Genomic DNA, 144,179 nt, shown 5'->3' on the forward strand with positions numbered 1-144,179 from the left:
ATGTACCAAGAGGCCCACAGTATTAGGATAATTGGGGAAAGGGAAGAAATATTTCCCAATAAATTATTTTCCTGGTGGTACTATGGGGACCCTCACACTTATTATTAGGTAATGTTAATTTTGCTTCCCTGTAGGGTTTCACACCAATCAGAACTGAGAAAAAAAAGTCTGAGGTGTAGCTGAACCATAGTGAAGGTGAACAATAGTGAAGGATCTTTGGGCTGTTCCTTCATTGAGCAGGGGGCTGGACTAGATGGTCTGTATGGCCCCTTCCAACTCTAGGATTCTATGATTCTAACAATGATAACTTGCACACAACCACAGACATCTAAGGCCCTGTGCTTCAACGTTTGTAAGGGCCATTTCGCACAGAGCTCAAAGTTGCTATTTGGTTGCCGTTTGTGAAAGCGCTACTTCAAGTAGCGAAATGTAACTAGCCGTGCCCGTAACGCACAGCTGCGGTTTTTGCGGAATTTGGCACTTTCACTTCTCGCCACTTTCGTAACCCACAGGCTTCCGGTTCTCCGTCTTATCGCTACAAAGGAGGTCCCTTTTTAGCGCTTCTGGCCTCCCGTGCCCGTCAATCAAACTGCAGGCACACCTTTGACCTCGACCCTGAAGCCGAACTTGTCGGGGTTCCCTTTTTTTTTAAAAAACCCAGGAAACCCCGTAGCAACGCGTTATCGTCCGATCATTGGCGCCCTTGGAACGTGTTTTCTATTGTTTTCTAGGAACCAGATGCATTGACATGTTTGATTGGTTAATCCCCGCCCACAGTACACGCCCACAGGTTACCTGCTTATATGCACCTGGGCAGACACGCGGTCGGCCTCACTCTTTTGTTTGCGTAGCCTACTGCCCGCAGCACAGGTCAACGTTGCAATGGAGAGGCTTATTTTTCAATTGCTGGCTTACATGCTCGCGGTGGTCCAGCGCATGAATACCGCCTTGTCGCGTCGGACGTATGCTATCGCGGAGTACCGAGAACGGGTGGCCGGAACGCTGACCAGCAGCAGAAGACGTTCTGTAAGGGTAACCATGGCGGCCAAGAAACGCTGGCAAGCTCTGGCAGAGGTCCGGTTCCCCCCCCGGTTCTGGGTGGACGAACGATCCTCTGACTGGTGGGAGAATTTTGTGTGGACTCGCTGGGATGATGACCACTGGATTGCCAACTTCAGGATGTCGAGGGGGACATTTTTTGAACTCGTGGAGGCTCTACGTGGACGCATGGAGAGGCAAGTCACTGGCATGCGGCGCCCCGTTCCAGTTGAAAAAAGGGTGGCTGCCGCATTGTGGTACTTGGCCACCCCTCAGTACTTCCGGACAGTAGCCCAGCAATTCGGACTCGGAGTCACTACGGTTGGCGATATCCTTAAGGAGTTCTGCCTCGCCATGGAGGCGGAATTGTTCAGCAAAGTCGTGTGCCTCGGAGACCGGCTTGGAGCGGTGAGTGTCATTCCATCCCCTTTGCCCTTTAAATTTTTTTTCTTGTTTGACAGGTCAGCAACGAAGACGCGATACACCCCACGCTGACATGCCATGGCTTATATTCTTTTCTTTCCCTTATTCCAGAGTATGGACGGGTTTGCCAGGCTTGGATTCCCGCATTGTTTTGCGGCCGTCGATGGAAGCCACATCCCTATCCGTGCCCCCGGGGGAAGCATAAAAGAGTACGGGAACAGGAAGGACTTTTGCTCTGTTCTCCTGCAAGGAACAGTGGACTTCTCCGGCCGGTTTATCGATGCCGAGGTGGGGTGGAGTGGCAGGAGGCATGATGCCCTTGTTTTCAGGGAATCCAACCTCAGGAAAGCCATGGACGAAGGGGTCTTTGTTCCAGGAAACCCCACCGCCACCATTGAGGGCGTGCGTGTGCCGGCGTTGGTCCTCGGGGACGGAGCCTACCCATTACGACGCTGGCTCATGACTCCCTACAAGCGGCCAAGGACGGACGTGCAGAGCCACTACAACCTCAGTCACTCCCGGGCAAGGAATGTAGTGGAGCGTGCCTTTGGACGTTTGAAGTCACGGTTCCGTTGTTTAATGTCACGACTCCATGTACATATTGACAATGTGACTCCGCTGATAATCGCATGTGTGATTTTGCACAACATATGCGAGGACAAGGGACATAACATCCCCTTCCCTGAGGACGAACCTGAACCTGTAGTCCTTCAGGATACACAGGACATCCCTGAAGCAAGGAGAAAAAGGATATATGCTGAGGGGTGCAAGGTTCGGGACGCCATAGCCACCCACATCTACAGAAACAGGAGGCGTGTTTAATTGTTTTTCCTACTCTGTTGTTGAATAAAGTTTTGTGTTCTTTGTTTAACCTTGTCTTGTGCGGTTTGTGTACTTTGCCAGCAAAAAAACGGGGATTCTCTGGTCCAAAAGCACTTTGACAGCCCTAAATGCTAACTCCCCACTGAAATTGACAAACACAATACGGAAGCGCTGAATGGGGAAAGTTCGGGGAGGCGGGTAGCCAGGAAGTATTGGCGACCCCTGTCAAACCGGAGGATCAATCCACTCATGTTCCAAGGAATAATTTTATTGGTGGGCAGCTTTGATACATTTAAAAAACGGGGTGGTCGATCGGAGCAACGCACGTTCGTTCCCTAACCGTCATTCCGAAGATGCCGAAGCCACGGAAGGGCTCCTTCTGGCAGCGCGCCGAGGCTGAGGCACTTCTGGAGCTGGTGCTACAATCAAAAAGTGTTGGCCGCCTAATGGCCAGCACCCATTGCCACACCAAGGGTGCCTACCTGGTGTTGGCTTCAAAGCTGAGGGAGAGGGGCTATGTCCGGACCTGGGAGCAGGTCCGGACAAAATTCAAGCGCCTTAAGCTGGACTTCCTAAACAGTCTGGAACAGTGGGGGGGGATCCCGCAGCCAAGTGGGAGGACGGTCTTCCACGACCAGATGGTGAAAATATGGGAGAAGGCTGGGAAGCCCCCCCTGGACATGAGGAGGCATATGGGTGAGTGCTGCCCTCGTTGTGTTTTGCCCTTAAACATGCATGGAATGACTAGCTGCCTCTTTCCCCTACTGTCCCCAATGAAATTCGAGAAAGTATTTAGATGCTGTCAACCCCCTCAGACTTAGCCAGCCAGTACTGTAGAACCACTTTGGTTATGCGCTTAGACTCTAACTGTGGTGTGTCCACCAGCTGTGTTTCATCTCTGTTTTGTGTGCTTTTAATTATGATTTGTCTTTTTCTTTGCCCAGCCACACAATCACCATCCAAGCTGGCAACAGCACCTGAGCGTGAGGAGGGGGAGGAAGAGGGACCTTCCACCTCGGGACAGGCTGCAGGTGAGAGTTTTATGTCTGTGAGGGAGACCCATGTGTGTGTACCCACACGGAGCCATATGGGAGCCTGATGTGATGCTTCCTTTTGGAGTGTGATCAAATTCTTTGTTTGATTTCTATAGCTGAAACTGTGGAGGCAAGGCTGCGTGCCATGGAGGCCAGAGTTACTTCCCTGGAGGCTCAAGTGGCGGAGCTGAAAGGGGAGATTGAGCAGCACAGGCAACAGAGGGAGGCGGAAGAGCGTAGGTTATGTTCCCCACTGCCCAACTCTTCTCACACTGTGGCTAAGGCCACTTAAAAGTGTATGCATGTAAACTAAAGAAATTTGAAAATATGTGTGGTACTAATGTGTACTTTTTCTCCCTCCCCACAGTTAAGAAGAAGGAGGACGAAGAGCTCTTCCGGCGCAAAGTTAGGGGGACCGTGGGACGGCTGTGCAGGAGAGTTAGGGCGATGGAAGGGGCTGGGGAGGGGAGCGGTGGGACCTGAGTTTTGTTTCCTGTTTGTGTTTTGGGGTAGGGGTTGGGGGGGGGGGCTCCAAGTTTCATTCCCCAATGTCTTTCCCCTGTTAAATGTATACTTTTGTTAAAAAAAATTGGTTTTCCAGGGGGGTGGGGGGTGGTGGTGCTGGTGGGGCTCCAAGTTTCATTCCCTAATGTTTTTCCCCTGTTAAATGTATACTTTTGTTAAAAAAAATTGGTTTTCCAGGGGGGTGGGGGGTGGTGGTGCTGGTGGGGCTCCAAGTTTCATTCCCTAATGTTTTTCCCCTGTTAAAATGTTTTTTAAAATAAAATGTTATTGCAAATTTTATAACAAGACTCCAGTGTGACTTCTTAAACTCGCACATATTTAACCCCACACCACACTCCTAAAACTCCTTGAACTAACACCCCTCCAACCTCCAACCCACACAGCAGAACCACAATATACACAATCACTAGAGAGGCCGCTTTCAGCCTTGCAGATTCTACAGTAGGGTACACAGAGACAGAGTCAAAAATATAAACTTTATTCAACAAACAACAAAACACAGATAACATGAAATAGAAAAAGTGGGCAAAACTAGGAGGGGGAGTACTTGTCTGCTGGTTTTATTTTTCTCTTTCCGAGAATAGTCCTCCTTCTTGTTTGGGTGGAGGCATTCTGAGAGGGAGTCGGTGGGGTGGGTGCTGGAAGTGGTGGTGTTGGTGTGGGTGGTGGTGGGGGGGCGATTTGTGGAGGGTAGGCCCTTTCCATGACCGCTACAGCCCTCTCCATGAGTCTCCTTATCAGACGCACCTCCTCCACGCCTTCGCGTAGGATTTGGTTTGTCTCTCTAAGGACTGCCCTCAATTTTCTCCCCTCCTGGGCAATGAGTGTGAGCATGGCTTGGTCAGCGGCCGCGGCACGCCGTGACTCCTCATAGCAGTGCTCAAGGAGCCTCTCTCCCACGCTTGTCAAGACGGAGACGCGCCTCAGCCTGCCGCGTTCCCTCGTAAGCCTCTCCTCTGCTGGGAGCGCACCTCTAGGTGGTGGGCTGCCTGGAGCCAGGGGTGGTTCCTCCTCCTCATCTGAAAGAACCTCTGTTGGCAAAAAATGAGAAACAAAACTGTTAGTAACATCCAAAAAGTCAAAACACACCATGGTGGACATGGTGTTCTTTTTTGTCCCCGTGTTTTCCTGCCAAGAATTTAAACAATCCCCGGCGAGCACATGGCTATTGTTTGTTTGCCCATGGTGTGCTTTTACTTTTGCCTACTTGCACAGCAGGACTCTCAACAATTAAAAGGGAGCACATGGTTAGTGCCTAGCGACATTGTCCTGCAGCTATGGCTCGAAAGGAACAGGTCATGCACGCTCACCATCTTGAATCTGTATCCGCCTGCGCCGGGCAGGAGGTCCAAGCACCCTAGGCTGTTCCTCCTCCTGTGTTCCGGGTATGAAATCTGCAAAAAAAGGAAAAAAAACAGATCTAGGACCAAAGGGTGGCAAAGCCAGCTTCAAAGCCTACACCAGCAACGCAGAGGGACTCTCTTCTTTCTCTTAGCAGTGCTGCTGCCCTGCACAAACAGAAAAGCACAAAGCAGTTAAAACAGCCCCCCCCCCTATTTTTAGTAATACCTACCAATGTTAGTTGATGCCCCCGAATCACTATCCACGTCAGGTGCTGCTGGAGACTCTAGGGGCCCCGTCCCTGGCAACTGTGTCTCTGTGGACAAGAGCAGAAAATAGTGAAAAACGAGCAAGCATACACCATGAACCACAAAGCAAGCTTCCAAAGTTGTGAGCCAAAGTACTGCAGAAGGCCTATGGGCGAGGCATGCTGCAAATATTTTGGGGCTGTTGGTTAAACATGACCGTTTCAAATACTAACCACATCAAGCACTCCACAGCCAACCATCTTAATAAATCTTTTAAAAATTAAAATTAAATTATAAAATTAAAACCGTTTCAAATAGTAACCACAGCAAGCACTCCACAGCCTACCTTCTTTTAAAATCTTTTAAAAATTAAATTATAAAATTATAAAATTAAAACCGTTTCAAATAGTAACCACAGCAAGCACTCCACAGCCTACCTTCTTTTAAAATCTTTTAAAAATTAAATTATAAAATTATAAAATTAAAACCGTTTCAAATAGTAACCACAGCAAGCTCTCCACAGCCTACCGTATTATGCGTTGCAACGAACACACGAGAAAACGATGCCCAAACGTCAGAACACACATTTGCTTAAAAGGAAATATAAAATAAAAAGAAAATCACTTACCGGAGGCAAGGGGCGTTTGCTCAGGAGCCTCCTCTGGCTCCCCAGGAACGATGGCGATCAGGTCCAGCGTTACCGATTCCGCGGCTCGTTGCTGGACGGGGGGTGGAGGGCGAAAGCTGGAGGAGGTTCCCTCGCCGGGATCCTCCTCAGCGGGTGGTTCCTCGACCGGGGCAGCCGGCTTCCGAACCACCTTAAGGCTCCGGCCGACGCGCTTCGGCCTGCCGGATCCTTCCCCGTCCCCGTACAGCTGGCGCTGCTCCTCGAAGTAGGGGCAGGTCACCTTTTCGTTGCCGGAACCCTTGTTATGGTTCACGGCTCTCATGTACTCTGCCCTCATTGTCTTCGTCTTCGACCGGCATTCAAGGCCGGTCCTGTTGTGGCCCAGGGCGCGCATCTTAATAGCCACTTGTTCAAAAACCTCCCTATTCCTGTGGGAGGACTGGAACGCGTCCTGGATTTTCTCCTCCGAGAAAATCCCGATCAGGTCCCTGATCTCCGCGTCCCTCCAAGTTGGGCCACGGCCGGTTGCAGGGACGGACGAGGCTTGAGAAGACGATTCCATGTTGCTTTTGCTAGTAGCCGAGCAAAATGGTGGTGGGAGGTGCAGGGTGCAACGGATCATATACCTTCCCGCACACAAAGACAAAGGGACTAGCCGGCTCCTGATTGGTGGAGGGCAGCAGGGGACACGCACATTGGCCACATCAGGTCACATGTCACGTTCAAAACTCCTCGCGCGGGAACAGGATCTGCTCCTAATGGCCAGATTGGCGCCCTTGTTGTTTGACTTAACGCATGCGCGTATTCGTTTACACGCGAGAAGAGCAGTTTGAACATGCAGCGGGAGCCATTTTAGGAAAATGTCCGCCATTACACAAACGCATGCCGGTGTTCAACCGAGAGCAAGTGCGGCAGTACTCGGCAGTTCCCCAATAATATTCACCAGCCACAGCATAAATCAACCAAACATGACATGTAACTGGCGTACGTTCGTTGGCACGCTCAGAGGAATGTTTTTTAAAATGAACGGGGGACGGCGACTCCGCTTGCCGGAGGTCTAGCCGCCAATGGAAGGGGTTGTCCGCACCCAAGCACAAGCACGCACCGGGAACCACACAAAGACCCACTACACATAAGCCGCCCCTCATGATATCACCTCGAATCATGTCTATTGAACCCCTGTAAGCTAAGCAGGAGACTGCGAGCGGCGACCGTTCGTTGGCACGCTCAGAGGAAAATTTTTTAAAATGAACGGGGGACGGCAACTCCGCTTGCCGGAGGTCTAGCCGCCAATGGAAGGGGTTGTCCGCACCCAAGCACAAGCACGCACTGGGAACCACACAAAGACCCACTACACATAAGCCGCCCCTCATGAAATCACCACGAATCATGTCTATTGAACCCCTCTAAGCTAAGCAGGAGACTGCGAACGGCGAATGTTCGTTGGCACGCTCAGAGGAAAATTTTTTAAAATGCTCCCTGTACGTTGACTCCGCTAGGACTGGCCGATGGTAGACGGGGTTTTAAGCTTTGGGCAAATTTTGGGAACGTGACGGTGTGTGCCACTGTGCTTGTGAAAAACTCTTGTGGTGTCCGGGCAGAATTTCCGAAAGTGATCGTGCTTGAAAGCCAGTCGCTGTCCCGTTGCCTCGTAGATCCCCGCTCGCTCGGAGAAAAAAAAAATGGCGAACAGTTCGCCGGAAGTTTGGAGGACAGGCTCGGGAGGAGGGACTTTGAAGAACCCGCAACAATGGTAACGCACAGGTCTTTAGCGCTACTGTTGCAGATTGGTTGCAGGAGTGTATCGCTATCCGGAGGGTGAATCCAGTTTTCTGGATTCCCCTAGAAGCGCTACAACGAAGCGCTTTTTGCGGGTCGGTTTCAGGATTGTTGCAGATTGTTTACGACGTCGTGCGTTATGGCAAATTAGTAGCGTTTTCAATCAGCAACCATTGTGCTATTTTTAAGCCGTGGGAAATGCCCCTAAGTCACAGTGGCTGGAATTCTCTATCCATGAAATTAAAAAACTGGCATGTTTTTAAAATCACTCTGAAGGGCTTTTAAATAAAGGGGTCATATTTCTGGCAGAAGCCTGAGGGAAAAGTCACAACATGTAAGCCTTTGTTTATTTAGAGCATTTTCCTAACCATGCCTTGGCATGCTTCCAGCTGCATGTCTACAACAATAGCACTGCAGAAGGTAAATCATTTCAGAAAATTCTTACAGAAATCTTGTTTTCAAGTGACTGCTACAACCAAATTCAACACATTATACTGATAATGCAACAAACAGCTGAATCATAAATGTCCAGTCATTGACTGTTCATGCTGCGGTCCTCAAAGGATTCACTCCAAAGAAATGACATTAAAACAAAGGTGGTTGATCTGTAGTAAATAGCTCCAGGACTTCCACCCAAGTGACATATGCCTCAAAGTATATTTGGTTCAAAGCATTACAATTTAACTCATATAAGGTTATGTACCCCCCCTCCCCGCCAAAAAAATGAGTGAATGTGTCATCCTTGTGCTATAACTGCATATGACAGCTATCTTGATTACTTACTACTGAGAACTATTAAGGTGTGGCTAGAGACTTAGCAATGCAAGAAAACCCATGGGTTAAGGAGGGAGAAAATTCACAACACCAAAAAAACCCCAAGGTTTTTGATCTTCTGGACTGAATATATAAGGCTAAAAGAAGCTGATTCTTGCATATTCTCCTTATTTATATTATTCTATGTCTGAGTGGTTCCTGCCCTTTGGAGGGAATTTTTATTTTGCGTTGTTATTTGCAAGCTGGCATGGTATTAGATAGAGTGTCTGATCCTGAGAGACCTGGATTCGAATCCACACTCTATCAAGGAAGCCTGAGCCAGTTGCATTCAACAAACATACCTCAGAGGGCTGTTGTTGGGAGAGAACAGAGGAGGTGAGAATGGTGTAATAAGCCTTTTCCAGACCTCACCAAAGAGGAGAGTGGAATATAAAATAAATAGCTAAATATACCCTAGGATCCACAGCCTTTGCAAAAGAGATGCTACCTGTTAGCTTGGATGGGATGGGCCATATCTGCGCATCTGAGGGAGCACCTTTCTGAATATGTTCCTCAGAGAGCTCTTTGATGGAGCACAGCAAATCAGTTGAGGGTCATTATCCAGGTGCAAGTCCTTTGCTTCCCTTCCTGCTCCTGCAAAGACTGCTCCAGGAATTAACACTGATCAGTGCTGAAAAATCAGATGGGCACCCCTAGAGCTGTCAAGCACTCTCTCGTTCTTCTGTATTCTGTGGGTTCAGGAGAAACTGGTGGCAAGGGATGCTCTGTCCTCTGTGTCATTTCTTCCTTCTCCTCCCAGAATGAGCAGCCTGGCTGTGTCTGGAAACCATTCTCACTTCCAGATGCTTCTTTTGCTAGGGCTGCTTCTTAACCCTTGGGCTCAGGCAGACATTCCACTGGTGTGGGGTCCGACTCTTCCATTTTCTCATCTGAAGAGGAGGTGGTAGCTAGCTGGCCCATGACTATTTATTACATTAGCAATTGCTCAAAGGTAGCTATGGAGAGGTAACAAAATCAGGCTATTGGAAGGCTCTTGGGAGGTTTTCCTCCAATTGACAGGGTTTCCTTCCATTCCCTTTCCTTTCCTTCCCTTCTGGGGGGGGGGGGAGGGGGGAGAGTTGCAACCTGCCCTGAGATTCTTGAAAGAAAGGCAGGATAAAAATACTAGACAGGTAAATCAAATTTTGTTGTCCAGAGGGAGACATTCTGTGGTGTTCAGTGCAGTACTCATGGACATGTACTACCCCAATGTATATTCCTGTTGTTTTTTCCATTTAGATGTGTTGCAATGGGCTATAATATTGACATCACCATGAAGAATGGAATTCCAATAACAGCTGGAGTTTTAGATGACACTTGAACAAAAATAATAAATAATCCTTTTCAAAATTACTAGTGCATTGTGGAAGCATAAAAAGCTGCCTGTCTAGCTTTATTACAAATCAAGCAGGATTTTGTGTCTCCTGGCAGGTACTAATATGCACTAAATCAATTTAATTTGTTTTCTTCAGTCTAGCCATCCTACCAGGTGAACAATATTGCCTATGCTTATATAAGAAACTTTTAAAAAATGCTTTTTACCGGCTGCACACAGTGATGATCAGAGACAGGAATGGTGCCATATATTTCCTGCTATGAAAATAGGTTCCATGAAATTTGGGAAGGGGGACCAAATAGGAGCTTCTCTCTGTGTGTTAACAGCTGGGGATTCTTCCTCTAGGCATACATCCATCTTGCTCCAACCATCATGGAGGAGGGGGGGGGAAAGCACATAACAGGTAGCTGTAGTTTCCCAAGTTTAGGGTTGTGATCTTTCTCTTTTCATTTTCTTGCAGTCCGACTGCTGTAACCTATATATCTTTAAGAGGTATTGGTCATAGATTAAAGTATTTTGTGTTGTTTAAGAAAGGCCCTCCCTTGATCCCTTCCCATGAGCCTTGCCCTGCTTGTGTGACCAACATCCCTACTTGATGGTCCTCCAGGCATCAAATAGCTACAAGGAGCATGTTTCTGGGAGAAAGAGCCCCCCTCCCTGAGGAAGAGTTGGGGAGCAGTGAGGGACTCCCACAGCCAAGGCTGGGCACCTCTTGGTAAAAATACACATACGTTCTGTCTCTGGGCAGTGCTGTGCCTCCCTTGACTTCTTGCTGCCAAATTACACAATCAGGGAGAGGGAATGACCTGAGAGATGTGAGGGAGAAATACGCTGCGAGGGCAAAGAAAAGGACTCTTTAACCCTTGTCACTAAGCAAAGGGCCACTCAGGAAGAAAACACTGGCAAGGAGGTGACAAGCCTGGCCCAGCCATCATTCAGGAAAGAAGCAGATGCAGGAAGCATAATTTTCTGCTCACTGATGGAAAGGATTGTGCTCCATCTGACCATTGCCCTAAGGCTGCGGAGAGGAAAGTAAAGCTGGTCTGTCTCACTGACCCATTATGCACGGGGGTTTTAGCGCACATTCGGGGTGGAATGGTGGCGACTAAAATCACCGATAACGCACGGAGCCGGCTGCAACCGGCTGCAGCTTCGGTGCATGCCGCTGAAAAAGCCGTGTCAGTGAAACGCGGAAGAAAGCGCGGCATCTTGCTAACGTGGCTTTTTCGGCGGCATACGTTGACTCTGCACCCGGTTGCCGCCTGCAGCTTGCATAATTGGTGATTTTAGCCACCGCCATTCCACACTGAATGCGGACCTTTCACACCGTGCATAATGGGCCCAAGACACACTGGGTACAGATTCTTATACAGTCCGAGTAATATTCCTGTCTAATTAACCACAAAATTAGATAAATATCTATCCAATCAACTCAAAACCTGCTTATTTCTTTAGTCTTGTTTCATCTTCAAAAACCTGGAGGGGGTGTTTTCCCCAGCTGGGCCAGTTTCCAGGGACTCCCCCCCCCCTCCCGCATGCTGCCAAGGCACCTTGCAGATATCTTAGTCTGTACAAAGTTCATTCTCTATTTCTATTGGTAAAAGGGAAAGCCCTTTTGGTCATTCCATCAACTGGTCAAGGGATAAAATACTGGAGGAAAAATGTATCCAGGGCCATCACTAGGGGAGGGTGAGACCCAGGACAAACTCCTCTCAGCCTTACAAGACTTTTGAGCCTGATAAGACTTCCATCCCCAAAGTTAGTTTTACAATAGTTGGTTGAATTAAGCTTTATCTGAGCTTAATACTGTCCTCCCCCCCCCCCCCCTTCTACTTTCTATTTTAGATGGATGACTCCTTATAATGTAGTTTCTTTCCTGGGCCTTCACATAAGTGGGACATGAGCCTCAGGGGAGAGTAGTATACAAATGTAATAAATAAATAAATGACAGGTAAGAAGACCCACTTTCTACTTGAGGCAAACAACCACAAAAATAATATTCCTCTATCCAATAAGACTTTCACTTATGGGAACAATTTTATGACAATGCTGCCCACCTGGTGGTTAGTAAAAGATTTAAAGATAAGAACTACAGGTCTAGCCTCCCTCACAGAGGTGTTACCATGATAAAATTGATGAGAGAACCGTGATCCCCTGAGATCCTTGGAGGTCATGTGGGATATAGAGTGGGGATTGATAGATTCTTTGAGACAACAGCAAAATGTAAATACGTATTCTGATGCAGGATATAGTTTCACTTAAGTTACTTTTCTGATCACTGACTTAAGTGAAACTTATTACTTGGTACAGGGAGCAACAATACTATGGTGCTGTTGACATTCTGGGCCCATTATCTAATTGCAAATTGCAATCTGTACAACTGTCCATAAATATGCTGGTATTATTAACCCCATACTGCAGAAACGTAAAGCTTTCTTTTGAGTGAGAGAGAAAGGCTTTCTAATGGCAGAAGAGAGACTTAAACAGGATCTCCCCGGATCACCATTCTTTGCCAGTTTGCTGTATCAACTCCCCGAAGAATGGCATCCTCAGACAGCAGCAGTAAATAAGTATATGGGACTATTGAGATTCCCTCCCTTACGATAAGCTTCAGAACTCATCTTTTTCTTCCTTTCAGGCAACCAACATACATCCAAATTGAAGAAATATGGCCAAAGTAAAACTACTTAGGTTTAGAGTTTTTCCGCCCCCCTCAGAGTCGGAAGGGGCATTTTGCACAGAAATTGCAGGTACCCTAGAAGTGTCATTAATCACCCTGCGCTGTCATCCAAGATGATTAGCACTTTTGATCGCTATTGCTTTCCTGAGTGCAATTACCACCTAATTACCTCTCTGTCACCTAATCAAGGGCACTTAAAAAAAAGCTGATTGTGTTGGAAGTTGGCTTTTCCTATATACTCAGTAGCAATAAAAGGCAGGGCTCACATTGAAACACATTTGCTTTCCGAAAGAGGAACAATATAGTGAGTGGTATTTTATTAAGAAGGGAGAGAGAGAGAGCACACACCTCCGTATATGGCCTCCAGCACTAAATACAAAGAGGCAGCCCATTGACTCCTTCAAATACATTTAGTTTAACTGCCCTCAGGAGAATACACCTTGCTGTATTTCTAGGCTAAGAAAGAGGTAGGGAGGAAACCTAGGGTGCAGAGAGGTTTGTGCTGTGCTCAGAAGTAAGTGCCACAGAGCTCAATGGGGCTTACTGCCTAGAACAGGGGTAGTCAAACTGCGGCCCTCCAGATATCCATGGACTACAATTCCCAGGAGCCCCTGCCAGCAAATGCTGGCAGGGGCTCCTGGGAATTGTAGTCCATGGACATCTGGAGGGCCGCAGTTTGACTACCCCTGGCCTAGAAAGTGTGCTTAGGATTGCAGTGTTTATATCACACTGAAGTCAAAACAAAACTTCTCCTTAACTGTTTAGCTTATTTCCATTTTGGCGCTCGATGCCTTTGGTGCCTTTGGTGCCTTTGTCATTCTACCCCAAACTCTGCTAAAGATAAGGAAGGTGCAGAAGTTTCTATAGCAGGAAAAAAAATGGCAAAAGTTGACTTTATTGTTATTTTATTACTCTTTTCCCCAAGTGTTACTCCTCCCCTTCCTCTTCCCCTGCAAATAGGAAATCTGGTTCTTTTAACAGACTAACATGCAGCTGTCAAGCAATCAAATCCCCCCCCCCCCGGGGTTGTTAAAAAACAAAACCCGAAACTAAAATGGTGTTTGTATCGTTATGTGTTTTGAGCCATATTTCATAGTTTCTATTATCTATCTCTTTGGTGCCTTGAGTTGTAAACTGCCTTTCGGAGGGGGACAGATGGTGGAAGAAAAAGCCTCTCAATAAATAAATAAATGTACAATAGGCTGCTGTTTGGAAATGTGGAACACCTCAGTGATCCCCTACCTGGCAACATGCCCTTTCTTGTTGTGCATTAGAAGGTGTTCCGATGTTAAGTCATGGACAGAACAGGCAGCAAACCAGTGACAACCCGTCTAGATGATAAAAGATGAAAACAGTGTTTGTGTGTGTGTGGGGGGGAAGGCTTTGGGGAACTTGTACCTAATTTCATTTGACGCTTTTGCATAAAATTGCAAAATCCCTTTGGGTCATCTATTAATGTAATTTTCAAGACAGCAAATTGAGAACATATTGCTCATTTGGTGTGCCTCCTGGAGAATACTTTTCTCCTGGGAAAAACATTACAGGGTCAAAGTCCACTATGTGCTGCCACCTAGTGGGTACTACAGATGTTGTTGCTTATTAAGGATGTCTCTGGAATTTTCTGAAATTTAACTGACTGTTCATTACAAAGTTGCACATGGCCGAAATCCCCCAAGATTGGAACAGAAAATATACTGTGGTTGATAGATAGTTTTCTTCCATATGTTTATTCTTGATCACCCTTCCTCCTTTATATTATTTTGTTGTGGTGAAAATTGTACATGGCTGTGTCCCACCGCCCACCCCCATGGATGTGTGTTTATGTGCGGAGAAGGAAGGAAGACAAGAGTGGGGGACTGAAGTTAACCCCCAATTTACAAGCCCTTCATTTTACAAAATCATTCCCCTCTAGTTTAGCTATACTTCCAGAGGGATATGTTGTTCCTTTTGCTTTGCATGTGTGCACACATCATAACAATTAGAATAATCCCCATGTACAATTTTGAAAAAAACACCTTTTTTGTGGATACAATTCAGAGAATCCTTCCTTTCTAAAGACTGCATATATCTTTACCTGAGGCATACTTATGTTCCAGTACAATTGGGTCATCTTTGCCAAGTGACAAATCACACACTCTCTTCATCCCCCACCCCCAACATGCACTTTTGTAGTCATACTCAGACTAGCATAAATGGATTTGAGGCTAAGTGATAAAGTCTGACAATGAACTTCATAGCTGGGTTAGGATTTGAACATCAACACTGTATTCATTGCACATTTGTTGTTCCCAAAGGGCTTGGTTTGTATCTTATTGTAGGAAATTAGGTTGAGCATTTGTTGCTAAAATATGCTCTTGACATTGGTTTCCTGACGGTGGTTCAGGAGAGGAGTTCTCCATAACCATTTTTTATTGTTCTAATTCCAAACAACGGTCCCAGGATATGGATTTAAAAAATCCATGTTCAGGCAGAGGGAAGATATCCATAAATCCAATAGAAATTTTATTTCCAATTTGGAGATTTAACACCCCACCACCACTAGCTTGCTGCTCCAACTGTCATGAAATTTCATGCGCTCATGGTTGGAATTGTGTGGTGGCTCAGCAAATGCAGCAGGATGTGAGTCTTTTGCCTCAAATGAGAGGGTGGGGGGGAACAAAAGCAACAGGGGGGAAGTATCATGGGTCCCTGCTTGTGTGTATGGGTACATCTGCCTTAGTTCATAGAAAATGGATTATGCTTTAGCCTCATTGAAAGCATTTGCATTTTAGTCAGCTACAACTGATTAGTCTCCAGGATGCCAATGGGACTTAGCATAACTAATGTTCTCTCAACTAGAAACAATATGTGTATTCATAAAATGGATAAAGCATAACTTTTCTTAAGAACAGATTACAATGGATTGGATTCTATCAACTCTCTACTCTCAGAGGCAAGTCTTTCCTGGCTTCCCCGTTTTCCAACACAGCTTTGAGAGCCCTCAAAATCTGCAGAGGGGTTGGAGTCTATTGCAAAAAAGAAAAGAAAAAAAGCCCAACAATATGGGGGTGGGGAGAGATGAAACCACTCATCTCCATTTCGTATTGAAGAAAAATTCAAGGGAGCTAGCACAAAGAATCAAAATTTAAATATCCCCCAATGGTGCATAAACTACCAAGAAACACTAGAAATACTGATGTGGCATCATTTATCAACAAATGCACAGTAGGTCTTTTCCTCCATAACACTATTCATTTCCCATATTTGTAAAGATGTTTTTCTGAACTACAACAACCTGAAGTCATCACTATCTCAGAATGTAACTAGAGAAAGGGTTATTATATTGGAAAACAGCATGCTCTAAAACACACCCATTAGAAATAGCACATTGTTGTTTTGTGTTCCCTGTGGGAATTCATGCAGGCAGAGTAACATCACTGTCGGCCCAGGGCAAGGTTTCTGCTGGAGTCCTTAGAGCATTCTGTTTTCATGTATTTGACATGTTCATAGGTCTGACACAGTCCTCTCAGTTTCTCTCAGTAAAAAGGCTTCTGAGCAGTGTTTAATATCGGGTTCCTCTGTGCCAGTGCTATATTTAGAGTCAAGAAATCATTGGAAGTCAGTTCCTGTGACAGGAGCTCTGAAACTCCAGATTCACTGGAAACAGTCTTTGGCTTAGTGAAAAGGCAACCAGAGCCTGGACAATCTTGTAAGACACGTGTAACTACAAAAGATATATATGGAGAGCCAGTTTGGTGTAGTGGTTAGGAGTGCGGACTTCTAATCTGGTGAGCCAGATTCGATTCTGCACTCCCCCACATGCAGCCAACTTGGTGACCTTGGGCTCACCGCAGCACGAATTTTAAAAAAAGCTATGAAATGGAGGGGAAAATGCAGTCTTTCTATTGTCCTATTGTAACAGCACAGACCAGGAACTAACATCTATAGAGAGCCAGTTTAATCTGGCATGTCGGGTTTGATTCTGCACTCCCCCACATGCAGCCAGCTGGGTGACTCTGGGCTCACCACGGCACTGATAAAACTGTCCTGACTGAGCAGTAATATCAGGGCTCTCTCAGCCTCACTCACCTCACAGGGTGTCTGTTGTGGGGAGAGGAAAGAGAAGGCAACTGTAAGCCTGTTTGAGACTCCTTCGGGTAGAGAAAAGCAGCATATAAGAACCAAATCTTCTTATAACAAACAGCCTTTAAAGTGTGCAGCTAAAAGAAAGGGGGGGGGGAGGAAAGCATTTCAATGGCATCTTTTAACAGTGGAATCCTGAGAACAAGCCCCACTGAATTACAAAAAATGAGACTTCCTTCTGTAAAACTGTGCTTGCACATGAAAAGCTAGACCTTGACTAAAATGTTGTTGGTCTTAAAGGTGCCACTGGACTCAAACTTTGTTCTACTGCTTCAGACCAACATGGCTCCCCACCTGAACTGGTCTTCTGAACAGACCAGTTTAGGATCTCTCCTAAGTTTCTTTTAAGAATTTGCATTCTTAAGAATATGCATACAATATTGTTTAAAAGAATATTAAAATGCTAGTTTCAAAGCCCGTTCCTAAGAACAGGCCCTGAAAGGGTCCCCTCCCCTGGTCCCTGGCCAGGCAGCTTAAGGTGGCTTTGGGCCGCAGCTCGCAGCCAAATCAAGTGGGGCGGGTGGGGGCTGGGCAGCTCAGCAGGGCAGGGATAGCGTTCCTTAGCAGTCAGCTAGTCAGCTCCTTAGCAGTACTTAATGAGCAGTCAGCAGGCCGGGAGGCCCTCGTCAGCAGGCCCAGCCTAGCAGGCCAAGAGGCCCTCGTTAGGAGGCCCTCCACTATGAACCTTTGCCTCTCCCTTTATCTGCTGCTGGCTCCAGGCACTGAGGCGTCTGAGAGCAAAGAGACTAGAGTCCAGGGCCGGAAGGCAGGAGCCGCAGGGGCAGGGCCAATCAAGGCACAGATGGCTGCACACTGATTGTCCTTATTCCAACTTGGACAGCCGGACACGTCCTACCTCCTAGGCTGTTTCAGAAATATATAGAGGAACAACAATGGATAAGAATATATCTGGACTCATCTGAATAGTCAGTATGGTATATATATGCAAGACTTTACTAAGGCCCAAATCCATATTTCTAGATTTTTCTAGTGTAAACAGGATTGAGCTTACTTGTAATGGCTGTTCCTCCAGTGCCTTGGGTGCGGGCAGGTGGGATGAGGAACAGTTTCTGCAACAACATTTAGCATGGCTAAGAGTGCAATCATAAAACAAATTAGAACATTCTGAGATTATGGACTTCAATGGATGTAGAAGAGAGTAACTCTGTTTAAGATAACATTTTAAATGAGCTGTGTGCACTTAAATAATGACACTTCTGGATGCAAAGAGCCAAAATTAAACATTTCCTTTGATTTCCACAGTCTGATCAGAAAGGTCACACCACCAATGACTAAGAAATTAAATCTGATATGTAACCCAGCAATAAAAACTGCACAGGATTCTGAGTTTTGTGAGAAGCAGAGTCCCAGTAAGGATGCAAATATTTTAGAGCCCATATTTGAGTTTGCACCACATATGATGGTATCAAAGCACCAAATACAATTACTTAGAGCAAGGAGAAATATTTATTCAAATATATATTATTTCTGATCTGTGTTTTTTGCTTAGCTAGTGGGTTTGCAATACCTAGTCATTACTATCAGCAACGCAATGAGTAATAATTTGTTTTTTTCTTGACCCCAAACTAATTACATTGTATTTTTATGACTTTCAAGACTACTGCATAAATAATAGTTTTACCTTATCTTCTCTGCCTTCTTGCCTTTCTTGATCTCTTTAAACAGCAAGACTTTAAACAGCAAGAGACAGTTAAAGTATAACATTCTCACAGCACAATTATAAGCAGAACACCCTTCTGAGATCAATGTGTAACTACTGCACAGTCAGTATGCCTTCCATAAAATCTTTACCCTTCTCTCTCCGTTTCAATCTTCATACTGTAATGGGTCATCTCCAGTTGTAGTGAGCTGCCTTAACAGCCTATAGGGAGAGACTCTGGCAATTAACACATGGTTTTGCATGTAAACAGTCCCAAGTTCAGTTCCTAACATTTACAGCTGAGAAACTCAAGTGGCAGCTGTTGAGAAAGACTTCTCTCTGAAACTCTGGGTAGGCATCAGTCAGAGCAGACAGTGCTGATTTGCTTTACCATGCCTATACACCAAATTAATTTGATGGCAAAATATTGTCAACATTGACCAGCTCTTGCTTTAGTAGGCCATGCATATAAAGAAGAGTTGGTTCTTATATGCCAACCAGAAGTAGTCTCAAATTGGCTTACAGTCGCCTTCCCTTTCCTCTCCACACAACAGACACCCTGTTAGGTAGGTGAGGCTGAGAGACCCCTGATATTACTGCTCAGCCAAAACAGCTTTATGTGGGAAGGGGGGGAATCAAGCCCTGCTCGCCAGATTAAAAGTCTGCACTCCTAACCACTACACCAAGCTGGCTCTCTGGAAACAGTATAAAAATAAGGGAATTTAGGTCCATTCCACACAAGTTAAAAGTAACAGAAGTCTTACAAATGGTAAATGCTACAAATTTGACGTTCCGCATGACGTCACACACAATCTGCAACACTCCTGCAACACTTGCACGAAAATCGCTTTGTTGTAGCGATTTTCAGGGAATCGGGAAAAGTGGATTCACCCTCAGAAAATCGCTACACTCCTGCCAACAACCTGCAACACTTGCGAAAAAGACCTGTGCATTCTCAATGTTGCAGTTGCAACAAAGCCACTCCCCCTGGCTCTCTCCTCCGAACTTCCGGCTAAGCGATCACCATTTTTTTCCCCCTCAGAGTGGGGAACGCAATGAACCAGCGAGGCTTCATTCACCCAGCGAGGCTTCTCCGGCTACAGTCCCTCCACAGAAGTGCTTTAAAGCTCCCCAAGCACAACACAGCCCCCTGTTTGCCAGTTCCCTTTAATTTTGGCTGAAAATCACGCTCGTGGGGGGGATTTTTTTTTTCACTCAGGGGAGCATGGTAATGATGACTCACCAGCTCACACGCTAGCTAGATGGGTCTCTACGTTAGGAAGAATCAAGGCATATTTGTTGAAACGTGTTTTTTTTTTAAACCTGTTATTAAAGGGAAAGGGGCTTTTTGGGAGCATGATAACAACCACCCATTGGCTGTTCGTTTGATTGACGGCCAGGGGCGGGAACAAGCACAGAAAAAAATCGCTTCCTTTCTAGCGATTCCTGCGAGACCGGAAACCTGTGGGGAACGAATGAAACGCTACTGGATTCCACTACAAATGCAGGTATGCGGAATGCTGAGATTCCACTATTTTAAATTCTGTTATTGCTTTGTGAAAGCAATTGGCAACATTGGTCCTTGTGCGGAATGGGCCTTAGTATTGACTAACTACCCCCCCCCCCGAGAAACATCCAAACTAGGTGGAAAACGTAGAGTTATAAGACTGGAACATTGATTAATGCCAGCCAGCCCAACATCTGGGATCTGTCATCCTGCAATAAAGAAAACATGAACACCAGATGGTGTATGTATGCAACATGAGCGAGATCATGATGAGATGTCATATGGGGGGCTATCCAGAGTAAACTGTTAGCCAAGCACTTTTATCTTTCTCAGTGATGACACCACTCCAAACCTCCTGGGCAGGATCTTTAGAAGTGTTCAAAGTAATTTTTTTTAATGCCACTTAAAATTGTGTTGCTGACTGTGGGAATATAGTGTTTCTGTGCTTTCTTTCATGGGCAAGCAACACCAAGAATATCCATGTTGTGATGGGGATCAGAAAGAATATCAGCAGCTGGAGAAATCTGGATATTAATTGCTATGTTTATCTACAGGAAGCATTTCATAAATATAAATCACAGTTCCGCTCAGATTTTCACGTTCTTCCATACTGAACAGTACATGTGCTATATACGGAGAGGGAAGAAGCTGTCATTCAGTGGCAGACCACATCCTTTACACCCAGAAGATTCAATCTTTGAAAGATCAAGTATCTGAAAGGCAATCCTCCCATTTTTGCCAGCTGCAGTCTTTGGGCTGCCATACTGGCTGTTGTCCCATTCACTGAAGGTAGTCTGCCTGGCACCAACTAGAACCATTGATGTTTTCATTATAGTTGCCACTTTGTGGAATGGGCTCCCTGAGAAGGTGTGGGGGTGCTATTTTTAGAACTGTTCATGATATTTAATGGCGAATAATTTGTGAGTATATGGGGGTGTTATTTGAGGTTTTATTTTCATGGTTCTCAATTGTGACCCGTTCAGTTAAGCTGCCTTGATAGGTAGATAGTTCTCAGGAGAGTTGGGAAAGACTAGTGCCTGAAGCCCTCAAGAGTGTTTGTTACTCAAAACAGATGTAACAGGCTAGATAAATTTAGTACACTTGGCTAATTTATATTTCACATTCAGTAGACATGAACCATCTCATGAATCAATGTTTGACATGAGTTTTGGATGGTTCACGGTTCACAAAGTGATGCTCATAGAAGGCCACCCAGCATGAACCTTTCACGAACTTTGGTGTGTTTCATGGTGGTTCTTGAATGATAACATTTCCAGACAGACTGTCTCCACTCAAACTATTTCTAAAATTCTAAGGAAATGAGGTGTGTTTCTGTGTATGTGTGGTTTTTCCAAACTTGCAAACACCCATAGGAACCCTCCAAAGCTTAACAGGTACTGCTGGCTGTCTACTCTATGGGATCGGAATGCTATAGATACACACGGCTGAACTCTGCAGCCTCTCTTCTTTTAGGCTGCTTGCAGCTACACAGAGAAGTAGAAAACTTATTAAAAACAAAATAGCAGAGCAAAATTTTCTTGGGATTGGGAACTCCTCCTGGGAGTTTTGGTGTTAGGTGAACAGAGGGCTCTGAACCACCTGTCCCTCTGGTCCTGCCAAGCAGAAGGGCTTAGCTAGTGGGTTCCTTGATTGAGGACCCACATTTTGATTGAGAACTCTTTTCCCCTGCTGGGGTTGGGTGGATTTGGGATATGAGCTACCCCCTCTCTCTGCTCACACCAAACAGAAGGGCTTGGCTTAGTAGGTTCCTTAGCTGAAGCCCTACATTTTGACTGTGTTTCACCTCTCATGTTGGGGCTTGGGGATCTTAGGTGGACAAGGGGTCTGAGCCACCTCCCCTTCTGGTGGGGCTGGGATGCCCACCCAAGCTGTCATAAGGTCACTTTGGGGAACCCCTGTCAAAACTATAAGGATGTTTGCCTTTCTGTCTTTTGGAGACTTACAAGGTTCTGCTCCCTCCACTGAAATAACTGGAATTATTTTGAACATACAGAGTTGGATTCAGTCAGCTTCTTTTTATTACAATTTCCATCCCACACAGCTTTTGTTCTTTCAGGTGCCATGATCTCTAACATAAGCAACCCTTCTTCCCGTATTTAGCTGAGAGAAATGTTGGTTGGCTCTAACCCTATATTACTCTATGTACATTGAAGTGTATTCAGGTCAGGACACAAAAAAGTGTATCCTGTTTTCTGACTTGATGCTTCTTACATTAGATACTGGGAAGCACATGATTTTAATTGTTAGTTAATAAATATTGCCTATAGGTAGATATTATATGAAATTATTTTTAGTATGCTTAAATTATTTTATATTTTCTACATTTTAAAACATTTTCTAATAGAGAACCTTAGAAGTAAAGCATTCTTTAAATTCAGCAATAAAAATAAAATATGACAGCTATACACTATGAGGAACTATTTCTTAACAACTGTATTAAGGGATATTGAAACATCTGTAACCATGAGCATCTAAATAAAATGGAGCACACCGGCCGCTAGGCTGTTCCTCCCATCCACCTCACATGGAGGCTGCCTCCATGCTGCCTTCTACCAACTCTGAGGTATGCCTGCAGGCCAAGAAAACCCCGAGGACCCCGACCTAAACTGCAAACAGAGTGGAGGGCCAGGGGGGAATGCCAGGGAGAGGGGAGGGCCCCTAGAATAACAGCTCCTACTAAAGAGATCAGTTCCCCTAGAGCAGGGTAATCAACCTGTGGTCCTTCAGATATTCATGGACTACAATTCCCATGAGCTCCTGCCAACATTTGCTTTAGGATGCTTTGGGCTGATCCTGGGTTGAGCAGGGGGTTGGACTAAATGGCCTGTATGGCCCCTTCCAACTCTATGATTCTAGTCCATTAACATCTGGAGGACCACAGGTTGACTACCCCTGCCCTAGATAAAATGGATATTTTGAAGGGAGAACTCTCTGGTACTGTAAGTGAGGATGCCAGTCTCTAGGTGGGACCTGGGAATCCCATTCCCCCATTTGCTACCACAATACCACAACCCCCCCCCCCACAAATCACCCCTTCATCCCTATGCCCTTGTTTGCATGGCAACCTTTCCCTTCCTCTTCCCACCACCAAGCTCTAGCACCCATTTTATTCCTGGATACAACAGGCTTTACTCCTAGTTGGATTTATAAAGCATCATTAAAAATGACATAGTTTTATTTTTAGAGCAGGAACACTGACTACCTGTCAAATAAATGTGGGTCAGTTTTAGAAAGTTATCATTCAGTAGACAGTTAATGCCTGAACAATTACTAAACAGCCACTGTCACCTTTTATAATAGATAAAGGAACTAAAGAAAAATATCATGTATCTCTGCACTGCTTTTACCTTCATACCTATCCTTAACACTTTTTCCTCCTCTTAATATTTGTGAAACTGCCCCCTGCAAGGAGACTGGTCTGGCTATCAAAAACCTATCAGAAAGAGGCTGCAGAAAAGATGCAGGCTCCTGATTGGCCGCCCAGACAGCGGAGCCTGCTGGCCACCATTTCGCTGCTAGACTTCGCCGAGCAAAGGTAGGCCTCAAGAGCCTCGGCGCTCTGCCTGCCTATAGGCTTCAGGAGCGATTGGGCCCTCACCAGGACAGGCCAGGGCAACCCAGGAGTTTTAGCCAGTCTGCTCCTGACCACCAAGGGAGAGGAGGTCAGCAGGGCTGCCAAGGGGGATGAGAACAGAGGCTTGGACAGGCTGTGCCAGCCCTTTTCACCCCAAGGCTGTCCTAACTGTCAAGTCCAACTGCAAATTGCCTCAGAACCCTGACAGAGCTGGCAGGAGGCTGCAGAGTGCCCCCCTCCCCCCCTTCAGGCCTGCTGCGAAGGAGCCTCTGACAGGCCCTGACTGAGGGAAGGAGGCCTTTCCAAGAGCAACACAGGGGAGACTGAGGCCCTTCCTTCAGAGGGGGGGCCTTTCCCCTTCTGCCAAACAGTTGCCTGACAGGGAGGCCACAGAAAAGCCCCTTCTCACTTAAAATACTGCTCTGGCCGGGGGTTAGACACAGCCAAGCCATGTGTTTTTCTTCTTTGCAACTCTCTGCAGATTGGAGGCTTACTGCACTGCGTTATTCTGCAGATGAAACTGTTTTTTTGTCATCTATACAACAACCCTGTGCAGTAGGCCTCAAGTCTTTCAATTCAACAACAACCTGTGTGGGAGGCCTTAAATGTTTCTTCTCAACCACAACCCTGTCCAAAGTAGCCCTTTCTGCCTGGGGAATTGATCTTTATACTCTGCAGGTGAGCTGTAATTCCAGGAGATCTCCAGGCCCCACCTGTAGGTTGGCTACCCCTGGGTTGGAAATATTCCTGGAGGTTTGGAGGTGGGACTTCAAAATCATACAATGCCTCAGAGTCCAGCCTTCAATGGAAACATTTTTGCCTGCAGAGGTGATCATTATACTCTAGATACTATTGTAGAAGCTTGCAGGCTGCAGTTGACAGTGAGTGGTGCAGGTGTGTCCCTCCTGGGCTATGGGCTATGGACAGCCCTTCCCAGCAACTGTTTGTATTTTGGGGTGCAGGCAGACAGACCAGCATCAGTCCTGTGATTCTGGAAAGTGCAGGAAGATCTAATTAAAGAATATTTATAGCCTGAAACTGTACATAGTGAACAAGTAAATGGCTGGAGAGACATGGGAACTGAAGTGACTTTTCAACCTTGGCCTGGCATATAAAAACCCAGGATAAAAAACTTACTAAGGTCAAGACTGCTGTGCACAGAGAGACTTCCTCTTAGGGTTGCCAGCCTTCATGTGAGGCTCTTTACCCCACCTCCCACACAGGGAGTCTGCTATGGGGAGAGGAAGGGAAGAGAATTGGAAAATGCTTTGAAACGCCTGAGGCCTACCGGGTCATTGCAGCCCATTCACAGTTCTCTCAGACCCCTCACAGTCCCACATCCCTCACAGGTTGTCTATTCTGGGGAGATGAAGGGGAAAGGTGTTTGTAAACCGCTTTGAGACTCCTTTGGGTAGTAAACAACAAAATTCAGTTCTTCTAAGGAGCAACCATGAAAGAAGCATGTGGGCACATAACATTTTATCAACAGTGAAAAAATGGAGACAGAAGGAGCAGGATGGACACCTGTGTACTGTGACTACTACATGTGTATGAGGGCACATGCCCTCATTTGTCACCACACCCTCCCACACAACACACACATTCAACCCCATGCCCTTATATACTGGACAACTCCTCCCCTTCCTCTTCCCACCGCCAAGCTCTAGCGCCCGTTGTATTCCTGGATACAACGGGCTTTGCCCCTAGCATGGAAATATATTTACATTATACATCTATGAAGGCCTTAAAGAAAATGTGTATTATATATGCACAAAACCGTATATATGTCTATGCTGCTTAATGTTTGAGGAGTATTGCCCCCCCTGCACTGAAATATAAATTCTAATTAGAAGAGTTGGTTTTTATACCCCACCTTTCACTACCAGATGGAATATCAAAGTGGCTTGCAGTCACCTTCCCTACCTCTCCCTACTTCAGTTTGGTGAGAGCCAGTTTGGTGTAGTGGTTAGGAGTGCGGACTTCTAATCTGGCACGCCAGGTTCGATTCTGCACTCCCCCACATGCAGCCAGCTGGGTGGCCTTGGGCTCACCATGGCACTGAGAAAACTGCTCTGACTGAGCAGTGATATCAGGGCTCTCTCAGCCTCACCCACCCCACAGGGTGTCTGTTGTGGGGAGAGGAATGGGAAGGCAACTGTAAGCCGCTTTGAGCCTCCTTCGGGTAGGGAAAAGCGGCATATAAGAACCAACTCTTCTTCTTCTTCTTCTTCTTCTACAACAGACACCCTGTGAGGTAAATGAAACTTAGCAAGCTCTGACAGGGCTGCTCTGTGAGTACAGCTTTATCAGGACTGTGACTAGCTGAAAGTCACCCAGCTAGCTGTATGTTTAGGAGTGGGGAGTCAAACCTGGATCTTCGTATTAGAAGCTATCACCCTTAACCACTACACCAAGCTGCTTGGGTTTCTTGGTTTTTTATTTTTTTTTTGCTCTTTTACTAGCAGTTAGTTCTAAGCTATCTGCTTATGTATATCATTTTGTATACTGTTCAACTGAATATCTTTTCCCCCTTTCTTTTTTCTATTAAGTTTTAAAGTTAGATTATTAATGATAGAAAGAAAAACAGAAATAAAGAAAATGAGTGTCACCGTGTGACAGTTTCCAGCTAAATCATCTTATCTAATTGCCCCCTTTCTTGAAAAGCACTGACATTATCCTCCATTGGTTATATTCTCGGTTAGGGAATTCCTCGACTGGTACCAGGAAGGACCTCAGTGGGGACTATGGACATGAAATGCACCATTCAAAGCTACCATTTTCTTCAAGGAAATGGCTCTCTATACTCCCCATTTGTATTTCCTTCCACAAGACAAACAAGACTTTATCTGCCTGGACACAGTTTTATCTAGTATATTATACTCCCAGTGAATGTCAGTATTATTTCTATTCTGCAAACTGTCTCCTCTCTCTACAACACAAAATGAAAATTCTCATGCCATTTTTTAAATGTTTTTGAAAAATCAAGTTAGTTTTTAGAAGACAACTCTGTAGAACTCACAACTGAACTTATTGTATACATATCTATATAGAGGGATTAACAGATATATCCCAGGCAAACATCAAAGCTTTAAAATCTGTCACCATGACCTCATTTTAATCAGCAGTTACAATTGAGCTATTGCAGATTGCCTTTGACCTACACAAAACTCTTTGCTTGGCAAAATCATTGTCTTTTTTAATGAAATAATGCAGATATTATAGAACAATTTAACAAACTCAAAACTGTTCTTTTTTCACACAGAAACACATGTCCCTCCTCAAAACTTTCAAGAATGCTTGAATTTACAGGAGGCTATATCTGAATAGTTGATGGACATTGAGAAAACACCAGCCAACTGTTCTGAGCCATTAACCTAACCGATAATGATTTGCGGCAGTATTATAAATCACAATAGAATTCATTGTATGAATCCCTGAAGGAATACAGAATGATACCATAATAACTACCTATGTCATAGAAGAAAGATAATATCAATGTTAAGCATCAAAAAGAAATCATAAAGGTTACCTGTGTATTATGACCCACTATGATGCAACTGTCTAATTCCCTTACTCAGAGGCAAGATTTTTACCTCCATTTTACTTCCACTGTGTGTTTTCTTCTTTCACAGTATGTTATTTTGTTGCTGACTCAGCCCAGAAACTTGAAAGAAGAGTAAAGATCCCCCTTTAACAACCCCCTAAAATGGCACTCAGGACTTTCTGAAATTCAACAGAGAGGGGGGAAAGTCAGGTGAAATTAGGGATAAAAATTACTGAGGTAAATCAATCTTAGGTGCAGACTGCAGCATTTGTTTCAAGCAACTGAGAGTTTCTTAAGCTTTTCATAGTTTCTTAAGATTTGTTTCAGTTCTTCCTAAACACACCAGAATACTTTCTTGAGTGTATTTGGCTCTTTTGGATTCCAGAAGGCAAGAATAGTCTGTCCAGTAACCAAATTCCTTCACTAAACCCATCAATACTCTACTTGAGGTTTTTTTTTTTTTACTGAATCTTCAGGATTTAAGAGACAATTCCTCAACCCACAGGACCAGGGATCCCTCTACTTTTCAGGGCTATCTCCCTGTTTAATGGGTAGGGAAATTCTTTTCTCACTAGAAGACTTATCCCCTTTTCTGACCTGAATGTCTTCACCTACTACCCACTCATCCTGTCAAACTTCCCCATACTCTGTATTAAACTGCTCTCAATCTGGGCTAAGCACAAATCATGTCAGCACTAAACCCTTCTGTTCTAAGACTCATCAATACTAGGGGCCATTCCGCATGACTTAAATGTAGCAGAAGTCTAACCTTTGGTAAATGCTACTAATTCATGGTTCCACATGACGTCGCACACAATCTGCAACAATCTCCCGCAAAAAGCGCTTCATTGTAGCACTTTACAGGAAATCCAAAAAAGTGGATTCCCCCTGAGAAAACTTCTGCGCACAAGCTGCATCACATCAGCAAAAGGCATTTGCGTTCTCAATATAGCGATAGAAAGAAAGTCCCTCCCCTGCTCTCGCCGCCAAACTTCTGGCAAAGCAATCGCCATTTTTTTTCCTTAGACAGGGAAAGCAATGAATGAGTGAGGCTTCTCAGAGGCTTCTCCGGCTAAAGTCCCTCCACAGAAGTGATTAAAAGTTAAACAAAGCTCCCTGCTGCAAGTTTCTTTAAAGTTCCCAAGCACAATACAGTCCCATGTTTGACACTGTCCATAATTTCGGCCACAAATCTCACCCATGGGGAGGGGATTTTTTTTTTTAACTTGAGGAGCCTGTAAACAATTAAGCGCCAGCTCCTACGCCTGCAGAAAAGGTCTTTCTGATAACTGAAGGAACGAATATGCGTCGCTACAGGTGTTTTCGGGTTTTTTAAAAAAGAGTTCTTAAAGGAAAACACGAACACAACAGTTAATTGGCTGTTAAGGGGCAGGAGGAAGCGTGGAAAAATATCGCCTCCCCTATTGCGATTTTGGCGAGTCCGGAAACTTGTGCATTACGAGAACAGCGCTAGCGGGAGAGCCTTTTTTTTGCTAGAAATGGTTGTGTGCGTTACCGTGATCTGCCGCTTTTGCCTGCAGCACTTTTCAATAGCGCACAGATTTAGCCACATTGCCCTTTGTGCAGAATGGCCCTAGATTCTCAATCAGGGCTGAATTCAAACTGCCCTTTCCTCAGCATTCAGCTCTCTGTTCTTTCTCTGCTCAGCTGATGCTAACCAATCTGATTCCTTGGAGCAGTCTGTCAGTCAGGGTTCTCTGGCTCTGAAGAATGAACCCTTTGCATTTATTTTCCTGTTTGTACAGCACTTCTAAGCTTTTAAAAGTGCATATCATCACATCCCCACCGAGCTGGCTTTGGACTTGGAAGCCACTGAGGACACTCAGGTGCCTGGAGGAGGAAAGCAGGAAAATTTGCAAGATCCCTGAAGGGCAGATACCCCTGACCTATCTGCTACAGAAGTGTAATTTGCATTAGGAGATCCTCCAGAACCTACCTGAGAAGCCTGCAGAAGGATTTTCTCTGCCAGAAAATCCCTGTCGTCCCAGGTCCAGGGACAGCTAAGCACCAATCCGGGACTTACTCCCCAAACCTACCAGAATCCTAACTCTGATTCCTGTTGACACTCAATCCCATTCATAAGAACATAGTTCACATTGAAGTAACAATTCAGAGAATTTCCTGGATTAATTTTTGGATTTGTAACCTGCTCTGAGGTATCAGGATGATGTTGATAATAAAGCTCTGTCTCTAGTAACCACCTACTTTACCTTTGCAGATAGGGACATGGAAAGCAGGCCTTGAGAGGATGATGTTAAATGGATGCACCTTAGACCTACTAACTTTATTATGCCTTTTGTATCTCTGAGGATTTCACAAGGATCATATCCAAGGCCATTGCAAAAAACCTGGACAACATTAAAAATGAGATGAGCTTTATGAAAACACATACTTTTCTGCATGTTCTTCCCAAAAGGAAACTGGCAAGGCCAAATATAATCCACTGAGATGACAAAATTAGATAATCTACTGCCAGATGTTCAGCACTGTAACCCCAATTCAAATTCACTTTTCTTCTCCATGCAGTGGCTAGTGAAATGATCAGCAGAGAAGGCAAATTTGTGCCTGATAGTGAAATGATGAGTATTTTATATATGAGCAATTGACTGACCTTCAGAGACCAAGATCTGACCAACAGAAACACAAGTATAATCATCTAGGCTTTTGCAAGCAGTTTGGACATGATTAGCAGAAAGACATTTTCTGCTTTTAAGAGACTGCAATCATTGTCATTGAAAGAAGCTTCAGCTATTGCATTTTGCCAATGTGTTTATTATTTAATAGCTATATTTAAAACAGATTCTTATTCAAGAAAGATGGCAAGTGCATTGTCTCGCAAAGACATATATTTCAAAAATAGTTCCTTGGGTAGAATTAAAAAACAACAACATATTGATGACTCTGTGCTACATTCCAGATCCTCCCCATTCCCATCCAATCAGATATATATAACAGCACACAAACATTGGCTTGGATCTGACAAAGCTGGATAGAACCAGAGATGTTGTGAATTTTGCTGCGAGCCAGTTTGGTAGGTATACTTACCATTCTTGATCATTGTGAAATGCAAGATGATCCTCAGTATAAGAACCTAAGAACATGAGAAGAGCCCTGCTGGATCAGATCAGTGGTCCATCTAATCCAGCATCCTGTCTCACACAGTGGCCAGCCAGTTCCTGTGGACAGCCAACAACAGGGCATAGAAAATCTTCAGAGCCCAAGAGACATCCTTCTGGTGGTAGCTTTCCAGAAGCTTTCCTTAGCTTTAGTGATCAAGCCAATTGACCATTCATGATGTGAGTCAAGATTGCAGGACCCTGTTCTGCAATGAACTCAACTGAAAAGGTAACACAAAACTGAAGAAATTTGAAGACAGAATATATTAAAATGGAGACTGTGAAATTTCCACCCCAGTGAATAGCAGAGCTGATAACAGAGGGATCATATACTATTCTCCATTAGTCAAACAATAATCATTATAATTTATCACACTGTATATGCTATCTTTGATTCAGTAAGCTAAGGGAAGCCTTCATGGTTCTTTCTTCTCTCATTTGACCCATACTCCAACCCTGTGGAATACATCAGGGTGAAATAAAATGATTAGCTCCAGACCAGTTAGCAACCTTCATGGTTAAGTGGAGATTTGAATCCAGGCCTTCAACCACCCTGGCTCTTATAGATGGCTTTGATTTCTATAGTTTTAAGCCATTTGTGACTTTTGATCCCAGAAAAGTCTGGGGGGGGGGAAGATTCTTGCTTTTAAAGAAGGAATGAGTAATTTTCCCTTTGAAGTAAGTGATAGCTTTTCATTCATTGACCCCCTTCAGACAGCCTTTGTAATGTTTTAGTAGCAAGTTGCTAATGTTTTTTTTGTGTGTGTGTGTCAGCTCAGACACAACCATTTTAGCAACTGGCTATTTAATAGATTTTACTTACCTATTCATACTGAGCCTTAGGGGAGAGTGGTATACAAATGTAAAACATACATACATACATACATACATACATACATACATACATACATACATACAATCCAACCACTTGTTGGCAAAGTGAGGCCGAGCCATTTTTTTAGGGAAACTGTTTTTTTCCATTGAAGAAGCTCTTCATTGTGCTTCTGAATCACTATGCTGTGTTGTGTAAAATGTCTGCAGCGCTTCCTACAATGCTGCCCCCTGCCCCTTTTCACCATGAAATCTTCCTTGCCCTCTCCCTGAAATATTCTTAGTTGAGTGCTATAGTGCTAGACCAATATCACACGCCAGAGTTATACCAGTACCTTTGAGATGCCTTGACTCTAGTAAAAGAGGAAGATTGCGTGGAGGAGTACGGGACCAGTGCAGTTTGAGATGGCCATAGTGCTTTAGAGATGGCTCATTAACAGGATTGAGATTGCTGTATGATAGCCCCTTTCCTATATCATTTTACTTGGAACCAAGCCAACAATGGATAACAACTGGTTTAGAGTGATAATAGGAAAAGAGCCTTTGATTCTTTTTTTTTAAATGTATTAATTTTGTTATTAGTATTAAAAAGAAAAATATACAGAAAAAGAAAAAAAGCTGATTACATAATATAGATATAGATTATTACACTCTCCATCAAAATGCAGCAGAACTACTAGTTCACATAATTCAAACAATAGTTCCAATGCTCATAAAATTCTTCCTGGGGTCTTTGATTTGTCAAATTAGTCAATTTGGCCATCTTGGTAAACTCTCCAATTTTATCCAGCCATGTAGCCACTCCATGTAGATTTTGGCATGAAAGAAAATTTTGCTGGTAAACCTTCAGGAAAGAAGCTTATAACATAAATTTAGAATACAAGGGAAACTTAACTTTTAAAATTTTTCCCCATAAAACTGAATTTTCATCCAATATGTTTTTTAACTTTATCTCATGACCATCACATATGATAAAAAGAACCAACAGAGTAATGGAATCTCCAGCATTTCCCATCATGTTGATTTGACATTCTACTCATATCTATAAAATATTTTATATCAGTTGTCTCTTAATAACTGACATTTTGTAAGTTTTAAATTTTTACTCTTTTTTGATATGGCTGTTCTTTCTTTCATCTGCATTTTGTGATAGATGCTTCAGTGAAAGTAAGAATCTCAAAAGGGCAGAAAGCAGTTTTACATTCCAAGAAAGCAGAGCTATTAGAAAGCTGACAGTAGAGTTTTGAGAGCTAACAGTACACTGATTATGCAAAGCAAGATCCATAATCAGAATGTAGAGAGAATGCATAATAGGGAAAGATGGAGAATGTAGTCAAGCGTGGGTAACCAAGTATGTAGCTTGTCGACACTGGATTGGTTCATACCATTCCAGCACAATATGATCACATTAAATGATACTTGTAAAAAATAAATGCATTATGCCATGCACTTACTTCTTGGAAGCCTGTTTTGAGGAGAGAGGTCTTCATATGCTAATTTGCAAAAGTTTAATAACTTGCATTTCTGTATTTCTACAATGTTTGCTTGGCGATTCGTGTTGTATTTCTTTATTGTACAGATTATTTTCATTGTGTTATAGGCAACAGACATCATACTCTGTTTCCTGGAATCTTTTTGATGTTTTTAGATAATTTTTCACAAGTTGCGTTGTGGAGAAACGTATAATTTCCTAGAAACTTCTCATGATAGAGATTGTGGCTCAGTGATTAAAACATCCACTTTCCATGTGGAAATTCCCAGGTTCAGTGCCTGTTGTCATCAAATAAAAAGACTGGCAGTAGATAATGGGAAAGACCTGATACCCTGGAGATCCACTGGAAGCTGTAGAAGTAACAAGGACTTTGAAGAACCAATGGTCTGACTTAGTAGCATTCAACAGAGTGTATCACTCATGTTAAAAACCAGCAGTTTTCTCTAGACTTATGTGATGAACATAATTTCCTAGGAGATCTCCCATCAAGACACTGATCAGATACAGATGTCCTATCCACAACAAAACTGCTGCATCTTGTCCTTTCTGAACATTTGTTGTTGCCATAGCAAACTAATCTGTCATGAGACTGAGGTAATATAACATATGAGGAAAAGTAGGGTACATTTTTTAAAATAGTTAAGACAAATAAACTTATCCAAAGTCCATCTTACTTTTTGAATCCACTTATTCATTGAAATCTGCTTTCGGAAAATGTCAAAACAATACCATCTGTATAGAAACATTGTTCTGGACCAATATTTTTCAGATTTTCTGCTGCAAAGGAACTGATCTGGAGAATATTTCAGAGGACATCTTTTTTCTTCCTCCTTCTCTATTTTCTCTGTTCCTTCTGTGAAATCTCCCATAAGCATCTCTCCTTTTCCTGCTTCCTTCTCTCCTTCCCACCCACCAGCCAACCTATCTTTATATACTTCCTTCTTGAGCTTTTCCCCACTTTCCTCTCCCTGGCTCACTATGGGCCAATTGCATAGTGCTGATCACCAGTCTGGCCCAGTTCCACAGTGGGGTGGAGTATTGGAGGGACACTTTTATTTATTTAATTTATTCATTAGATTTTTATACTGCCCATTCAGGTAACCCAGCTCTTTATTTCCCCCTTTCCCACATTCTTTCCAGGTTATCAAAGTGCCTGGTCATAAGGATGATTCCAGTGGTGGTAACCGCTATCTGCTGGGAGCTCCAGGTGAATATCTGTAAGAGCATTTGCAACACTCTCCAGGTTCTGCCATTACACTTGCATGCAGTGCAATCAACTAGTTATACCTTTCTATATTGATTTAAATCAATGGATTAAACGATTTGACTCTCTTTAGGCCTGGCCTGTTAAATACAAGATTTATAAAACTAAAGTATGTAGCAGTATTTGCTGCAAATACAATTTGAATATTACACTTTGCATGCATGTCAGTATTATAAAATCACTTGAAATGCAACCAGTCCTATATTTTCATTATTTTACTTTCCAAGGGTTTCATTCATTTGAGTGGTCATCTAGACAGATAAGGCATTTATTTTTTGAGATATCACCAAACCACAGAGATACCATCATCTGCCAGTCTGACCTGTGCTCTTCAATGTAAGGAGAACTACAACTTTCTGCGGCATTAGAATGAAATCTTCCATTCAGACTTTCCCAGCAGAGTCCTATTAATACTCGCAATAGGGCAACATTTTAATTTTCCTCTCTATTTCCCCTGGAGCAACTGGGGTCCTGGTTTGTTTGTTAATTTTATTTTTCTGAATCGTCTCTCTGCTGTGCGAGGAAACTAGAGATCTGAAATACCATGCTGTGTTTCCATAGCAATAGTTTGAGCTTCAGTGCTTGGCTCTGAAGGCCATATCCTATTCAGCCATTTAATGTACATTTCTATGTATATTTAAAACAAAACCCTATTGGCTGAGTGAAGACAAAAACAAGACTCTCAAAGAATGCCATAATGAAATACCATTAAGTTACCATAAACAATCAACATTTTTGTGGGGAACAGGAGCAATGATTTCTAACTGAGTAGACATTTTCTTCTGTATTGAATTCCCTAGAATTTAATATTTAGATTGCACTAGATTTTACAAATACAGTACAGCACCTAAACAAATTCTATGGGAAATGGGTGCTGAGGGAAGGGAGAATGGTAAATGTATTTATACTCCAGTATTTAAATTAAGTGTATTTGATTACCAAAGGTAACCCAACCAGCTTCAATGGTAGAGTAAGATTTAAACCTGGGTTTCCCAGATCCTAACAGGAAACTACAGAAAACAATAAGCAAACTATTTTGATCCTATGGAGGGGCTCTGAAAGAGTGATCTTTTCTGGTTCACCCTTCTCCCAATAGAATCATGTGTACCCCAACAATACTCTGAGAGCCAGCTTTGGGTCCACTGCTTGGGGGTAAACCACATTCAGTCACCTTGATGGGAGGAAGGCTAGAGGTTATGTTGCAAGGTCTCATAATGGGGGCAGGGTCAGCAGCCACTGGACACCTGTAATCCCAGACATGGGTTATTTAGCATCACTATTCTCTGGTCTCACTTTTTCCCTGACCTGCATCCTCATGTCCCTCTTATCCCTTCCCTGCTCCCCCAGGCCCCTTCCCCAAGCATTCAAAAGGGCTTCCCTGCCCCACTTCTCATGCCTCCCAGATGCCAAGCCCACTCAGATGGGTGAGCCTGGTCCAGGGCATTGTTTTGTGGTGCAGCTGCCACACTACCTTGGCTCCCTGCATTTGGTGCATTCCCTAGCATTCTTCTTTCCAGCCCATTCTCTACTTGGTGGGTTTGTCACCTGTGGCATCTTCCCCATGTTGGGCCAGTCAGGATGTTGCCAGGGGCCCACGGTGGTCAGGTGAAAATGTGTGTAGGTCAACAGGCATTTCTGTCCCCCACACAGGAGTTCTTCCTGGAGAGTCTGGGTGGCTGGTCCCAACACTGGGAAAACCTTAAAAAATTGGACGGACCCTGACATCTTCTCTTCATGTAAGGAGAATGTGAGTAAACTCATCCAATTGTTCCTACATACTACAGACTTTGCTGCTGTATAATGCATTGTCTGTGGGGCTTTCCCATGGGAATCAGCTTTGAAGAAACTGCTTGGGGGAGAGAAAGACAATAAAAGATCTGCCTCAGGAAGGAAAAATCTCAAACTCTGACCCCAAGGGCACAGAGAAGGCTGCAGGGCAAAAGACATGGTGGGAAAGATCTGCTTGGCCAACTGCCACTAAGGAGCTCACACAGTGTAATTGAAGGTAAAAATTATGGGCTGTATTTACTATTCCAGAGCATTTCTTTCATTGCTTAGTTTTAAAAACATTTTCTTTCATTTTGATAATAAAATTTCCAGCCATGAAGCATGCCCCCTGGGAAATTATTTGGTACAAAAATAGGGCAAACTAACCAGAAGCTATCTCTGATATTCAACTTAAATTTTCCTTTTAATTTCACTTATTAGATTTGCATATAATGCTATTTACTTTTGTTCAATAATTCATTGCCATTTAAATGTGCACAGGTAACTGTAGATCTGCATCTTCTTCATCAGTGGAAAAAAACAGCATATGCATATTTAAAAACGTACTTTCTTACTTAGCCTGATTGTTTGGAGCTACTTGGTTGCCATAGTCTTTAGTCTCTGCTGTTCTACGGATTATAGGTCAATACCAAAATTCTGCCTGTATCAGTCAAGCATTTCACCTAAATCATACAATGATTATTTTGTTGTTGTTAGGTGCGAAGTCGTGTCTGACCCATCGCGACCCCATGGACAATGATCCTCCAGGCCTTCCTGTCCTCTACCATTCCCCGGAGTCCATTTAAGTTTGCACCGACTGCTTCAGTGACTCCATCCAGCCACTTCATTCTCTATCATCCCCTTCTTCTTCTTTTGCCCTCAATCGCTCCCAGCATTAGTCTCTTCTCAAGGGAGTCCTTCCTTCTCATGAGGTGGCCAAAGTATTTGAGTTTCGTCTTCAGGATCTGGCCTTCTAAGGAGCAGTCAGGGCTGATCTCCTCTAGGACTGACCGGTTTGTTCGCCTTGCAGTCCACGGGACTCCCCAAGAGTCTTCTCCAGCACCAGAGTTCAAAAGCCTCAATTCTTTGACGCTCGGCCTTCCTTATGGTCCAACTTTCACAGCCATACATTGGAACTGGGAATACCATAGCCTTGACTAAACGCACTTTTGTTGGCAGGGTGATGTCTCTGCTTTTTAGAATGCTGTCTAGATTTGCCATAGCTTTCCTCCCCAGGAGCAAGTGTCTTTTAATTTCTTTGCTGCAGTCCTCATCTGCAGTGATCTTGGAGCCCATGAAAATAAAATCTGTCACTATCTCCATTTCCTCCCCATCTATTTGCCAGGAATTGAGAGGGTCGGATGCCATGATCTTTGTTTTATTGATGTTGAGTTTCAAGCCAAGTTTTGCACTCTCCTCCTTCTCACGCTTCAACAGGCTCTTTAGTTCCTCTTCACTTTCTGCCATTAGAGTGGTATCATCTGCATATCTGAAGTTGTTAATATTTCTCCCTGCAATCTTGATCCCAATTTGTGACTCCTCTAATTCCGGCGTCCTCATGATGTGCTCTGCATACAAGTTAAATAGGCAAGGCGACAGTATACAGCCTTGCTGAACTCCTTTCTCAATTTTGAACCAATCAGTGATTCCATGTTCAGTTCTCACTGTTGCTTCTTGACCTGCATATAAGTTTCTCAAGAGACGAATAAGATGCTCTGGTATTCCCATCTCTTTAAGAACTTGCCACAATTTGTTCTGCTCCACACAATCAAAGGCTTTAGCATAGTCAATGAAGCAAAAGTAGATGTTCTTCTGGAACTCCCTAGCTTTCTCCATGATCCAGTGTATGTTGGCAATTTGATCTCTAGTTCCTCTGCCTCTTCGAAATCCTGCCTGTACTTCTGGAAGTTCTTAGTCCACATATTGCTGGAGCCTAGTTTGTAAAATTTTGAGCATATCTTTGCTAGCATGAGAAATGAGTGCAATGGGGCGGTAGCTTGAACATTCTTTAGCATTGCCCTTCTTTGGGATTGGAATGTAAACTGACCTTTTCCAATCCTGTGGCCATTGTTGAGTTTTCCAAATTTGCTGGCACACAGTGAGTATATGTATGGCTAATAATTGTGCTAATTGTTATCAACAATTAATGACTACAGTCTTACCATCCATCCCCATCTCAAGATCTTCCAAAGAGCTGATATAAATAGTAGCCAAAAGAATTAAAATGTAAGAGCCAAGATTGATAGCAAGCTTTCTTTTGCTGCCCCCAAGTGCCTAATTTAGTTAAGCTAATATCCCATTTGTGACAGCATAAAGAAAAAGGATCCATACAAGAAAGGGTAAGAAGAGGCCAAACAGTTTGAAGGGAAGCTTCACCACACGAATCAGTGTCCGTCCCTGAATAAAATAATATTCTCCAGATTCGCTCGTTATTATGGAACTATAATGGAAGATGATAAAAAGGTGATCAAAATAGCTTATTGGGTACATAATCAGTCCTTTGAGGAAATCATATAATGCTGAGGCACCTCTGCCTGAAATCTAGTCACAGCAATTTGTTAATCTCATCATGTTTGGGAACTCTGTCCCACACTTTTTAGCTGCTGGAAAGAGTTTTTCTTGACAAATTCATAGACTGTTTATATCCCCCCCATGTGGCTGTACATTTAATATACCCATGATCTCATGTCTATAGATTTGCATAGCAAGATGAATTCCATGATCACTCTGAAGCCTAGTTGAAGCCTCCGATCGCTACTACTTCTGTTCTTCATAGTACATTTGCACTTCCGATGACTTTTGGGCAATTGCTGTGGTCTGAACCAAAACACTCATAAAAGGCTTAATGAAATGTTACCAGACCCCTCAGAGTCCCAGATATGGCATGTAAGAAACCCTCCTACATTCTACCATAGTTTCTTAAGTATCCCGTGTGAGGCTGGAAAACAATGCCTTAGTAAGCAAACAGGTTGCTAAAGCATGCCGAAGCCATGGATGTCTTTTTCATTCTATTTAAAATCTGTCAGTAGTTCTTGCAATTTGTATTTCTAGTACAGTTGGAGATCCTGCAGATTTAGAAAAGGTGGTGAGCCTGTAGCCTATGGAGAAGAATTTAGGATTACAAAGATTGTCAAGCTGGCAGGACAGGCTGCTGTTTCAGCATGACAAGATTTAAAGGATAAGCAGAAGCCTGCAGGAAGAGAATTTAGGTAACTGGGGTTAGGAAGTCATCAAGAATGATCAAATTAAAAATGGGAGGGAAGCTCGTAGTACATACAATACTGTGATATTTTATAGAATATAAATGTGTTGTAAACCAAATTCAAGTATCAGAAAGTGGGCATGTGTCAGAAACCCCATGCATTTCTGCCATGATTATAATCTGTTGTATGTTAGAGTGTTTAGCATGCCTGACCTTTGTGCCATGATGTAACCCAGATGCCCAAGGTTGATTTCCTGCCATTATATTTTATGCTTACCATCATTCCCAGGCATTCCTCACCTTCCCCTTCCTTAGAGCCCTGTAGTCTCCCACATCTTCTCATCCCTTGAAGCCCAAATGGTTATCTCTTTGACTTCTTTGAACTGTGCCTGGTTTGAGTTCCCAAGGGAGGGGGAAGTTTCTGTATTGTTAATGACTGGGGAAGGCACTGGCAAACCACCCCATATTGAGTCTGCCATGAAAACACTAGAGGGCGTCACCCCAAGGGTAAGACATGACCCGGTGCTTGCACAGGGGATGCCTTTACCTTTACCTTTTTATGCTTTGTGAATCAGTTCTAACTATGTCTCCAGTGTGTTAGGTACTTGCAATTCTCTAATGAAACTTTCTTCAAAAGGTTTAGTTATTTAGAATTCGAAGTCAATCACAGCATGCAGCAGAAATATTTCATATCTTCTGGAAATCAAGTTGCTTTTAATTGTCTGCTGATAAACAAAAAAGTTGCAATCAAACATTGATGATGAGATCATATCTCCAAATCAGGGGTGAGGGGAAGAATACCTAATTTGTTTGGGTTGGAACTGACAGCACCCCTGAAAGTCTGAATTTGAACTTCAGTCCAAATGACTACAGTGAGAGGATGTTTAATCAAGTCCACATGGAACATATGAAGCTGATTTATCACATTATAGTGAATGTACCTGCATCCTGCATGCATGTGTACGTTTCAGAAAGAGCAAATGTAAATTTTCTGACTGAAACCAGAGACCAGTACCCAAATCTTTCCACCTTCATATTTCACTAAGGAGTAAGTGAGCGGAGAGTGGGTGGGGCCCCTCACCAGGACAGACAGCAGTTCTAGCCAATCGGGTGAGGGCACAATCTAGGCCCTCACCAGGACAGGTCAGAAAGCGACGGGGAAATGGCAGGACACTGTGAGTAAAGAAGGAGGCCTTCTCCTTGAGCCTAGAAGCACATCCAGGGCCTCGAAAAGGCTTCTAAGCCTGAGGGGAAGGCCGCAACGCAACCGTGGGGTGGAGGGGGGGAAGCAGGCCTTCCCACCCGGCCCAGAATTGCCGTACCTGGGGGCAATGCTGCCTCTCTGTGTCTGCTGGGCGGCCACGGCAGGGGGGGCTTTGAATCTAATAAAGATATAAAATGTATGGCTTGAAGCTTTATAACTGGGGTGGCCAAACTGTGGCTCTCCTTGTCCATGGACTACACTTACCATGAGCCCCTGCCAGCACGGGCAATTGATAGAGGCTAATGGGAAGTGTAGTCCATGTACATATGGAGAGTCACAGTTTGGCTGCCCCTGCTTTATAAGGACTCCAGGGGTCTGTTGCTACCCGAGGGAGAACTGAGCACCAGTCCAAACTGCAAAAGACCAGCTATTCAGCTCTACCTCCCTCTATGCCTGAGGCCTTGAAGGAACTTTTGTTGGGGGTGGGGGGCTTAAACCTCTCTTTTTAAAAAGCTGGCTTGGGCCAGTTTTGCAAGCAGAGTACAAATAAATCACTGGTCCAGCATTCTCTGATTTCACTAGCAGTGGATCTCAGACAGAGACTGGAAGGCCCAATGTTTTCAGATTTCAGAAGCCAGGCCCTGGTTAGTACTTGGATGGGAGACCACCAAGGAAGTCCAGCGTTGCTATACAGATGCAGGCAATGTTTTTCTGTGACCTTAAATCCCTACAGGATTGCCATTAATTGGCTGCAACTTGACAGTACTTTCTACCACCATTCAGGCAGACATGAGCCCATCTCCTCACACCTGGCAACTAAACACTTTTAAACTAGTTTTTTAAACTAGACATGACTAATGAGCCCAGGGTTTCTTTCCAAAACACGTTTTGTTTTTTGCTTACAATCTTAGTTTGTAAGCAAAAAGACAAACTACAATTCATTAAGTGTCATGAGACACAGCAGTTTATTGGAGAGTTCTCATTTGACATTTTGGAACTGCACGTGAAAGGGGGAAATTGAGGGCATATATATCAGAGGGTTTTGGTTTACTTTCAAGACAAACAGTCTGAGATTAGAACTAAACACCTATCAGATGTCTTGTGTTTGTAGTTGATGTTAAAACAGTGAATCAACAGTGGTTGATGTTAAAACAGTGAACAAAAGAAGGAACACAATAACCCAACCTGTTACACAAGTCAGGAACCTAAAAGGTTGAGCAGCAGAAGTATATATTGAAATGCAAATATTCTTATTATAATTCATGTGCACATATAAAATATTAAAACATCGACATTAGTCATGCACTACTGCACAAATCCAAAATATTGACACAGGGATAAATGACAAAAAACTAAACATGTTTCAGTCCCTCTTAGGGTCTTCTTCAGAGGTCTAATATTAAAATACAGTCATGTGATGTAATAATGGGTAAGGTTGTAAATAATATAAATGAAGAGGCTCCCACACATATAAAATGTGTCCAGATATATTTCTCTTGGAGCTTTCCAATTAAAATATTTATTCTTCAAAGTTCCGCCCTTATTGAAACCGTCTCTCAGCCTGAGTGTATTCTTATATGTCTCAAAGAATGTAGTGCCATCCCACCCACACTTCTGCCAAAAACTAATCATTCGCACAAGAATGGAAACACATTAATAAGAAATTTTATTTGTTAAAACAATGCTTGTACTCTTTACTTCAAAAGTTAATTACGTAGCAATGGATTTAACAAGGTTTGAATATTTTGAAGTGCATTTTCTATAGGTTACATTTCCTGAGACATGCATAGTATTTGACTTCTGCAAATCAAGCACACATTGTGTATATCATATTATACAACATCAGTGGTGAATATGTCAATGATCAGACTATCTATGTGATTTTGATCATGTGCCACAAAAGTGCAAGTCTAAGTTAAGCATTTTAACCAAGAATGCAAACAATTACTACTATAACTCCAAAACACATATAGAAGTGCCCAAAGCTTTGTTTAGTTCTTCAAGGCTTACAAATGGCTATATAGACCCACAAAATTAAACCTACACATATATACAAGGAATAATTTTAGGAAATGTATCACTTCCAATCAATTGGTCACTATAGTCCTTGTTAAAATTGCTGAAGACTACACAGGATTTTCAGGGGCTTGTGGGAGAAATTGGATTCCACAGATATTTATAAAGGCTCCCAGAAAAAATAGGCAGCTTAGATTTAGAAGACATTTGTATCTGTTTCCCTTCTAGAGCTCACTGAATTGTACTGTAAATTTCAGATAGCTCAAGGAAGGCTCAGTGGCTTCCAAAACTCTAGTTTAAAAATTGCAGAGTTACTTCAAGTGTTCCAACATGGAAAACTTTTCCATGCAAGAAAAAAACCATGGTGTGATGATCATAGATTTGTTTATTTGTCCATATCAACAACGAACCATTTTTGAGCCCAGCTTTGTAGTAAAAACATTCATTTAAAACACTTGTTTTCTGCTGTCTCAGAGAAGGTTGCCCAAGGTGGCTAACAGTTATTTCATTAAAACTGTGACAAAGAAGAGTATATTGTGGGTAGCTCTTTTGATGGGGCTCTATGCTGGCATTAATAGGCTTACTGGTTCAAAAGACATACTGGCAACCCATTCAGCCCACAATGCTGCTGTTGACGGTGATCACATTTCTGTGTTTCAAAATGTTTCAAAATGCTGGCAGGGGCTCATGGGAATTGTAGTCCATGGACATCTGCAGGACCACAGGTTGACTACCCCTTCCAGAAAGCACAAGTTACTAAAAATATTCTAATTTATTCTTTTCAGGTTCAGTTTTTAGGAATTTAGTCCAAAGCATAATATTAAGATTGCTGATGTCTTTCAGAAATTCACTAGATTGTCTTTTCTTTCAGTGGAGAATGTTTTATAGCCAATACTTTGCTGACTCGTTTTTCTCTGAATCTGCATAATCTCATTTAAAAGAATATAAGGCATTTTGAAAATTTTCATCCAGAATTCTATTCTTATGTTGGACATAAAATCCACAAGGAAAGAATTCCCAACAAACTGTGAGAAAAACAGATGCTTCTTTACATAAAGGAATTAAATTCTGGAAAGATACAACAAAATAGATTTCTTAAAAAAAAATCCAAGTCTAAGGCTTTTTAAAAATGTCATATGATCCATCACTACTTAACATCAATTCAGCCATATCTATACATCTGTGAAAATAAATCATCAATGTTAAAAAGCACTGCCTTGATTTTATAGCACTTAAACCCCCCAAGATACAGTAAAAATATATCGGTATAAATATGTGCTATTAAATAAGACAATAAAGTAGGAAATTCAGATTAAGCTCTATGGAAGTTTCAAAAAGGTAAATTCATAATTTACTTTTGCAGCTAAATGGATGCTTAACTGTAAAATACACATGTCACAGCTATCAAATTATGTATGCTATCTTCCATAATGTTAACAATAGCAGGTGTCTGCCAATTTTCCAGTAGTTGCTTTATTATATGTTGGTGCAAATATCATATTTCTAACAGCCATGAAAGCCTACACCATATGAAAATATTCACACAGAACTAGGGTGTAGTGTTCTGCAACCCCCACCCCCACAAAAAAACTTTGCACAACTAAGTTTATTTTGTCGCTAAAAAATAGCAATATTCCAGCACAAGGGAATTTGCATCAGGTTTATCAAAACCTCACCAATAACATGTCATAGCAGACTTTTAACCACATTTTATAGAAATGCATTTTTCCAGAAATGAAGGCAACTAAAGAGATAAAGAAAAGAAACAGGAAAGGAAAAGAAAAGAAAGGAAGACAAGTAAAAAAAAAAGAAAGAAAAAGAAACAGTTTTGGAGAAACCCTCTAGCCCAGCCTTTCTCAACATTTTTTACCATTGAGAAACCCCTGAAACATTCTTCAGGCTTTGAGAAACTCCAGAAGTGGCATGATCAAGCAGAATATGGTTGGAAGGTTTAGCTGTGTACATGCCCACCCAGAGGCCCTCCCCTTTCCACCCCCCTCAAGGCCCATCATTGGCCATTTTGGGAGGGGGGGACATGTTGAAATGACCATATATAGTCATATTAGCCAATAAATGTTAAACAAATTTTAAAATTAAAAACGAATTAACTCCTACGCATTCAGGAAACCCGTATAGGGTTGTTAAGAAACCACAGAGTTTCACGAAACCCTGGTTGCACGAAAGTCTGCTCTAGCCAAAGGCCTATTTCACTTGGGACTACAATCAATCGTGCTGGGAATTATTATAAAGAAGAAATGAAATACAGCTAAATTGAACGCTAGAAATGTGTAAGAAGGGCAGGTACTAGAAAATACTGATAGCCATCATCTCAAATATTATAACTCCAACAATGTTGCTCCTTAAATGTATCAAATAGAAGACTTCTGGCCACTTTCTAAAATTCTGACAGAGAATGGTGGGCCCAGCCACAAAATGATGGTTGTTCAAGGTGGTAGTCAGTCACAGCTCACCTTCAGTTACATAGCAAAGATCTTTATGCTGTGGTGGCTGCAACCGTCACCAAAGCAATCTTTTAAAAAATCTGTACATTAATCAAATCCCCAAGAACCAATCAGAAGATTTGCTGGGCTAAAGGCCATGTGGACATGCCCACTTTCTAAAACACTTGGCTAGCACCATGGTAGGTGTTGGTGGGTACTATGGTATCTACGACCACCATGCTGTAGAAAATTCTACACAATTTATACAATTATTTAGTTAAGAACAGGATTTATTAACTTTAATCTGTCTACATAAGGGAATTCCTCCAATTCTTCTCTCTGCTAAGAAAAGACAAATGAGTCATCATGGTTATTATTTCTGTAGATTTTCAAACTACACAGCAGAAAGACATTTGCAAAACATACTGCATTTTCCACTGAAATTATATTGTACAAACTAAGACATTTTAAACAGCTTTTGATAGTACAAAGTTCCGAAATGTGAACAAAATAACATCCCAAATAATAAAGCACTACTTCAAAAATGACTTAAGCAGCATCAGCATATTTTAACAAATGTTTCACAAAAGAAAAAGACAGTCTGTCTCCTGTACAATTGAATACTATTCTCATGGAATCTGCAAAACAATTTCTTTGTAAAGAAAAAGAGATATTACACACAATCCTATACATGTTTCATTATCACACACAAAAATGTTATTTCTCTATTATTTCCCACAGATTACAGTGGTTTTATCCATGTTTTAAACCTCTAGCATAAATGTGCAGAAAATGCCTCCTTTTCTTTCATTTATTAACATGCTATATACATTACCAAAAAATCCTTTTGCACAATACAATTGTGCAGAGAGCTCATTATGTTAAAGCAAATTACAATATCTTTCCTGTAAACCAGACTTTTACAACTTATTTGCAACTTTTTTGTCACTATTGGGATACCTGTTTAGTTCAGACAGAAAAAGGAAGCGTGAATTTATAAGCAACACAGGTATTCATAAAATCAGCAGCCCCTTGGTTAAACTGTTAAGCTCTAAAATTAAGCACTCCACGTTGTTCTTGCAACATGATATATATTTCCTAGCTCACAGGAAAGTATTAATTTAAAAATAGTGGTGGTGAGATTGAACTCTTAATGTATTAGAACCTTGTACAAGGAAAGAGTTACTATTGAGCAAAAAGGTATAAGTATTTTATTAAAATATATAAACTTAGATGGAACAGCTGCTTTAAACTTATTGGAAATCTGATTGGAAGTATGCAAGGGATTTAATCTGTGCATAAATTAACTGGCTTTATATCACAGGCTTTTATTCCAGGAGGCAGTGAGGCCTTGATAAAGTTACTAATTAGCCTTTAAACCTGTGCCTACATAGCTTCTGATTGTGTTTCCTTTGGGTTACAACTATTCACCATGTAGCCTATGAGCTAGATTTTCTGATAGAATTTATTTGTATTTGTTACTCCACTACCCAGAGAAACAATAGATTTTGAGGCTAATTGGCAATATGAGGGAAGCCTCAAATTAACACTGTATATTATTTATGTACTGTGTTCTAGCATTTCCAAATGTTTCTATATAGTATGATGAACGGGAGCTGCAATTAAAAATATATAAGCAAACAAGTTATAAAATCTTAAGTTGTTATTTTTAAAGACCGGCAGTATGAAAAATGAAACATGCATATGCAGAAAACATTAAATTGATAAGGATATATAAAGTGTCTAAACAGCAGTGGTGAAATAGCTTTAAGAACATGGCTATTCAGAATCTTTAAATCTTTATAAATAAATAGAGAAGGGATCCTGTTTAAGGGCATAAACCATTCTTGAACTTGTAAAGCCAATCTGGAAACAGCTACATTAGTTTCCAATTTATTTCTGGGCTCAGTTCAAAGGCTGGAGTTAACCTGTATTTGAGTCCCTAGGAAGCTCTACTCGCAACTGACCACATAGTGTCTTTTGGTCCTACCCTCAATGAGTATATTCAGTAAAGGGAAGGGTCTTTCTTCTCAGGAACTGAGTTATTTATTTTTAACTCTTCCAGAAATGTTGATTAGCAGCTCCTCTGTACCTACCTTCCACAAACAACTTAAAAGTGCCTTTGATTAAGTAGGTCTTCTGCTGAGCAATTTTATTGGGCTGTTCTGTTTGCAGTCTAATTATAGGACACCTGAGATTGTGATTTATAACTTGTTTTGAAGCTTTTAAAAAGTAATTACACATTTGTAAACTGCTTTGAGTAATGAAGTCAGATAAAATTTTAATAATAAAACTGGCCAATGGCTTTGGTAATCTTGCAGGTGTATTTTTAAAGCCTAAAAATAGTCACTTTCTGCAGAATGACTAAATAAATAGAGGCTTTGTAAAGAAAATACATTAAGAATGTAATTATATTTACATTTTCAGTGCAGTTTGCCAGTGTGAATTTTATTTTATGAGCTCTCAGAACATTTTTAGTGACTGAAAATGAATGGATTTACAGAACTTGTGGGGTGTTAAAATGCAGAAATTAAGATATATGAACCAAGGGGATGGTATTCAAGTTTTCCAACTTACTTCAAGGAAATATCCATATAATCCCATGGGAGTCAAATCAGTTTAAGTATAGGTAAGGTAAAGGTAAAGGTATCCCCTGTGCAAGCACCGAGTCACATCTGACCCTTGAGGTGACGCCCTCCAGCGTTTTCATGGCAGACTCAATACGGGGTGGTTTGCCAGTGCCTTCCTCAGTCATTACCACTTACCCCCCAGCAAGCTGGGTACTCATTTTACTGATCTCGGAAGGATGGAAGGCTGAGTCAACCTTGAGCCGGCTGCTGGGATCGAACTCCCAGCCTCATGGGCAAAGCTTTCAGATGGCTGCCTTACCACTCTGCGCCACAAGAGGCTCCTATTAAGTATATATGACCACAACATAAGATTAAAGCCTCAAAATTATGTCAAAACAAAACAGCATAACCCTCAGTCCCCTCCATCTTCTATTAACCAATGTAGCAGAGTATACTTTTCAAAGCTCCAAAAGCAAGCGCACATAATACACACCATATCAGTCTTAAGGATTTGTTGTATTAGATTTGGACACGTGCCAAGGCAGCACAGAAGAGAGGCACTTTTAGTTTTAGACCTCATAAGGCACTCACTGTGACCACAACATCTTGCTACCTACTACTAAGGAAGTATTTGAAGCACAGATATGCTGGTGGTACAGCCCTCTTACAAGGTTCTGCCATTTCAAAATGCATGTGATAGACATCATGTTTTAATGGAACACTATATTAAAGTCTTCTCTGTGAGAAAAATGTACGTGCTAGACATAAGTCTAAAAACATCAAATGAAATAAACTTCTGTTGTCAATTAGCTGAGTTTTTAACAAATTATTTCAGGATAAACCACAATGAAAGTACCTTGATATAAGCTATTCTCAACACTCCCTGAGCCCTGTGAGAGGAGACTGTACTTTGAGCATACTCAGTTATATCAACTTCTTAGCCTTTTATCACCAGGATATAATTCTGGTTGCTTCTGTCTTGAGCACATACATATCCCACTACCTCTATTTATCATTTCCTTTTCAGATGAGAATGAACTGAAGGAAGGGCCTCTCTACATTATTTTTTAACTTCTGCAGTTTTCTTATGACTGGCAATTCACATTGTTAATAATAATTTTCTTTAAAAAGTGAAACCTTCTTAAGCAATTTTTCTTCTTTGAGGATTATTTCTGCCCTCAGATATTTCTCTTTTCCATTTTGTAATAATTTCATATAATCTCAAAGCTCCATTCTTGCTCACAATAATATTGCTTACATAACAAGTTGGTTGTAAAGTGAACATTTTCACAGAATACTAAATATTTACTTCATTCATAGCAAAGTATTAACAGCTATGACTAACAATTGCACATCACTCATCTTTTCTACCAGTTAAAGCAAATATAAAGAAAAACCTTCCAGGTTCTAGGAAGAATACAAAATATATATACTTTGGGCAGAAAAAAAGATGAGTCTTGTGTAGTTCTCGGTCATTTTAATGTTGTTTGCACAGGAAGTCTTAAGAGAGTTTGCAATTTACTGTTTCATGCACCACATATACATTAATCTTTTTAAAATTATGGATGTAGACAGTTGATCACAGTTGTTTCAAGGCCTTTACCTAAAGCCCAGAAGGGCTTATATGCACAATAATTGGTTTTCGTTTGTTTCCAGCTCACATACCACACGAAAAGCTACTGCTTCTGAAGTCTGCTTACCTTTTGGAGGAAGCTTCTTGGGGTCTGCAGCTTTTGTCCACCCCACCCCGGGACAGAAATGGAAAATTCAGAACCCCAGTTGCTTTCAGACCTACATAGTTGTTTGGATGACATCCAGAGTTCCATATCACTCTCCTTGAATTAACAATAACATTTTCTAGACAAAGACCTAATACTGTACAAAGATATTCTCAATATGCTGTGAAAGAATTCAAGGAGCTAGTATTGCTTGACATTGCTACCTTTACTCCTTAAAGAAAAAAAAATTCTCTAGTGAAGGTATGGAATAGTGAACAAGTTAAAACTTCTATAATATACGTGACACAGTGTGAAGGGTTCCTTATGGAGCTGAATCCATTAAGAAACTAATACAGTAGTACCTCATGTAAGCCACTGTTCTTTTTCCTGGCTGTATTTTTCAGACCACTTGCGAGTGAGCTCCAGATAAATATTTGGTTTATGGGGTTGATAGTCTAGGTAAACAGTCTTTCCAGTCTTCTTTGGAATGGCTTTTTCAATCTGAGTTCCTTCATGCCATTCATTAAAAGAGGTGATGGAAATTATTTCAGGTCGTACTAGAAGTGCTGCACTGAATGCTGTCTCATAGTATTTCCCATTGACACGGTTCCGGGTATTGTGGTTGTTCCATGGTCGGATGCTGGTATCTATATAACCTGGACCCACGCTTGGAATAAACATTAGATTGTTCTTGTCACAAAAGGCTTTCAAACTAGGCCAGTTATGATGACTTGAGCCATAGGAAAAGCCATTAGTTGCAAAGTAGGTATAAATTCCATCAAAGCCACTTCTGAGGATTTCATGCTTATGTTTTTCTTCCACAAGAAGGGCGATGAATAAGCTATCATATGGTGTATTGCGTATACTCTGGGATCCTGATACTGTGAGCAGATTGGCCCACATTTCAGGAATTGTGATATATGAATCATAAACGTAAAACATGGGATAGGTTCTACCTGTGCTAACTTTATGTCTATAGAACCCTGGATGATCTCCATATCTAAAAACAAACAAACAAAAAACATAGTAAGCAATGGCTTTATACCTCAAAAACAAAACAATGCCCAACTTATAGACTCAATAGTTTTACTGCATATGCCAGTATTCACAATCCCAAGTTACATTACAACTCAAATGTGTTTTCATATTTAGCATCTGATAATTTGCAGGTATATAAAATCTCTTAAGACTAGATCGAATCAAAATACGTCAGGCCATATCAAAAGGAAATTTAACTGAGGGTCATAAGCTTAACTGATGGCAGCATGAGATACATAAAAAAGTGTGCATATAGACCATCGGACATGTTGAAATGTTTTTTCAGAAAACACTTACTTGTCTATGATGTATTTGACATTGTTGTACATACTACGATCATCTCTGTCTTTGTATGGTTCAATATGAAAAGTGACCTGCATGGTGAAAATTTTGGACAGGAAGTTTAAAAAGTAACTAATACTACCAATTTAGGAGTGCATAACCTGAGATTAGTACAACCTATTTTTTTCTCTTAACAAAAATAAGTTTGGGATGCAACGGGACTAGATTAAACAACCAAGTTGGACCATACAGCTACTAAAACAGGGCAGGGGTCACTGTAAAGTAACCATGGGAATTTCATCCAATATAAAACAACACAGCCAGAGTTTGCGTCAGATCTCTCTATGTGGATGGCTTTTTGTGGCTTGATTAGATGTACAAGATCAACATTTCATGTTTTATTGTGCATGAACCCATACATATAAACACTTATTCTAACCTGCTACAATTTGACAAAAAATTGGTAAGACAATTTGCAGCTGGACAGTCTACTGATGAAGAATTACTACCTTCTGCCTTTCATCAGCCATTGTGTCTCCTGTCTTCTCTTTTGGGACCATGTAATGACCATTAGCAATAAAGCCTCAGGTAGAATCTGGGAGGCCATAGCACTAAGTTAACATTTACTTAGGGAAGCACAATTGATCTGAGAACTGGTGAAGTGTGTTAAATCAAGGAGAAGTGGGTTAAACCAAGATACCAAGAATGTCAGTCCTAATACAACATTGTAACCATTATATTACATTAACATAACACTAGGGTTACTGTCATATTTCGCAGGAAAAAAATGCCCCTTTTAATGGGATGTTATTAATCAGGCAATGTTATTTACCTCCATGCTATGAAAACTTTCAGCTTCTCATATCCACATGTCCCTATTAAAAAGGTCCACAGGCCTGTTGGCAACCCTAATTAACACTCTGGGGAAAATCTTTGGCTATTACCAAAACTGTCTTTTTGTTGCTGAGAAAGATCCCAATTTCTAAAGTATTTGTTTAATAAGCATGGGGAAGAGGTAAGTATCCATTGTTTAACAGGAATAATACCTCACTTTACACTTATTTACAAAGAAGTTAGGCATAATCTATAGGAACTGGAAATAAGGACGAGGTAAAAATGTAAAAGAAATATTAGTCATTTAATCAGCTGAATTCTAGCTCATAAAAGAATTTCTAAATTCATTTATATATTAGTAAATACAGTAATTCAGACGAAAAAGTATATTTCTTTTTAGACAATACACTAGAATGGAAAATTATTTTGCTGATTAAATTCTAGGGTTGTCTGGTTGTCACAGCTAACTTCAACAGGACAAGGCCTTGGAAACATTTATATGCTGCATATATCAATAGTATACAATTTTTCTCCCAGTCTTCCCCAGAAACTTTGTTCTTGTGTGCCCAATAACAATGCTTTTACTGTATATTATTCCTTCTAGGGCGGGTGTCATCAACCCCCAGTCAGCGGCCCAGTGCCTGGCCGCGAGAGCCTTGGCAGCAGGCTACGGCTCCCTTTCCCCACCCCCCCCGCAGCGAGAAGCTCGCCAGGCCGTGAGCAAATCGGCCGCCGAAGTGGCTGATTAACTCGTGGCCTGGCAAGCTTCTTGCTGCGGGAGGGGGGGGAGAGGGAAGTGCGACAGCCGGCATGCCAGTGGTGCAAGCGCGGACCCGCCACGCATGCGCATTTGCGCATGCCGGGAGCACAAATGCACATGCATGGCAGTTCCATGCATGCGCGAAACGGCCGCACATGTGCACTTGCGCCACCACCATGCGCAAATGCACATGTGCAGCGGGTCCACGCATGCATGTTTGCGTGGGGCCCCGGGTCGCCCTCTTCACCTACCCCTTGGCAAAGGGGCCGCAACCTTAAAAAGGTTGCGGACCACTGTTCTAGGCAACTAGCTCCTCTGCTGAAAACTAAATTGAGACACTTGCTATACTGCCTTTGCTGTATTTAATTGGCCAGTTTGTGGCTAGTCTCCTGACACTGGTGGAGTATGTGTTAAACATAACACCACCCCTCCACAAAAAAATAAGCTGTATATTGCCAAGTTGATCTTTGACCTATAGCACAACTTTCACCAAACAACTGCTATTTGTAGATTAGCTAAGGCATTGTACAATATGGCTTTCCACATCAGTAAAGGCCAATATTAAGGTTTTATGTTGGTCTGAGAACGAAGCAGGTTTCCAAATGGGATTGCTTTAGCACATATTGCAATGTTTTCCTATGATTTGCACACATGTAGGCAGAAAGTAAGATGCAGAAGTCAAAATAATGTTTTAAATGGAATTTATAAAAGCATTTTTACCTTGAACTGTTGAGTCAGTTAATTGGTTAATATAATTAAAAGATTTTGAAAGTACCCATCTTATTTAGTAAGCAAGTTTTAACCTTGTGATTTTTAATAAAACTACTTACTATAGATGGAAATTGCCATTTTAGAAAAATACTTTCCCCTTTACAGAGGAGGGAGCATGTCTTCTGACTATGACTTTTCCTTTTGTAGAACAGTCCATGGGATCCTTTTTTCTTAACAATATGACATTAGAACAGAGGACCTCCTGTCTTTTTGATCCTTTGGAAACTTTCAGTATTTTGAGAGCAGGTGGTAACTGCCAGTCCAAAATGGTTACCACAGGAGGCACAGCAAAACACAATGCCTCCCCCTCCTTACTTTGAAAAAGAATTGCAAAATGGAAATGAAAAGAAACAGAGGGAAGTCAGTAAAGAGAAGGGGGGAATAGAAAGAAGGAACATTTAAAAGGGGGAATGGAATCACAAAGAGCCAACCTGGTGTAATGGTTAGGAGCGTGGACTCTAATCTGGCGAGCTGGATTTGATTCCCCGCTCCCCCATATACAGCCAGCTGGATGACCTTGGGCTCACCGCAGCACTGAAAAAAGCTTTTTTGACACAGAAGTAATATCATGGCTCTCTCAGCTTCTCCTACCTCACAGGGTCTCTGTTGGGGAGAGAAAAGGGAAGGCGATTGTAAGCCGCTTTGAGATTCCTTCTGGTAGAAAAAAGTGCCATATAAGGACCGAATCTTCTTCTTCAAAAATAGATGCTTACTAGTTGTCCTGGTCCTCCAACAAGTGCCGCTGCTGCCATGCTTTCATCTGAATAAGTGAGGCTTAAAAAATAGCGGGAGCTAGAGGAAGTACTAGAGGGTCCGTGGTATCACAAAGGCACTTGGGGGACCCTAAATTCATGAGAAAAATTCAAAGTCTGCACAAACACTCAGAACTGTATTTGTGTCAGCGGTCATTTCATTTGCTTAAAAAACCTAAACTGCACAGTAAGATAAAAGCCTACAAAGTAAGTCTCACAATGGGAAAATTATGCTTGACACATTTGTAAGAGAAGTAATTAATCCTTAGTAAGCAGCTACATGAAAGTGAAAAACAAACTGAAGTGAATATACAATAAGGATGTAAAAGACTCCATGTGAAATTCTGACAAAATATTCTACTATAATTGATTACACAACAAGAAGAAAATGTAAAACCACAACAGTAGTATACTTGTCCACATAACAATATGCAAAGGCAAAATGTAAAGTATGATTAATACTAGATGTATTAAGTACTGCATGTAGAAAGTACTACAGAAACAAATTTTAATTAATACAACTTCAAGTAAAGTTTATACCTCATAATAATAATAATAACAACAACAACAACAATAATAATCTTTAACTGCTCCTGCGGAGCGGATAAAATAAAACAGTAAGGGCCCCGAGGGCGGGCCCTGTCCAGGATGAGGAAGGGTGCCGATTGGCCCCTTCCCCCAGACTGACAATCGGAGGGACCGATCGACAGGCGCTTTGCGCCTGCCGATTGGGCCCTCTGATTGTCAGTCCGGCGGCAAGGGACCAATCGTGAGCCGCGCAAAGCACGGATCGCGATTGGTCCCTTGCCGCTGGACTGGCGAATCCGCCCCCCTCCAACACTGGCTGCGTTCGCCAGGCTGCCGCCATTTGCAGCCTCACTGCCCAGACGAGCGGCGCCCTGCAAAGGTCAGCTGCGCTGGTGCAAACACGCGGCTCCAAACACGCAGCAGCAGCAACAGCACACGGTGAGAGCCGCACCCAACAGATGGCGGCAAAAGGCAGTGCTCGACGGCGGCGCCCATCGCTCACACGTGCCAACAACAGCTGCGGCCAACAGCTGCACACATGAGGAGACGGCAGGCGGCGGCTGGTGCCGGCAGCTCCCGCCGACACCCATCGACGCCAGTAGAAAGAGGCCACCGCCACCCTGTGGCGGAGCTGGTGCCCAGCAGCGGCAACACCACCTGGGTGCGGCGCCGAGCTACCGCCCGACCCCACTCTCTCCTGAGCCCGCCTCCACTGTTCACACCGGCTGGCACACACGTTTCATCCCCACTGCCAGCCCACCGACGATATCTGCTGCCTTGCCGCCAGGGACGCAGGTAGGCCGCGCCGCAACCATGGGACTACACATGGCCGGCCTCGGCTGCTGGGGGGGGGGGCTCCACAAAGCCTGCCACACGCCCCGGGAAGGGTCTGGGGGCCGCTAGCGCCTGCTGTATTTACATTACAGCGGGCTTTTTTTACTAGTAATAATAATAATAATCCAGAGCAATGAGTTGTATCCTACTACTCCACTCTGACGTCTCTGCACTAGCAATATCGTTTGGATTTGCATTCGTAAAGGGTTGACTTTTCCATCTGTTTCTGTACTAAAATTGACTTTTTCAGGTGCTGTCCCAAATTGTTCCCTCACTTGCCCTGTATCAAAGGAATCCCCGGTAAACCAGTTTTTACCTTTTCAGGCAGGGTCTAATTTGGGGTTGCCCAATGTGGAAATGCATGCAATCAGGTTTTTCCCCTGTGCCTGCCATTTTGAGTCATTTGGGCACAACCCTTTCCACATCGCCATCTTCCCCATCCCTTCCTCCCTCTCCCTCCTTCTGTTCCAAAAAATCTGCCTTTTTTAAAGAAAGAGGGTGATCATGTTACAGTGCTGTTTGTAATTTTTTTTTAAAAGCAGTCTTGCAACCTAGCACAGCAGCGTTATAATGTTATAATCCAGGTTAAAAAAAATTACATTCCAGACACTTTGGAAGGTAGGAAGGGAGCTGATCAAGGACACTAAAAGGTGGGATTAGGAGGCACAACAAAAACAAAGGTGCAAGCAGGCACCATAGGGCAAAAAACGCATTTTTTGAAAAGGGGAAGGGAGCAAAGCATGATGGGAGGCTGCCTCTGTCAGACTCAATGTGGAAAGCATGTTGTGAATGTCAACCTAGAAGGAGAGAAAAGCCCAAATGCGGAAGTGCTAGAGTCGACTTGCTTCATCCAAAAGAAATCCAAAGTGAGACTAGAAGAAGGTATGTCTCCTAATGTGGAAATGGTCTCAACTATGTGTGGAACATTCCTCTAGTATAAAGAAGCTTTTCATAAAGAGACTCATGTTCTACACTTGGCTGATGGAAGAGGTAGGATAAAGCCCAATATGATTTCTGTATTTTTAAAATAAAAAGGTAAGCCAATTTTATAAAACAAGAAATGTCACATGGTTCCAAAGCGAATGTAATTTTTACTGAGTCAGTTCTCTGTTCTTCTGTGACAATACAGAAGGTAGTGATCATGAAGAGAAGCTTTTTCTAAAAAACAACAACTTCAGAGTGATGGTTTTGTTTGCCATCTTTTGGTCACTGATATGCTACACATGACTAACAAATTAACAAATTTAGTAACAGTGGCTTGGATCTAGCAATGTGCAAGCTGAAACATAGACCAAATTAGTGCTGTTGTGCTTGCATAAGTTTTTTTGCAATGCCTAATACTTTTCTATATTGTAGTGCTTCAAATTGATTGGCCAGTGTCCCTTGCAAGTGGACATGCATGTGGGACTACACAAAGTTTGACTTTATAGAAACAGCTAGTAAAGCCTTTTTCTTGCATTTCTTTTAGGCAAAGAATGCCTGACCATGGTGATGCTCTCTTTCAAACTCCCCTCTCCCATTCCTTTGGGTAGTGAAAAGCAGGATAAAAAAATAACTCTTCTTCTTCTTCATTCCTTAGGTCTGCAAGCACCCTCCTGCTGTGTCCCCCTCTTTGACATCTCTACTGCATCTACTAGTCAGAATGCAATGCTATAGCTGATGCAACTTCCCCCATACTTTCTAACCCTTTTAAAGCCAGGCAGGGAGAGATGTTGCAAGGGCAAGTAAGAGAACCACACCAAGTAGTTGTTTGCAAGGATTAAATAGCAGTGCCTTTACAACAAGTCTAGAATATTATTGTCATATAGTCTTTATCTCCATGCTGTAATGAAAATAGTTCCCCCAAAATAACTCTTCTCCATTCTGTATGTATTATCTACAGCAAAAGGAAATCTAACATTATCAATCTAATGACTGGGCTCTTCACAGGACCTAAGTGAACTGCTGAATCCTGAAAAATATTTTAGCTACTGGGGAAGATGAACACCGGGAAAAGTGGGAACTGGTTCTTCTTCTTGTGCTACAGTCTTTATGGTGCCTTAAAGAATGCCTTATGGTAGTATCTGTGTATCCAATACAGATAATGAAGCTTGAGGAAAATGTCAAGGCTATTTTTCCAATGAAAATTCAGGAAACAGGTTGCCTACGAAGACTAGGTTATTTTTAGTCATTTTTAGCCAGGGTTCGTATATTTTACTGTTCAGTTTCTACTCACTCCTTCCCAAGGCCTTGGGGAACTTCATACAGTTAATAAAACAAATGTACATACACAAAAAGCTGAATTAAATTTTAAATTACTTTTTCATCTACTTCACTGTAACTTTTGAATAGCAGCCTAAAAAAACAATGTTTTATACTATTTCTAGAACGGTCTGAAAAGAGTTCTAGAGTTGTGTGTGTCCAAGAGCAACTTTATCTGTCTTCACAGTCTGAACATGGCACATATTTCAGTGGTGGATCCTAATCTTGTGAATTTAAATCAGCCCCACTACAGATGTATTAACAGTCAGCATATATGTTACAAATGACTATTGTTTATTCTTGCTATGTGCAGCTGCATTGCAGGGTCTTATGGATCTTTAAGGTCTACAATAGTCAAAATAGTAGAAAAACTATGTACCAGCTATGTAATATAGTTAAATAAAAAAACTGGTAACATTGTATGCATTGCAGTCATTCATTCTGTACTATTTGTCAGGCAACGTATCAGTCATCAGATGCAATGCTACCTGCAGTATTGATAAACAACTTATATGTCATGTCTTATAAATATATTAAAAATAAAAATATAGAGGTCTTGTGCCAGTCATAGCATATAGTACTGCAGCCTACAGCTCCCTTCTGCTACCTATGGAGCCTTGGTAAGGTTCATTCTATTGGACAGAGGCTTTCCTTGGAAGACAAATATAAAATCCAAACCACAGATGAAATAAAACTGTACATAACATCTACATACCATAATTTTTATCATTATTATTATTATTATTATTATTATTATATTTATTACCCACTTCCCCTTGAAAGCTCGAGGCAGGTTACAATCACATAAAAAACTATTCCCTTAAAACCGGTAAAAGCTAAAACAGATATATGAAACCTATAAAACCAAGAAGATGCAGTGAAAACTCCTGGACACAAAACCCTAATCATTTGCACTAAAGAGGGAGGTGGAGAGGTGCTGATAGAACTCGCTGCTGCCATTCTATGGGGGGGGGGGACCTGATCTTTCTTGCTGCCCAGACTGAGCCACAGACCTGGCGGAAAACCTCTGTTTTGCAGGCCCTGCAGAATGCTGAAAGTTCCCACAGGGCCCGCAGCTCCTCCGGGAGCTCATTCTACCAGGTCAGGGCCAGGACCGAAAAGGCCCTGGCCCTGGTCAAGGCTAGGCAAGCCTCCCTGGGACAGGGAATTACCAGTAAATTAGAACCCGCAGAGCATAAGGCCCAGAGGGGGGCATAGGGCGACAGGCGATCCCTCATATATGCTGGAGCCAGACAGCATATGGCCTTAAAGGTCAAAACCTTAAATCACAAAACAAATACTGTCTGTAACTCCCCCCCCCAAGTCTAAGTTCAAATACCATACCTTTAGTTTGTACTTGTGTGCAGTATCCAAAATAGTAAGTACCAGGCTATCAGCAGGTTCTCCATTTTCATCATGCATACCAGGTGGATACCAAGAAAGAGCCAATACTCCTAATAAGCAAATAAACCAATAATTAAGTGCCTGCCTCAGCAAAAGGCTATTTCTGTTCCAGTACTGCAAAAGTATTAATTGGTTCTTATTAGGTATGTGCATTCAGTTTACCTAAACTGGAAGAAATATCCAAAATACCCTTGCCAGTATTTTTCAATGCTCTCTACTTATTATTTATTTCTCATATTTCTAGGCCACCAATCCTGGCCAGCCAGCTCATGGTGGCTAACGACATATAAAATACAATAAGGACAATACCCTAAAACATCCCATCCCTCCCACACCAGTACTCCCCCCCCCACCCCGATTGTTGACATGACTCCAGAGTAATAATGTAATGCTGGAGGAGGAGCAGATCTCTCTCCTTTACCTGCCTGGCCTCAACCAAAAGCCTGGCAGAAGACCTCCATCTTGCAGGCCCTGTGGAACCTACTTAGTTCCGTCAGGGCCCATAGTTCTTCCGGGAGCTCATTACACCAGGCAGGGACCACGGGTTTTAGTGATCCCCTTCACTTAAGGGGGGGAGTGAAAGGGACTGCTAAAATGGCTGCCATTCGTTTAAAGACAACACCTTGACAGGTCCACACACCCGCTGTCAGATTTAAACAGCTGCCAGCCATTTTCATTCTGCTCCCCATTCCGTTTGGAAGAGAGGATGCCAAATGGAGGCCCAAGACTGGCCAGGGGGTGGGAGCAGCCAGCTCAGTGCTGTCCATGATGGGGCTGGCTCCCTTTGCAGATTAGTTTAAACTGAGCTATAGTAGAAGACAGCTTGGGATTTTTTCCCAAATGGGAAAAAATGGTTCTTATTTAATGAATTCTGCTAGCTTTATTGGCTTTTGGAAACAAGTTTGTGAACTGATGCATTCTCCACAGCATTGCTTACTGTATCATAGAATCATAGAGTTGGAAGGGGCCACACAGGCCATCTAGTCCAACCCCCTGCTCTACGCAGGATCAGCCCTAAGCATCCTAAAGCATCCAAGACTATTGTACTATTGTTATAACCTGCCCTGAACACAGGAAGGGCAGGATATAAAAATAAACATTATTATTATTTCAGGATATGTCACAGTTGCAACGGGAGGCTTAGTAGCTTTCATATTCTCATTCCTAAAAGTGACCTTTTCTGCCCAGGTATCACATTGCTAGGTATTTAGCAGGTTAGCAGAGTTGGGGATATATAAGCCAATCATCCCTCTGTTTTGCTGCAGCATCTTCATCCTTCCAACTTAAAGTATGATTAGTGATATGACAGTTCTGGCAAGTAAATTCTAATATGAACATTCAGGCCTTTACCTTCCTTGGATCCTCTCTTTAAGTATTCTAAACCTAGCCTCAAATACTTCCTTCCTGTGTCTACTCTACTCCATTGATGCCAATAATACAAAACTCCTGCCCCAGGCTCTATGAAATGTCTGAAATCTAATAAATCAATGTTATGCCAGTAATAAAACAGAAAGCCTGTTTACCAATGGAAGCTGAGCTTATCTGTTTCATGTGAGATTCTATGACTGAAGGGTCTTTGGAGCTATAAGGCCCGAGTTCTGGATAAAAACTTGATCCAATATCTTCTGGAGGACTGTGTCTTCCTTTTGGATAACCACTTGCAATTTTGGGATCCCAGTGTGTCAGCAATGGATGATTCCAGTGAATATATTTTCCATCAAACTGTGGATTCCCAAACCAACCATAGTAAAACACATGGAAGTCATAATTAGGAGAAGGAAGGGCCTGTTCCAGTTTTCCTAATGGAACCATAGGAGTTTTCAAATTCATTGTCAAACTGTGCAAATTTTTGGTGTTCGTGAAGCTATCTTCCTTGGCTTCCCTCAGCACACTGAACTTATTTTTAACATGTGTGGTTCGTTGCTGAAAATCTGGTAAGAGGCCAAGACCAAATGGATCTCCAAATCCAGCTCTTTCAGGTCTCAGAGTTTTTAAAGCCATCATTATGGAGCAAATAAATAAAATAAAAAGCAACAAAATGATGCACGTTCTCCTGCGAAATCTTGCCATGATGTCATGGTAGTTCAAGGCACACGTAGAAGGCTTCTACCTGTCAATTATGAAAAGAAAAAAAATTGATCAGGTTTTAAAAATACTGCACACAAACATATGAGAAAATAAATATAAAAGCTCATAATTTGAATAATTACATTTACAACATCTTTATAGTTGCTTGAAAGGATGGCTGCCCTTCAAATCCTTATTTAGAGGAAGCAGTCCATTCTGTGCTTCCCTCCTCCATAGTACTAGTAGTCTTGCACCTTCTGCCCCAATTATTCCATTACAGAAAGGTTTTGACACCTGAACAGGGATGGAGAAAGCTGAGCTTAGCAAACAGTCACCCTGACCTGGACAACTCAGGATAGCCCAGTGTCATCAGATATTGGAAGCTAAACAAGGTCAGCCCTAGTTATTATTTGGATGGGAGAGTACCAAGGACTATCAGGGATGCTACACAGAGGCAGGCAATAACAAACCACCACTGAACATTTCTTGCCTTGAGAATCCTATGGCACAGCCTTAAGTCAGTTGTGATTTTTAAAAAGTAGACAGACAGTCTAACTGGATCTATCAAAGAGTAACTCTACACAACCATGCTACTTCTACATCTAGTTTCAAAGAGCTGAAGATCAAAAGCTCCCCATATGCTCTGGAAAAAGTACAATTTGCCAGTCAATGTTCACCTAGAGAGAAGATACAGATTAAATTTAAAACTCATATGTCTAACACAATATGCTAAGAAATTCTCTTTCAGTTATCAGAAATAATAGAGCTATACAGATTGATGACAGACATCAGGAGGACAAAACTCATTACAAATGCTATGATCTTAGATACACATACATTATGAGTGCTACCACAAAACTACAGAGATTTAAATATATACAAATGTGCACAGGGTTGCAAATAAAAGTTTCTTGGGCAGAATTCTTCAAATGTTAGAAGAAATACAAAAATTATGTACATTCAACAAGGTTTTCATCAACACTTCCTATTAGATTTCATAGTACACTACATGAACCCACATTGTGCCCAAAGGCAAACAAAACTTATAAATCCCCAAATATCAATTTTGTCAGCTTCTCTCACTCCTCTAAATTAGTAGAAAATAAGTTTGCATTCAGATATCTGGATTAAGATGTGAAAATGTAAAGAAAATATTTTTATAATTACAACACATTCTGTAACTGCAAAACCAGAGAAAAAGGTGGGCTTTAATACCAGACATAACATTCAGCAGACTGACCAGACTACTACCTTTCCAATACTTACGAGAAATTAAGTATTTAGAAGGATGAGACAGAAAATGGTAAAATAAGTTAGATTATGGGGATCTATATTCTTTAAACTGGCTTTCTCAACAAGGGTTTTGCAATGGCTCTGGAAGGGTTTCGCTGATGGGGTGGGAGGGGCCTTGGGAGAATGGGGATGTGCCAGTAGATGGGTATAAAATCAATAAAGATAAAAACAAAAGGCACTGATTTCTTTCTAGTAGTGAATAAATAATGAAATGTTAAGCTAGCTTCTAAATATAGTCCATTATCATTGAAGACACAAGATAGCTTGTCACAAAGAGACATAGGCAATTTATCACTGCCAAGCCTGTCTATTTGCCTGCTAAAAGAAAGGAGAACCAAGAGACTCTGAAAGAAGCTGAATGTCTTATGCCTTGGAATGCGTCAAGCAATTTAAAAACATACACAAGAGAGAAAGAACCTATGATTTCCACATACATTATATAACAATGGTGTATTAATACAGTTCTGGTTAAAATAATCCTATAAAGCATATATACAATATCTATAGCCACCATTCTCTACTTTTTTATCATTGTGAACCCCTGAAACATTCTTCAAGGCTTCAAGAAACCCCAGAAGTGGTGCAATCATGCAGAATATATTTCGGGCTCCTTCCCACCCTATCCAGACCCATCATTGGCCATGGGGGGCAGGTCATATCACCTGATTGTTAATTTTAAACACTGCAGATGATACAACCATCCTTTCCTACACAAGAGTCGGCTTGTCAAGATTTCTCCTGCTTTTATTCTTATTGCCAATACAACTCCCTAGTGATTAATTATTTGAAATTTAAAGCTTTATTTTTTTCTAGGACTTGGAATCCAAGGAAATGGGTATTGGGGAACAAGACAATTGACCAAGTTAAGAATTTCTGGTATTTAGGCATTATATTCAACTATAATCTTAAATGGTCTGTCCATTGTAAGCAGTCTGCCAACTTAGTTAAATGTTCCTCAGGGCAAATTAAATGTTTTCATCTCTTGGAAGGTAACCAATATGTCCCAGCTGTTATAAGAATTTTCAAGGCTGAAATTTTAACCCAGTTGCTCTATAGCATCCCTATCTGGATAAAAGCTTTTAATAAGAATACAGAAAGGATCCAGGGAGCTTTCTTTTGTCAAATTCTCAGGGTGCCTAAATGTGTGCCCTACATGTGCCAAGATGGGTCAACATTTTTTAGAGACTTAGGTTTGGTTGATAATATTCAAATTCTGGCTTAAAATACTTTTTAGAGATGAGACTAGTACATTTAATGGTTTTTTACCATTTAATCTAAAATTGCACGACTTCCATGGATTGTTTTTTGATGCTTAATGAGTCTATCTTTAATGCCTTAAACAAAGATTAGTTTAGTTTGAATGGTGAAAATTATTTCCATCTCATCCCTACCAATGCTTCCCTGCTGCCTTGCGCATCCAATTAAGTCCAGGGAGAAAGGAAAAATACTTCTATAACCCTGTTAGTCCACCCCGTGCAGAGTATTCATGCTAGCAAGAATGAGTTCACTTCCCTCAAATGTCCTAGTGGGAAAACACCAGCATGATCCTAGAAAGGAAAGATTGTGCCCATGCTCTGTGAACTCTGTTGATTCAACCCAGCATATTATTTTAGATGTCTGTAGAAGGAAAGATTGTGCTCATGCTCTGCAAACTCTGTTGATTCAACCCAGCATATTATTTTGGATTGTCAGCTTCACATGACCCCTCACAGTGAACTTTTCTCTTCCCTATTTTTATCTAGGGAACTGGCAAATGAAGAAGTTACAATTCAATTTCTGCTAAATGATCATTCTGCAGAGACCACAATGTGTGGCTGAATTTTTAATGGCTGTATATTGTGCTAGATCAAAGATATTTTAAATCATTTTTATTATTTACTCTGTATCTGTCCCTCACTTATTTTATGCCAATAAAGGTATCATTATCATTCTTAAACCGATATAAAAATTAATTATCTCCCACCAATTAAGTAAATCTTTTCAGGGCCGTCAAGAAACCCCAGGGTTTCATGAAACTATAGTTGAAAAACCCTGATATATAGAATATACTTTCAAAATAGCCCCACTTAACTTTAAATACACAGTATATCCAATTGAATCACATTGTGATCAACCAAAGCACAAATCCATTATACTCACAAACTGTCCACAGTCTAGACCAGGGGTAGTCAAACTGCGGCCCTCCAGATGTCCATGGACTACAATTCCCAGGGCTCCTGGGAATTGTAGTCCATGGACATCTGGAGGGCCGCAGTTTGACTACCCCTGGTCTAGACAGTTGTGAATAGTCTTAAGTGGGAGCAAGGCTAACATAATTGTTTCTGTTATAGTAATAAGCATATCATAAAACAGAAAAACAGATGAATGAAAAATGCACAAATTCACAAAAATTAACTTGAACAATTTTAGAGGAGATGCTATTATTTTCAAATCTTCTGAACTTTGAAGCACATTTCACACTCCTATTATTCTGAAGGTCCTAGTAGTTCCCGAAAAGGACACTGTGAATTAGATAAATACGGTATAATTACCACAGTTCTGCATGTGCACGCAGTGTAATGACTGTGGGATATCGTTCATGAACACTTACAGCAGGCCTTTTGTTAGAATCAAATATCCTCATTCACACACACACACACACATACACACACATATGGCAGATGAAAAGTAAAATTAAGCTAATGGTTCTAGTGAACCTCTGAGACGGGCTTCTTGATTCAGCAAAGTGTATTTCAATACTTGGAGCTCTACTTATTTGTAACACATAGCATCACACTCAACACAGAGATCTCACAATGAAAGATGACACACGTTACATTCTTCAGAACTCAAGGACTTCCATAGATTTAGAAGGATGCAACTCTGTTTAGGGTGGTAGCATAAACTCATACCCAGGTTTTTACTCAGTTCCCATTTTCAGACAGGAAAAATGTAGAAATGCTACAATGTCGCAACTTCTTTGAGGAATTAGAAGATAACATGCATATTCACAATCATCTTTTTTCAAGTCTGATAGCTACAGCATAGGAGCCAGAAAGATTAAATAGGATATGAGAGGTCCCTTAGAATGATATCAGAATGACAGTTTTTGTGCATGTTCAGATAATATCCTTTTTTTTAAAAATGAAAAGTTTCTTCTCCTTAGTGTACTTTGACATTCCTTTATATGTTGAACTGTTAAAGTCATCAATTTCCAATAGGAAATGTTTGTGCTTGGGTTTTTGGAACCACTGACACTAATAAGTTTATCTGTAAACATCAATGTACATGAAATAAACACACCATCTGAGACTTAAACACACACAAATGTTTCTCGACCTTGCCAATTTATGAAACAACAAAGGCAACCATTTTAGGAGTGTTAAGAAGGGCTTGCTGAATACATAACTGAATCAATCAGGGGGCACTTATTTATTTATTTGTGGTGTGTGTAGTGTAGTCAGGAGATCCAAGAATTGTCTGGAAGCCAGGCAAGGGACATTCAGATATGACTTGCCATTTCCTGGTTCTGTGTCATAACCCCCAGTGTTCCTTTGAGGAATTACCACCCAAATCTTTGGCGGTCTCCCATTAAAATACTAGCCAGGGCCAGCCCTGTTTAGCTTCCAACACCTGATGGGATTGGGCTTGCCTGTGCCATCCCGGGCAGAACAAGTGCACACCAAAGCCCTTTCAGTTCATTCAGTTACATTATAAATTAACTTTGTAATGACGATAAATGACAAAACTAACATGACCAAAGTTCAGGTAAAAGAGTTGCACTTACCTGTAACTAGTATTCGAGTACTTTCCGTGCAGGCACACATGAAGATTGTGCAGGAGCAGGCCTGATACTGGAGAGGTCTTTACAGCTAGGAGCCTCCAAAGAGTGCTCTGTGGCAGAACCAGGAAGTTTGTTCCTGCCCAGGGACTATGTACTCAGCAGGGAAGCCAAAGCATGCAGCAGGGTAGGAGGAAGGGTATGTGAGCCTGCACAGAAGATACCTGATGAACAGTAGTTACAGGTAAGTGCAAGTGCAAACCTGTTTTCATCATCTATCCTCTATACAATCCCACATGGAGATTCTAGCAAGGTACACAACGGATGGAAGGATATGCTCCCCTCACTTGAACAGTGAATGCAGTACTGTCTTTCCCACTTGAGCATCTCAACTTGCATGGACAAAGCGTAGTGGTGCCGAACATGCCCACCGACAATCAAGTAGCAGAAATGGAGAGGATGACCTGTCAGCGATGACGAAAAGCAGAAAGCTGAAAAAGACTGAGAGCCAGGCTGTTATTATGTGATGAAATGTTTTTCTTCGTCATTCCAATCAATGTACTATGCCAAAACATGGGTCAGTTAATTATACATTTTGAATAAAATTTCCTCAGTGACATAATGAATAAAATTCATTTTGTAACTAACCTTTTATTTACTTTAATAATAATAGTCATGACACTGAGGAAATGTTACTGAGAACATGTAATTAACTGGACCACATTTTGGCATAGTACATTGATTGGAACAAAGAATATTTTTTCATCACATAATAGTAGCCTAGCTTTCAGTCTTCTTCAGCTTTCTATTTTCAACAATCAAGTAGCAGCCTGGCAAATGGAACTTTGAAACTACCTTAGGGAGACCTAGGACTGGGTTGAACGATTACCCTCTCAGGAAAAATCTTCAAAACTGGTGGTTTAATCTGAAGAGCTGCTTACCCTCCTGGCTGATGTAACAGTCACTAAGAAACAGACTTGCATAGAATATGTGGCAACGGGTTCAAAGGGCTTATGAAACAACTGTGTCAAAATGAGAGAATGAGACCCCTGGGGAACCAATGCGTCCCAAGGTGGACAAAGATTACATAATCCCTTAAGAAATCTTTCAGATAAGTGATAGGAGACAACTGATACCCCACAATTCCATTATAGTAACAAGAGATGGGAACTAGGTGGGCCTTTAGAGAATAAAAGGCCAAACCTTTATCCTTAGGGACCACAGATATTCAAATATGACTTGCAACAAAGCAGTACCCAGAGAAATCTCTGTATGACACCAGAAGGAAAACTGCTTCTACTTAGACATATAAAACTTTCTAGTAGTAGGTTCGTGTGAATGCACAAATACATCATTAACTTCCTGTGAAAAAAAAATATTAAGTCTCTAAGCCATTAAGTTCAGATGATTTGAGCTTCAATACCATGGATCAAGTCAGAGTAACCTTCTGGCATAGGCTCCTGAACCCTGTGCCCCCTTGCATGTTTAAATAAAAGATGTATTTAAACAAGCAATTGGGGCTTACCATCACCACCTGATGTGGTCCCCAGCCAAACCCCCCATTAGCCAGTAACACCTTAATAACCAGGTTTGTAGAGGTGCTGCGGACAGATCAGTTAGTTTGGTGTTTTAAATTTTAATGTTATATGTTTTTTATTTGTTGATTTAAGCCACCCCGAGACCATTTGGAGAGGGGCAGCATATAAATTAAAATATAAATGAATAAATATTTTCTGTTTGGGCAGTTATGGATCAATTCTGTAGGGTATGTTTCCTTTTTTGACCAAGTAACAGGTTTGCTGGATCGGGGAAATTCGGTTGATGTCATTTACTTGGATTTTAGTAAAGCTTTTGACAAGGTTCCCCATGATGTTCTGATGGATAAGTTGAAGGACTGCAATCTGGATTTTCAGATAGTTAGGTGGATAGGGAATTGGTTAGAGAACCGCACTCAAAGAGTTGTTGTCAATGGTGTTTCATCAGACTGGAGAGAGGTGAGTAGCGGGGTACCTCAGGGCTCGGTGCTCGGCCCGGTACTTTTTAACATATTTATTAATGATCTAGATAAGGGGGTGGAGGGACTATTCATCAGGTTTGCAGATGACACCAAATTGGGAGGACTGGCAAATACTCCGGAAGATAGAGACAGAGTTCAACGAGATCTGAACACAATGGAAAAATGGGCAAATGAGAACAAGATGCAATTTAATAAAGATAAGTGTAAAGTTCTGCATCTGGGTCAGAAAAATGAAAAGCATGCCTACTGGATGGGGGATACGCTTCTAGATAGTACTGTGTGTGAACGAGACCTTGGGGTACTTGTGGACTGTAAACTAAACATGAGCAGGTAGTGTGATGCAGCGGTACAAAAGGCAAATGCCATTTTGGGCTGTATCAACAGGGACATCACATCAAAATCACAAGATGTCATAGTCCCATTGTATACGGCACTGGTCAGACCACACCTGGAGTACTGTGTGCAGTTCTGGAGGCCTCACTTCAAGAAGGACGTCGATAAAATTGAAAGGGTACAGAGGAGAGCGACAAAGATGATCTGGGGCCAAGGGACCAAGCCCTATGAAGATAGGTTGAGGGACTTGGGAATGTTCAGCCTGGAGAAAAGGAGGTTGAGAGCGGACATGATAGCCCTCTTTAAGTATTTGAAAGGTTGTCACTTGGAGGAGGGCAGGATGCTGTTTCTGCTGGCTGCAGAGGAGAGGACACGCAGTAATGGGTTTAAACTACAAGTACAACGATTTAGGCTAGATATCAGGAAAAAGTTTTTCACAGTCAGAGTAGTTCAGCAGTGGAATAGGCTGCCTAAGGAGGTGGTGAGCTCCCCCTCACTGGAAGTCTTCAAGCAAAGGTTGGATACACACTTTTCTTGGATGCTTTAGGATGCTTAGGGCTAATCCTGCATTGAGCAGGGGGTTGGACTAGATGGCCTGTATGGCCCCTTCCAACTCTATGATTCTATGATTCTATGATCTGCGAAACAGCAATGGGCATTACAAACTGCCCACAATTTTAGCACATTAATATGAAGTTGCCTCTCAACTTCTTTATATTCATTTATAATAATTATACTTATTCTGCCCTCTCACTTGAGACTCAGGGCAGATCACATCATAACATATAAAAATGAATATACTGATTACATATAAAATCCTAAATTTATGAAATTAAAATCTAAAAATACATTGTAGTTATCAGTTGCCTAGATCTGCCACTTGTTGGAAGGAGAGGAGATGGGAGGATATTATTGGCCCTAATTGACATATAGATTAGGGCTTTGGCAGGGAGGCCAGCATGATTCAGATTTTATTGTGGGCCTCAACCCCAGGCCTAGCAGAACAGATGTTTTACAACCCCTGTGGAACTGTTCAAGGTCCTGCAGGGCTCTGATCTCATTTCAATCAAGACTGAAAAGGACCCTCCATGAGAACAATCCCTCACAGTGGCCACTCCACCCAAGAGTGAAGCATCTGTAATAAGGATAACTTCATGCTCAGGTCTCCAAAAGATAAACTGTCATGACAGAGCCACCATAACAAGGAACGTATCATCGGTATGGGAACAGAAAACCTATGCCATTGGGCATTTTTCATTTATTTATTTATGTTCATTGACCAACATTGAAAACAAAAGAAACAAATGGCAAAACAATTTCAGTTAGGCCATTACTAGCTATAATAACATCATAAATGTTATATCAAGCGACAAGGACCCAGTGTTTATTGTAACAGTAGCCAAGGTTTTGTTGGCTATTTTAAAAGCTAACTGATGTTTTATGAAAACTGTATCTACTTAAAAGTTTAATATTCCTTTTATGTTAATTTCACTTATGTCAATAAAGATATTCTTATCTAATCTGAAAAAATGTTGTCAAAACAATTTCATGTGGAGTCTGAACTCCCTATTAATCCAATCAAGGATCTTTGCACCTTGATGCCTTCTAGGGTCCCTGCTTTTGGATAGCACCAGCTGCTGAGAGAATTGTGGGTTGTACCTTTTGGAAGAAGACACAGGTCCATTGGGCACATACCCCCACTCTGTAACAGGACAGGAACCATAGCTATATGGGTCATATATGTAGCCTAGCCAGGGGCAGAACTGATGTCATAGAAGTATATAGTCAAAAAGGTGAACAATTTTCCAAACTGGAACCAGTTTAATCTACATTGCCTAACTAAAATACTGTAGTCTGTCACGGGACAAGAAACCCTTTCCCATCACAGAATCTAACTTGGCCTCTATAAATTGTACCCTCTGGGATGGGAGTCTATATATACCAGAATCCCAGTCTCTGGCAAGTCTCTAAAACAAGGGAGCAATGATTCAATAACTGGTCTTTGGGGCCCACCAGCAACAGCCAGTCATCCAATCTAAATAACGGAATATATGACAACCTCACAAAAGAAACTAGGCAACCACTGGGGATACATGACTTTGGCAATGCTAGAGGAACTGAGGGTGGGGGTGCTGGTGCATGGGAGCACATGGTCCCAAGGCAAGAACAAGCTCCTTGGTTCTGACACACAGCATCCCCTGGAAACTCTTAAGCTCTCTACATGACAGATCCACTCATGATACTGGATGATGAACCAAGGATGATCACATATATCTGACTTAGCACCTCATAAACAGAATGACGCTCAAGCAACCTTTCCGGAAGCAAGTGTGGTGCAGGTGGTTGAGTGACAAGCTATAACCTGGGAAAACCCAGGCTGAAACCCCCACATAAAAATGTAACAGGTTCCCCATTCAAGTACAAAACCAAGAAAGGGGGCCAAGGGAAGCTATACACATGTATGACAAGTAGATACAAAACCTGTTTGGTGAATACCTTACACAGAAAGACATTAAAACTGCCAGCTGCTCATCCTTTAATGACCAGTCAAATGCTCACTCCGTCATGAAGCTCACAGGCTGACCAGGCACTTTCTCTCAGTGTCATGGGATACTGTGGGAGTAAAATGAGGGGGCATGTGCTGCACCCCCAAGTTCTGTGGAAATGTGGGAAGAAAACGCAGCATATAGCTTATGGATGTAAACATACCAGCTTGACAGGGAAACACCACAGAGCTAAATTTTAACTCTGCACAAGTTACAGCAACCCTGCTGCGTTTCCTGGCACCTGGAAGAAGCTAGCACCTTTGACCTGTCCAACTCCGCATTAGTAAACAGTCCAACGTCTGCAACATGTAGAGGCTTGCAGGTTTACGACCCAGCTAACCAAGTGCACGCACGGCAGTAATAGGGCAGAGGCAACTGACACCTACAACACCGGCTTAAAGGATCACTTGGCATTTTTCTTTTTTAACTTCCTTACCCCTTACTGCCTTGTCTTGTGCACGTTGATTCTGAACAGAATGTACACATCCACAGGTATGCTGCCGAAGTGTTTTTTTTTTAAAGACACCCCCCCACACACCCACCGCCCCTTTAATGAGTCATATGGGGGACAGGGCTTAACTGCTGCGCTGTAGCCTTTTCTCGAGCGCGTGCAGCTCCACCTTCCCTTCACCCCCACGGAGGAAATTTCCCATCAAAGACCTTCCCTCCCCCGCCTCCTCCTCCTCCGCCGCCGCTGCAATCATTAAACAGAGACGGGGGCGCTCTGTAGAGCGCCTCTCCCCGCCCCGTCCAGCACTCACCGTCTGCAGATCTCGAGCGAAAGAGCCGGGGAATCCGAGGTGGGGGGATGAGGGGGTAGGAAGGGGACTGTCGAGAGAGACGTTGAAAACGAAGGGCTTAATCAGCCTCTTTTCAGACTTGGATGCCCCTCGTTGTTATTGAGCTTGCGTTGCTGGGTTCGGGGTGCGCGTGCGCAATAGGGACGGCGAAGCCGCTTGCCCACAATATGTCTCTACGTTTCCTTCTCGGTGGTGCAGCCGAACTATACAGGGGCGAAGAGCGCCCGTAAAGTCCACGAGATGCACTAGAAGTGCCTGCGGGCTGCAGTTTTGTGAGCTGCTCTCTCTCTCCCTCCCTCCCTGCCCCCCGGTTTCTAAGGGCAGCTAAACGTCCTGCCCTAGCCGATGCTTCCTGGGATGCTGTGAGATTTGGTTTCGGGGAAGCGGGCTGTAACTCAGCACTGACCACATAGGCTTGTTATTTGGGTCGGGACTAATAGATATTTTAATTTAGGATTGTGGGCCTTTTTGGGGGGCGGGGGGTTAGCCCAGTTCAGGGGTGGGTGGCCCAACTGCAGCTCTCCAGAGGTCCATGGGCTACAATTCCCATGAGAATATTAGTCCATGGAACTCTGGAGAGCCACAGTTTGGCCACCCCTGGCCTAGTTGAACTATTTGGATTCCCCTGGACACTACTGCAAATCTCATGATGGGCGCTCATACTACTTCTCAAAGTCCTTTGCGATAATGGAAAGAAAATTAAATAGAACAGTGCTCTTGTGGAAAGTTGCATTGACTTCCACTAATTCCACCACAGGACCGGGAGAACCCTCCTCCGCCTCTCCCTGCCTCCTGTGGTGCTGATTCTACTGCCTGGTCTCGCACCTTGTGTTTCTGGGTAAGGTGGTTGAGAGGGCCACAGTGGACCAGTTCCTGGCTTTCTTGAAGGACACTTCAGCCCTTGACCCATACCAGTCTGCTTTCTGTCCTGGCCACATGATGGAAACTGCATTGATTGCTCTGATGGAGGATCGTGGAGGTTTGGCTATCCTCGTGCTTCTCGATCTGTCGGCCGCATTCAATGTGGTTGACCACAAGTTGTTAGCTCACCGTCTTGCTGGAGCTGGGATTTGGGAGACAGCTTTACAGTGGCTGGTCTCTTTCCTCCAGAACCAGACACAGATGATGGCAGTGGGGGAAGAGTTGCCCGGCCCCTTTGCACTACCCTGTGGGGTGCTGCAGGGGGTGATACTCTCCCCCAAGCTTTTCAACATCTATATGTGCCCTCTGGCACAGCTGGTCAGGGCCTTTGGGCTGGGCTGTCATTAGTACACTAATGACACCCAGTAGTATCTCCTGATGGATGGCCGGCTGGACTCCCCCCCCCCCCGGAAACATTTGCCAGGTGTTTGGAAGTAGGGCCTGGATGGCTCAGGCAGAGGCACCTGAAACTCAACTCCTACAAGATGGAGGTCTTGTGGGTAGGTAAAAGAGGGCAGGCTTAGGAAGTGCACTGCCCTTGTTTGGATGGGGTACAGATTATGGCTGTGCCTGCGGACTCCATGACTTCAGAGATTCAGATCATACGAGTAGCCCAAATGATGTTTTACCATCTGTATAAAGCTAGGCTACTAGTGCCCTACCTGTCCCCGGAACACTTGGCCACAGTGATCCATGCAATGATCATTTCCACATTAGACTTCTGTAACTCGCTGTACTTGGGCCTTCCCTTGTCTCTGACCAGAAAACTGCAGTTGATGCAGAATGGGGCTGCTAGGGCCCTCAAAAAATCATCTTGGAGGGCCCATGTCCAGCCTATGCTGAGGTAGCTTCCGGATCAGATTCAGGGTATTTGATCTTACCTTTAAGGCCATCCGCAGCCTAAACCCTGCATATCTGAGGGACTACTTATCTCCTTATGCCCCTCATAGGGCTATTCGCTCTGTGGGTTTGAATCCGCTGGTTATCCCTGTCCCCTGGGAGGTATGCCTGGCCTCAAGCGGGGTCAGGGCTTTTTCAGTCCTGGCCCCAACCTGGTGGAATGAGCTCCTAGAAGAGCTGAGGGCCTTGATGGAGCTGTCAACAAGACAGAACTCTTCCACCAGCCATTTGGTTGAGGATGGGCCAGGAAGTTCTGGTCCCTCCCTACACAGGCCCCTGCAGAGCCCTGTAGAGGCACAGCCTTTGGTCAGCTGGGCAGAGGCATCTCTCCCGATGGTGGATATTGGGAACCAGTGTGCCCTGGCGTTACAGGCAACAGTTGGCGTAGAGGGAGTGTTATAGATTATTTTACCCACCATCGAGGACTAATTTCTGTTTTATGGGGTTTTGTTCTTTTACTGTAAGCCATTACAAGCCAGACTGGCTTTGGGAGTGGCAGTGGATAAATCCAGTCAATCAATCATACTTTGTGATGAGCATCACCACTAAAAAGCTCTGTCATGGAGTAAGAAGCTGCAGTCCAGGCTAGCTTGATCTCAGAAGCTGAGCAAAGTTGGCCTGGTCAATAGTTGGATGAGAGACTCCCAAGGAAGGGGGGGGTAACAGCACTTCCCAGAGTTACTTGCAGAAAGTTCTTAACAAGGGTGCATTCCTTTCAAGAGTGTAAACTTGGGGAGGGGCTCCTGGTTTGGACTTTGCCAAAGTCCTCTAGGGCCAGCATGGATGTAGTGGTTAAGAGTGGCAGCCTGTAATCTGGAGAACCAGCTTTCTGGATGACTTTGGGCCAGTCTCAGTTATCTCAGAACTCTCTCAGCCAGTTGTGGGGAGCAGAAAGGAAAGTTGTAAGACCCATTGAGACTCCTTAATGTAGAGAAGGCAGGATATAAAAATCTGCCTTTCTCCAAACAGATGCTCTTGTGGAATATCTGCTATGTGAATCTGGTGATATTCTCATACTGAACTATACAATGTTTTATAGGCAGAGCAATTCTTTCTGTTTAATTTTTGGTCTGCTTGTCAGTTGTACCAATTAATTCAAGGATTATTCTAACAGGCAACTACATACATTTTATGCTGGCTCAAAAAATGTGCAATGAAAAACAGAATTTATTTGCAGCTTGGTATATAGTAGTTAATAAAGGACTAGGTTATTTCTTAAAAAGACATTGATGAGAAAAAGACAAAGTGGATTATGAGGTACATTGGCTTAAGCAACTCATGCACAGAGTACAAGACAGACTAAGGTGCTCTCATGATGGTAAATGGCAGATGGAAGAATCTCTGACCATTTCCTCATGAGGAATCTGCCTCTGGACAGCCTTCGGTTGTTTCTGTATTGTGGCTTTACCGCATAGCAATGCAGAAGTGCCTTTAAAAAAAAGATTATTTGGGGGTTTGGGGAGAAGACAGTTGCAGTCCATGAGAGAACTTCTGTGCAGCGATCGATGGCTTGCTGTGATTGACAAGCCAAGGAACAGGGTGAGAAGTTTGGCTAGTTTTTCCTTACAGCCTCGTAGGGAGGCAAAAAGCCGCTAAGAGGCAAAGGGAAGATGCAGCTCACAACCCCGTGTTTGGAAGCAGGAGGCAGTGCATGTTTTGAGTCTCCGTGTGGAAACAGTCTCTGTCTCCCCCCTGCTTGCCCTTTCTCCTAGGATCCAGGTGTTAATGTCATGAGGATCCTACAAGCCAGCTTTGTAGGAAGTTATTGCTGCAGAGGTAAATTTAAAGGTGCAGGTTTATATCCTGATTTCCCATAGCCAAGCTCCTATCAGTGCTATAGAACATGATATTGTCTCAAGGAGATAAAGAGATAAAGCAGCAAAAAGTACTTTCTCCGTAGCACCCCAAACCCCTTAATCTCTACCACCTCACTTCCTGCTGGGTTCTCTCTCAACAGATACAATCCAGGGAGCTGGTGAAAAAACAGTTGATGGCATCACCGTCCTGCTAAAGGAAAAATAACTGGTTCTGCAAAACCCCTCCACTACATCCCTGCTGAATAGTACATTCCTACAGACAATTAACTTGCATCTTCCAAAGGCAAAGTGGTACAGTAACTGGGGAAATTTCATGCAAGCAAAAGCTGACTTCAGAAGGCAGCAGTGGCTTTGTGTGCATTTATTCAGTAGATCTTGGCCCTGGTAGCACAGTATTCTAATATGATAGGTCACGTCCTCATTCCAGCTCTTTTTGCAGGATCCTTCAACTGTTATTTCCAAACTAGGAGCTAGACTCACTTTAGAAGTAGGCTGGGAGACAGCAAGATTCCCCCCTCCAGCTTTTTTGATGGGACTCAGTAAGCAAGAAGCAGGACCCTCATAGTTGACTCTACCAGCTCTCACCACGGGAGGCTGGGAGCTGGTGACAGCACTCCCTCCCTTCAGCAGTTCTTTTAGTGAGGGAATGGGAGCTGGTGGCAGGCCATTGCAGCAGCTCTGGTGTGGAGGCCGAGGAGAAGGGCAGAAGCCCACTTGACGCAGAAGGCTGTGGTGCTCCTCGTCCCGCAGGGAGACTGGGGAGAAAGGTGGGTGCCCACAAAGCTTGCAGCACTCCTAGTCCTGTCTCACTTGGAAGCTGGTAACCCTACGAGAAGGTCTCTCTGTGAACAGCAGTCCTGACCCAATTCAGGTTCATGTACACCTAAGGAAATGTGGAATTCCAGAACATGAACCTACCTGTTTGGCAACTTTACCTCCTCTCTGCAGTGTTTTCTTGATCTGAAATAGGCTAGGGGATGCTATGTGGCTGGTTGCGTGGCTGTGGCATTATACCTTTCTGAGGCCCCACTTTCAATTCTTGAGGAATATTTCCAGATGAGGGGTAGCCAACCTCCAGGTGGGGTCTGGAAATCTGGAATTACTACTCATCTCCAGGCTATAGAGATCAGTTCCCCATCAAAAAATGGCTGCTTTGAAGGGGGGACTCTGTACCATTATACCCCACTGAGGTTTAAGGATGCCAAGCTCCAGGTGAGATCTGAGGAACCCATGGAAGTACAACTCATCTCCAGGCAGTTAAGCTGAAGGAGAAAGCTCTCCTCCATCATGCGCATCCCTTCAAAAGGATTGCACAAGGCCGCATATACTCCTTGGCTAGCACATTCTGTTGCTTGGCTGGCCATCTAAAGCCTGAGGCCTACTGCTGGCAACAGCAGTTCCTGTTGTTATCCGCAGGGCCAAGCCATTCCTTAATAACAATGGAACACCTAGTTCCCCCCAAAGTCTCACTACTTTCCTGTAAACCCATTGATGTGAACTCCCAAGCTAACTCCACTTGAAATTCTGGTTTACTATTACCTTTGATTTTGTAGGGCCTTCCTGGCAAATGTGTTTTTTATTTACCAGGCTAGGCTTGAGCCAAGACACTTTAGTTCCTATGTCTCTCTATTTATTTATTTATTTAGATTTCTATACCGCCCATTTCTTTGCAGCTCTGGGCGGTTTACACAGAACATTATAACTTACATGAAACATTATGCAGACTGTAACATCAAAACAACTTTAAAAAAACATCAAAAGATTACAAAACCACAATTATAATATAATAACAATTAACAGTAACTTTGGGAGAGTCATGGGCAGGCGTCTGGGGGGACCAGCTGGTGTTCTGAGTCGGTCGGCCTCAAGCAAATGCCTGGTGGAAGAGCTCCCTCTTGCAGGCCCTGCGGAACAGTGGAAGTTCGGGCAGGGCTCTGATCTCCTCAGGGAGCCACCAGGACTGAGAAGGTTCTGCCCCTTGTTGAGGTCCAATGCGCTTCTCTGGAGCCAGGGATCCGCAGCCAGTTGGAGGTGGTGGAGCGTAAGACTCTTTTGGGGGTATAGGCAGGAAGGCGGTCTCTCAGATACCCTGGGCCCAAACTGCATATGGCCTGAAAGGTGCTTACCAGAACCTTAAGCTTAATCCGGAATTCAACTGGGAGCCAGCCAAGTTGTTGGAGTGCCGGCCAGATGTGGGATCTCCATGATGTTTTAGTGAGAATCCTGGCCGCAGCATTCTGTACCAGTTGTAGTTTCCGGATCAAGGATGAGGGTAGGCCTGCGTAGAGCAAGTTGCAGAAGTCCAGCCTAGAGGTGACCGTCACATGAATCACTGTGGCTAGGTGTTCTGGGTCCAGGTAGGGCGCTAGTAGCTTGGCTTGGTGGAGGTGGTAGAATGCCAGCCGCGCTACCTTTGTGACCTGGGATTCCATTGTAAGGGAAGCATCCAGTATCACACCAGGTTCCTGGCGGAGTGTGTTGGTGAGAGCTGCACACCATCCAGGGTGGGCAGACATGCTTCCTCCCATTGTCCCTTCCTACCCAACCATAGGACCTCCGTCTTTGTAGGGTTGAGCTTCAGGCGACTCTGCTTGATCCATTTTGTCACTGCTTCCAGACATCTGGCTAGCCAGTTATTATTTACCATAGAAAGTTGCAGACTGCAAATATTCCTTATTTAGATCTTCCTGCACTTTCCAGACTCACAGGACACTTGCTGGTCGGTCTGCTGGTCTGCTTATGTACCAGATTACAAATTGTTGCTGGCAAGAGGCCATATCTCAGGCAGGACACACCGGCACCACTCCACTTCTACCATCATCTCTATCATTGCTACTTATCTCTAGAGTATAAATATCACCTTTGAATTTTCCCGATAATCAAGTGCTGTCACATCTGGAAACAGTTTCCTGCATTTTCATAGTAGGAGAACCAAATCCCTAGCTTTATTTTAGCTTAGGATACTGTAACAGCAGCACCAAAGGACAGGCCTCTGTTGTATTATATGACACTTCCCAGGATCTCTGTTGTTCAGTATTACATTTGCTCTTTCTCTATCCTGGAGAATGAATGATGAAGAAGCCTCCTATCGCATGACTTAATTTTCTGGAAGCTTCAGTTTAGTGCTTGATCTCCAGGAAGGTAACATCTCAAAAACATCCAGATTGTGGCTTCACAATTTGAAGTAGGAATCTTCCAGACAAACTGAACAATAGTTATTACAACCAACTAGCAGAAAAGCCCATTGTACCTCTGAATACAGTGGTTGCTAGGCTACCCCCCCCTTGCCCCAAGGCAAGGCCTGGAGAGGCCTCAGGGGGGCCTTCTCAGGGCAGTGGGGGGGGGGAGAAGCGCTGGGTGGGACTCTTCCTGCCGCCACCCGCAAAAGGACTGCAGAGGTCTTGGTGGGCCTTTTTGAGGTGGGAGGAGGTGCTAGGAGGCAGTCTTCTCCCGCTGCCACTCCCAAATGGCCCACTGAGGCCTGAGGAAGCCTTGACAGGCCTTCTTGGGGCAGGGGGAAGGCGCTGGCAGGTAGTCCACACCACCTCCTGCCACCCCGGCAGTTCTACCAAGGCCTGGCAAGGCCATGGCTGGAGGTGCTCAGGGTGTAGGGAGCACTGGCAGGGGCTCCCTCCCACCTCCCACCTCCCCCCGCCGGCCCACAGTCCCAGGCCCTTCGCCCTCCCTCCCAGCTCCTGCTTACCAGACTGGAACTTCTTCCAAATGGAAGAAGTTGGAGGAGGATGTGACCAGGGATGGGACATCCTTCCTGATTGGCTGTTTGCTGGACAGATGGCCAATCAGAAATAGGGCAGCCAGGACAGCTGACTTTATTGGTGGTTAGAAGGTGTGTTCTTACGTTTGGGTGTTCTGCAGCTCTTGCACTCTGGTAAAAGGCTTAAAATGAACTCTCCATGTAGTTTTACAAATTGTGAAATGCTTTTAAAGTTTAATTATTACAAGCATTCGTTTATCTTCACTTTACAGAGAAACCCAGTTACAAGTTGTGTTTGGGAGGGGGAAAAGGTAGTTACTAGGTGTTTACTATGTCCAGTAAACTGGAAGCACTGAGGCAGAGGGCTGCATAGATTGGAAGGCCTGAGGAGGTGTTATGTGACCAAATATAAAGAACAAGCTACCATTTCCCCCCCCCCCAAGAGGTTTCTTTCTTTCTTTCTTTCTTTCTTTCTTTCTTTCTTTCTTTCTTTCTTTCTTTCTTTCTTTCTTTCTTTCTTTCTTAAATCATACAGAATACCCTTCTAGAGATGTTAGTGAATTTGTCCTGAAAGCCATAACATCTGCAAGGGTAATTTTTGCTCCAAACTTGAAAAAGAACATAATCCCAAAGAAAGAAGATTGGCTAGAGAAATTAGCAGAATGTATTCAGTTATGAAAACAATTTGTCTGCTACATGGCCTTGTTTGATAATTTCAAAAAATGAAATGCTTTCCTGGCCAGAATGAGAAATTAATTCTGAGATAGGATTACTTATGTTTCATGGTAATGGTGTGGTTTGTACTTTGGAGCTTTGTATGTATAAGTTTTATTTCTATTTTTTTTAAATAACCTAATGGAAAAAAAATAAAATGAGTTAACTTTCTATACTCCAACCAAAGGGGTCTGGAGAAATGGAAGATGAATATGTAATGGATAATAAGGGGGAAAATGACCCTTGATGTTTCCTCAAAAGGTTACAAGATAATTTGACACCTAAGAAAATCAGTAATTCCTGCTGTTATCCAGGACTGCTGATATCCAGGACTGGATAATAAAATGCACAGTGCCAGCAAAGAATATATCACAAAAACAGCAAAGAGAAAAATTACAAAATTTGCCTAAATGTAATTCTTTTATATGTGTTTTAATAGCACATCAATTAACTTTTATGGTGTTTCAATACAGCATAGTCACCATTTTAATCGATTTAGCATTAACATCAAAGAGAATTAACTGAATGCTGTTTCATCACATTCTGAGGAATCAAATATTTTCAATTACTCCTGAAGTAATATACATAAACATTCTTTTGCAAGAAAGAAGGCAGTATTTGCATAATAGAATGATATTAGAATGCAAAGAACAGAGTGCACCTTGACAGTGCTTCCTTGTAGATAGTCAACATTTGCAAATCCAAAGAGCATGTTAAATCCATCTCCACACATAACTGTAGCAGTCCTCTGCCTTCCCCCCACTATTCTTTGCTTAGATGTCTTTACCCACTGCCTATATTGACAGTAAATTAATTATATTATTTCAGAGAACATGTTTTAAAAATACTGATTTAACAGTGATTTTTCCTATTGACTGATGGTAGTAAACAGATCCAATCTAGGTTTGCCAACACTGGGTTGGGGTGGAGTCTGGGGAAGGCAGGGTTTGGAAAAGGAAGGGACCTCAGTGGAGTATAATGGCAGTCCACCTTCAAAGGGTGAACTTTTTGTTTCCCCAAGGGGAACTAATTTCTATAATATGGAGATTGATTATAATTCTGGGAGTTCTCCAGAATGTTGGCATTAACTTATAGATTATTTTGAAAATTAGCAAATTCTCTGGTTACCTATTTGATGATTCTACTATTTGGAACCATGGGCAGATGTCAACTACCTGACATATTTCAGAGTGTTCTCAAGTCATAACCTGTAGATCATGTGTATTTTGCTTGCTAGAAACTCACAGAATCAGACAATAACAGTGCAGATTTAAGCAGAAGTACACTATGCTGATCTTACCCTCCTCCCTCCCTCACATGCAGAATTTTACTCATCTGTTTTCTGAACAACACCATTATCTATTTTTCTTGTTTTCTATGGCTGTCTCACCCAATATATTATGTTATGTTATGTTATGTTATGTTATGTTATGTTATGTTATGTTATGTTATGTTATATTATATAATATTATATTATATTATATTATATTATATTATATTATATTATATTATATTATATTATATTATATTATATTGAGAGAGATTGAGGCTAACCAAGCCCAAGGCACTGAGGGAAGAGACAAATTCATGTTTTTATATTCTGCTTTTGCAATGGTATGTGAGGATTTTGAAAATTCAAAATAAACAAAATGTTTTATTTAATTTTGAGGGGGAAAGGTCCAGTACAATCAGATTTACATGAACAGATAATAAAACTAAGGTAACTGTGTATTTACTAACAGCTGATAATTTGTTACCGACAAGTTAGCGTTTTTGCTTTTCAACAAGGTCTTATAAAATTGGAGAAGAGAGGCTTTCTTTTCAGTTTCTGCACACTGGAGATTCCCCATCACAGGAATTAGGTTTCCCATGCCTCTTCCTGTGTCACCAGAATTGACATATCTATTAGAGCCACCCCACTCCCACCTACATTTCTTTCACACATTGCTAGAGATGCCAGCCTCCAGGGGGAGCCAGCAATCTCAAAGAAACACAAACTTATCTCCTATGCTCCATGAATGGAACTATACCGGCATGCTGGGCTGGCTGTTTACTCTTATTCAGGGAAAAGGTGCCTGAGGTTGATTCAAGAGGCTGTGACTGAAGCCTGAACAAGGGGGCTGGACCTCTCTGAGCAGGATAAGACATCTTCCATAGATATGTCAAATCTGGTGATACAGGAAGAGGACTAATAACACTACTTCCTGCAATGTGGGAGTAGTTTCTTGATGTCACATCCAGTGACATTGTCTGGGTGATGTCACTTCTGGTGGCACATAACTTCTGTGGCCAGCTGATATCACTTCTGGGGATCCTAAAAGCCCGAAGAATACTTCAGGGGGTTCTCCATGGTCAAGAGGTTAAAAAAACACTGGCTTAAACACCCATAAATTGGTTTCTGAGTTTCACCAACATATACAGTTTAAAAGGGAGGAACTTACAATCAAGATCCTCAGATTCTTCTTTATATAAACCAGGAATCACTTCTCTTTTCTAGAAGCTATTTTCCCTTTTAATAGGGTAAAGATAACTTTTCTTTACTAGAAGTCATTTCCCCTTTTTTGGCTTGAATGAGGATCCTACTCTCTTAGCCTCCTTCCCAATCCACAGTCAGTGCTTAACTTATAAAAACTTAGACATATATAACTTTTGTTAGGATGGTATTGTAAGACTCTTGATACTATCAGTTTGTTTAAAGGTTTAACAAGGCCTGTAACAGTATTTGTCTTACAGTTGTCAACTTGCAAACAACTCAGGTAAACATCCTAAGATGTTGAGTTATTTTCCAATGTTGTAGATATTGTCCTCCAAAGGTAATGTATTATTTTATTTTGTCAGATGTTTTCCTTCAACAGGTACTGATTACAACTATTTCAAATCATCTTCTTCTGGGACAACATCTTACCATCATTTGATCAAATACATGTGGAACCTATAGGGAGCACAAAACAGATATGTTTAATGGAGCTGCAAAACCTAGTTTCTATTAATGTTGTCACTCTGATCACCCTTTGGTGACCTCTAAACACAGAATAAAGTGAGTGCTGAATAATATGATTTATCAGCAATATGTCACAGGCAACCTCTGGCAATTTTTCTGTGCTGTTGTCAAGCTACTCTTGTCACCTGCTTTCAAGCCCCAGTCCTAAGCTGAGAGAGCTGTGACCTACCCACAAGTAAAGAGACACTTATCAGACTTATCGGCCATGTAAATATTCATAGTAACAGCCAATGTTTTAAAAATCTCATATTCCTGCAATCTTCAAGGGTTTCATGGTCATTACAAATTGTGGCTGCTTTTGTCTATGGCCTTTTATCCTTGAGCTTTTCCTGTAATTATATTACTGAAAATTCTTTGTAATCATATTATGTTCAGTAAATCTTTGTAGCACATCATCATGGTGATTGCTGGTCTTTTAACTTAGTTCTTACACAGAGATCTCAGTTTAATATTCACGAACAAGATGTAGTCCTAATCAGATGAACTGAATTGTTTGAATTACTAAACTTCTAAGATGTTATTAATATCATGTTTCTAAGATATTATGTTGTAATAACGACATCTATGTTTATTTTTTAACATTATTTTATTCTTCAGTTTGTGCCCTCCCTCTACTGGCATGCTGGCTCGGGACAGCTTTCAACATTATTACATTAAAAACATATATAATACATACATACATATACACATACGTACATACATACATATAGCATTATGATAATTAAAATATGACCTTAAAACAATTATGCCAGCTGTGTAGGCAAAGCACTTAAGAGCATCTTGGGGTTTTTGGACGGGGGATCCATATGGAGGGAGCCCAGGCGGTGTTTAACCAAAACCGTCCGCTTGTTCATTGACCACAACCAAATATTGTTACCTGCCCTGAGCCAACCAGGAAAGGTGTGCTATAAAAATAAAGTTATAATTATTATTATACAAAGTAAATATTAATTTAATTTTGTCTTGTGAGTTATGGTAAAAATTTCAAACACATGTTATTAAACTCCCAATAGTGTTGTGTTTTCCTGATAATGAATGCTTTTCTAAATTTCCTGAAGTGATTGGAGGTTACTCTAAATGTGGTAAAAGATAACTTTAAATATGATTCATTAGTAAGTTTGGAAGTTAAGCAGGGTCAGCCATAGTTCATGCTTTCATGGGTGATCACCAAGTAAGATGGGGGTTGATATGCAGAGGAAACCACCTCTGGCCATGTCTTGCCTTAAAAGCCACCACTGTTCTGGGGTCACCATAAGCTGGTTGTGACTTGACAACAAGTGTTTAATTTTTTTTAAAGTGACGCAAGGTCAATCTAGATAGTGTGAACTAATAGAACAAATATTGGAAGCGACTGTTATAATTAATCTTCCTTCTGAACTGAGAAGTGACATTGTTCTAGGTGGATGATTCCATGTGCTTTTTCTGCTTGTGATGATTGGCTCTTAGATACTGTAGTGTCTTATCGGTGGAAAGTGGTAAAGAATGGCACATTATGTGACCGTCCTATGATTTAAGTAGAGATATGGTGGACTTCTTCAAATCTCTGTGCATTTTAGGTCATGCAACTTTAGTAACTGGGAAGTAGCCAGGTAAATGCTCTAACTCCTTTAATTATGTTGAACACATTTTGAATTCCATGGTGCCTGTAAAACCAATAGCCCCCCAAACAGCTGATCCCTCTGAAAGACTTCTCTCAATGGGATCAGCTGTTTGGTGGGCTCCAAGGCATTTGAATGAAAATCTAGGTCCCTTTAAATATCTCAGAGCTGAAGTTGATTTGGCTACACTCAAATTACCTGATCCCAAAACCCTGTACTGATACTGGGATTCATATTGTTTGGATACACCTGAACTTTTCTTCAGTGCACATACCTATACATAGCATAATGAAGATGCTTACCAGATACAGGAACCTAGTTTGTTATTCCTGTATCTGTAATATCTTCATTATGCTGTGTATTAATCCATTACTGACTTTTTCCTTATATGTGTGTTCTAGTTATTTCCATTTCATTGTCTAATGAAGTGTGCTGTGTACACAACAGCTTACAACTTGAATAAAACTTTGTTGGTCTTTAAGGTCTCTGTTGGACTACAAATTTGTACTGCTACTTCAGACTAATGGCTACCTACTTGAATCTAATTAAATTATATTGTTTTTTTATGAAAGTCTAATTAATCTGAAGTTTTTATTGTGAGGAAATGGGGGTGAGTTCTGCCTGACCATAATGGCAGACAAGTCTAGACCATCTATAAACTCTGCAGCTGATTTATTGTGAACAATAAAAGAGAGTCATATCGGGCTGGTGAATGATCAGACAATTCCATTTTCCCTTCAGAGGTCATTGACTCTTGGAAAGAATTTTTGCTTTGGTCAGCATTACTGTAATAACTATAATGACATACACATATTCACTTATTAGGGCTGTTAGTCATTAAATATTTCTACTATGAAAATCCTAATGAAATAAGAGAAAGCGTTATCAGATGAAATAATTGTAAGAAGGGCTTAGGGAGAAAATGGATGTCATCATTGTTTTCTCACTAGAGATATGGTAGGGGAGAATACCTAGTCACTTCCTCTCTCTTGGCCTTTTGCAGAAAAACTAAAGAAAACATACCAACAAAGTGTGGGAACCACATTAATAATAATAAAAAATATTGCATACAATTAACACAGTTGGTGGTGTCATTTATATGCATATGGGTTCTTACCATATGGAACCTAGGTTGCCAAGGAGTCATGCTAGAATAGAACTACAACATTTCTACAGTGTAGGACACGGGTGCCAACTGGCCACCTACATAACAAGACAGGTGTAGAATGTCCCACATTCAAAGTCTAATACCAGTTTCCATTTTAAAGAAGAAAATTAATGCCATCATACAATAGATGTTGAATTCCCAGCAATAATGCCAGGGAGTGGAGCAGCCCAGCCCAGTAGCCTTGGCTGTGGAACGCCCTCAGGTGGGAAGTGGTTGGAGCCAGTGCTGTCAAGCACCCCATGCTGAGTGTGCTGGCCCCTAAGTGCACTTCCTCATGGGAGGCTCCGGAGGCCAAGGGGGCATGGGGAACTTGAATACAGAGCCTATGGGCCTGGAACTCCACATGGGGAGAGCCCTCCATGGATAGGCATGCCTTGGGAAAGGAGGGCTGTGACATCTAGATGGACATCATGTGCTACCATCTTCTGCCCACAGAGATGAGTGTTGTGATTCTCTACTCACAGGGGTGTGCATCGGTAGTGTGAGTAAGGGGTACCCAGGACCTCTGATGGTCTTCCTATGTGTGTCAAATCCCACTGATGGCAGGCAGGGCACAGGTCACTCCCTCCCATGCCCCCATGAGGCACCTAGGGCGTGATCCCTGGTTGCCATCCCCTAGAAACGCCTCTGTGTACAGTGAGGTATATCAGGGAAGGAATGGCCTTTGGTGCTGAATAACATCTTTCTGAACCTGGAAATCAGGTATTGGTACTGGGCTGGGCACCTCTCTGCATATTGTATGCCTATGACAATAAACAAAGCTGGCAGAGGATGCTGGATATCTTTTGGAGTTATAGTAGTGTTTTGATCATTATGGAGCAAGTTACGCTTCCAGGAGCTGGTAGGAATGTTTAGAGGTGTGAGGTGAAGATACTACTATTGTCTAGATTTTATTTTAAGGAGAACAACAACAAGAAGAAGCAATTATGAACATAGGCTTGACAAAGAACTAAATTATATTCCAATAGATCTTCTTAATATATATTATAGAAGTGTATTCTAACATTTTGCTACAATAAGGTAATTTCAGGTCTCATAGCCTCTATAAGCTTCCAGAGGTGACTCAGCTATAATATCAAGCTATGAAATGGAAGTTCATACCATTGTGTAGTTAACGTGGGGTCTTAGATTTCCTAGGTAAGCTGAATCTGTATTATTAAATATATCTCCGCAGTGCCTCCAAGCCTAAATTCAAAGCGTAACTAAAAGGAGACACTTAATGGAGTGGGTTTAAGTGTAACAAATGAAGACTATATTTTAGTGTTCTTTGTATTATCAACTTATACTGTCTCGTTTCTATATTTCTATCTTTATGAAAATAAAAAAAATAAAATAAAAAAGCTATGAAATGGAGGGGAAAATCCGGTCTTTCTAGTGTCCTATTGTAACAGCACAGACCAGGAACTAACATCTATAGAGAGCCAGTTTGGTGTAGTGGCTAGGAGTGCAGACTTCTAATCTGGCATTTCGGGTTCGATTCTGCACTCCCCCACATGCAGCCAGCTGGGTGACCCTGGGCTAACCACGACGCTGATAAAACTGTTCTGACCGAGCAGTAATATCAGGGCTCTCTCAGCCTCACCCACCTCACAGGGTGTCTGTTGTGGGGAGAGGAATGGGAAGGCGACTGTAAGCCGCTTTGAGACTCCTTTGGGTAGAGAAAAGTGGCATATAAGAACCAACTCTTCTTCTTCTTCTTCTTCTTCTTCTTCTTCTTCTTCTTCTTCTTCTTCTTCTTCTTCTTCTTCTTCTTCTTCTTCTTCTTCTAGATGACTGCTTTGCCACGTGGGAAGAGTTGCAGCAGAGAAGTGAATAAGCATTTTATCACAGTTTGGATCATTTTTACTTCTCTCATGTTGCATATGGAATAACGCACATTCGGGGTGGAATGACGGCGACTAAAATCACCGATAACGCACGGTGCCGGCTGCAACCGGCCGCAGCTTCGGTGCATGCCACCGAAAAAGCCGCGTTAGCGAAACGCGGAAGAAAGCGCAGCTTCCGGGTAACCGGGGCGCAACAAGCAGCGGCGCCGGGATCGCCGTGTGCATAATCGGTTACTCTGGGTTTTGCCATCATCGCACCCCGTCCCGTGCATAACCGGTGTGCTTCGCATCTTCCCCCTCCGCATTTTCCATGTGACCCGAAATTGCCGTTTCGGCGGCCGTGCATAATGGGCCACAGTGAAGGCATAGTAGACACTGAGCATTTTTATTCATAAAATATGTATGTAAATTTATGCCTATCTATGTGTCTATGTAAATCCAGTGTCTATGTAAATCCAGTTTATTTCTATAAAACGTATGTGAGTGCAACTATAGGCAGAATAGTTGCGTCAAGGCATAATGTAAACAAATCAAGTGTGGTTATAATCTCAAACAAATCTATGGGCCAGACACATTTAAGTCTATAGAGACTTTACTGGGCTTTAGGCATGCCTGATTTTCTCTGCTTTGTGCCTTTGGTATTCTTTGTATGCTATTCAGAATGTCATTGGTTTATTTGACAGGTTGGTCTTTTCTTGGACTACTCTTTATTCTACATATGTCAGAAGGGCACATAAATTAAGTTATGGCATTTTAACTTTTATAATTTTCTTGAATGCATTACCTTAGTTTTGGAAACCACTGCACTGTGAAATAAAATACTTACATTCTGCCATTGTAATCAGGTGCTGGTTATTACAGAAATGCAGGTGCTACTGATTCTAAACAACTGGAAACTGTGGAATCTGATGGTAAGTTCTCAAAAATGAGAACAGGATATAGGTTAGTGGGATTCTCTTATAAGACTAAGTTGTACATATATTATTTATTTGTTATGGGAAAAAGAAGATATCCTGTAGTTTAGTCAGTTAAGCTTGTTTAAATCTTTTCTTTCCCACAGTTAGTTCTCTTAAAATTTAAACAGGTGCTGATTAAAAGCATATTGTGCTGATTTCCATGAATTCCAACGTTGGACCTCCCCCTTAGTTATGATGTTCAGTGACTGTAAGTACTATCACAAAAAAAGTCCTTCTACTGATAATGCTATCTTGAAGCTCAGATAGTTGTTTTAAAACCCGTGCCCTGAAGTACCATAGTTTCAGGAACTGATGCAAACTATTCAAAGTGTCTCAAGAAATATATGCTACAAAAAAGGAAATATCATATAGATCCCTCCTATTGATGTACAGTTATTAGGGATTGGCTATAGTTCTACATAATGGTCTGTCCTGGTTCAAGTCTTTGGTTCTTACCAGGCAGTAGTTTTTGGAATGGAATGTAGTTTTTGATAAGCTCTCTCATAAAAACAAAATTTATGCCATAGCTAAGATAGTTCTTATCTTAAGGCCAGAGAAATGGAAGAAGAAGAGTGTGTCACTACTGTATATGTAAACAATTGGAGGTTTTTGGGGGGGGAGAGCATGCAAGCAGCTTTTTGGACCTCTCAGCAGTTTCTGGAAGGCTGGCACAAGTTCTGTAGGGTGTTCCCGAGAGGTGGAGTGGAGAGATGGTGATCCCAGGCTATTGGCTCATCCTACAAAGGCATCATCTTTCCCAGCCTCTAAGAACAGGGTATTTAACACTACGTAATCCTATTGTTCTCTGTGCAGATTTGGTAATTCCCCAGTGTCTATATTTCTATATATGAAATATGTCTATATTTCTTCCGCAGAAAAAATATATAGAAGTTTTTTCTCTCAGTGTGATTCCTTGTGGCTGGGCAAAAGAACCCTAATTAGGCTGTTTGGCTATCACCATGATTATAAAAGCTGTCCAAGGATCTTCCTAAACAGGAAATCCTTACCAATCGCTACTGAACCCTACAGGTTATCAGACCAGGATTTGGAGATCACAAGACATCTCTAATTGTGTTTTCCTAGGCAGAGCCTCTTGTGGCGCAGAGTGATAAGGCAGCAGTCTGAAAGCTCTGCCCATGAGGCTGGGAGTTTGATCCCAGCAGCCGGCTCAAGGTTGACTCAGCCTTCCATCCTTCTGAGGTTGGTAAAATGAGTACCCAGCTTGCTGGGGGGTAAACGGTAATGACTGAGGAAGGCACTGGCAAACCACCCCGTATTGAGTCTGCCATGAAAACGCTAGAGGGCGTCACCCCAAGGGTCAGACATGACTCGGTGCTTGCACTGGGGATACCTTTACCTTTACCTTTAGGCAGAGTTACACCCTTCTAAGTCCAAAGAAGTCACTGCATATCATATTGACAGAATTACTTATTCATATACCCACAAACCTTGGTGAGATTCATGCCACCAGCTAACTTGTGGAGCCAATACACCTGAGCACACATACTTTATATTGTATGGGCCATCTTATTTCATGGAAATGTCCTGCCTTTCTTCTGTTTCAAAAAACAAAACAAGGTTGTCAATATAGTGTTATAAAACAAACAAAACAGTACTAGCACTTTGGGTTAGTTAATTTAAGACCCAGGTTAATGAGTGTGCTGTTTCACAGCTTCAGCATTGTATAAATCACCAAAGTGCTGAAAGAACTGAGGATCCAGGACACACAATTTGCCACTCTTATACTGAAGTCCATTAGCCTAAGGAATAATGTCAGTAGTTTCTTTACTCAAGTCAATGAACTGGAAAATCATTATCAAGCCCTGTAATGGTATATATTTTATGCTGCAGGGAACTGCAAGTTCTCCTGGGGCCATGACTTCATTATACTACATGACGTTACTTATGTCATACTGAAATGCCTCTATTGCATAAATGTAGATTCGAAGTGCTCTGCTTTTCTTAGGCAAATTTTTAGCATATTCTTATATTTATTCATAAGAAACTGAACATGGTGGCAGTATTAGAGCAAATATAGCAAAAATTAGAGTAAGATAATGGATTCTTACTGTTATGATTTCTGGGGCAGGCAGGTGGATGCCAGGGCATCCACCACAGCAGTTCAATGAGAAAAAGAATGGCACGTACTGATTATTCCCCTGCTTCCAAGGACAGTAAAGGTATAATTCACTGTTTTCACAGGTTAGTGGAGGCATCTGTCACTGAAAACATAACAAGGTACTGATGCAGTCTGCTCTTTTAATTCATACTTAGTTATCTATCTTTAACTGACACTGCACTTCTTGGTTTCTAATATCAAATGGAAAGTATATTTTCTATAATGAGATATGAACGTCCCCCACGGTTTGTTTGGCCACAAGTGCAATCTTATGTAATCTTATGTAGTTATTCTAAGCCTCCGTGTGACCCTTTCACAGGATCTTTCAAACCCTCTATAAGGGACAGCTCTACATTTGGTCCAGCAGTCTGTCAAGATAGCTTGCAATGGTATGAAATAGGTAATTTACATACCTTTATTTTAGGTTTGGTATGAGTTTGGGAGTGGTTACATTTAGAGGGAGCATTGGGGGGAAGAGTTAGAAACATGGTTAGGAAAGGTTATGAATGTGAATATATATTTTTCACATTATTTTACATGTAAATACGTAAAAATCATGTATTCATATTGGGTTTAATTTCAGGGTTAGGGTTGGCTTAGGTATGGTTCTGTTTGGGGAGTGGTAAGGTTTAGTGACAGCATTATGTCTAGGTAAGAGTTATAACGTAAACAGGCAAGTCCAAGGCCACATTGCCTGGCTGCTCTGGGAGCAGATCGAGTAGGCCATGAAATCAATAAATATATATTTACACATAAAAATATGTCAACATTTCTGGATTTGTTTTGGGATTAATTTTAGGGTTAGGGTTAGCTTGGGTATGGTACAAGTTTGGGAGTTGTTTCATTTAGAGGGAGTGTTGGGGTAGGGAAGAGTTAGAGACATGGTTAGGAAAAGCTATGAAATGAATAAATATGTTTTCACTTTATTGGCAGTTGCATTCATCTGACTTGCTTTCAGTATTTCTTATGCTGTTCAATAAGTGTTTGGATTCTTTGGCTGGGGTTTGATAGATGAGGCCTTGTTTCCACCTCCTACTTATTGTTATCCTGGCAGCGGCCAGAGAAGGTGGTCCAATGTGGCATGGGCATGCTTTGCAAGAAGGAGTGGGAAAGTTTCCAGGCTGCACACTCCTCCAGATCAGTCATGGTCTTTGATGGACCATTCAGCTTGAGGAGTGTATTTGGATGAACAGAAAAATAAACAGATGCTGAGGCAAAAAGAAACATGTCCTGAGTGCAGCAGGCAGATGGTGCATGGGAGCTTGCTGGGCAGCTAATAATAATAAATGGTCATCCCATTGTTTGATAGGCCAACATCTCATCCATGCTTGGGAGTCTCTCTCAGATCTATTCTCATGTGGGCCCTTTAGTATGCTATGTCTGCATATATATAATATACTCTATATCAGCGGTCTGCAACCTTATTCCAGTTGCGGACCGCTACCAAGAGAGGGGAGAGGCCGACTTGGGGCCCGTGCATGCGCGGACATGCCGCATGTGTGCATTTGCGCCCATTGAGGCTGCAAACGCTCATGTGTGACAGTTTCACGCATGTGTGGACCTGCCGTGCATGCACATTTGCGCTCCCGGTGGGGCACAAACATGCATGTATGGCAGCTCTGCATAGGCACGCATGTGCAAAACTGCCACACGTGCACGTTTGCGCCCCCATTGGGTGCAAATGCACATGTGCGGCAGGTCCGCATTTGCACCGACGGTGTGCTGGCGGCTACGCTTCCCTCTCCCCCCCTCTCGCAGCAAGAAGAATGCCGAGCTGCAAGCTAATTGGCTGCTTTGACGGCCAATTTGCTCATGGCCTGGCGAGCTTCTCGCTGCAGAGGGGGGCGGGGAGAGGGAGCTGCGGCCTGCTTCCGAGGCTCTCGTGGCCCGGCATAAGGCCGCAGACTGGGGGTTAGTGGCCACTGCTCTATATATGACTAATGTCATTGGCAGAGCAGCTGATGGATGCTAGATGCCCCCATCCTGTATCTGGTTCCTGTGTATACAGCTGGGTGAGTGGTTAGAAGACTGCTTTCAAATGGATGAGGTGTGGATTCTACTCCGGCCTGTTCCTTGTCTTGGAGGACCTGAACCCTTGTGTGAGTGACATATTGCTCTTTCTTTCAGACTAGGAATGAGCTACTCTAAATATGAATCCAATATCAAATATGATTAGACATATATATAATCAGTGTGACTATACTCTCAGCTGTTAAAAAAAGAAATACGGTTGTTGAACAGATGGTTTGCTAACAACACAAATGTTTCAAGTGAACAAGATAGCATGCTTCTTGTGGTAATTTTATGGTTGAATTTTAGGGAAAAATAAGCGTTACTATTTAAAGCATTTTTAGTTGCCCATCTGTTACAGCACTTTTGAAAGTGGTTGGACATGTGGTGACAGAGAAGAGCTTTGAAATTACACTTTCAGAATATGAAAACAGCAGTGCTGGATGGTAGTTGTCCCCAGTTTCTTTTGGAGAAGTCTGTATTTCTATGGATTGAATGCAGCTGAAGTATATCTTTTAAACGGGTTCCTGTAACAGGGAATAGAGAAAAAAATAGCTGTCCAACCAAATCAGGAAACTATAATTGGCTACTACCCAGGAAAACTAAATACCATGTAAGTGGATAATTCAGTTTCCTTATATACACTGTGGCTTTTAATCTACAAATGCTGATACAATAACTGAGCTTTATAAAGTTAAATGCTATATCATGTCAAAATGATACTTTCTGATGGACATTTAATTGCTGCCTGGCTATGAGTTATTTTTTATTTAGGACATTTAGTTCTTTTTTTTGTGCACTGTTGTGGTGATGTGACCAGGCTTATCTTCCAGAGCAGCAATAAATCAATGACATACATAGAAGTGTGGATAATATGACTTGACAGGTGTGCAAACTTACAACTAGCATAGGGAATATTTTGAAATACTGTGAAGATTCAATTTGGATAGATATCTATAATATGGGCCGGTCAATATTGCTCTTGTAAGGGATGAACAAAACAAGATCTGTCCAGGAATCTTCCTGTAAGATAATACCAATCTTATTTTCATCCCTAATGATAATTTTTGGCAGTTTTAGAAAATTAAGTGAATATGAAAGTACAAGAAGGATAATGAATGAATAGGTTGAAACAAGACAGGCCAAATGCTCTTCATCATCAAGGCCTCCTCACCCCGTGCAGTGGCCCAGAGGCCAGGGGGACTGTGCAGAAGCAGGGCGAGTAGGTTTTCATGGAGAGCTGAGGGGGGGGGGAGTGGTTGGCTCCACAGCCCAGCCCTGAGACTGCCATTTGGACTGAAACTGCCTGCAAAGCCAGGGCTCAGGCTTGGCCGTAGCCTCTCTCACTTCACTTCTGGGGGTGTTCAACAGAAGCATGGGGAAGAAGAGTCAGCTGGTGTGGGCTGGCAGGGCTTCGGGCATGCCCAATGCTGCACAAAAAGTGAGGGCTAATTGGTCCCTCCCCAGGCTGTTTTATTTCTTTCCTCTCCTCCTCAAGTGGGCAGAGGTGAGTCAGAGGAGTGTGGGCACCAGGCTGAGCAAATTGGATTGGGGGAGGGGGGACTGAAAAAGAATGGATGCTGAGGAGACTGGGGCACTCAACCTTAGGTAGAGGCCAGCATGGGAAGAGGCAGAATGTTTGTGGTGGTGGCTGGTGAGGGCTGGTGCTGAATCCCCTTGATTTGCCACCACAACCCATCTTCCGAGCTCTGCTACACTGCTGCCCATTTTTGACAGGTGGCCTGCGGCTGCACTGAACCCTTCACACTAGGCCACATCTCCTGTTCTTTGGCAGCAGACTTCATGCTGCACCTGCACCGAGGCCTGCACATTCAGCCACCTCTTCTCTTCTTTGGTGGCAGACTCCGCCTCCTCCTCCACCACTCATCTACTAGTACATGCTCTGAGGCGGGCCTAATGGATGTGGTGTCCATTACCATTTTCGTTTGAGTGGGCAGCTCTGACACTAGTGCCGTAGACAGCTTTCTGGGGCTGAAATGGCAAAGCTTTCAATTTTGAATACTAAATGTGAATGCTAAATTCCTTATGATAATTCCTTTCTTCCCTCTTAGTGCTTTGTGTACTCCCCTTCCTCATTTCTTCCAGTTATTTATAGCTGTCTGGTGACCTTGGTCCACCCAGTTTACAATATGTGCTAGGGATACAAACGAAATTCCTGGGTTCATCTGCTTAGCAATAACTGTAGTGTCTGAATAGCTTTTATTAATGTTTCACATAAAGGATGTTTAAACACCTAAAGACATCGTACAAAAAGATATCTTACAACATTAAAGACAGTAATGGATAGCAACAACATAATATCAGCATAGAAGTCTGCACTGGTATCTTTACAGGACATTTGGAAATATGATTCTTTTAACTCTAATGAATTAAATTGACTCAGTGTATTTTGATCCTCCCTAAGTTGCAGGAACCCTTGCTTGTTTGATTTATACATTAATACATGACTTTCACAGAGACTGACTTAATTTTACACTATTTTTATTCTGGGACTTGAGTGCTCTAGCTACCAAATTGTGCATACTTAGCTTCAGTCGTCCTCTTTGGTGAAATGTGGGATGAGGATATATTAATTTAGCCTACCCTTTATTTTCTTTAAAATATGACAATAAAAATAAAATGGATAAACCATAAAAGGAACCTACTTTGATTGCAGTGTGAATCTTTTTAAATAATAAAAAAGAGGTTGTTTGGGAACAGATCCAGAGGGAGTCTTTGAAAACTATATTAGACTTTTTGTAAAGCCTGGGTATGCTGCCCTTCCATTGGTGTTTCCCACAGTAAATATAAAAATGTGAAGTGGATATGTAATTCATATCTGTAAATGTCTTGTGGACATGCGGCAGGGAGCTGTGACTGCTTATAACAACATGGCATGTGCTCAAAGGTGCTTGGAAGGTAGCCATGTAGTCAAAGGACTCAAAGCTCAGTCTTGTTTATTATATACTGATTATATACTTTTACCATGAAACAATTAAATCCTATTGAGCGCATTGGGGTTAAGCTCTGCTGGATGGTGCCCAGAAACTGCCATACTTCAGGAGCCGTAGATATGGGCTTACTTGGTATTAAGTTGCATTAATGGATGTTGAATATGAAATGTTCTTAAAAGGTAATTAATTTTTCTGCCCTAAAGGTTTTCAAGAGTAACATGCCAGGTGTTAATGTAGATTAAAATAATCCTCCTGTTCAAGACAGTATTCACTGAAAAATTGTATACCCGAACTGCCTTAAGAGTTATATTGAAGATAATGAAAATGAAATAAATGACTTAGTTTGGCATGTAACAAGAAAGGGAAAAAAAGCCTACCAACATTCAGTAATAATGTGAAAGTTTTTCCAGGTATGCACCACATTGTGGTTTGTGTCGTGTGAGACTATTGCCCTCTTTGTAAGGCCTGAGAACGCAGGATCAGTTTTTTAAAATAGATGTATGTGTGTTTAGTGCCACCAAGTCACTTCCAAAGTATGGTCACCCTCTGAATTAATATTCCCTGAAATGTCGTTTTGTTAACAGCCCTCTTGAGTCCTTGCCAGCTGAGGTCTGTGGCTTCACTGAGTCAACCAATCTCATGTTGGGCCGATCTCTTTTTCTGCTACCTTCAATTTTTCCTAGCAACATTGTCTTTTCCACTGTTTCCTGTGACCAAAGTACCATAGCCTCATAGCTAGTTTGGTGTAGTGGTTAGGGGTGTGAACTTCTAATCTGGCATGCTTGATTCAATTCTGCACCCCCCCACGTCAGCCAGTTGGGTGACCTTGGGCGCGCCATGGCACTGATAAAATTGTTCTGACCGAGCAGTGATATCAGGGCTCTCTCAGCCTCACCCACCTCACAGGGTTTCTGTTGTGGGGAGAGGAAAGGGAAGGTGACTGTAAGCCGCTTTGAGCCTCCTTCAGGTAGAGAAAAGCGGCATATAAGAACCAACTCTTCTTCTTCTTCTTCTTCATTTTCGAAGAGTACTAATACTTCTAGCAGCTCTCTAAGGTCTCAGGCACTACCCACTTCTGTTGTCAGGAATTGAACTGAGGACCTTCTGTGTGGCAAGCAGATGATCTACCACTGAGCCAGTATGTCCAGTTGATGGGACAAACTTGTAAGTATAGTTAGACGTAGGTTTAATCATTAGTCCTTCTTTCCAGAAGACCCTGGAAACTACTGTCCATAATGGGGTCATTAACAGCCATCAGTGAATTCTCACTATCCCAATAGAACTATAATCATTATGATGCTTTGGTGGAAGCCACTGATATTACATATGTAGCATAACTACAACTTAGGTATGTGACTTGACATTATAGATATATATCTCTCAAATATAAACAAGAGAGTGACTTGTGAAATTTCTTGATTTAAAACCACAGTATCGAATGTTGCAAGTGGTACAAGATCAGAAATCGTGGCGGCAGTTGTACCATAGGAACACCAAGAGTTGGACTCGACTGAATGGCCAACATCATCATCATTGAATGTTGCTCTTCTTTGCAAGACAAAGTTGTTTTCTCTCAAGCCTACATACCATACATGACCTTTACTATTAAAGAAGTTAATTTGTCATTTAAAATTTTAAATTGTTTCTGACACACAAATACTCTTCATTTGATTGCAAAATGTGTGAAGATTCATTCTGAGGTCACCACTGTCATGGAAAATGACCTCCCTGTAAATAAAGTATAGTTTAATGGGAAAAAATGCCAGAGTGGAATCTATTTTGGTTTAAGTAACTGTTCTTTGGTGGACAGCTGTCATTATATATTTTCTGAAAAAAAGTGATGATGTCAAAAAAATTTATCACCGGATTTTTAGATAAACAGTTGTGACTTTGTTGCTTTTTGACTGTCTGTTAGGGGTGCACATTTTCTTCTGACCTCTTTGGAGAAAGAACAGGAAGTACGAGACTGCTTGAATCTGCATATCAAGATTTAACAAAATTCTTCTTCTTGGCTCTTTCCTGACTAACAACATTTCATTCGTTCATGCTGATTATAATGGGTATGATTTGGGTATGGCTGGTAATTACTGGTATTGGCTTCCCAACCTTACTAATATTTTAAATTAAAAAACAAAAACGAGAGTAGAAAAAACAGGCTCTCCCCCTGCACTTAATTCCTGCACACAATCATGCCTGGAGGTGGTGAGCCCCCACCATCATTCCCCTGAACTGTACAGTAGCAAAGGCTCTTTCAAATGCTGTCCACCACCAAGACAGCATTATCAGGCTTCGTAAGACTAATTCTGTATGAGACTGTCTTGATTGGGCATGGACAGGAAGCCTGTCCACTCTCATAACCACAGCTACTTCATGTAGGTTTGCACCCCGCACATTCTGGTATGGTGGCATTGCAGAAGGATTTTGTAACTCAAGGAGGGAGTGACATGAACCATCATCCCTTCCCATTTAGAATCTTAACACAGCCTGCGGCGCCGCGGGTGCCGCGGACTAAATAAAGCCGTAAGGGTTTAGTGGGAGGAGTTAGGGCGGGCTCTGTCCAGGATGAGGGAGGATGCCAATTGGCCCCTTCCTCTGGACAGACCATCGGCCTGTCTCCGGACAGACCATCAGCCAATTCCCACCCTGCCGACAAGGGAGCCTCTCGCCGTGTCAGGCCGCTGGCCAAGGGAGCCCCCACAAGCCGCGCTGCGCGCGACTGCCAGGGGCTCCCTTGCCTAGCGCCCGCTGTATTTTTATTACAGTGGGCTTGATTACTAGTCATAGAATAATAGAGTTGGAAGGGACCTCCTAGGTCATCTAGTCCAACCCTCTGCACTATGCAGGACACTCATAACTTTATCGCTCATCCACTGTAATCTGCCACTACATCTGTTTTTCTGAATTACAGTGATATGCATTATGTTGAGAAATATGTTTCCCTACATTCCTTGTAATTCAGTTGTATGACATTAATAAAATGACAATTGTGGTCTTCTTTTGTAAAGTGCCTTTTCTGGCCTACTTTAGGCTGAAGATTCTGCTCTGGGCAGAAGTCTTGGCAGCCTTCCATGTCTTTTTGTACATGCATAAGACTATAAGTTAATGAGATAGCTAGTTAGCCCAGACACCTGTGCCCTGCTGGGGGGAGGACTGTGGGACAGAGGATGACATAATGCCAAGCCTTATTGTCGGTCAATGACTCCATCTCATTTTAAGATAATAACCTAATCTTGGGTATGACATTACAGCAGTCTGTGTCAGAGGCAGCCCTGGGCATTTTTGCTCTGGGGATGTCACTGTTGCAGCAGCCTGAGTCTGAGCCTTCTCTGCCATCAGGAAGGGGCTCCTGATAGTTGCAGAGAGAAGTAACCTTGCTGAGTAAATGCTCATTTATGTTATGCTGTTATCTTTCCTTGTATGCTAATTGAGGCTAATAAAAGTATAACATCCTACCCTGTGCTTATTGCCTCCAGATCCAATAAAAAGCCTTTTCCAGGTTCCTTTAGCTAAACAAGTCAATAAAAAAATTAGCCAGTAACCTGATCCCCCCCCCTTTCCTGAAGTGGCTAATAAAAGCGAAGAAATCATTGGCCAACTCTCAGGCTGAATATACATGACATTGGATTTTGTGTCATCATTTTGCTACAGCAATAAACTTGCAACTTGATGTGCTTGGGATGACCAGTTGCCAATAATTGCTGTAGCACAACTAAAACTCAATTTCCAGTAACATGTAAGTGCAGCTCGATTAAGGCAGTGACGGCCAATATGATGCCCACATGCTTCTTCTCCAAAGCATCACTGTTGTAAGGAAGAGGCAATCTTTGCTTTCTTTCACTTCCTCAGACTAGGAGGTACTTCAGAACAAACCAAAAGGCATCATTCATTGCCTGCAAAGATCAGATACATGCAGCATTCACGCATCAAGTGCAAGGGCTGTGTTTCAGGCACCTACAGATTTATTGCAAACACTGCTCAGATCCCAGATTATTTTAGGTCATGATGGAAAATTTTTTTAGTCATTTTATATAGATTTCCCTTAAAAATGGCACTGAAGTTTTGCCAGGAAACTCCAAACTTGTTTAAAATATAATGTAGATCAGCGGTCTGCAAGCTTCTGCTTGCCGTGGACCGCTGTGGAGTTGTGGGTGGAGAGGGTGGCCCGGAGGACCGCGCATGTGGGACAGCGCATTGTGGGTAGAGCTATGCCGGCGGCTGCGGCTTCCCCTCCCGGCCCCTCCGGGCCGCGAGCAAATTGGCCGATAAAGCGGCCGATTAGCTTGCGGCTCGGCAAGCTTCTCTTCAGGCCGCGATTTGGCGGCCGATTTGCTCGCGGCCTGGCGAGCTTCTCGCTTTGGGGGGGGAGGGAAGACGGAGCCACGGCCTGGCGCCGAGGCCTTCGCAGCCCGGCGCTGGGCCGCGGCCCGCGGATTGGGGACCACTGATGTGGATAACCTCAGAAAGATATGTATAGAGTTCTCAGAAAACATTCCACTGACTTCCATTACTGGATTTAGAGTACTGGCAAAGCATTGTGGGAACCTTGTAATCCACTCTAATCACTGATAGAATTAAATACTTCTTCGGCAATCACAACATGCAAAGTAGGTCTACTCTTTCAGTTAAATAAATGTAAATGAATATTTTATGTTTCCCCTGACATTTTGACATAAAATTCCATGTCTATAAAATATGCAGTGTTTGGATTGCTGCTCTCTACATTCCAAATGATGAGGGGAGGCAAGCTATGGCTCTTTACAGTTATGTTATTGTTATTCAGTCTGCTAAAGTGCTGTAAAGCAGAATAGTAAAGAATGATTCTTGGCCTACAAGGCCTCTTTCCCTCAGGGATCTGTGGGGAGAAAATAAGTGGTCAGCAGAATCTGAAAATGAACGGTTTTCAAAAGAACAGGACAGCTGTACAATAAGTTTCTATTGCTAGAGAATAAGATGGATGAAACAGCTGAAAGTGGCCAGTCATTAAAGTGAAAAAACTTCTTCCTTCAGTTCAGCAGTTGCTAGGGGAGTCTGTGGGCATGCACGTGCATTCTTTTTGAGGGGAGAAAGCTTTCCCCTTCTACCTAACAACTAGCTGACAGGGAGGCCATAGAAAAGACCCTTCCTTCCCACTTAAAATACTGCTGTGGCCAGCCTCACTGCTGTTGGGAAGACACAGCCAAGCCATTCATGTCCCCTTCTCCACCACTCTGAAACGCAGCCACTCTTGGGCCACACTGGCCCACAGATTAGTGTTTTAAAAAGACAGGGATTCTAATCATGTGAACACCCTGGGTGAGCTAGCCGTAAGCTATCCCACAACTTTCTTATCTCAAATAGTAGTACATTTAATTGCATGCCATGAGAAATTCTATGTTCACATTGACACTCAGCAATTTTCTAGTCAGTGCTTCTGCAATAAATGCTACCCTTTTAAATAGACTGCATTAGGCCTCAGACTAAGGAAAGGTAATGGCACTGCTTCTGTACTACAGAAGAGGAAATTTTAGAATACTGCAAAATGTTCTTAATACCATGTTATTGCTACTGGGACTGTTTTTAACTAAAGATTTTGCAGAGCTGGAAAGAGGTGCAGAGAAATAGAAATAGAAAATGAGCTCACTGCAGCCAGCAGAAAGGAAAAGCAGAAACCTGTCAGGAGAAAGGGTAGAAAGAGGCTGCTTTTAGGAGATAGCCCCCTTTTATACCGCCAGAAAAAAGGGAGGGGGAGAATGCCTCCTGAAGGGACTTCTCTCTTCCTCTCCTACTTGCAGAGGATCTCAGAGAAGGCGGAAGCCCTGTCCGGGATGCCCTTGCCCCTCCTTTTCTGCTCGTAGGGGATTGCTGCCTGCAGAAAGGGAAGGCAGAAGCCTCTCCATCCAGTGGACTGAATGAGCGGGTTGAAATATCAGAAAGGTTCCAACACTGAACAAAGGATTTCTTAAAGTGTAGTTTTGTATTCTGGACCGTGACCGTATAAATAAATTTGAATGTTGAACAAAGTATTCCTACCCTTTAAGAGAAATCCTTTTGATTTGATAGCTATTCTAGCACCCCACAGTCAGGTTTCAGTTTCTGGGGAAGCTGGAAGTAGGGCAGAAAGGGCAGCGCCTGACTCAGCATTAGTGAAGTGTGCATGGCATGCAATTGTCCTCAAGTGCCATTATCCACTAGGCATTTTGCCAGTCATTTGTTTATCATGTTGGCATAGGGATAGGGTTGCCAGGCCGCAGTTGGCAATCCCCAGGTTTTGTAGAATGCTAGATTGTTTGCCATGCCATTTCTGGTTTTCACTGGAAGTGATGGAAGTGTGCCAGCATGATAGTAGCACACAGTTTCCCCTCCCCATTCCTCCTGCCAATGCCCGAGGCGCTGGTGGGCAATGATGGGAGGCCTGGCATCCATACCTGGGGAATACCTTCTTCTTTTCTATCAACATGTTTGCTGGAACAGAGATGTGGTATTCTGCTGCATGTGTGTGAGGCAGGCAGCTAAAGATATTGTTTGTATCTGTAGGTAGAAGAGCAGGGTCATAGAATCATAGAATCATAGAGTTGGAAGGGGCCATACAGGCCATCTAGTCCAACCCCCTGCTCAACGCAGGATTAGCCCTAAGCATCCTAAAGCATCCAAGAAAAGTGTGTATCCAACCTTTGCTTGAAGACTTCCAGTGAGGGGGCACTCACCACCTCCTTAGGCAGCCTATTCCACTGCTGAACGACTCTGACTGAGAAAAACTTTTTCCTGATATCTAGCCTATATCATTGTACTTGAAGTTTAAACCCATTACTGTGTGTCCTTTCCTCTGCAGCCAGCAGAAACAGCATCCTGCCCTCCTCCAAGTGACAACCTTTCAAATACTTAAAGAGGGCTATCATGTCCCCTCTCAACCTCCTTTTCTCCAGGCTGAACATTCCCAAGTCCCTCAACCTATCTTCATAGGGCTTGGTCCCTTGGCCCCAGATCATCTTCGTCGCTCTCCTCTGTACCCTTTCAATTTTATCGATGTCCTTCTTGAAGTGAGGCCTCCAGAACTGCACACAGTACTCCAGGTGTGATCTGACCAGTGCCGTATACAATGGGACTATGACATCTTGTGATTTTGATGTGATGCCTCTGTTGATACAGCCCAAAATGGCATTTGCCTTTTTTACCGCTGCATCACACTGCCTGCTCATGTTTAGTTTACAATCCACAAGTACCCCAAGGTCTCGTTCACACACAGTGCTACCTAGAAGCGTATCCCCCATCCAGTAGGCATGCTTTTCATTTTTCTGACCCAGATGCAGAACTTTACACTTATCTTTATTAAATTGCATCTTGTTCTCATTTGCCCATTTTTCCATTGTGTTCAGATCTCGTTGAACTCTGTCTCTATCTTCCGGAGTATTTGCCAGTCCTCCCAATTTGGTGTCATCTGCAAACTTGATGAGTAGTCCCTCCACCCCCTCATCTAGATCATTAATAAATATGTTAAAAAGTACCGGGCCGAGCACCGAACCCTGAGGTACCCCGCTACTCACCTCTCTCCAGTCTGATGAAACACCATTGACAACAACTCTTTGAGTGCGGTTCTCTAACCAATTCCCTATCCACCTAACGATCTGAAAATCCAGATTGCAGTCCTTCAACTTATCCATCAGAACATCATGGGGAACCTTGTCAAAAGCTTTACTAAAATCCAAGTAAATGACATCAACCAAATTTCCCTGATCCAGCAAACCTGTTACTTGGTCAAAAAAGGAAACTAGGTTGGTCTGGCAGGACCTGTTGGAGACAAATCCATGCTGACTTCCTTGGATCACCAAATTGTCCTCCAGATGTTTGCAGATCGCTCCCTTTAATATCTGCTCCATTATCTTCCCCACAACAGAGGTCAGACTCACTGGTCTGTAGTTTCCCGGGTCATCCTTCCTCCCTTTTTTGAAGATCGGAATAACGTTTGCTCTTTTCCAGTCCTCTGGGACATCTCCAGTCCTTAAAGAGGTTCCGAAGATGATGGACAAGGGCTGTGCAAGTTCTCTGGAAAGTTCTTTGAGTACTCTCGGGTGCATTTCATCTGGACCAGGGGATTTGAACTCATCCAGTGCAGCTAAATGCCTCTCGACAACCTCTATATCCATGTTAACCTGCCACCCAGACACTATCCTTTGGCTACAGCCATCTCTAGATGTGCCTAAACACTTAGACCTGTGGGAAAAAACAGATGTAAAATAGGCACTAAGCCTTTCTGCTTTCTCTGCATCTTTCGTTAGAGTTTGTCCATCCGCACCCAACAGCGGGCCTATTGCCTCCTTTACTTTACGTTTGCTCCTCACGTAACTGAAAAATCTTTTCTTGTTACAATGGGCTTCCCTGGCCAATCTTAGCTCACTCTCAGCTTTGGCCTTTCTGATGATTGATCTACAGTGCCTAGTAACCTGTAAGTACTCTTCTTTAGAGCTCTGTCCTTCCCTCCATTTCCTGAACATTTTCCTTTTCTTTCTTAGTTCCTCTTGAAGTTCTCTGTTCATCCAAATAGGCTTCTTAGAGCTCCTGCAGTGTTTTCGTATTTCTGGAATAGTCATTGATTGAGCATGCAATAGCTCTTGTTTGAGTAGCGCCCACCCTTCACATGCTCCCTTCCCTTCCAGCATTCTCGTCCATGGTATGACACTCATCATGTCTCTGAGTTTATTAAAGTTTGCCCTACGAAAATCCAACATCCGCGTCTGGCTACAAGCTTCCTTGGCTCCCCATCTCAAAAGGAATTCTATGAGGACATGGTCACTTCCCCCTAGGGTCCCCACCTCCTTCACCTCATCCACCAACTCTTGCCTGTTGGTCAGTATTAAGTCCAGTATGGCTGAACCTCTTGTGGGTTCATCTACCATTTGATAAATGAAATTGTCAGCCAGGCAGGTCAGAAACTTGCATGACTGAGGACGCTTCGCAGAGTTTGTTTCCCAGCACACATCTGGGAAATTGAAGTCACCCATGATGACAAGGTCCTGCCGTTTGGATATTTTCTCAAGCTGCTCACAAAGTGCAGCATCCACATCCTCTCGTTGGTCAGGCGGCCGGTAGCAGACACCAACCACCACACTGTTTGTTTTCCCCTCGCTTATTTTCACCCAGATGCTTTCCACTGTAGATATGCTTTCCTTCACTAGAATTTCCTGACAGGTAAGCCCTTTCCTCACATACAGTGCCACTCCTCCACCTCTTCGATCTATTCTGTTTTTTCTGAACAGTTCATATCCATCCACCATTACATTCCAGTCATGAGAATCATTCCACCAAGTTTCTGTGATGCCTACTAGATCATACCTTTCCATCAGCATGAGAAGTTCCAGCTCTTCCTTTTTATTGCCCATGCTTCAGGCGTTAGTATAAAGACATCTGAATCCTTTTACTTTTGGTTCCCTATGAGCTGGCCTTGCCGGTTGGGCTGCCTCCGATAGTTTTCCTTCCATAAGGGTTAGATGGGTTAGATGGGTTAGAGCAGGGGGTAGTCAACCTGTGGTCCTCCAGATGTTCATGGACTACAATTCCCATTTGCTGGCAGGGGCTCATTGGAATTGTAGTCCATGGACATCTGGAGAACCACAGGTTGACTACCCCTGGGTTAGAGAAACAGAGGCCATGTTTTCCATTTTACTTCACATTTAGACAAAGCATTTGCTCACCTATCTGTATAGTGATAGTTGTTTTAAATTCTTCTGCTTATACGAATCTTTAGTCTATACTGCATCAAGTTATACCATAAATTCTCAGTGCCTTCAGCATCTTTCAGTTTAATTCCATCATCAAGGCCATTAAACACGCAAACTCATCAGGGCCATTTTAAAAAATAGTGTTGTTAATCTCTTAATAACCTGAATCTTCTGAAATAGAAGATGGTGCATCAGGCGAGAAGAAAACATCATTAGAATGCAATTGCTTCATTGCAAATCAATCTGCATCAAAGGCCTTTTGCTTCTTAACAAAGGCAAGGGCAGGCAGACCTTAACAATCAGCTCTCCAAGTAATTGAACAGCTGGGAGGTTAAACTAATAGCTATCTGCACATTTCTGGTTTTATTCATTATTATATATATAATTCCAAAAGAATGGTATATAAGCTTGGTAACAACAACAACAAAACCAAAGAGGTATATTTTACACACAAACGTCTAGTCAGAAAAGCCTTTCACATATGTGTTTGTGAACCCTGAACATTTCCATTCATTGGGGAATAGGAGAACATGCATAAGGCTTGCAATATGAATGAAAACAGTTGCCTTTGAGGAGTATAAGAACTTCTTCCGGGCTGTCCCAGGGTCTCCCAAATATCTGTACTGGAAAAAATATCACAACCAGGAGAAATGGCGTGCTTTAATTGTACAAATGACAATTCCTGCCTAGGAGGACAAAAAGAGAGCTGCTGAGGTTCAGTGCTCTGTATGCAGAAGGCTCCAGGTTCACTCCCGGGTGTATCCAGTTAAGCATCAGGTAGGAAGTGAGAGACATCTGCCTTAGACCCTGGAAAGCCACTGCCTGTCTGAATAGACAATACTGACATTGATGAAACTATGTTCTGATTCAGCATAAAACAGTTTCACGTAAAGTTGGCATCGAGTTGCAGCTGACTCATGGCTACCCAAGCCATGTGTCTGGTATAAAAGGCATTTGTGGGCCAGAGTCTGCTCTGTCAACTGCATCTTTTCTTTTACTAAAGAATCAGTACTGAAATTTAAAAAGGGTAATGGGTCAGATACAGCAATATTTGTCATTTGATTGATGGAGCAAATGCGTCTTCTGTTGGACAACGCTTTTTACTTAGTAGAAGGGAGCCATTAGGTCCTCAGAGTTGGAAGAGTTACTCCTGTTCTCTGACAGGAAGCTGATTTATGGTTCTATACCCTTCTTCCTAAGACCTGGGATGCTTTGAAATAAACATGATAAACATTCAAACTTACCTCACTTTATATACTCATCACTGCTGTGTAAGTCTTTCCACCTGTAATGGTTATTTAAATTTTTCACCCTTCCCCTCTCTTTTTGAATTTGTCCATGCAGTAGATCTCACATATCAGACACAGATGCAGATATAGCTATGCTATAATCAGCCTGACACAAAATGGGTAGGTAGGAATGATGCTAGATGAATAGCTGTAAAGGCTGTAGCCACTGGGTTTGCATGCAGAAGGTCCCAGGTTCAACCTCCACCCTCTCCAGTTAAAGGGATCAGGTAAGTGATAGAGAGTCCTCATATTGAGACTCTTTTGAGCTTTTCCCAGTCTGAGTAGGCAACACGAACCTTGATAGACCAATGGACTAACTCCGTACAAGGGACATATGTTTGTTATTTGATGCCTGGGAATTTTATTGACTTTATTTGATACACAAAGAGATGAACTTGCTGTGGCAATAGCAGAGGGACCTTGGGCCTCTGTGACCTTTAGGCCTTCCAGGACCATCTGACTGGTCCCTTTGATACACGGGATGCTGAACAAGAAAGACTTTGAGCTCAATCCAGCTGTGCCCTCCTTATGTACTTAGGTTTCATTTTCCATCTTGTTGTGCAGACCCACATTAAAAAGGTAAAGGTAAAGGTATCCCCTATGAAAGCACCGAGTCATATCTGACCCTTGGGGTGACGCCCTCTAGCATTTTCATGGCAGACTCAATACGGGGTGGTTTGCCAGTGGGGCTTTACGCACCGGGATCTTTGTTGCAAATTGGTCACTGAATGAAAAATCGCCATTTAAAATAGTGGAATTCGTCGTTATGCATACCTGCCTTTGTAGTGGAATCCAGTGGCGTTTTGTAGCGTTTCCCACAGCTTCCGGTCTCGGCAGAAATCGCTAGAAAGGAAGCGCTATTGCCAAGCTCGTCCCCCCCCTGGCCGTCAAGCAGCCAATGGGCAGCCGTTAGCATGCTCCCAAACAGCCCCTTTCCCTTTAAGAAAGGTTTTTTTTAAAAAAAAAACAGACCCATTGTAACGAATCTGTGTAGATTCGTTGCAACGGAGAGACCCATCCAGCTGCCTAATGTGAGCTGTCGTTTGATCGTATGATCGTTGCCACGCTGCCTCGAGTGAAAAAAAACCCCCCCCCCCTCTCACGGGCCCGATTTTCGGCTGAATGAATGTGTAAAAATTAATGGGAAAATACATCAGCAAACGGGCTTTTCTGTGGTTTGTGCTTAGTGACTAAAGGTGAAGGACTGAAGCCAGGGAAGCCTCTAAACAGAAAGAGGCTCGCTGGTGCATTTATCCCCGCTCGCTCGGAGAAAAAAAATGGCGATCGCTTCGCTGGAAGTTTGGAGGACAGGCTCAGGAGGAGGGACTTTGAAGAAACCGCAACAATGTTAACGCACAGGTCTTTTTCGCTAGTGTTGCAGATTGGTTGCAAGAGTGTAGCGCTTTCCGGAGGGTGAATCCACTTTTTGGGATTCCCCTGAAAGCGCTACAAGGAAGCGCTTTTTGCAAATTGGTTTCAGGTGTGTGGCAGATTGTCTACGACGTCGTGCGTTATGGCAAATCAATAGCGTTTCCAATTGGCAACCATTGTGCAATTTTGAAGGCGTGCAAAAAGCCCCAGTGTCTTCCCCAGTCATTACCGTTTACCCCCCAGCAAGCTGGGTACTCATTTTACCGACCTCGGAAGGATGGAAGGCTGAGTCAACCTTGAGCAGGCTGCTGCGATTGAACTCCCAGCCTCATGGGCAAAGCTTTCAGACGGCTGCCTTACCACTCTGCACCACAAGAGGCTCTTTTGCAGACCCACATTAGAACTGTGCATACACACGCCTGCCAGAGAGAACTTTCAAAGCTAAAGCTCCATCAGAGGGTGCTCCTGCCCCTCCAAATAGTGTATGTATTTTCAATCCCACTGGATGCCCCATGTGTTCCCCATGTGGAGTGGTCACACCCCTCAGTTCCATTTTTGCAGCTGCGAGGAGAGAATATGCTTAGCTTTGCTCTATACCAGGGGTAGTCAACCTGTGGTCCTCCAGATGTCCATGAACTACAATTCCCATGAGCTCCTGCCAGCAAATGCTGGCAGGGGCTCATGGGAATTGTAGACCATGGACATCTGGAGGACCACAGGTTGACTACCCCTGGCTCAGTAATGATGAACATGAAAATGAAAACAGAGTTGCACTACCTGTCACTGCAGTTCATTGATGTATCATGTGCAGACACACATTCCTTCCCTCTGTCCCCAGTTTGAACTACAGAGTTGCTTCAGTGGGGAGTTTGCAGAGGCTGAATGGAAATTGAGAGGTGAGAGTGCTCTGCCTGGGGAATATGTGGTGCATACAGTGGGAGCATGGACACATGCACTGTTTGGAGGGGCAGGAGCACCTGCTGCTGAAGCTTTAGCTTTGAAAGTTCTCCATGGCAGGCCTGTGCATGTACAATCCCAGGGTGTGTCTGCACACAAGGCATCAGGGTTTTTTTATAGTCTTTAAGACACCCATAGCATCAAAAGGTGGATTTGACAGTCAGATTTAAAATTATTTTATCTGAATTTATGAACATATGAAACTGCCATATACTAAATGGGACCCTTGGTCTATTGAAATCCGTGTTGTCTACTCAGAGCAGCAGTGGTTCTCCAGGGTCTCAGGCAGAGGCCTTTCACATCACCAGCAACCTGATCCTTAAACAGAGATGGTGGGGATTTGCACCTGGGACCTTCTGTATGCCAAGCAGATGCTCTACCACTGAGCCACAGTTCCTTCCCAGCTGAACAGTTATTAGGGGCGGCTGCCACTTGCTGATTCTCTAAATGGAATTTGTAAGTAAGCAATATAATTTAAAAAATAGGCCAAGAGAACTTCAAACTTATTTCATAAATAGACTCAGCAGCACATTCTGGGGGATAAATCTCTGATACAGTATTGTGACAGCACTATTTCAAGCTTGGCAGCAGTTCTATTTTAATCTCCAATTTTCTGGTATTCACCACTTGATCATACCTCCCCCATTCCAACAGACATACCCTGTGATAAAGAGCTAGCTGTACATCAGATTAACTATAGGAATGTTGGTGAGACTGGTGAATTTACTATCCCTGCAGTTTTAGCTGCAGAACTTTTAGGAGAAATTAAATATTCTGTATTCCATCCTATGAGATTCTGACTTGATTCTTTGATGGGTTAACTGGGCAGGCCCTTGATAGTTGGTTACATATTTATGGCTTTATATTTATAGCAACCATTAGGTATCTAAACATCTCATTTAAATGCACAAGCCCAAGAGATGGGCAATGCTACAAATAATTTTAACACACAGTTAATAAGACTAAAAAAATTGCTAATAATCTTGCTGTGTTTTAAGGCATAAAGGTTTTAGAGGCTGAAGCAGATTTGAATGTTCTGCTCAGTTTGCAAATGCTGAGGTAGGCATCCCTGACAAGTTCGCCTCAGTTCTTGGAATTATTGAGCAGTTTCAGTTGTAGCAAAGTGTTTTGCAATCTATCTGGAGAATTCCCAAGCATTCTGCTTTTGATGCAGCAGCTCTCTTTCTGCAAGGGATAGACAGATGGGACTGAGGAGATCCTGCTAACTAAAAAGAAAAGCACTTTTCAGCAGTGTTAATTCATTTGCAAGGGGCTTATGGCAAGCATTTTTCGAAGTGCTAATTATTTTAGGAAGCATCCAAGCTGTGCTGTGGTGCAGTGTTGAATTTGATCTGGCAGACAAGATTTGGGATATCCAGTGAATGTAAGGTTGGATGTTGTTTTGATAAATTCAGTGATTAAAAAAATATTTTAAGCAAGTCTGAGAAAGCGGATATTCTAGAAGCAACTTATCCTAGCAACATTGTCTTTTCCACTGTTTCCTGTGACCAAAGTACCATAGCCTCATAGCCAGTTTGGTGTAGTGGTTAGGAGTGCGGACTTCTAATCTGGCATGCCAGGTTCGATTCTGCGCTCCCCCACATGCAACCAGCTGGGTGACCTTGGGCTCGCCACGGCACTGATAAAACTGTTCTGACCAAGCAGCGATATCAGGGCTCTCTCAGCCTCACTTACCCCACAGGGTGTCTGTTGTGGGGAGAGGAATGGGAAGGCGACTGTAAGCCGCTTTGAGCCTCCTTCGGGTAGGGAAAAGCAGCATATAAGAACCAACTCCTCTTCCTCTTCCTCTTCCTCTTCTTCTAAGGTTTCCCATGATGTTCTGATGGATAACTTGAAGGACTACAATCTGGATTTTCAGACAGTTAGGTGGATAGGGAATTGGTTAGAGAACCGCACTCAAAGAGTTGTTGTCAATGGTGTTTCATCAGACTGGAGGGAGGTGAGTAGCGGGGTACCTCAGGGCTCGGTGCTGGGTCCCATACTTTTTAACATATTTATTAATGATCTAGATGAAGGGGTGGAGGGACTACTCATCAAGTTTGCAGATGACACCTAATTGGCAAATATTCCAGAAGATAGAGACAGAGATCGGAACACAATGGAAAAATGGGCAAATGAAAACACGATGCAATTTAATAAAGATAAGTGTAAAGTTCTGCATCTGGGTCAGAAAAATGAAAAGCATGCCTACTGGATGGGGGATACGCTTCTAGGTAACACTATGTGTGATTGAGACGTTGGGGTACTTATGGATTGTAAGCTAAACATGAGCAGGCAGTGTGATGCAGCGGTAAAAAAGGGAAATGCCATTTTGGGCTGTATCAACAGGGGCATCACATCAAAATCACAAGATGTCATAGTCCCATTGTATCCGACACTGGTCAGACCACACCTGGAGTATTGTGTGTAGTTCTGGAGGCCTCACTTCAAGAAGGACGTAGATAAAATTGAAAGGGTACAGAGGAGAATGACGAGGATGATCTGGGGCCAAGGGACCAAGCCCTATGAAGATAGGTTGAGGGACTTGAGAATGTTCAGCCTGGAGAAAAGGAAGTTGAGAGGGGACATGATAGCCCTCTTTAAGTATTTGAAAGGTTGTCACTTGGAGGAGGGCAGGATGCTGTTTCCATTGGTTGCAGAGGAAAGGACACACAGTAATGGGTTTAAACTACAAGTATAACGATATAGGCTTGATATCAGGAAAAAAAAATTTCATAGTCAGAGTAGTTCAGCAGTGGAATAGGCTGCCTAAGGAGGTGGTGAGCTCCTCCTCACTGGCAGTCTTCAAGCAAAGGTTGGATGCACACTTTTCTTGGATGCCTTAGGATGCTTTGGGCAGATCCTGCTTTGAGCAGGGGGTTGGACTAGATTGGCCTGTATGGCCCCTTCCAACTGTATGATTCTATGATTCTAAAACTGTTTTAAGCAGAACTTTAACATCTTGTAAACTGCCCCAATCCTGAGTGCAGGGGGAAGGGCAGTCTATAGAATAGTCTATATAACAAACAAACAAACAAACAAACAAACAAATGAATATTTAAAATTTACATTTCTTACCTCAGATAGATTTCCCTTGCTTTTTCCTTATACTTCAATTGTAGGCTTCTATATGTATCAGTTCTAGTTGCCATACTACCTCTTTTCTCCTAAATATTGGTTATCTAATTATGTTTCACTCAGCCTAACAAAACTCAAAATCTTCTTCACAGTTTTCTCAGTGTTACGGAGAAAAATTCACTCTGAAGTCCCACTGGAGTACACTAGCCAACAACAATGCCATCATTATTTCAATCCACAGCAAACCTCTTGTCCTTATTGTCTATAGGCAACAGTTAAGGAGCTTCTGATAGTTTGTATAGTATCCCATAGAGACACAGAGATCCTAGAACAACCTTTCTTAGCTTTTTTGGAGAAACTCCTGAAGTAGCATGATCATGAAGAATAAGGTTGGGAAGCATAGCTGGCTCGACATATATGGTTGTATCACCCGATGAATGTTTAACAAAAAATATATTAAAATTAATTAATGGCCATTCAGAAGACTCTTCCAGGGCCACTGAGAAATCCTAGAGTTTCACAAAACTCTGGTTGAGAAAGACTGTTCTAGAGCATCTACTTTCTGTAGCCATTCTAGGATTTCCATTTCTTCTAGTCTCTATAGCAAGGGGTATTTCTCTGATGTATACCTGAACTGAAAAGAAACTGGGAATTAGCTGTTTGGGGGCAGCTGGGGGATCCAAAATGACTCAACAATTTCCTGTATTGTGGGATTAATTAAAATGTATCTCAGAATTTCAAGAGTGTTTTGGTTTTGCGATGAGAGGGAGAAAGAGGAAGTTAGTTTGCCAAACAGCTGATTGATGATCTCTCCATCTCTTTAAATTATTTCCTGCAAGCAGTAAACCAATTAGCTATTAATTAGCATCTCCAATATCTTTAAATGTAAAAGAGACATTTTCCACGAGGGAGGTCTTCTCACAGGAAATAATGGCTTTGTGGACTTCTAATTGTGTTTCACACAACCTAACAAAACTCAATAAGATTGGGAAGCATAGCTTTTTAGACATCCACCTGGGGCCCATCCTCTTTCCACCCCCTCCCCCCCAAGGCCCATGACTGGCCATTTTGGAAGGGAGAATGGCTCAACATGAACATATATGGTCGTATAACCCGATAAATGTTTCAAAAATACATTAAAAATTAATTTATATCCATGCCATTCTATCATCAGTTCTTCAGTCATATCCATGACCCCTATCATCATGGCATGTCCTTTCCTATCCTGTTCAGGCTTGCAGAGCCTGAGAATTGGAGAAAGGAGGGAGTTCACAGCATCTTGTTCTTGTTCATTGCTTCCACCCTCCTCTCTCCTCCTCCACCTCTGTCTGTCATTGAGATAATAGAATCATAAAGTTGGAATAAGGCGACCAGATTGTCCCACTTTTGGAGGGACATCTGGGGGTACCTGGAAAATAGTAATTATATTGAAATTAATATATATATATATATATATATATATATATTACAATACTATTTTTGCATTCTGTGTGTTCTATGAAAGTTTTTGTTGCTCCATATAGACCAATTTTTTAATCAAGAAGCCCCCCCCCCCCCCGGTCAATGGTGTCCCGATTAACCAATGTTAAAATCTGGTCACCTTAAGTTGAAAGGGACTTCCAGGGTCATCTAGTCCAACCCCCTGCACAATGCAGGAACTCACAACTGCCTGCTTACCCACAGTGACCCCCATTTCATGCCCAAGTGATCTCCCCCCCAAATCTCCAGAATCCAGCCTGGCCCGGAGGGAGCATTGGTTTGCAGTGGAATTTCTATACATCCTTGTGGCATTACTGTGCTCTCTACACCTCAGTGTAAGGTCTTTGGCTTCCTTTTCTCTCTTTTGATAAGAAAGCATAGCCAGGATTGGCTATGTGCTAGCGTCTGGGTTTTAGGCTTGGCTGCCCACATTTATTGCTGTGAACAGGCTTTGTTCATATCAACTTAGTTAATAATTGTCCAGATCTACTAATCCTTCCCATATATTGCACTAGTCAGAATATTTGCTTAGGATCTGGAAAACCTAGGTTCAAATGCCCACTTTGCAATGGAAACTCACTGGACCTTGTACCAGTTGCTCTCTTTCAGTCTGGCAGCTTCACATGTCTTCCTGGTGTGAAATTAACAATGTTTTGCATTAAACTACTAGTTACAGTAGTTGAATGCAGAATTCCAGAGAAAAGCTAGAAGAGATAAGAATGCCTTCTTAAATGAACAGTGCAAACAAATAGAAGAAAACAATAGAACGGGGAGGACCAGAGATCTTTTCAAGAACATTGAAGATATGAAGAGAACGTTTCATGCAAAGATGGGTATGATAAGGGACCAAAATGGTAGGGACCTCACAGAGCAGAAGAGATTAAAAGAAGGTGGCAAAATTATACAGAAGAACTATACAAGAGCGAGCTTAACATCCCTGATAACCACCATGGGGTAGTTACTGACCTGGAGCCAGACATCCTGGAATGTGAAGTCAAATGAGCCTTGGGAGGTCTGAGCAACAATAAAGCAAGTGGTGGTGACAGCATTCCAGTTGAACTATTCAAAATCTTAAAAGACGATGCAGTAAAAGCGCTACATGCAATATGCCAGCAAATTTGGAAAACTCAACAATGGCCACAGGATTGGAAAAGGTCAGTTTACATTCCAATCCCAAAGAAGGGCAATGCCAAAGAATGTTCAAACTACCGCACCATTGCACTAATTTCTCATGCTAGCAAAGTTATGCTCAAAATTCTACAAGCTAGGCTCCAGCAATATGTGGATCGAGAACTTCCAGAAGTACAGGCAAGATTTCGAAGAGGCAGAGGAACTAGAGACCAAATTGCCAACATACGCTGGATCATGGAGAAAGCTAGGGAGTCCGGAAGAACATCTACTTCTGCTTCAATGACTATGCTAAAGCCTTTGATTGTGTGGAGCACAACAAATTGTGGCAAGTTCTTAAACAGATGGGAATACCAGAGCATCTTATATGTCTCTTGAGAAACTTATATGCAGGTCAAGAAGCAACAGTGTGAACTGAACATGGAATCACTGATTGGTTCAAAATTGAGAAAGGAGTTAGGCAACACTGTATACTGTCGCCTTGCCTATTTAACTTGTATGAGGAGCACATCATGAGAAAGGCGGGATTAGAGGAGTCACAAACTGGGATCAAGATTGCAGGGAGAAATATCAACAACCTCAGATATGCAGATGATACCACTCTAATGGCAGAAAGTGAAGAGGAACTAAAGAGCCTGTTGATGCGGATAAAGGAGGAGAGTGCAAAAGTTGGCTTGAAACTCAACATCAAGAAAACAAAGATCATGGCATCCGGCCCTCTCAATTCCTGGCAAATAGATGGGGAGGAAATGGAGATAGTGACAGATTTTATTTTCCTGGGCTCCAAGATCACTGCAGATGGGGACTGCAGCAAAGAAATTAAAAGACACTTGTTTCTGGGGAGGAAAGCTATGGCAAATCTAGACACCATCCTAAAAAGCAGAGATATCACCTTGCCAACAAAAGTGTGTTTAGTCAAGGCTATGGTCTTCCCAGTTGCAATGTATGGCTGCGAAAGTTGGACCATAAGGAAGGCCGAGCGTCAAAGAATTGAGGCTTTTGAACTCTGGTGCTGGAGAAGACTCTTGCGAGTCCCTTGGACTGCAAGGCGAACAAACCGGTCAGTCCTAGAGGAGATCAGCCCTGACTGTTCCTTAGAAGGCCAGATCCTGAAGATGAAACTCAAATACTTTGGCCACCTCATGAGAAGGAAAGACTCTCTGGAGAAGAGCCTAATGCTGGGAGCGATTGAGGGCAAAAGAAGGAGATGACAGAGAATAAGGTGGCTGGATGGAGTAACTGAAGCAGTAGGTGCAAACTTAAATGGACTCCGGGGAATGGTAGACAGGAAGGCCTGGAGGATCATTGTCCATGGGGTCACAATGGGTCGGACACGACTTAGCACCTAACAACAACAACTTGTTACACGCCAGCAAATTGTGAAAGACACTCTCTTGGTGTAAAGCTATACTTAATGCTCTGTTTGTAGTTTGGTTGTCGGGTGTCATTTTTTTCAGAGATGGTGCTGAAATTTGCACAAAATTATCTGTCTTTCAATGGGTAAAACAGCCATTATTGGTATTTTCTTTAAAAAATGGATTTGGCCACCTCCTCTTTCTTTTTTTCTCCTTTTCCTTCATAGTGGAAAGTGCCACAGGCTGCCGTCTTCTGTGAATAATCTGGCTCTTCAAAGAAACAAAAGAGGTGATATTACATATTTGAGAGTGTGCCAGAAATCAGCATGAAAACAAATTTAACTGTATATAAAGATACAAGTGTGAAGCCACTGAAATATCACATGATTTAACAGCTGTACCTTTGTCAAGAATAATTAGTCTCTTTGGAAGCCTGGAGTAGTAACAAAAAGGAAAAGAGCAGCACTCCTTTAGATCCAGTTGACCAACTGACCACTGCAAACAATAAATAATCACAAAAACTCAATTTAATTTACAGTGTTCTGTTTATGAAATATATGTTGATTAACACTTGCAGCAGCATTAGCAGAGGTTTCTGGCATCTTATGCTTGGCAAGTGCTGCAGCGCCATGCAGGTGTGCTTCATTGCTGGTCAGGACTGTAATACTGAGCATAGTCTTGGAGTAAGGCCAATTAAATTCAATGGAACTAGACACAATGCTGGCCCTGATAAGTAACTTTGGTACCCCCCTCTCCATTCAATCAACTGCCATTTTTTTATTCTATGTATAATCCTTTTAAGGTATTTGATGCATAAATTGGATGCAGGATATGTCCTGCCATGATATACAATAAATTTGCATTTGAAAGTCTGCATCCCCTACCCCCATCATGTTATCTGGGTAGCTAAGGCTAGCTGCAGTTTCATCAGATTTCTGAAGCTAAGCAGGGGCAGCCCTGGTCAGTACTAGAATGGGAGACCACCAAGAAAATCCAGGGCTGGTTCACAGAGGCAGGCAATGGCAAACCATGTCTGAAAGTCTCTTCTTGAAAGGCCTATGGGGTCTCCATAAGTCAGCTGCAAGTTGACAGCTCCTTGAACTATGGATTTTCTGTGTACAAAGCATGTACTCTACCACTGCCAAGTGCATTGGACCTTAGTTCTGCACTAAAAGACCTGCTTTAAGGCTCTTGCTTAGCCAGAATCTGGTGGTGACATTGTGCAAATCACTGTCAACCAGGCAGAGAATACAAGAATATAGCTACCATAAGAGATGTTGTTGTTGTTAGGTGCGAAGTCTTGTCCGACCCATTGCGACCCCATGGACAATGATCCTCCAGGCCTTCCTGTCCTCTACTATTCCTCGAAGTCCATTTAAGTTTGCATAAGAGATAACAAGAAGGAATTCAGAAATGGCTTACCCAATCATTGTGGGTCAAACAGATGGGGTATCTTTACTGTCTTTCAAACAGTATCATGAGGGTATCATTGTCATTCATTGGCTCATTTATCTTAGCCTGGTTGGGGGGGGGGGCTTCCTTTACCAATGGAGCATTTTCTTATCTATATAGTTCATATCATCCCTCTCAGATTATGATTGTAACCAATGGTACTTGTACTGTGCTATTTTAATTAATGAACCTGTCAAATGTAAATGGTAAACGACTCTCTTCCCCTTGCACATCCTTGAATGCCTCCTTTGACCAGAGCCAAGCCAGATTATATTTTGCTTTGTATTTTTCATTGGTCAATTGTGCCAGCCTGCTAATCACTTCTATCTTTCAACTCTTGCCAGTTTGTCGTGATGCCCACTAATGATGCTCTTAGGACTAAATGTTCCAGGTAAAATTGTGTTAGAAAGAGCTATTCCTGACAAGTCATAAAGAATTATGTCCTTCAGCTCGTGCACAAAACAATGGCTGATGCCCTGTCTCAGGTATTTATGGTTGCTACCCTCATACTGTAGAACAGCCTTTCTTGATTTTTTACTTTTGAGAAACTCCTGGAACATTCTTCAGGCTTTGAGAAACCCCAGAAGTGGTGCAGTGGTGCAGAATATGGTTGAGAACCAGAGCTGTGTACACGCTCACCTGGGGCCCCTCATCTCCGACCTTCTCTATTCCAATCATAGGCCATGTTGGGAGGAGAAGTCAACATGACCATATATGGTCATATCACCCAATAAATATTTAACAATTATAAAAATATATATTTAAAATTAATTAACTCTGACCCATTCAGGAAACCCTTCCAAGGCCACTGAGAAACCCTAGGCTTCCCTGAAGAGCTGTGGAACTTGGAGATGGATGATCCTTTGCAAAATCCATACACCATGTATATGTGAGAGTGGCTTGAGGCTTCCTTGACTTTGCCAGGGGACCGGGAATCGGGACAGCTGGCCGATGAGGGAGACCTTGTTGCTACAATATTTGGCATGGTTACAGGGGCGGTGGATTGTTATAGATACCATGAGAATTCACCTAGTGGGCCTGTCATTCTTGAGTAAGGTTCTGGGCTCCTCGGAGGGCAGCCGAAGGGTAGAAAAAGGCAGACCCTCCAAGCCGCGACCAGCAGTGGCCCATTACTAAGGGTCTGTTACAACAACTCTCAGGGCATCTGGGGGAGGTGTCAATCAATCAATCAATATTTATTCACGGTCATTCAGACCAAAACCCAAATACATGCAGTTAAAACCAAGACAATCCAAAAAGCAGGAAAACTGCCAATGCTATAAAAATGTTAAAAGTCTGACATCATAGTCAGTATTTAAAACATACTTTAAGTTACCAGTTAAAAAAAAAAATGGCTTTGTACTTATAGGGTTGGATCATAAATAATTTTTTTGATCCATATACCGAGTACGCAATTTCATGGCGGTGGTGCAAAATTTAGCTGTGCAGAGAGTTGTTTGCTTATCTGCGTCTTGAAGCAGTACCTTGATTTTCTCCTTTGTGGAAGATCTCAGGTAAGTGTTCAGAATTGGCTGGATAAAGGTGCGTCTGATAGTGTCATAAATGGGGCAGAACAGAAACACATGTTCATCTGACTCTATCCATCCGCTGGCACAAGGACAGAGTCTCTGAGCAAGGGGTTTCTTTTGGTAGCGCCCCTCCAGCACAGCAGTGGGTAGAGTTGAGCATCTTGCTTGGGCGAAGGCCCTTCTATGGGTGATAAGTTCTAGGTCTGACAGGTATGGAGCTGGAACAAGCGTGTATCGGATCCTATCTGGACACAGAAATTCTGGTGTTTTGGCTAGATCCCTTTGCCGGCTGATGTCCTTGACCCTTTGTTTAATTATGGATTTAGCTTGATCTTGCTGTATGAAGGCTAGCTGTTGTTCCATAAAGCCAAGCTGTGATAATTTGCATTTCACAGTTTTTAGCCAAATTGGCTGAAAGTTGTCTCTTAAGATCAAGGCAGACAATCGCTTTGGGTCATAGGTTAGCTTCAGCCAATATAGGATCGATGACACATAGATCTTGTCTTCCACACTTTGCATACCTGTTTCCAATCTCACTCTAGCATTTGATACGCACTTAGGGAGTTGGATGATCTTCCTTAGAAATATTGACTGCACCCTTTCCAGTAACATAACACTAGATGTTGGGGTTCCTGAGAAGGAGCCATAAAGCAGCTGAGAAAGTGTCTTGGCTTTGTAGAGCTCTAGGGCTGCTGGTACAAAGTATTTACCCTTGGTTCGATAGAATTTGAGAATGTTGTTAGCCGATCTTTGGGCTTGCTCAGCAGCATAATGACAGTGCGCAGTCCTAGCACATGAAGATTGTACTACAATTCCCAGGTACTTGAATCTGTGAACTTCTTCAATTTTACAGTTGTCTAGTTTCCAAATTTTTGGTTTGGTCCTCTTGCCGAAAATCATGACCTTTGTTTTTTTGTAGTTTACTTGTAGTTGTTCTTCTTTACAGTAACTGCTAAGCCTCCTTAGCATTCTTTTGAGTCCTACTGCAGTTCTGGAAAGTAAAACTACGTCATCAGCATAAAGGAGAATAGGAATTGGACGATGGGCTAAACTAGGGGGATGAAATTCCTTGTCCTGGAATGAGTTAATTATACCATTAATGTAAATATTAAACAAAGTAGGAGCTAAGATGCAGCCTTGTCTAACTCCTTTAGTAACATTAATGGGATTGGTAAGGTGGCCTTGGTTACTGCATCTGACCCTTATTGTTGTACCCTGGTATAATAATTTAATAAGGGCAAGAAGCCGTCTGTCAATAGAGGTGTTCTCCAATTTCTTCCAGAGGCGAGATCTAGAGATGGAATCAAAGGCCGCTTTAAAATCAACAAATACAGCATAGAGAGCAGATTTTGCAGAGGTGTATTTTTCTGCTAAGTGTTGGATAGTCAAGCAGTGATCGATAGTGGAGGCACCTTCTCTGAAGCCAGCTTGTTCGGGCCCTATCAGCCCTTCCTGCTCGCTCCAACTCGAGAGTTTCTCTAGTAGGTGTTTGGCATATAATTTGCTGGGAATACTCAATAAGCTGATAGGGCGATAGTTTGCTGGGTCACTTCATTTGCCAGTCTTATATAAAGGTACAACCACTGCTGTCAGCCAACTACTCGGAATATGACCTGAGGAATTAATAGATGTAAAAAGAGTTGCTAATATTGGGCTCCACCATTCCTCATTATTCTTTAGAAGTTCAGGGGGGATCCCATCCAGCCCCGGGGCCTTGCCTCCCTTTAGCTGATTAATAAGTGATTTTACTTCATTTTGAGTGACTGGAGGCCACTCAGGAAGCCCCTCCAATGTGCCTGGTTGGTTCATTTCTGAAGAATCGTTATAAAGGTTTTGAAAGTGAGTAACCCACTTTTGTGGGGGGATGCATAGGTCAGTAGTCATTCTGCCACTTGACTTCACCCCTGAGGTCAGTTTCCAAAAGAGAGTGGTGTTCTTATTTTTCACAGACTGTATTAAGGACTGCCAGAGCTCAAGACTGTATTTTTTCTTCTTACGAGCTATTAGGTTTTTATACTTTTTCTTAAGATTTAGAATTTGTAAAGGCTTGTTATTCAAAGACCCAGCTCCGTTTTCATTATACCGTTTGTATGCGGCTGTTAGGTCTTTCTTTGATTTGATGCAGTCTTTATCGAACCAAGGTTTGCCAAAATAGCCCGTTGTCGGACTATGTGGGATGTTTTTTTTGGTTAGGACAGGCTTCAACTTGTCAGTGAGTTCAGCATACAAGGAAAGAAGGTTCTGGCAAGAACTGGGCACAAGAAGCTTCTTGCGCAGTTCATTTAAGTTGTCCGAGACTAACATTCTTTTTACCGAATCATCTAGTTGCGGGGACCATCTTATCCGACAACCAGTGTTTTCCATTAGAGCAATTTGGGGAAAGTACGCAGGTTCATATTGGAAGTGTTGGTCAGGGGGAGAGAAATGAAGGAGAAGAGGGAGATGATCCCCTTCTAAGTATGGAAGCACTTGAAAGTCACTAACTGACCTGCCAAAAATTGCATCGGTCAGCATATAGTCAATAGTGCTAGCTCTTGTTCCTGCCAAGTATGTAAATTCTCCAGGGTGGTCTCCGGGTGTTGACCCATTTAATACAGATAGGTTTAATTTATGAGCCATCGAGGCAAGTAGAACTCCCGCTTGGTTGGAGCGTTTATCTTTGGAAGCACGGGTAAGGAAGTGGCTTACTGCGCCCTCCTCATTGCTGATCCAAGTTATTTTGTGTTTGGTTCGCAAAGTTTGATCATCTGGTCCAATACGTGCATTTAAATCCCCTACGACCAAGACTCCTGCTGATGGATGATCCAGACTGGTATCAAGTATGTATTCTTCTAGAGCTTTCCAAGCAGCTTTGATGTCCATAACCCTCTTTTGGGGAGGGAGATAGACATTATAGATCAAAATTTTGCTGGCTCCCCAGTTTACCAGAATACCAAAAGCCAGATTGCTTAAAGGATTTAGGGGAGTGCATGTTGCCTTTAGTTTAGTGGATACCAAGAAACCCAAGCCACCTTTCAGTCTCCCAGGGCCTTGTCCTTGCGCTGCTTCCAGCTTGAAGGAGTAATATCCATCAAAATCGAGATCGGCTTTTGTCCACGTTTCCTGGAGAGCTATAATGTCACAGGGATGGTGTAAAAAGGGAATCTCTTCTATCCTATGGAGGACCCTAGACCAGCCAGCTATATTCCAAGATAATAGCTTAAGTGGGTTGGTTGGTCTGTGGGAGATGGGCCTATCTTGGCGTCAGGAGCTCGTAGAGTCCAGATCAATCAAAAGTGGTACCTGTCTACTTTCTCCTTCAAAGATAGATTGTGGATTTATTTGGTCGTGCGCTCCCGATTCATTCCGTTCTTGCAGCTCAAGCAGTTCTTGTGCCAAGTATTTTGGATTAGGCATAGATTGTACTTGCCTCTCCTGAAACACTTTGTGTAGGGCAGGAGGATCCATCTCCACTTCCTGGAGGAGCAACATTCCTTGGGGTTTAACTACTGATGGTTCCTGAATCATTTTGTCCTTAGGAGGAAGGGAGGGTTGTACTATGGATACTCCAGCAGCTTCTGCATCTGTTGGAGGTTTTGTTTCCTCCTGGTTTACTTCCATTTCTGAACAGTAAGATGTTTCCAGTGGGGGCATTGAGTCGAAAGATGCAGAAAGATGACTTCTTGCCGGTGAATCTTGATTCTGGTTTCCTCGTGCCCCACCTTTGTCATCTCCCGTTGTCACTTGATTGATGACTGTCCGGATTTTACTTCTTAACATTATTTGGCTCTTTTCCAAGCTTTTCTGGCTGTAGGTCTGGTCATGCTTTCGAAAAGCTTGGGTACCTGGTTGTGAGCTTGCCTCTTTATTGTTTATTTTGGTAAACAAGGTCATATGCCCAGAACTATTTTGTAATTCTTTACCCTTTCTCATTGATGCCCTTGAAGTTGGTACCAAATTCCTTGGCTCCTGTTGATTAGACTTTACTTTGCATAGAGGGGAACAAACAGAGTCTTTAAACACTCTGGTTAAGAAAATCTGGTACTTGACGAACAGTTCCCTCCTGCACGTAAGCATGGTTACAGTCCTGTTATGTCTGAATGTAATGACCAGCCTTTTATAAAAATTCTCACTTGGCAACCAGTGGAGGTTGTCTATATTAACCTCCATTATTTTGCATTGGAGAATTTGTGTCAAGGAATTAAGCACGGCTCTTTTAGAATTCCACTTATTGTAATTTACTCTGAGGTTTCCCACCAGAATAGCCAGCTGATTTCTTTGGAGCCTGCGAGTGTTTTTTGTATTATTGATATGCAATTGCAGGTTACTGGGAGGGAGCACTGAGGGAACGGTTTTCTGATTAGCATTTCCTTTGGGGAGGGTATCTTGAGATTTTGTTTTAACTTTTGGGTAATTTGCTTTCTCAACACTGTTCCTCTGTCCCTTTAAGTGGAATTCCTTAAGGTTGTATACTGCCTCCTTCAATTCAGTCAAATGAAGGTTTATTTGGTCAATTTTTGTAAACAAATTAACTACTGTCTCAGTTATCAGAATTGATTGTTTAAAAAGGAGCTCAAAGTTACTTGCCTGCTTGTTACACGGTGATAGCACCCCCGTATCTTTCTCGATTGGTGGAGACAACTTCGGTGGACTTGAAAGTCTTCTTTCAACTACCAGAGAGGGGGAGGGGGAGTCTTCCTCCAAGATAGAATATCTGTTGCTGAATAGAGCAGTTTCTAGTGTAGGATCCGAATTCTTTGTTTTCAAGTAGTAATCAAGCTTTAGTTGTTTCTTGGCACTGCACCCAGGTTGATCAGCAGGTGAATGTAGCCTCTTTTTCGCTCCCATTTGTTTAGACTGCAGGAGTTCTTGTTTTAACAGGGAGTTTCTTGTCCTTGTTTTCTTTATTTTCTTGTATTATGCTTCTTGTTCAGATAAAGAGCATATGTTGAAACTCCTCTAAAAACGAAACAGAGACCAGTAGAGATAGAAAAATAAAAATAAGCCAGGCACAGCTGTGCGTTGTTATCTCACTACTGCCGCCGCCGCCATCTTCTCACAGTGAAAAGTCTGTTACAACAACTCTCAGGGCATCTGGGGGAGGTGTGCTATGATGAGTATGAGAAAAAAACAGCAGCTGCCACTTTCATGTTGGCATTTTTTGGAGCTGTGAGTTCCTGGCATCTACCAGGGTCCTAACCAGGAGGCTTCCACTGGATAGGGAAGACATAGTGCTGGAGGGACACAAGTTGCACATGGTGCTCTGCCAGTCCAAGACAGATCAAGGGGGTAGCGGCATGGTCATACGGTTGCATAGGTCAAGAGAGCTAGAGCTATGTCTGTTCCAGGCAATGAAAGCCTATCTGGCAGTGAAGTCACGTATCTCAGGAACACTGCTGTTACACACAGATGGGACGTGCTTCTCACGGTTTCATTTTGTGGCAGTTTTGAGGGCTTGCCTGCAGTGTGCAGGGCTACAGGGCTCCTGCTATGGGACGCACTCATTCAGGATAGGTGAAGCCACACAAGCATATAGGGAAGGGGCGTCTCAGAGGTGTATAATGGAGATTGCCTCCTGAGGCACCCAGGTCCACTACAAGTTGGATGCCCAGTGGCAAGGGTGGCTCAGCACAGATCTAGGACCGGCTTCGCAGGGCACCAGTAGGGCTTTGCTTGGTGTGCAGGCCTGAAGGCCCAAAAGTGGTTATGGGTTTCCTCTCCCCTTGCTAGCCAACACTTGGTTAAAATGTTAAAATAAAGCTGTTTGGCAATTCAGAGTTGTAAGCGTCCTCATTGAGCCAAAATACCCGCCTGCCAGTCAATTAGACTTTGATACTGCCTCTCTCCCAAAATGGACTCAAAACAGAAGATGAACCTAACCTCAGTTGTTGACTGGATAGCTGGGGTTTTGTCCTATATTTTCTGCTGTTTCTTAGGGTCCTGTGAAAATTATAGTGGCTCAAAACATTAATTTACCAGGAACTATTATGGGAACTGTATGAATATTTTACATTCAGTGATCCTATGTTTGAAATTAATTGAGGACTGTGACTAATTTGTCCCATGTAATGACATTATTTTGAAAATTTTAAGTAATTTTGAATGTTTTCTTAAAAGTCTCCTAAGCATTGACCATTCCTATGACACTGGAACCTGGGAGTGCTCTCATGGATTCACAAGACACATCTTTAGAATGTATTGCATAGTTTCTCAGAAGGCATCTGATTGCTTCACTTTGGCCTGGCATTTAGTTTGACTCTATTTTCTGCTAGAGTTAATGAAGTTCCAGTTTGTATCGGAGATGGAAGTTTCCCTTATTCCCATCAAGTATCTCTGCCCCTAGGCTTGATGATGTACTAGGAGTATAATTTGTCACATATCCTTTTAGCATGAAATGGCTTTGGGCTCCTGAGGGTTTTGTAGTAAAACACGCACATGAAATGCATGGAGAGATGGACAAAATGTAATTATGTAAAATACAAACATAATCAAGACTAGCGTAGACTCCATTTTAAATACAAATAATGAAATAAAAGGAACATATAATGTTTTTAATAATGAAGATCTTGCCCTCTAGTGGTTCCTCGTTTACAAAGATATTTAAGAGAGTCCCTTTTCTCTGAGTTTAGTTCACAGTCTCTTCTGCAACTAAGAGAGGAATTTGTTAGTCAAGACATTTATGCTAAATCTTGGGTGGCACAGAGTGCCACACTGCTAATGAAAATGCTGAAATCATCTTAATGCCATTCAGTTGATAATCCCTCCTCCTAGTTTTATTTGATATCCCAAACTGGCAATTGATGTTTTGTGTGTTTATTTGAAAAGACATTTGCCAAGTGACATTGATTCAGCGGTATTTCGATAAATCAGCAAATGTAGTAGGCCATTTTACAATAAACTGGCAAAACAGGTCTCTCTCTGAAATCTTTTGCATGTAATGAATTCTTTGAAAACAGTGACACTCCATGGCCAGTGAGAATAACACCTTTTATCAAATACACTGAAATGGTAATGTTCTTCACATATTAAATTTCTTGGCATAGAAATAAATTTCCTGCATTTATCATAGTTTCTTAGAAGCTTTATGCATGACTCAACAATGTCCAGTGACAGAGCCTTTTTGACACTGGGTATCAAGCAAAGGGGAGGCAGTCAGTTTATGGGTGAAACTTTCATTTTTATTCCTGCTTGTTAGTGGTTTAATTACTTTTAAAAGTTACATTTCTCTGTATCAGAGATTTCTCTGTCCATTGGTCTATCATATATGTTGATAGTAAAGGTCAGACAAGTTCTAATGACACATTTGTTTAAAAAATTATGAATGTATTTTATCACCACTAGGAGCATTTGAGAAAACCTAATCATTTCTAAAGACTGGTCTATATCTTGATAGGAATATTGCACATTATATTATACTGTGGATTGCATGGGAGGAGGACTGCACAGAGAACACTGGTACCAAGTTTTGGTCTAGAATTAGGCCACAGCTTTATTGTTATGCAAATGAGCACAGGGAACCTCCCAGGATGGATCCTGTCCCCCATTTGCCAGGCCACCACGGAGCACCCACTCTAACAGGCCACCTTGTGGAGACTGAGTGACGTGCAGGTAACTTTCCCCTACTAGCCGCCCTGCTAGGCAATGTGGAATGAGGGTGGAATGTGTTGGATGTCCTGCGGGTGTCAGCCTCTATTAGGATACCTCCCCCACTGCAACCCGCAATGCGAGGCAACCACCTGCCCAGCTGTGGAAGTGCTGTACTTCACATGCACCGAGCCTCTTATGGAGGCCCCTGAATGAGCAGGTGCAGGCCCCATCCCCAGAAGGAATTGCTGGGACAAAGCAGGCAAATAAAAAAACACAACTACTTTGAAATGAACACCACAATAAATGAAAATTAGGGAGGGAGGGTTGGAAACATTGATCATTGGTCATTGATCACTAGCCATGATGAATACAGGAAGACTTCATATTCAGAGGCAGGAAACCGCTAAAACTCAAAGCAACAGCTATGGAAAGGCTTAAATTCTATGCTGAATGTGTTAACCCTCTAGAGCAGGGCTTTTCCACCTTTTTTGCTCCATGGGTCCCTTTCACAGTTTGGCAAAGCCTATGAATCCCTTCTAAGAACCATTTTGTTAGAACTTGCTTTGGTCCATGTTCAGATCTGCCCTGGACTGTCTGACTTCAGCATCAACTGTTTGGCCATGAAGACTTTTATATGAACACTAGGGGCAAAGCCCGTTGCACCCAGGAATACAACGGGCACTAGCACATATAGCTGCACTGTGACCTTCCTGGGTTCTGGACCTCCTCTCCCTGATCCCTGCTCAGTCTTGAGATCCAGTGTGGTGAAGTGGTTAAAGAATAGCAGACTCTAATCTCAAGAGCTGTGTTTGATTCCTGAATCCACCTCTATATGCAGCCAGCTGGGGCCTAGAAACCTTGTGGAAGATTAAAGAGAGAAAAACAGAATGAAAGAGAGAGAGAGAGAGAGAGAAGGCACCAGTGCTCCTGAAGAAAACAGCTGCTTTGGAGGGGCACTAACCCTCCTACCCCCATCCCCATACACCAATGGGCTTCCCTCCCTTGCCTGGGGGAGATGGAGGGTGGGAAGAGGCTGAGAATGAAGCAATTTACCAGCAGCAGGGCCTTTCAGAGAGGGCAGCAACTGTTCCACCCAGCAAAGCAGCAGGAAGAGGAAGAAGAGGACAGATAAGCCCAATGATTGGTCTTCATTGGCAGAGTGTTCTCTCTCTCTATTGGCAGCACACTCCCAGGGAGGGCCAATCAGATAAGGATTGAGTTATTTGCATGCAATTTGAACTGATTGGCCCTCATTGGCAGATTGCAATTGGAACTGATTAGCCCTCTCTGACAGAGTAGTAGCTCCCTATTGGCAGCACACCCCCAGGACCAATTAGGTAGGGAGTGAGTTGGCTGCATGCAACTTCAACTTTATAATGTTTAGTGATTATTGATGAATGGAATCTTTCCTTTTCTCATTAAGGGAATTTTATCCTATTATTTCTATTTTTTAAAGAACAAGTGGTTTTCATATGGAACTTTCCTTATGATTTAAAGTGGTAGGATTTCCTTGCTTGACAAATACTTCTACAGCTCAGGGCAAGTCAGCATTTGCCGAGTCAAAATTGGCCTTGCTGATCATTACCCAGCTTTTACCTTCACAAAAATCTATCTGGCTTATTAGATCAGGGAAAACCCCATTTGGCTATTACAATGGCTGGCATAAAATTCTTCTTTTCCTATCTGCTCAGGATGCTTATTAAAATCTTAAATATTCTAATTTTCTTAGTCTCAGCACCCCCCACCCATTGCTTTTCTCTGGCAATAGCTTCATCTTTCCCATTCCTTTTTGCTCTAGCTCTGTAGTTTGTTTGCAAGAGCCATGGACTATGCCCTGGGATTCCTGCCAATGTCTATATAGTCCCTGCCATTGTGTTTTCATCATGAAGCAGGAAACTTTCTCATGTCATTTCTGGAATTCTCAGACTCACTTCCATGTCTTGCTCAAAAAATAATTATAGATAGGAATACTGGAAAGCAACAGATATCTGGGTGACCAGTGTGGGAACATGAGACTTCACTCCTTGTTGACTACTCAGGGCAGAGTTGTCTGATATTGGCCAGCTATGTTGCACCAACATTTGTAAACAGGAAGACTGGGCATATTATGCTGGGCATAATAGTTGCCATGATTTCAATGAGTGTAAACAGTATTTTGAGATATCTTCAATAACTGATGAAAATATCTGTAATTTCTATTGGTGACAAAGTTACAGGTACTGCTACTCCTATAGTTTGTTGCCTACATTCGTAATTGGAGGAAATGTTAAATTTCAGAAGTTAGTGAAAATAAATATGTAATCCCCCCTTTCAAATTCACAGACCCCCTGAAACCTATCAATGAACCTCTTGCTGCCGTTTTATTGTCCCAAAGTCTCAGCTGCAGATCAGCCTAATAAACCCTGGTGATCAGCTGCAGGGGGAGAAAAGAAGGATGATTCTTTTATCCCACCCGAAAATTACATTTTGGGCTCAGGAAAACAAGGATAATCTGCAGCCTTAGTGGATAGCTTGGAGAGTGAAGAGAGGAGAAATTCAATTCTTCCCACCTGTGTCTTACAGCTTCATCTGCAGTCCAAGCTGACAATATGAGGTGAGAAGAAGAGAAGGGGAATCATGTTCAGTTTCTTGCATTTCATTGCAATCTGTAGCCAGTACTGTACAATTCAACTTTAGTCTTCCTGTATGCTCTTCAACAGTGCTTGCTGCTGCTCTGGGATACTTTCTTTGGCTTGAGCCTGCAAAGAGATTCACACTTTCTTTCAGTCAAGCTCTGGGCCTTCTCTCTCCTGTTGAAGGCCAGACTAACTCAGTCAAGGGCAAGAGTTTTAACCATATCTTTATTCACCTCAGCCTGAAAAAATCCTTTCTTTATAACAACTCCTAAAGGGGAAATTCTGATTTGTAATTTCTTTCTAATTGTCGGGCCACCACAGAACTATTTTGGAATTTCTTCCTTGTTGTTGGGCTCACTAAATACATGCAAAGAAATTAGTGGTTTCCCTCAGTCAGGTTCATCCCCTTGAAAGTGAGGAGATCACCCTAGGAAATGCCTACAAAAATATAAGAGACTAGGGGCCTAGCCTGTTGCATTCAGGAATACAACAGGTGCTAAATTGGGGTGGGTGGAAGAACTCTGCAGATGGACTCCCCCTCCTTCCAGGACCTGGAAGGGCTGCAGGCAGCTGTTAGGGAACTCACCAGCAGAGGCAGCTCTCATGCAGCAGTGATCTGCAGCCTCCAAGCCTCAGAGGGAAGTGGAAGTAGGAGGGGATGGTCAGGGATGGAAGGCAATTGGCTGGCTGCTGGACAGACAGGCAAGCCAATTGGAGGAGGAGGCACTCAGGAGCGGGACAGCCCTGAGTGGGTGTTAAGAGCTGAGTGGCACTTAAGCCATGGGACACTCTCCTTCTCCAAGTCCTTGCCAGAAATGTATTTTGTGAAACAGATGGCGTAATGAGAAGATGGGAGAGAGAGTGTTGTGGAACTAGTCTCATGTACTGAATACAATCAGACAGAGAAAGAACACCTGATATATTAAAAAACAGAAAATAATGAGTTCCAATGAACAGTGTTGTCAAATTCCTTATCTCCTTTGGGGGTTCTGGGAAGGAGTCTAGGACTGCAGCATTTTCCAAGGCTGCCTTTTCCAGGTGGGCCTTCCAGTAGCGCAGTGAAGGAGGAGGGACTGGTGTCAGCCCTTCTCCATCTCCCCTGCCACTTCCATGATCATCCCATAGGCATCTGTGTCAAAGCTTGGCTCTTCCTCTTTCCGGGTCCTCCCACAGGCTGCATTTTTAAGGTCACTTCAGAAGACGAGCAGCCCTGGTCTCTTCTAATTCTCCTTTTCTTATAGTTGATCCCTCCTGACCAACAATGACCCAAGCCAATGAGGCCTAGCTGGGAATTTTCTCCCCTATCATCTGTCCCCTCCCAAACCTTTGAGTATGGAGTCTCAGGCTGGCTACATACTATTGGCTGCATACTCCCGGGGGGAGGGGGGCAATCAGGTAGGGATTGAGTTGTCTCCATGCAATTTGAACTGATTGGCCCTCATTGATAGAGTACAATATGCACTGCTTGGCCCTAATTGGCGGAATGCTATTTGACCTGACTGACCCTCATTGACAGAGTGTGTTCTCCCTATTGGCAGCTCACCCCCAGGGGGAGCCAATCAGGTAGGGAGTGAGTTGGCTGCATGCAGCTTCAACTTTATAATGTTTAGTGATAGTGATTGATGATTATTATTTTGTCTAGCAGCTTTCCTTATTTCTTTTGTTGTTGTTAAATCATCCTCTAACCTTTGATCAGATGGGTGATAACAAACTCCCAGAGTGAAGCTTCTCTGTTGCAATTTCAGTATATTAAACAATAGAAATTATGTGATCCACATTTTTAGTTGGAACCAATCAATGTTTTCATTCTATTTTACTTTTTCAATTCTTATTTGAGCTCCATTTCTACATGTCTGTCCGTACAGGTCCTGTGATCCCTAGCATAACCTTTCTTAGTCATAAAAGAGTAATTACTTGAAGATTGCTACTCCTTTCTTACTGGCAGAGAAGCTGATTGGATCAAACCCTGTAATTGCTGCACTCCCTAATAAGCATATTCTTAATTCATCTTAAATATGACGGATACCATTACAACCTTCACTGGTTAGACAACTGCAGCCAAAGAGTAGTTGTCAATGGAATTGACAATGGAATTTCAACAGATAGAAGAGAGATGAGTAGTGGGTGAGTAGGGCTCAGTGCTGGGTCTGGTGCATTTCAACACTTATATCAGTGATCTGGATGAAGGGATGGAGAAACTACTCATTAAGTATGCAGATGACACCAAACTGGGAGGAGTAGCTAACACTCTGAACATGTTGGAAAAGTGGGCAAATGAGAACAAATGAGAACAAGATGCAGTTCAATAAGGAGAAGTACAGAGTTCTACATCTGGGTCACAAAAATTAGAAGCATGCATGTTAGATGGGAGACATACATCTGGATGGCAGTATATGTGAACGAGATCTTAGGGTACTTGTGGAGTATAAGATAAATATGATCAGACAGTGTGATGCGGTGGTGAAGAAGGTAAATGCAGTCTTGGGATGTATCAACAGAGGTATCAGATCAAAATCTCAAGATGTCATAGTCCTGCTATATACCACATTGATCAGACCACTCCTGGAGTACTGTGTGCAGTTCTGGAGGCCTCATTTAAAGAAGGAAATGGACAAAATGAGAGGGTGCCGTGGAGAGCAATGAGGATAATCCAGGGTCTGAAGACCAAGCCCTATGAAGAAAAGCTGAGGGACTTGAGAATGTTCAGCCTGAAGAAGAAGCAGTTGAGAGGGGACATGATTACTGTCATTTAGAGGAGGGTAGAGAGTGGTTCCTGTTGGCAGCAAAGTTTAGGACACACAGTCATGGATTTAAACTACATGTAGAACAGTATCGTCTACATATCAGGAAAAGATTTTTCACCATCAAAGTATTTCAGGCATGGAATAGGCTGCCTAAGGAGTTGGGTGTGCTCCTCACTGGCAGTCTTTAAGCAGCAGCTGGACAGATATTTATCCTTTATGCTTTAAGCTTATCCTGCGGTGAGCAAGGGGTTGGACAAGATGGCCTATATGGCCATTTCCAACTCTATGATTCTGTGATTCATTGAAAAGAACTATACTGGTTTTTATCATTCAACTTTTCTTATCGTTTGAATGTTATGTCTTGAAAATATTGTATTACTGTGACTACAATCCATTGTTCCCTGGTTTTCCATCTCTAATTTCCTTTCTAGTAGTAGGGTAAAAACTCTTCACTGAATAGGACATATGAATACATATTCCATTTTCTGTGCTAAAAACAGTATGCCAGGCAGCTATAAAAGATTCATTGGGTGTTAAATTGTTCTGTATCACAGGGATCAGTGTAGTGGTTAGGAGTGCAGACTTCTAATCTGGCAAGCTGGGTTTGATTCCCTGATCCTCCACATGCAGCCAGCTGGGTAACCTTGGGCTTGATAAGGCTGTTCTGACTGAGCAGTAATATTAGGGCTCTCTCAGCCTCACAGGGTGTCTGTTTTGGGAGAGGAAAGGGAAGGCGATTGTAAGCCGCTTTGAGAGTCCTTCTGGTAGGAAAAAAAAGTGGCATATAAGAACCAACACTTCTTCTAATTGCATACAGACTGCAGTGCAAATTATTAGTAAACTTGGCTTTATGACCAAAAACATCCAGCTCTGGTGGCATTATTTTTATTAATCCTCTTGTTTTACTCCTTCTCTTGCTCTCTAACAATGACTTCAATACTGTGGCAGGGTCAAGAAAAATGCAACATTATCACAATCCATATCTCAGATATTTATTTAAGACAAGTATCAAGCATACTACAGATGCTGAATTATACTGAGGGAACTTAAAAGGGTGAATAACTGGATGAATAGGTCCTGGAAAAGCACCCTGCATTATATGCTACTGTAGGACATTTGAGCTTCATTGTCATTTTATCCAACAGAAACTGTGACACATCTAAGAGTGAAATTCTGCCCTGAAGCATATTTCAGAATGACATACTTCTCACTTTTAACTTTTCAGAATAAATGCTTGTTGGCTGTCCATACCCACAGGGTATTACGCTGTTACCTAGCAACTCCTCTGAATTTCTACCTCTTACAAATTAACCTCTTCATAGGTTTTACCCCAACCATTTTTGAGATAACCATCTCGCATTGCCTTGAATCAATGATATTCTCTTGCAACCAGAACTAGTTTGCCGAGGATAAAAATTGAGTTTAACTTGCCAGTTGTTCCTTTAGTGATTGGTTTCGTGTTTCATTCGTTTTTGTTTACCTGTACTGAAGGACAAAGGGAGCAGAAGAACAAATTATTACCAAAAGAATTACAGAATATTAAGCAGCAAGCATAAATTAAGTCAGGAGGGGTAATGGCATGGCATTTTCTTTGTAAGCAATTCAGTTCATTCCTAGTTACTTGGGAGGCAGAGGGCATTGTTGTGCCTGCTACTCTTTCAAACAAGGTATCAGGTGCTATTGGTTGGACTGGGCCAGTTGTGTATCCAAAATGTCATGGAGAGGTTCAAGAGGCATTTGCCATCTCCTTATCACAGGTTTTTCTGTGTGCTGCAAACATCCCCCCTCATGACAACAAAGTGGGATTAGCATATTGGCCAGGCAATAATTTGGAGAGTCTCCAAGGGGGATCTTATTGCACCTTTATGATGTTGTTCAAAGGGTATTGGCAGATTTGGATTTATGCACAAGCAGAGCTTCCAGATCTCCAATTGGAAACTTCCTGCCTGGTAGCTCCCCACCACTCAATAGGGTTCTGCAAGTACAACTGAGCCCCCACACATCTGTGTCTACCCCTGCTCCATCCAGTTTTGCTTCTTTTGACTTTGGAGTACACATCTGATATTATTTTTAATTTGTCAAAAATATAAAAATGACATTTTTCTGTTGCTTCCAAACTAACTAGCAAAATGCTGTTTTTACTAATGGTCTCAACCATCTGACAGAAGTGCTGATTCTGTGAACTTAGTCAGATTGTAAGTGGGTGGGCAGAAAGGATTGTGTTGGTGTTTCACTCCTGTGGCCCTTTCTTGCATGCCCAGGGAAATCATGATTACCACTTTGAGATCAGAAGGTGAATTTCTTCTAGCCAGGGATTCTGGTGTTTGTGGGGGTATCATCTGGGCATGGAATTGGGATCACTGTGTCAGGCAGGTAGTTGTAAATTTCCTGGATTTTGTGGGGAGTTGGACTAGATGACCCTCAAGGTCTCTTTCAACTCTATGATTCTATGAAGATAAACTAATGTTTTAAATATTAACTTAAGACCAGACCCCTCCCTTTTGTAGCCCATAGAACCCCCCCCCCCAGCTGAACATTGCCTATGGTCATCTATTAGGGCAATGGTGACTGCTATCAGGAAGGTTGAGGGTTCATATAGAGAATGTAGATTGTAGATTGTTGCCACCATCTGTTGTATTGGATTTTATTCTGATTTTATGTTTTAATGTAAACTGCCATGAGCCAGCTGGCCCACGAGTGGCAGCCTATAAATGCAATAATAAAATAAATAAAGCTGGTATTCTTTGGGAAAGGTTTTTTGCAGGCAAAATGTATGTTTGTTGGAGGAGTGGGGAGATGTATATTGGAACCCCAGTGTGAGCATGGTAGTTTGTTCTTAGGCAATGCCTATCTCTTGTGAACAGCCCTAATGGACCTTTTCTTTGGTCTATAATAAAATAGCTTTGGAGTTTTTCTAAGATGCCTCAGTAGAAGAGTATTCCAGGTTCATGATAATATGCTTGACAGTTCTTCATTTTCTATTGCAAAGCACAAAGTGATACATAATCACAATGAATATAGTTAAGGATGAAAGTGCTTATTATTGTTAAAGGTAAAGGTAAAGGTATCCCCTGTGCAAGCACCGAGTCATGTCTGACCCTTGGGGTGACGCCCTCTAGCGTTTTCATGGCAGACTCAATACGGGGTGGTTTGCCAGTGCCTTCCCCAGTCATTACCGTTTACCCCCCAGCAAGTAAGCTGGGTACTCATTTTACCGACCTCGGAAGGATGGAAGGCTGAGTCAACCTTGAGCCGGCTGCTGGGATTGAACTCCCAGCCTCATGGGCAAAGCTTTTAGACGGCTGCCTTAGCACTCTGCGCCACAAGAGGCTCTTATTATTGTTACAACAGCGCAATTTTTAAAGTCTTCTCTGTATTATTCCAAATTTAGAATATGTACTGCTGAAGCGAGCACAACTTTTTTGATCAAACTACTCCGAGGGGGAGGGGGCATCAAGACAGCTTTACATTGCATTCTCTGACTGGTCGCATATTTGACTCGCAGGAGGCCATTATTTGCTGGAATAATATGCAACACACCAATGCTGGGTATAAACAAGGCCACAGTTTTATTACCTCCACATGGAAGGGATGGCACAACATGGGTGAGGGAACCTGACTTAGCAGTCAACAGACTGCACCAACACCCCATGGAGTCCAGAGGTGCCCTGGGGACTTGCACCATTCCCAGCTGGAAGAGCATATCCTCTTGCCTACTGAAGTCCACCTCTAAGGGAAGTGACCTATGTGGGGGAGCCAATGGGTGCCAACCTCATTTGGCTGCCCCCAGGCCACCTGGCAAATGGTCCCCTGTCCTCCCAGCTGGGTAAGCTGCGCTCATTTAGATGCTGCCTCTTAGACAGGTCCTGAACCCCAAGGAGCCGGATCGCACACCGGACTCCCTGCCAATAGGCTCCATCCCATGTAAACATGCATCTGTGACAAAATATTGACCACAAAACATCCACCTCAAACTCTGTAACAAGGCTGTGTACACATCAACATAGGGTGGGTGGGAGGGCAGCTGTTCCTACAGTGTCCTAGGTGAAGAGGGCAGGACGTGGCACCTTATATATGCACTGCAGGTCCCACCTTGCCCCTGATGTTGTGTGTGCTGTCTTAATGTAGTGTGTATTACAGGGCCTCTGAGGCAGTTGCGTCCACCTCCAACTGGCCCTCTGCAGCGTCAATGAGTAGCCATGGTAAGTCACGGCTGCGTTTTCCCTAGCACTTTCAGCTAGAAAACACCTAACTGGAAATTCCAGGGATTTTTCTCACTATATTCTCCTTTTTCTTTGTCACACCAAATCAGAGGGCCATTCTACACCTGATATAGGGAAATACTCACATTATGCAGACACGATATTTTTGGCATTTTGCATGAAGACATCCAGCATCCAAGCAGCAAACTGGTAGCTACATCCTCCATTTGAAAGCAGTAGCTGGGGCATCGCATAAAATGGATTCCCCCAATTAAAAAGCACCAGCTAGAGGAGAGCAACCAGCAAACCATACGCTAAGGAAATGTGTGGAGCCAAAGAATTGCTATCTCTGCCTCTAATGCCTGCCTTTGCACTCGCCTCCCTCTCCCTTCTCCCGGGGATAGTTTTTTGTTTTTTTTTAAGCAAGCTTCCTGGAGCAACAAATAGGCATTAAATTGTGCAGGCAAAGCAATATAAAGAACCCCCCCCCCCAGTTAAAACACAAAGCATAACTCTCTAAAGTCCCCCCCCAAAATCACAAAAAAGATGAATTTTTAAAAGATTCAAGGCTTGTGATTCCATAAGGGATGGCATTATAAAAAGCACTATGCATCTGTGATTAGATGCATAGGTGTTTCAATGGAGAAGTTTTACTTTAAAAAAAATTGCAGACCCTTTAAAACATGGAGAAAGGGGATTGTGTGCCTGACTTGATTGACAGGTGGGGGAGAGTCACGTGTAAAGTGCGTTGCTCTCTTCCGCCATTTCAAGCAGGCATGCAGCATGCTAAGAAGCGTGAGAAGGCAGCAGACGAAAGTAAGAGAGCCAGAAAGTGAGGAATGGTCGGAGGCATGTTATTTTTAGCGTTATGCCATTTCGCTGGACATAACACTATTTTTTTCTATGTGTGGAAGTCCCCAGAATATTGGACCACCTAACTCATCAGTGTATTTTGTTCTAGCAGGTTGCAAACAAAGAATCTTTCCCCCAAAGATTTACAATTACAGGAGCCAACTGAAGATGCTAGGGATTGAACCTAGAATCTTACCTATGCAAAGCATGACTTGTTCCACTGAGCCACAACTTTACCATCAAAATGCATCACTTTTTATATTGTGCTAGGAATTCAGTTGCACTGTCATCAATGGGGTTTCAGTTCAAGGTAATGGGTGTGTTTTTTTTGGGGGGGGGATATTTCCAGAATTGCAAAAACAAATTTGAAAATGAGGACTACAAGTAAAGTTTATTGTGAACTTCAGAGAAGCTGTGAATTTCAAAGATTTACAAATTCAGGGTTTACTCACTTGTATTCACAAGATTTTACAGCAAAATTTTGCTCTGGGTTATATAGCCTGCAAGTGCCTGCCAAAATGTGTACACATATCACTGGTATGCTGTCTGAGCAGAATAAAACTCAATTACCTAGAATTTTTCTCATGTTTCGGGAGTATTACGTTGGACTTCTGGGAGCATGAATGTTTTCCGGTTAGCTTTCATGGAATTTGAATCAGTCAGAATAATTTTATGTGGTCCTAATGTGGTTGCAAAGATTGTCTTCTACAATAAAAAAACAGAGAAGTAATAATTTCTAAGATTTTATTATTGTAACATTTCTCTATAACAGCTTTGTAGAGATTTGTGTGGATTTGTTTTCTTTAAGTTCAGCCATGGGATAATTAAGATTAGTTTTGCATGAAAAATCAAGGAGGGAAATGCAATCTAATTTTAAAAGGTTATGTCTATTGGCAGATCCATATAGAAAAAAAGATATGTCATTCTAAATGCAAAGAAATGTGGGCCACAATCCTCAGATCAATTATTGCAGACTATTCCCAGTGGAAGCTTCCAAAAGTTAAGATATTGAACAATTGTTCCCCTGGGAGATCTGGATTCCGTTTAGAGCTTGACTTCAATGAATCAGAAGTTTAAGCTATGACAATATATGAAGAACATTACAGTTGTATCTCTGCCCATTACATTCAGGCCCATGTTAGCATGCCTATTTTGGATGAAGAGCCCAGACCTTTCTTCCAGGTTTGAAATAACACCACCACCTAATTATTTTCAGTGGCTCACTTCACATTCCCAGGGAACCATCAAACAAAAAACTGTGAGCACATGTTTACTGGCAGCTGTCTTAGAAGCTGTGGGGGAACCTGGAAGGATTACAGGTGACTGCAAGACTGGACTGTATTTATGGGCGGACCATTACTTGCATGTATATGAAGTATATACAATGCTGTGATTTTTCTGATCATGGCAGCATATTTCCCAATCACAATAGTGGCATTTAGCATCCCCAGATGAGGTTAGCAAATTAACCTTAAGGTCACAATACAGAACAACTTTACACCTGCATAAGACTACTGACTTCAGTAGGATTACTGAACTGTGTGAAGGTCTTTGCTTGCAGCACATATCTGTTAGGGAGTATAAACAAAAGCTGTCACACAGCTCCTTGACGGAGATAGAATTAAATGTGTACATGCCATGCTGCTATAGATCACTCTAAATCTTCTATTAAATATGAAAAGCATAGTTCATGTTGCAAATAGGGGGGGAAAGGTGCTATACTAATATAGTAACAGTAGAGGCCACTGTGGCTCCAGAATTCAAGACTGAATCTTAAAGCATTTTCACCAGGCAAAGGTACTTCAAGACAAATATATGCGGACTTCTAATCATATATATATGATATATATATGACTCTTTAAACATTTCTTCCTTAAAATACCATTTGTTACACAAAGAGGTATCCAGGGACCTAGTCTGTAGCATTGTTTACACACTGGGCTCCTTCCCTATCAGCTCTGGAAAACTAGAATACTGGACATGTAGAATTTTGCCCTTTCGCTGTTTGTAAAAATTCTTCACATGATCAGAACTTCCACTTAAAAATGCAGACTGGTTCACATCTTTGTTATCATGCGTGGTCAGATGACATGCATTGCCCTAAATGAAGATCACTGTGAATATGGTCTTCCCACTAGTTTAATTTCAAATCTACATTAAAGGTGCCTGAACCTAAGAAAGCTATTTCTATTCGGCCATCTCTCACTCATGTAGTAATCTAAGTTTATACCTGCTTTGGATACCCATGCCTTCTGATATTAGGTGGATAGCAACCTAGTCAAGGGCTTTCTTGGACATGGCACCAAAGCTCTAAAACTTGGTCTCCAAGGTTTTAACCTCCAAGGCTATACATGGTCTGGGGCCTTACATTTGTCCTCTTATGCTGCCATCTCCTGCCAGTAGGTGAAGCTATTTTGGTTTTGTTGGTCATTCCCTCAATAATCCATCCCTAATCCATTTTATATTTTGTAGGTATTTTAACACTGTTTTATAATTCTTTTAAAATTCTTTTAAAATTGTTTTAATTATATGTTTTTGGGTTGATTTTAATGGTTTTAAAAATCTAATTTTATCATTTATATATTGGTTTTATAGATTGCCCATCCCTATAAGCAGGCTCGAGGTTGTTCACATTTATACATATGTACTGTTAAAATTTCAATTAAAACATAAATGAAATCTTGTAGTGCTCCAGTTTTCCCTTTGAGTATCTTTCAATCTGTGATGGGAATACCCGGGAGATGAATAGAGGGAGGCCCGTAGTTTTTATTGGCTGTATTAACTTGTTCCAACCTCAGCCATAAGCCTGGTGGTAAAATAGAATTTTACAGTCCCTGAAAAACTTAGGTAGTTCCATCAGGGCCCTGATCTCAACTTGCGGTTCATTCTATTAGCCTGGGGCCATGGCCATGGCCAAAAAGGCCCTGATCCTTGTTGAGGCCTTCTGGGCCAGGAACCACCAGCATATTTGAAGATCTTATTTATTATATATTATTATTTGATTTATTACCTGCCACTCTGAGAGCCAGTTTGGTGTAGTGGTTAGGAGTGCGAACTTCTGGCATGCCGGGTTCGATTCTGCACTCCCCCACATGTAGCCAGCTGGGTGACCTTGGGCTCACCACAGCACTGATAAAACTGTTCTGACCGAGCAGTGATATCAGGGCTCTCGCAGCCTCACCCACCCCACAGGGTGTCTGTTGTGGGAAGAGGAAAGGGAAGGCGACTGTAAGCCACTTTGAGCCTCCTTTGGGCAGAGAAAAGCGGCATTCTTCTCCTTCTCCTTCTCCTTCTCCTTCTCCTTCTCCTTCTCCTTCTCCTTCTCCTTCTCCTTCTCCTTCTCCTTCTCCTTCTCCTTCTCCTTCTCCTTCTCCTTCTCCTTCTCCTTCTCCTTATCTTTCTTCGCATGCCAGCTCATGGTGGGTTATATAACAGTCCAATATATTAAAACTCCCAATTAAACCCGTTAATACTCATATCCTTTTTAAAAATCAACAATATAGTACAGATGGCAGTAAAATAACGAATCCCTCGCTATCATGGAAGGCTACTAGCCGGGGCGGCGAGTGAGTGCAACAATTGGTCATGCCAATGATAGAGCCAGAGACACATCATATCTTCCTAGGGGGGGGCCTCCCTCTGGCACTGGCCTGAACCATAGACCTGGTGGAAGTGCTCTGTTTTGCAGAGCCTGCAGAAAGTCGAAAGCTCTCCCTGGGCCCGCAGGACTTCTGGGAGCTCATTCCATCTTAAGGTTCATACTAGGAGAGGTGATCCCTTAGATATGTAGGATGCAGATATGTATGGCCTTGGAAGTTAAAACCAAAACCTTAAATTTGATCCAGAATTCAACCCTCAACCAATGCAGCTATTGAAGGGAAAGTTGCAAATGGGCCTTCCATGGTGACCTGATATAGACCTGAGCTGCTGCATTCTGTACCATCTGCAGTTTCTAGATCAAACCTAAGGGTAGGCCCACATAATCTAGTGTAGAGGTAACCATCACATGAATGATTGTGGCTAGACGATAGGGCACTAATAGCTTCACCTGGCAAAGATGGAAAAACACTAGGAGTTCTGCTTTCATGATCTGAGCTTCCATTGTAAGGGAGGCTTACAATGGAGGTTTCTGGGGTCAGCCAGGATGCTAATAGCATCACCTGGCAAAGATGGAGAAACACTTGGAGTTCTACTTTCATTATCTGAGCCTCCAAGGGCTCAAATAATAGCGTCACCTGGCAAAGATGGAGATACATATCAGATGACTAGCTGCCCACTCCCAGTCTTGAACCTATGCAGGCTTTTGTGCAAGCCAAAGCGGGACCCATGCCACCAGTTGCATCCAGCTCAAACAGCTCACTGGAGCACAGGAGGCAGGAACAGTTAGCTGGTTTGACGCTTCACCAGCAAAGTGCAAGGCTAGCAGCTCACTGTCAAAGTAGATGGTACGCAACTGAAGGCCTTTATTCTGATGGAGATTGAGCCTGGCTGCAAGCACTTTGGGCCACCACAGGGTAATGCCTTCACACCAACCATTTCCAGTGGTGAAAATGATGCAATCTTGTTCCTCCTCCTCACAATGCTATTGAACTGAACCACGGAACATTTTGAAGGTGAGATTCTCTGATCACAAATAATCAAACACTCGGTCCTTGAGTAGCTGGAACTGAGATTTCTAAAACTCAGCACGGGTTTCGCAAGAACAAGTCATGTCAGAAAAATCTTATCACTTTTTTTGAGAAAGTGACTACCTTGCTGGATCAGGGGAATGCCGTGGACATAGTTTATCTGGATTTCAGTAAAGCTTTTGATAAGGTTCCACATGATATCCGTGTTGACAAGTTGGTAAAATGCGGTATGGATCCTAATTCTGTCAGGTGGATCAATAACTGGTTGACAAATCGTACCCAGAGGGTACTTGTTAATGATTCAGCATCTTCTTGGAAAAGAGTGACAAGTGGAGTATCCCAAGGATCTGTCCTGGGGCCTGTGTTGTTCAACATATTTATAAATTATTTGGATGAGGGATTAGAGGGTATACTTATTAAATTTGCAGACGATGCTAAACTGGGAGGGGTAGCAAACAAAACTGAAGACAGAAACAGAATGCAGGATGATCTTGATAGGCTCGAGAAGTGGGCTAAACTGAATAAAATGAAGTTCAATAGGGACAAATGTAAAGTTCTGCATTTAGGTAGGAAAAACCAAATACACCAATATAAGATGGGGGAGATTTGTCTTGGTGGTAGCATGTGCGAAAAGGATCTAGGAGTCTTAGTGGAACATACTTTGAAAATGAGTCAGCAGTGTGACTCAGTGGCTAAAAAGGCAAATGGGATTTTGGGCTGTATCAAACGGAATACCATGTCCAGATCACGGGAGGCGATGGTACCACTTTACTCTGCTCTGGTTCGGCCTCACTTGGAGTACTGTGTTCAGTTTTGGACACTCCAGTTGAAGAGGGATGTTGACAAACTGGAACGTGTCCAGAGGAGGGCAACAAAGATGGTGAGGGGTTTGGAGACCAAGACATATGAGGAAAGGTTGGGGGAGCTTAGTCCGTTTAGCTTAGAGAGGAGATGACTGAGAGGGGATCTGATAACCGTCTTCAAGTATTTAAAAGGGTGCTATATGAAGGATGGAGAAGAATTGTTCTCTCTTGCCCCAGAGTTCCTGACAGAGTGGTTTCTCAGTTAAACAGGCTTCCTCGGGAGGTAGTGGGTTCTCCATCTTTGGAAGTTTTTAAACAGAGGCTAGATAGCTATCTGACGGAGAGGAAGATTCTGTGAAGGCAAAGGGGTGGTAGGCTACAGTAGATGAGCAATTGGGATGTGAGTGTCCTGTATAGTGCAGGGGGTTGGAGTAGATGACCCATGAGGTCCCTTCCAATTCTATGATTCTATTATTCTAGATATCTGTCCCTCTTAATAAAACAGTAAGGGGTGTTGGGGTGGGCTGAGTCCAGGATCAAAACTCCCGGATTGGCCCCTTAGCCCCGGACTGACAAGCAGAGGGGCCAATCGGAAGGTGCAAAGTGCCTTCCAATTGGGTCCTCACCAGGAGAGACTAGAGTTTTATACTTCACAGGTTAAATATTGTGAGGAGGCAAATGGAGAAGGTGTTTGTAAACCACTTTCAGACTCCTTTGGGTAGTAAACAACAGGGTACAAAAATCCGTTCTTCTCAGGAGCAACCATGAAAGAAGCATGTGGGCACATAGCATTTTATCAATAGTAGAAAAATGGAGAAGGAACTGGGTGGACACCTGTGTACAATGAGTATCTCATGTGTATTAGGGCAGAGGGGCATTTCGGTGTCTGTGGCCTAACTCACACAAGAAGGGAAATGACACAGAACTGGGGGGAATTGGTTGCCATGTAATCTTCCCCTAAGAAGAGTCTCCAGTCTGATTTTCCCTTCACATATCTGAAGATATGGCTCTGGAAAGCTCATCTGTAACCACTAGGCCACAATTCCCAAAGGTCAGTCTTCTCCTACACACAATGAACATCTCCACACCCATGCCCTCATTTGCCACCACGCCACTACAAACTCCCACACAACACACACATTCAACCCCATGCCCTTACAGACTGGACATCTCCTCTCCTTCCTCTTCCCACTGCCAAGCTCTAGCACCCGTTGTATTCTTGGATACAACGGGCTTTGCCCCTAGTATTTCTATGAATTGGGTCAGGTACTCTGGTCCTTATACCACTAGCCATGAGAGCATCAAAACAAAATATGAATTTATTTCCTAGCTTGGAAAGAGAGACCGGGTCTTATTTTGTAACCTGACGGGTCAAAATGGATAGGGTTGTGGAAATATTTCCAAATACAATAAGGGAAGAAGTATTACAGGTGGGAAGCAGTATTTGGTGAGCAGCCAGATTATCAATGCAGAGATTTATCAGGCAACAAATTGATGGTGATTTTCCTGCTGGACAAATAGTGAAAGACAGCAAAGATGTAGAGATTTATCCATGAGCTTGGATCCTGTTTTTAAGGTAATGGCAAGATTGATGGTGACAGGTTCTGCTAGTGGCTAAAGGCACACTATTAAATTACTGAGAATCCTTTCTAAGCATTTGACAAGGTTAAAAGTTTTTTCAGGTGACCCTCCCCTGGACACCTACTCCAGATAGCATGATTGAATAAGGTATAGTATGGCTTCTTCAGCTAGCTCTCTGCCTTTTGTTTCTGTGATGGCCAGGGACCTGTTTACTTACCTCTACTTGGACAGCTCCAGTTTGTTGGTTTGTCTTTTGGTTTATTTATGGTTTTTTTTCTGTTGTGGAAGTAGCCCAGAGGCGAACTTGTCCAATGAATTTGCTCTGGACCCATTTTTCTCTCAGACATGCACACACACAAACATGCACAGAGACACAAGGAAACAAAATTTGAGTCCAGTGACCCCTTTAAGACCAACAAGAGAGACAGAAACATCACCACTATGCAGACACTTGCAACATCCTATTTTTATGTTCTTGATTACTATGTACTTGATGATTTGTTACAGGATGTGTGAACTTACTCATTGGAAAAGAAAGAGGCTTAACATGATACGACTTGATAGAAGTCATGGCATGAGATCTATGATAGCCTATGCACACAATGCACAATGTACTTCTTCCTCACTGGAAGGGCCCAAAGTAGTTACCATTTGGCTTCCAGTGCTGTGGTAGATAGAATTGCTGCCAAACCTCCGTTAATTCACAAAACTGAGCTGTGATATATTACGAGGAGGGCTGACATTTATCCAAAGAACTCTTCAGCTTGCCATTTTAAAAGGAGAATTTTACAGTTTGCTTTTTATGTCTGCACAGTGGTGCAGATTGTCCCAGCACACACCATTAGCTGCTGAAGGGGGAGGGAAACATGTCTGCTGAATGACTAGTGAAACTTGGCATTAGGAAATGACGTCATCACTCCAGACTTGTACTGGGTTTCTGGGCACCTGCACCTGTTGTCCCAACAGCTCTGTCACCATCTCCCAACTGCTTCCCTGAAAGGGTGCTGTGTTCCTCTCCTGTCAACAGTGTTCAGCGCTAAAGGCAAGGATGTTTCCTACAGCCCATTCCATGAACCACAGTTGCATCTGCTCAGTCTTTCTGACAGGAAATCTTGTTAATATGCCTGGGGTCTGACCAAAGGGAAAGGGAAAGAAGACAGGT

General features: G+C 42.6%; 2 protein-coding genes and 1 long non-coding RNA gene across 10 annotated transcripts; 1 reads left to right on the forward strand and 2 right to left on the reverse strand.

Annotated features, from left to right (window-relative positions):
* Positions 1 to 3,948: 3,948 nt before the first annotated feature.
* On the reverse strand, positions 3,949 to 18,642 carry LOC143825014 (uncharacterized). The gene is made up of 6 exons (XM_077312967.1): positions 18,602 to 18,642; positions 18,432 to 18,465; positions 17,802 to 17,859; positions 5,416 to 5,499; positions 5,153 to 5,236; positions 3,949 to 4,873 (listed from the first exon to the last, which is right to left on the reverse strand). The coding sequence occupies exons 1-6, from the start codon at positions 18,640 to 18,642 to the stop codon at positions 4,374 to 4,376; spliced, it is 801 nt and encodes a 266-aa protein (XP_077169082.1). The 3' UTR covers positions 3,949 to 4,373.
* Positions 18,643 to 22,502: 3,860 nt separating this feature from the next.
* On the forward strand, positions 22,503 to 57,099 carry LOC143820787 (uncharacterized). 3 transcript variants are annotated; one of them, XR_013225505.1, is made up of 5 exons: positions 23,485 to 23,512; positions 33,030 to 33,149; positions 33,696 to 33,762; positions 35,470 to 35,566; positions 56,116 to 57,099. It is a non-coding gene; the product is annotated as an uncharacterized LOC143820787 (long non-coding RNA). The 3 variants fall into 3 exon arrangements; XR_013225504.1 differs by lacking the exons at positions 23,485 to 23,512; positions 35,470 to 35,566 and adding an exon at positions 22,503 to 22,540; XR_013225507.1 differs by lacking the exon at positions 33,030 to 33,149 and having other exon boundaries at positions 23,383 to 23,512.
* On the reverse strand, positions 41,642 to 71,139 carry MANEA (mannosidase endo-alpha). 6 transcript variants are annotated; one of them, XM_077304015.1, is made up of 6 exons: positions 70,959 to 71,139; positions 59,705 to 60,291; positions 58,122 to 58,231; positions 50,073 to 50,149; positions 49,100 to 49,737; positions 41,642 to 48,810 (listed from the first exon to the last, which is right to left on the reverse strand). In XM_077304015.1, exons 2-5 carry the CDS (start codon positions 60,249 to 60,251, stop codon positions 49,101 to 49,103), a joined length of 1,371 nt encoding a protein of 456 aa, XP_077160130.1. In that variant the 5' UTR covers positions 60,252 to 60,291; positions 70,959 to 71,139; the 3' UTR covers positions 41,642 to 48,810; position 49,100. The 6 variants fall into 6 exon arrangements, with proteins under 6 accessions (XP_077160130.1, XP_077160098.1, XP_077160107.1 ...); XM_077303983.1 differs by adding an exon at positions 60,392 to 60,542 and having other exon boundaries at positions 41,642 to 49,737; XM_077303992.1 differs by having other exon boundaries at positions 41,642 to 49,737; positions 59,705 to 60,287.
* Positions 71,140 to 144,179: the final 73,040 nt, after the last annotated feature.

This window comes from Paroedura picta, chromosome 1, assembly GCF_049243985.1.
Source record: "Paroedura picta isolate Pp20150507F chromosome 1, Ppicta_v3.0, whole genome shotgun sequence".
Taxonomy (NCBI): domain Eukaryota; kingdom Metazoa; phylum Chordata; class Lepidosauria; order Squamata; family Gekkonidae; genus Paroedura; species Paroedura picta.

Coding starts and splice junctions, on each gene's coding strand:
- LOC143825014 (XM_077312967.1), bottom strand. CDS start 18,642: ATGACCCATTACAGTATGAAGATTGAAACGGAGAGAGAAGG. Junction 17,860..18,431: donor AAGAAGGCAGAGAAGATAAG/GTAAAACTATTA, acceptor ATGTTGTTGCAG/AAACTGTTCCTCATCCCACC. Junction 4,874..5,152: donor GCGGATACAGATTCAAGATG/GTGAGCGTGCAT, acceptor TTTTGCCAACAG/AGGTTCTTTCAGATGAGGAG.
- MANEA (XM_077303992.1), bottom strand. CDS start 60,251: ATGGCAAGATTTCGCAGGAGAACGTGCATCATTTTGTTGCTTTTTATT. Junction 58,232..59,704: donor GATAAGCTCAGCTTCCATTG/GTAAACAGGCTT, acceptor TTTGCTTATTAG/GAGTATTGGCTCTTTCTTGG. Junction 50,150..58,121: donor CACACAAGTACAAACTAAAG/GTATGGTATTTG, acceptor TTCACCATGCAG/GTCACTTTTCATATTGAACC.